This window comes from Schistocerca cancellata, chromosome 3, assembly GCF_023864275.1.
Source record: "Schistocerca cancellata isolate TAMUIC-IGC-003103 chromosome 3, iqSchCanc2.1, whole genome shotgun sequence".
Classification (NCBI taxonomy): Eukaryota; Metazoa; Arthropoda; class Insecta; order Orthoptera; family Acrididae; genus Schistocerca; species Schistocerca cancellata.
In genome coordinates, this window is record NC_064628.1 from 589,121,153 (window position 1) to 589,265,331 (window position 144,179).

General features: G+C 39.1%; 1 protein-coding gene across 1 annotated transcript; it reads right to left on the reverse strand.

The window, feature by feature from the left end:
* Nucleotides 1-11,343: 11,343 nt before the first annotated feature.
* Nucleotides 11,344-98,561, reverse strand: LOC126175453 (28S rRNA (cytosine-C(5))-methyltransferase). Its single transcript, XM_049922256.1, has 6 exons — nt 98,275-98,561; nt 97,245-97,515; nt 78,115-78,374; nt 75,666-75,781; nt 30,146-30,318; nt 11,344-13,322 (listed from the first exon to the last, which is right to left on the reverse strand). Exons 1-6 carry the CDS (start codon nt 98,395-98,397, stop codon nt 11,941-11,943), a joined length of 2,325 nt encoding a protein of 774 aa, XP_049778213.1. The 5' UTR covers nt 98,398-98,561; the 3' UTR covers nt 11,344-11,940.
* Between the last annotated feature and the right edge of the window lie 45,618 nt (nt 98,562-144,179).

A 144,179-nucleotide genomic window follows, 5' to 3' on the forward strand; every position in this document is an offset into this window, starting at 1 on the left:
TACTTGATTTTAAGAAACTAGTTTAGCTTTAGGTTGTTTTTACACTATTTTGGTACACGTCCAATAGCACTAATCAAAATGACCTCTGTCGGTCATTAGATATTAAGGGCAATGAAGGTGATCTTGTACGTCCTTTCACACAGTTACATTAAGCCTGTCATATTAATTTGACCCTTTTCTGGTCAATAGCGCTTAGAATTTAATATAGTAACTTTACTTGCTTATCCATATTTTTAGCCTGCTTCTAGCTGATGGTATTTTCTCTGTTCTGCGTGCGTACGTTTTGACCATCTGTGGAATTTGCTATCCCACATATATAGTTTCAGCCTATCCACGTTCTGAATTTCTTCTTCAGGAAGATCACAAAGGCTACCAATAACCATTTACATTCTGATGTAGCAAGTCACCAACAGTGTGGGATGAAGCATACAAAAAAATTATGGGGCACTGGCAATCATATGCATAAGGAGGGTGGCTTGCATGAGTCTTGTCTAGCAGGTTTCAAGCATTGCCTGCAGTTCATCAGGGTACATGACATGCATGGAGCTACGGACTTTGGGGCCGGCAAAGACAGCATGAAGTGCACCTGGCCCACAGTAGCTTGGTGTAAAAAAATGATGGTAAAAGCTGTCACACCCAGGTACCAATGCACTTCATACATAATTTTGGGGCCTGGTGCATCAATGCACTCGGCTGATGGATACATGACAACTGCAGAAACTTGAATTCCTGGGAAAGTCGCTTTGTTATCACTTGTGTTGCACTTAGCTGGATTTATGATTCTGTAGTTCTCAAATCTTTGGACAACAATGTCTAGATGTCTTGCATGTTGTACTGAGGAGAACAATACCACAAACACATCATCAATGTAGGCAAAACAGAAATCCAGTCCCTGCAAAACTTTATTGCTAAGGCACTGAAAAGTCCGTGCTACTTTCTGTAGACCATACAACATGTATGAAGATTCAAATAGTCCAAAGTGCTCAGTTATTGCAGCTTTATGGATACCCTCTGTTGCTGGAGGGACCTGAGTACAGGCTTTTAATCTGTCCATGGAAAACAGTGCATTCCACCTGTTGGCAGGTAAAATCTGCGATGTGATGCACAGGGGACTGGGCAACAATTGTCCAGCTGTTGAGTACTCCATAATCGCGATAGGGGTGTCAGCCAACCAGTTTCCTTGGTACCTGATGAAAGGAAGAAACCTGGTGACTTTCAAATGGTCACGCAGTGCCTGCTGGAGCATTGTGTCAGCTCTTCTTTTGTGACATGGAATTGGTTGACTGTCAACTATCTGGATCATGAGAAAACAGGAGGACAGGGCCTGATTCTTATGTGATGCACTGTTGAGTGGCAAGCTGATGATAGAACTCCGGCAGGTCTCGTGGCAGATGAGAACTGGTTTGTGAGGTGTGTCAGTGACAGCAATGTGGCAAGGAACTGTACCAGTGAATTGCTGTACCACGTGGCTTGGCATGCAAGCCTTAATGACATGACTCGGTCCAAAATGGAAGTGCTCCTTGCACCCAAGATGAGGTTGTTGAAGAATAGGAAATCTAGCCCAATGATGGCATTTGTCACATCCGTGACAATAAATCACCACTTGAATAACCTTTGTATGCTGATGTTCAAATGCAATGTCATGAATTCACAAGTGAGCCATTTTCAGCCGCTAAGTCATAACTTGCACACAGTTGTGTTTGCCACTACTGGTTACTGGGAAACACACAAACACACGTCCATACAAGTATCCACCAAAGGCTGCATCTTAGTAGACATGTCTGTTACCACTAAACATTGTGACCACTGCTTGGGTTGGTGACAGATTTGCTCACCAGGTGTGGGAGGCTGCCATTCACATTCCCTTCCCAGGGACATGGTGATCTGCACCTAAGTGCTCTGTTACCAAAATGATAATGGTAAAAACACTCATTCCAGTCTGGCAAAGAAGGGGAACAAATGCTGTGTCATCCATGTGATGGCATGTGGTCTTGGCACTTGTATGCACTGAGGATTGCAACTTGCCATGTCATCTCATCAAGATGCAATGTGGTGATGTCCAGCTTGTCTCTGGTGGGTGTTGTGGTAAATACCTGCTAGCTGTGACCTCAGATATTGTGTCTACGATCTATGTCACTTCATGTACACCTCACGTTATTGAGATCACTTATGATACATCTCTGACAAGCAACAAACCAGTATGGACCATAGCAACAGATACAAGATTGTCTGCTCTGACCAAGATGTGGAGGTGTTGTGGGAACTTAGACAGCTTCCTGTCACCAGATTCCTCCCTGTGCAATAGTTGTTCCAAGCATTGTATTAGAGAGGGAAAATCACCATATAATGCCGCCTGTTAGTAACTCGTACTTTCTGGAGGCAGGCAGGTTTGTAATAATGTTGCTAATATTATTCATGGAACAACTGTCCAGTAACATCACCACATGTGCATATTTGGTGAAGTCTTACATTATCCTAGCAGTGACAACATGGCTTTCATGGTGCATGAACTACAGTTATGGAAAATCTGCTCAGATGGTTGGTGCTTTAAATGCCATGTGGTTAATTTGCACTGATGGGATACTCCCAGTGGGTGGTGAGCAGGTAATAATACTCACTGGATTTGGGGCTGCAGGCAGACACAAGAAGGGTATCTCCTGCTGGTGGGAGGGCAGCAGGAAAAGCCAGTTTGCCCATACACTCACTTTCCTGGCTGTGCGACTGAGGCAACTCTTATAGATTCCCCATATGTGATCCTACAAGCGTATTATCCATATCTCTTTTTCTGGCTCAAGAACTAATACTTCATACTGAAAGTATGTTTCTTAAGCACATTCAAAATTACAGACAAAATTTAAGCACATGCCTCAGCAGAGTATGCTCCTACTTATGCATTTTCTGTTTACTAGGCAGAGTATCACATTTTAACTATGTAGTGGAGAGCTCTGCTGCCTTTGCTCACGGCTCCATATGGTATTGACTCGAGTCATGCAGCTTGAGGTTTTTGCCAGTAGGAATCACTGATGTGGGCCACATGTGGCTATCCAAGGAATGTCCAACATATCCCACATGTCCCACAATCAGTGCATTACTGTGTATGGCCTGGTTACGGCCTGTATTAAAGTTGACCCCTCACCTGTGGCCAAGTGGGAGGTAATTTCAAGGTGTGACAGGAAGTGAGAGACTTTCTGGGGGACAAATCCAAAGGCTTCACTGGTTCCTCAGGGGTTATGGCTGCCAAGGAGGGGGAAGAAGTCCAGTGTGCACTCTGCGTGAATACCAGGGGTAGTCACCCCAGATATACAATGGGTCCTTCTAGATACCATGAAGAGCAGATGATGCAGCGAATTCATTTGGTACCAATGACGTGTGTTGCTTTGAATATGAAGAGATTCTCTATGGTTTTGAGTGACTGTCAGAAGCAAGGATTGCCAGTCTTGCTTGTGAGATGAAAGCGGAGCTCACTATCTACAACAAAGCTGACAGGACCTGTGCTACATAGCTGAGTGGAGGGTCTGAGCAGAGGCTCAGACAATTCTGCGACCATGTATGCTGCAGATTCCTTGACTCATGCCTTAGGGTGGGGTTTCAGGTTCCACTTAATAGGTTAGGAGTCCATTGTACACAGGAGACAGCTACATGGGTAGTGGGGGCTATGTGGAATGGACTGGGAAGTTTTTTTATGTTACAGGGCTCAGGAAAGTACAAGATGGCTAGAGTCTTGGAGGGTGCAGGTCAGACACAGGACAAAGGTAGACACAGGTACCATTGGTACTGAAGTTGTGGATTGTCATGGTTGTGTTGGGAAAGAACCAGAACTCAAGCACTAATAGAAAGTACAGGAGCTCAAATTGTTGTAGGTACTGAAAGCTGGTCGGAGCTCGAGATAAATTCATCCAAAATTTTACAAAAGACTTAATGCTGTTCAGAAAGGGTACATTCAATACATTCAATGGTGACAGGTTTGTTGCTGTTACAAGTACTGAGTCAAAGTAGACAATGAGTTAGTATGGGTAGAGGTTATACTTACAACCAGAATAAATAATAATTGGTTCCTTTAACTGACTCCCAGACTCAGACGATATAGTTGCTGAAAGATTCAAAGAAAGCTTGAATCCTTTCAGATAGATATAGTTGCCACAGACTTCAATCTCCCTCAATATGTTCACATAAATGCATCTTTGAAGTTAGTGGTAGGCATAAAACATTATCTGAAACTATACTAAATGCTTTCTTTGAAAATTATTTTGAGCTATTACTGCAGGAGTCCACTCATACTGTAAATGTTTGAGAAAAAAAAGCCTTGACCTCCTAACAACACATTACCCAGAACATCAAGACAGATACAGGGCTTAGTGACCACAAGATTATTGCAGTGAGACTGAATACAGTAACATCCAAGTCCATCAAAAATAAACACAAAATGTATTTATTTAAAAAAGCAAATAAAAATTTGCTACACCCTTTGTAATAGGCAGTATTCGCTCCTTCTAAACTAACTATGTAAGAGTAGACCAAAATTAAAAATCAGTTCAAAGAAATAACATTGACAGCAGCTCAGAGAGTAATACCAAATAAATAACTAAGAGATGGAAAGATGGAACTAATTCCCCATCGGACACAGAACAGGTCAGAACAGTGTTGCAGAAGCAACAAAAACAGCATGCCAAATCTGAAACAATGCAAAACCTCCAAGATTGGTGATGTTTTATAGAATGTCGAAATTTAAAATGGACTTCAATGTGAGAAATTCTGCCTCAAAAGTGGTCAGAAAATCCAAAGAGTTTTCGCTCGTATGTAAAACAGACCGGGAGCACTACACAACAGAATACCTTCATCCAAGGTCATTGCCAAGGGTGGGGCAGCTGCCCCCTCCCTTGAGATTCAAAGATTTTTTTTTTTTTTTTAAATTCATACTGGTCACCCAGTTGGTGACGCAACAACTCAGACCTCCTGGTCGTGACTGCCCCCTCCCTTGAGATTCAAAGATTTTTTTTTTTTTTAAATTCATACTGGTCACCCAGTTGGTGACACAACAACTCAGACCTCCTGGTCGTGACTGCCTTCATTTGAAACATAGTTGAAAATTAAAATTAAATAGTTCTGTATGACAAAGTCAAATCCCACTGCAAGCCAAGAAAGTAGATACATTTGCAAAAGGGCACAACTGGCAAGGTGCACTGTTGGACTGTGTAGTGTGGTTTGTTCACTTTTACTGGATCTTTGTAACTCTACATTACACTAATTTTGGCCATGGAATGTTGTTTGTTGATGTACTACAGATCCAGCACAGATGAAAGTAACATTTCATATTTTTGAGCTTATGTTTTGCAATATAGTAATGCCTCAAAAGAGGTAAAAACTAAACCATTGCTTGGAATGAGGCTCAGTGTAGACAACAACCATTTGGTGAGCAGCAAGCAATAAGATTTAAGAATAATGAATTAAAAATGTGTTTAGGTTAGGTTAGGTTAGTGTTTGTTAACGTCCCGTCGACAACGAGGTCATTAGAGACGGAGCACAAGCTCGGGTTACGGAAGGATGGGGAAGGAAATCGGCCGTGCCCTTTCAAAGGAACCATCCCGGCATTTGCCTGAAACGATTTAGGGAAATCACGGAAAACCTAAAACAGAATGGCTGGAGACGGGATTGAACCGTCGTCCTCCCGAATGCGAGTCCAGTGTGCTAACCACTGCGCCACCTCGCTCGGTAAAAATGTGCTTAATTCAAGACTCGACAGAACAGTGAAAAGCATGAGGTGTATACAGTCATTACATCATTCACGTGATATACATACACAATGTAGCCTCTATCTGTGCTTGAGCTCTCAGTTTGCTGCCATCAAACGTAAAAAAAAATCGTTCATTAGTTCAAGAAAAGTCATAATGACTCATGAAGTAGAGCATTCAACGCATGAGGGTTTCTTGCAACAATGGCAAACGCATGGCATATTCCTCTGGAATAGATTTTGCATTTTCACAACTGACATGCTTTGCTCTGTTACACCGAACACCCAACAAAATGATGCTCTTTCTGATGTGACATCACATTCTGAAGTGTTATCGAACCATTTCAAAGTAGTACCCTTCAAGTCTGTATTGGGTAAGACAAACAGCAGGTGAACAACTGGACACTGAAACCACTAGGCAGAGACCAGAGCGGTGTCTGAGGCAAGTAGCGCTCTAAAACCCTTTAAGTGGCTACTGGCAAAGGATTATTTGTTCAGCAAGGAAAAACCAGACAACACTCTAATCCCCTACCCCACCACTAAGCATTAGCAACAGTCTGTCACTAAATGCTAGTGGGCCGTGAAGCTGCACCTAGGATGGCAACAGTTTTGTTGGAAGTACAGAGCTGCAGACAGATATACAGCCACACAACATGAATATCAGAAACGTTTTTTGATGAGAGTGCTTTCAGTTTTTATATACATCTATTTATGATTACTTATTAGTGTTGATATAAATGCCAGCTTTTGCGTACTGTTAATTTGAGATAATAGTCATTAATATTTTGACACCATATTTATAATCCTGTTTGAAATTGGGGCTTTGAGTAAGCCCTTTAAGACGCTCCCAAGCAGCAGAATAGCATTAAACTATCTGGAAGGAGCAGGTATAGAAAATAGGTGTGACACCTGCTGGCTTCATGTACTGGTAGGCCTAATTCGTTTTTGTGCTCTAAACAACACTGTCATACGAATTAGCAGTTTCACTCTCTAACTAAAGACCGGTTACAAAAGCAGCAAATAAAATAACAAATGGGTGAGGAGTGAGAGTATCTCACAGCTCACAAACATGTCAGATGTGTTTGAAGTAAACCTCTTTACTATTGTGGTTAAAGCCAATACCCAAATCCATGCATACAGAATGGAAGGAAACAGATGGAACCTCTTGATTTAAAAGGAACTTAATCAAAATATCCACGGGTGTGCTGCCGGTCTATAGTGTCCAACGGGCACAATGTTTCGGTGATCATACATGTCGCCATCATCAGGTGAACTGACGGACTGAGCTCCTGTGAACGTGCCAGCACGGAGATCCGTACACTATGGCTGCTCAGAGGGAACTGGGTTCGGTCGCGGCGGCGGCAGATTTAAATACCCTCCACCCGCGGCGTGCTCCCTCCGCCGTCCAGCCCCGCGCTACGGTCGCGCGGTGGAACAGATTGCGATGGCGTCTGAGATGACGTCGGTGTGATGGCTCTGTCCGCCGTGGTCGTCACAACTATACGTTTGCTAGATTTACTCTTGATTAACCCAATCGCTGGTTCCCAAGCCTTGCTAAGATTATAGCCACAGTCACGGTTTATGAGGTCATCATTTGTGCGAATTTCGATGGCCTCTCTAACAACGCTGTCCCAGTATCTCGACGTCCGTACCAGAATCCTCGTGCGGTCATACTCCATGGCGTGATTTTCCGACAAACAATGTTCAGTGACCGCCGACTTGCTCGGATACATCAGTCGAGTGTGCCTCTGGTGTTCACGGCATCGATCCTCGACGGTACACATCGTCTGACCAATATACGACTTGCCACATTGACATGGAATCTGGTACACGCCGGCCTTCCTCAAACCGAGGTCATCTTTGGCGCTCCTCACCAGTGCACGAGTTTTATTTGGAGGACAAAACACAGTTCCGACCTGGTGTTTCTTCAGAATGCGGGCGATTTTCCCGGAAAGTGCGCCTGTGTATGGAATAAATGCAGTGCCTACCTGCTCCCTCGTGACTTCATCCATCTCAACAGGCTGTGCTGCAGTGGTTGGGCGGAGAGCACGTTGAATCTGCCACTCTGAGTACCCATTTTTTCGAAATACAGTTCTCAGGTGTTCCAATTCCTGGGGTAGACTCTCTGCGTCAGAGATAGTGCGCGCCCTATGTACTAGAGTTTTAAGTACCCCGTTCCTCTGTGAAGGGTGGTGGCAGCTGTCTGCGTGCAAATACAGATCAGTGTGCATTGTCTTCCGATACACCCCATGACCTAGGGTGACGTCAGCCCTTCTCTTGACCAAGACGTCAAGGAAAGGTAATTTACCCTCTGTTTCAGTTTCCATAGTGAATTTGATGTTGGGGTGTTGCCGCGACCGAACCCAATTCCCTCTGAGCAGCCATAGTGTACGGATCTCCGTGCCGGCACATTCACAGGAGCTCAGTCCGTCAGTTCACCTGATGATGGCGACATGTATGATCGCCGAAATATTGTGCCCGTTGGACACTATAGACCGGCAGCACACCCGTGGATATTTTGATTATCAAATACGCCGGGAGAAACTCAAGAATCATAAAAGGAACTTGCCCATTGTGCATCTACATGGTGACTTAATTTTTCTGCTGGATTGGAATTCTGTAGTCTATAAATGCCTGGGACTGTAGAATACTTGCAGTGGCAACCACATGGATAGTAGGACCCTGATACAGTACTATACATGGGGCATCAAGTAATGTATTGTGACATGGAACCAACATACTTTCTGCTGTAATTACAATCCATAAAATCTAATTCTTTGTTCCAAAAACAAGTACTGTTTCTAAGACATTCAAACCAATTTCTCAATACATTTTACTTGACTCAGACTCGCAGCAAAACATATTGGTGATAGCTGCTCTAAACAATAATTAAAATTACAAAGCAGCAAAGTCCCACCTCACTGGTCCTTAGTAGGCCTACATGACTGTTTTTAAGCAATTGTTTCTAATACAAACTTTTTCCTGTCTAACAGTGCACTATAAGTAAGAGTCTTACTATTATTGTCGATGGAAGGTTTTATTCAAGTGTCTTGTGATTTATTATTAACTATCTTTTTATTGTGACCTTCCATGCATATAAATATACAGAAAATAATTGATTCTGATTCTGTTGCCAGCACGCTTTTCAGGCGGCAACTAATCTAAAAATAACTTCTTAGCGACCTATACAATGATAAATTTAATGCTGGTGTTTGCTTCTTCCCAATTTTTGCTTTCTGAATTTCACTTTGGTTTGGTTATCAATTTGTGAGTTCTGACTGGTGAATTTATTTCATTAAACTTCCTCAATGTACTGGTGGCTATAACATAGTACAAACTAAAGGACAGTCACTGTCCATTTGCATTGGGAGTAACAAATGAATTGATGACAACTTCCCTGAAGTAGATAATGTCTCAATAAGTGTTTCTCTATTCTTGCGTGACTGTGGGAAAACTTACATATGCGAATTATTTTTTTGTAATCTCTCATCAGTACTAGGCTATGCTATACAGTTCTTCTGTTCAGTAATTTACAGTAAATCTAAAAAACCTTGTACATAATTATGATGTCGGCGTATAAAGGTAAAAGATGTGTTAACTTCGACCCGATTGTACACACAACTGCTACCTGTAATCACTTCCAAACAAACTTCTTTGCAAAGAAGATGGTTTTACACCTCTAAGAAAACTTTTTTTTGCCATGATAGATTAATATTCTTATATAATTTGAATAAAAACTTACTTAAAAATGCATCATCTCTATGGTAAGCAAACTAACAAATTTTATCAATAGGTATATAAAATTTCATTGCTATAGTATGTTCCTACTATAATTTTGCAATAAGTTTAAAGAGAAAAAGGACAGAAGACAGAAACATTGATAGAGAGGACCCAGATAAGAATAATGATGAGCAGGATTAAGTGGGAGAACACGAGAAAGACCTGGATTTCGCAGCCAGAGATTCTCACCCAGGAAACTCTCTCAAAAGCCTGGATGTGATGCTCTACCTTGTAATGATTATATGGGTGTCACTTTGTCAAAATCCAGCACTTCCAAAGGTATCTTTTTCATGGAGTCTAGAGGGAAAACTCTGAAAATTGTTGATTTTTCTAGTTTCCCCACAATACGATAGCCAATTACTATTCAATAACATCTCCAAAGTGTACAAAAAATTAGCCTTACATGCTTTTCCTAAGCTACTTATTGCCATTCTGTAATATAAGTATTTGTTTTACAAATTTGAAGATGGACCCTGATGCCAATTTTGGAGATGTTCCCCTACAAATGTAAGACTTCTAGCTGCTTTTCCTGCTACTGATATTAGTCAAAATCAAGCGACAGGCTACAGAAATTAAACATCAATTTTGTAATCACGTCATGTTGAGTTTTTTCTGTTTGTTACGGTTAGTGTCTCACATTTACCAACATCTAATGCTCCATGCAAATACCTTGATCCTTCACACATAGCAATTTACATCGGTGTCAGAAAATCCATGAGATATGCATACAAATTCTGGTAAAACTACACAGAAAAGTTATCAGGTGCACTGCATGTTTGTAACCATGACATTTCTGCAGAAATACATTAAAAGAACTAAAATATAGGGGTACTATAACACAAGATGTTTTATTTTACTGCTAAACATTGATCAACTTTCAAAAAGCACAGAGAGGACACCATTATTCAGTAACGAATAAATGGGTTATTTATAATACTACCTTGCCCAAACAGAATTTAAAAAAGAAATTGAATCTGGTCACTAAACTTCCAAAAATAAAATGTAATTGTGTTTTAAGATGTCCATTCACAGCCCGACTGGTTAGCTGACCTGCTAGCCAACAATAGCCACAAACAAACCAACTGCATGCGGAGGCTGGTAAGCACATGGTGGACCCTGCCTGCCTGCACTGACAGAATGTGGGCTGGCAGGCAACAGTTTGGACAAGCAGGCAGAGGCTTTGCAGTGGAAACAAGGCACTTGAACGATAGACCTAGTCACCCAAATGCGGGCAAGAGGGTCGGGACTGACCCGCTCAGCAAGCAGGATGGTGGATCAGTCAGCTTGGCTATGAGCAGCTTTAATAAATCAAAGGGAGTTTCTCTAGTCATCATTTTTATTGCTCTTCACCAAGAATATTTCTGCTATTTTGTTATCTTGAATGTGTCTGTGCAATAATAACACTATGCTGAGGGATCAGGAAATATATTAGCAGTCTTGAGAACCCAAAAATGTAAACAAACTGTTCCATTTTTGAATTTCCATAAATTGTCCTCCTGTGTTTCCATTATGACTTATAAGCCTACCTTGTCAAGTTCAACATCAAGATAAAGTATGACACAAAGACAAATAAAAATTTGAAAAAGGCAAGATGGTGCCATTGGCATTCCATCTTTCAGGGGACTTTGACAATTAAGTAAACACAAATTTAACAATACCACAAAAGATGGAACTAATTTTTTCTTCTTCATGACTAGAATTAACTTTTTCTAATGCTCTTACACAGTATTTGTCTGGTTTATGCTTAAAATTTACAGAGGTAAAGAAATGCATGTGACTGTAAAACAGTCAAACTAATGACATGAATCACGTTGAAAAGAATAAAGCAATGCAAATAAGAAATACAGTTTTATTAAAATCAGACATCAAAATAGTCTGTAAGAAACAAATACAAGTTCCAAATACATCATACCGATCAGTTTGACAAGTCCTATTTAACATTTTCCTTCACAAAAATGGAAAAAATTCTTGTACATGTCTAGTCATTATATGAGTGACTGTCTAGAAAATGGAGGCATAGAAGGGTCATTCTTCATTCTTGACTGGTGTGGCACAATTAGATTTTACAACATGTGTATTTTGGTTTTTTCTTTGCAATGCACTTCTCAAAACTGTGTCTTCTAGGGTATACAGCACACTATTCTTAACTGACTGGTGTATATTACTAGCCTAAAGACGTTTTTGTTGATGACGTGCCTTTATTTCCATTTCATATTACATGTAAGGAGGACAACTGTTCTTATATTGTGTCATGGAATTCCTGTTGAACTTGGTTACTGTATGTACCCAATACCAGCACATTTACCAAACACAGCAGGGAGTCTTCGACATGGGTACACATATTACCATTCCAGGATACCTAGGGAAATAACATTGATAAATAATATCAGCATTAAATTCCATGCAAGAACCTCAGTTCATTTTCGAATATGCTACCTATCACATTTTTCCTCTTTCTTCCTTTTTTTCTTTTTTGAATGATTTGTTTCTTCCAAATTATAACTAAATTTATTGAGTGGACTGTCATAACTATCACTGATAACATTATTCAGATCAGTTCTTGTCACATTGCCTAAAATGTTTACACTGCCACTATCATCATCATCATAATGAGATGTTCTTTTCTTTTTGAGGCTGTGTCTTTTATTCAGCATATTGCTGTCTTCAGATTCTTGTACATCACCAAGTTCATTGGATTTTTCTACCAATGTCTTCTTTTTCTTTTTCATATTAACTACTTCTTTTGGAATATCAAGTCTTAAGCTATGTTCGTCGGAACTGTGAGTTTCTGATTTATCTATTCTTCCCCTAAAAATAAATTTGCTAGTAGTTTTTTGTTTCTTTCGTTTGTGGTTCACTGATACTGTATCATAATCATCACTTACTTCCGATTTTGATTTTGTTCTATTTCCAGTCTCTACAGTCAAATTTTTGGGTGAAGTGTTGGACCCAACGTGAGAAATTTTTTCAGATATTATATTAACAGTTGTAATGTCACCAAGGAGAGAGCCAGAAGTAGTTTCCTGTGAACTATTTGTATGATCACACACACTTTTTCTTTTTTTCAGTTTTTTTGCTTTTAAGTTTTGATCAAATTTTGCCAGTCTGGTCTCATGACAGAGGTTCTCTGTGCGATTGCGTACTACAGAATCCTTGTTTTGAAAATGTTCTGTCTGATATGTCTTTCCACTGGTAGTAGCCTCCCTTGTAAGTCCATTGACCTCATCCTCTATACTTTCTTCGAGAGCAGTGGTATTTCCATCACATACCTTTAACTTACTTTTCTTTTTGTTATGCTTTACAAGCTTAAATTTTCTATCATCGTCCTTCAAAATGTCATGTGAAGAAGCAATTTCTGTGTGTGCCATACCAGTTTCTGGTATTTTTAAGCTGGTTTCTTCAGGTTTTTCCAGGTTCCTAGTATATTTGTCAATACATTTTTCTTTTTCGCATGAACCATTATGCCTTTCGAATACTGCAATAAAGAAACCATTGGTTAAATCCTCCTCTGGTCTTGAATACAGGCAATATTTACCACCTACATAACATTTATTGCCACGGTTTTTCCATGTGTCAGGCAAAATTTTCTTAACCAACTTAAACTCTGGTGGGTCAGGGAAATACGATATAACTTTCTGCACAACTTCTTCATTTTCTTCAACATTCAATGAGCATGTAGAATAAATTACTTTTTTTGCAAGTGGGAACTCCGTAAGAGCATGGTGCAATAGTTTAATCTGAAAGCCACCCAGCTTGTAAAGACGAGATGGATCACTGCTCCTTTCTGGTTCCAACTCGATTCTGTCCACAATACCTACAAAGAAACAAATTATAAAATAGTGCTAACAAAGAAATAATTTCTTTGGAAGTTCAATGCATACTGATTACACAATGATTTTAAATAGCCTTAAATATTTCAGATTCTTTAAAATCATATTCTTTTTGCTGTGTTTTTTTTTTCACTCACATTGAAGCATAGATCCAGAATAAAATATGCTAATTCCAAACAGATAGATGTAATGTCTGAAATTGATAAGAATGTTGACATTAACTTCAAGTGAATGAAGAAAACATTTCCAATTCAAAAGATGTCTATAAAGTTTCACTGTGACCATATCATTCATTTCACATGAGAATAAGAAATTTAGAGAATCAGCTGACTGCCAAACGATTCTACTGCCGCCAACATACATTGCGCATAAGGGCCACGAAGATAAGATATGAGAAATTAGGGCTTATACGGAGGCATATAGATAGTCATTTTTTCCTCGCTCTATTTGCGAGTGGGACAGGAAAGGAAACGACTAGTAGTGGTGCAGGTTACCATCCGTCATGCACCATACGGTGGCTTGCAGAGTATCGATGTAGATGTAGAGTAAGCAAATGGAAGTTGCATTGTCAGTTTATATATAGATGAAGGGGGGGAGGGAGGGGGGGAACCACGGACCACGGACCACTGACTGGGAGGGGTGGGGGAATATGGGTCTTCTTCCACATCTGCAGCAATTACTGCCATACAGTGAAAGAAGCATGTAAGAGAGGACGAAATGCACCAAGGATAAAAGAATAGCATATGTTATAGAACATACAAACAGAAAGGACAGTACATGGACCTTAGCAACACCTCTCTGAATTTCTTCTGTTTCTTCCTCTTCCAGGATCAATACTGGTCACATTAGCATGTGATATGCTGTTTCCTTTAGAGACATGTCAAACTTTTGGAGATGTTCCCTACAAATGTAAGACTTCTAGCTGCTTTCCCTGCTACTGATATTACTCAAAATCAAGTGACAGGCTACAGAAATTAAAGACCAATTTTGTAATCACGTCATGTTGAGTCTTTTCTGTTTGTTACGGTTAGTGTCTCGCATTTACCAACATTTAATGCTCCATGTAGTACACCATGTGACAATACAGTTTTTGTTGTCCTGTATTTATTTATTTAATTTTCCAAAAAACTTCACTGTAGATAACTGCACCACCACAATCTGAGTGTGTTGCTATCCCTACCTCACAAATAATAATTTATATATACTGAGAACAACAGTTATCCTATTGAATTTTTCTTGAGCATATGTGATGTTACTTTTGTTTCTGTTGAATATTTGGCATCCAATATAATATACTGATTTCTACTATCAAAAAATTGTTCAGAGGCTTTCACTTATTTGCAAAGATGCACTGTATAACCTTGTTTATCAATCAACTATGTGATGAGGTGTTCACTGTGTTTCAGAAATCTAGGAAGGTGGAATCTACCTAGTGATCTGCACCTATTGTATGCTACATTAGATTAGATTATTAGCTTAGTTTAATTTGATTCAGTTTTTTTTACCATAGACCCAGAAATGAGAGGGTGTGGAATAACTCAGAAAGTATAAAATAAAAAGCAAAAACATCTGAATATAATACTCACTACCCCGATAATCTGTCAGGAGATTGTCAAAATAGGTGAGCACATTACAGTAAACTGGAAATGATAATATTTACAGAATTAATACGCTGTCAGAATGAAATATAGTTATGCATTTTTAATAAGTATATCACACACAAAATACCTAATCTGGACTGTTGTGACCAAGCACTGTAAAATTGAAATCTATCAGACATTTTTACTTAAGCTGGTCTAACAGTCCCTGTTAAGATACATTATGTTCTTGTATTTACACCACAAATGAGTCTTATTACATGCTTTTGTATGCTAAAAACTTTTGCTCAGTTTGACAAGTTAGCCCAGAATATGATCCTGTATGACATAATACAATGAAAGTATGCAAGTTTCTTTATATTTATATCTCCTACATCTGTTATCATTCTCACTGCAAATACAGACTTGTTTAGGTGCTTCAACAATTCTGTGGTATGCCCTTCCCAACTGGATTTATTATTATTGAGTTGTAACCCCAGAAATTTAACACTGTCAACCTCTTCGATTTGCATGTCTTCATATGTTATACACATGCTGGAAGGAAATCTCTTACAGGCTTTGAACTGCATATAGTCAGTCTTTTCAAAGTTTAATGACAGTGAATAAGCTTTAAATCATTTATTAAAGTCAGTGAAAATTTAAGTAGCAGTTATTTCTAAATCTGTTCATGACTTGATACTTAGTGCAGTGTTTGTACCATCTGCTAACAAAACAAACTTGGCATCTGGCAATATAACAGACAAGAGGTCATTAATGTACACAAGAAAAAGCAAGAGACCCAAGATGGAACCTCGAGGAACACCGCATGTAATTAATTCCCAATCAGACGAAGACAGACTGCTTGCTGCACAGGTATTTCACAACAACCACCACCACCTTTGTTTCCTGTTAGTTAAGAATCGAACCATTTCACAGCACTGCTGGTGATACCATAATATTTTGATTTACTGAAGAGAATGCTGTCATTCACACAGTCAAAGGTTTCTGACAAGTCACAGAAAATGCCAGTAGCCTCTAGTTTGTTATCTAGTGAATTAAGTACATTCTCACTGTACGTGTAAAAAGCTGTCCTTATCGGAAGCCGAACGAACACAAACTGTGAAATGGAGAATATATCACTAGCTGTCAAGTGCCTAAGGAGATGCTTGAACACAACCTTTTCAAATATTTTTGGAAAAATCCAGTAAAAGTGAAACTGGTTGATAGTTTGATGGTATCTCTTTACCTCGCTTTTTGTAAAGAGGCTTAACTTCAGCATATTTTAGCCAGTCTGGAAATGTTCAGCTAATAAGAGATTGATTATAGAAATACCTTCAGATAGAATTCAACTCACATCAGCACTCTTTGATTAACTTCATTGATATGTTATCATAATCACTAGGACAGTTAGATTTTAAGGATTTTATGATACATGCTACGTCTTTGGGAGACATCAGTGTCACTTCCATTTGACTGCAGTTAATTGTTCAGAGTGGTGTTAGATATTCCATTGCACTGTTTACCAAACCTGATAACCCCAAGCTGTCAGTAACACAAACAAAGCACTTGTTTAAGAGGTTTGAAACACTACATGCACTTGTTACCAATGAGTCATTTATTTTTAGAGCCCACCTGTCTCTGTCTTCATGATATCCCATACAGTTTTTATTTTGTTGCCTTATACAGGGTTATTACAAATGATTGAAGCGATTTCACAGCTCTACAATAACTTTATTATTTGAGATATTTTCACAATGCTTTGCACACACATACAAAAACTCAAAAAGTTTTTTTAGGCATTCAAAAATGTTCGATATGTGCCCCTTTAGTGATTCGGCAGACATCAAGCCGATAATCAAGTTCCTCCCACACTCGGCGCAGCATGTCCCCATCAATGAGTTCGAAAGCATCGTTGATGCGAGCTCGCAGTTCTGGCACGCTTCTTGGTAGAGGAGGTTTAAAGACTGAATCTTTCACATAACCCCACAGAAAGAAATCGCATGGGGTTAAGTCGGGAGAGCGTGGAGGCCATGACATGAATTGCTGATCATGATCTCCACCACGACCGATCCATCAGTTTTCCAATCTCCTGTTTAAGAAATGCCGAACATCATGATGGAAGTGCGGTGGAGCACCATCCTGTTGAAAGATGAAGTCGGCGCTGTCGGTCTCCAGTTGTGGCATGAGCCAATTTTCCAGCATGTCCAGATACACGTGTCCTGTAACGTTTTTTTCGCAGAAGAAAAAGGGGCCGTAAACTTTAAACCGTGAGATTGCACAAAACATGTTAACTTTTGGTGAATTGCGAATTTGCTGCACGAATGCGTGAGGATTCTCTACCGCCCAGATTCGCACATTGTGTCTGTTCACTTCACCATTAAGAAAAAATGTTGCTTCATCACTGAAAACAAGTTTCGCACTGAACGCATCCTCTTCCATGAGCTGTTGCAACCGCGCCAAAAATTCAAAGCGTTTGACTTTGTCATCGGGTGTCAGGGCTTGTAGCAACTGTAAACGGTAAGGCTTCCGCTTTAGCCTTTTCCGTAAGATTTTCCAAACCATCGACTGTGGTACGTTTAGCTCCCTGCTTGCTTTATTCGTCGACTTCCGCGGGCTACGCGTGAAACTTGCCCGCACGCGTTCAACCGTTTCTTCGCTCACTGCAGGCCTACCCATCGATTTCCCCTTACAGAGGCATCCAGAAGCTTTAAACTGTGCATACCATCGCCGAATGGAGTTAGTAGTTGGTGGATCTATGTTGAACTTCGTCCTGAAGTGTCGTTGCACTGTTATGACTGACTGATGTGAGTGCATTTCAAGCACGACATATGCTTTCTCGGCTCCTGTCGCCATTTTGTCTCACTGCGCTCTCGAGCACTCTGGCGGCAGAAACCTGAAGTGCGGCATCACCCGAACAAAACTTTATGAGTTTTTCTACGTATCTGTAGTGTGTCGTGACCATATGTCAATGAATGGAGCTACAGAGAATTTATGAAATCGCTTCAATCATTTGTAATAGCCCTGTATAATTATCTTTTTCTCATAATAAAGATGCTTGCATTTCTGGATCACATGCTTCAATATTTTGCAGTATTCTTTGCAATGTTTTACAACGCTAACATCAGAGCTGTTACTAGATAGTAGGTACAATCTCCTTTTTGTCCCACATATCTTTATTCCTTATGTAATACATGGTTTATTTTTTTGACTTCTGTTTGACTTTAGTTACCTTTAGGGGAAAACAATTTTCAAAAGTGGAAGCAACTTTATTAATGAATGCTCTGTATTTTATCCCTTAGTCAGAAGTATCTATCCAGTTCATGTCTTTTAGCGATCTCTAAAAATTCACAATTTTTGACTGATTTATTACCCTTCTGAGCTCAGATTTAATAGATTTTTTTTATTCTCACATGTTTCAACATTTAACAAAAGATACTGCATGTCATGATCAGGTAGTCCATTTGCTATCAGTTTTGTGATATGACGTTTTTCCATCATGAAATACTACTTCTGTTGCACAAGCTTCTAAGTGCTTCTCTGAGCAAAATTTATTAATATCAATATTCTTGAAGTCAAAACAATTTCTGACAAATGTGGCAACTCCTCCTTTCTCCACATTTTCTGTGCAGAAGTAAGAAGCTAACTTGCATCCTGTAACATTTAACACATGATGTTTAGAGAGGCAGATTATATCAACCGGTCTGCTCAATTCTAATTCTTCCACACAAATAAGCAACTCATTAAGCTTACCCCTTAATCCTCCGATACTCTGATGCAATAAGGATAACTGATTTTGTGCACTGTCTGGATTCCAACTGGATAAATCTAATTTTTCTGTCAATTTTGGAATATCTCCAGTTTCAATTAGGTTTTATTGCATGAATTGTGTACATTAAAATTTTCTTTCTGGCTGCCTGTTTTATCAATGTGAATGTCATTTTCAGCCTGTCTTCCTACCCTGAAAAACATGCTGTTCTGTCACGTCACCTGTACTGTACCACAGGTATGTTACCACTTGTAATAGTGCCCTCACTTAAGTTATTTGCTACTAGACCAGACAGTTTTCCCTTCCCTTTCCTGTTGAGGTGAAGGCAATGCCTAGTGCAGTCCCACACTGATATGAGACCCCAGACCTCAGCCAAGCAGTTGTTCCACCTCTAAATTAACTCTCCTAACACAAGAGTTTAAATGGGGCTGGTCATGGCGCCTCAGGACTGATACAAGTCCAACACCGCTATGTCTCATTGCTGATGCCATCTTTACCAGGTCGCGCTCAACTGAATAACTAGGGTCCCTGTCTATGCTGCTGCCCACCGCACCTACTATTATCATGGTGTCTTCCTTTGTGAAGTCTCTGCGAAGTGAACCTACATTCTCTATCACCTGACCCAGACTTGCACTAGGTAAAACAGCCTCATGATCTGGTAACCTAGTACATCCTGCAACAGTTGGCCAACACCTCTACAATGCGAACTACCGAACAACACAACTTTCTTCTTCTTCTTCTTCTTCTTCTTCTTCTTCTTCTTCACAACTTTTTCTGACTTCTTACTTCTCAAACACTTTTTGAAAGTTCGCTGTGTCCTACCTAGGACAACATCTAATTGTGGCTCATCAGTTTCCAACTGTGACAACAGATCAAAACTGTCTGAAGAAGTCATATTCCTATTTCTTCTGTAGCCTGTTGTCACTTCCCACTCTCTTTTCCCTTCTTCCCTCTTAACGTTTCCAGATCTTGTTTTGTCTTATCTAGTTCCACCTGAAGGGCAGCAATCTTCTCCTCTTTTCCCACTATCTTTCTATCTCTACAGCAGATCGTACACAACCAATGAGCCTTGTTTATTTCCCCAATTCCCACACCACTACTGTCATCCATATGAAAGAAACTGTAACAACTCTCACACCATACTCAAGAACTATCAATCCTATGGCAAGTAATACATTTCTCACGCATGGCAAACAAATTTTACCTTTAGTCTAAATTAACCAAGAATAAATTCTTAGACTATTCAATTAATATATAAAATTTCTTAGAAAGTATAGGCCTGAAGTTTGGATACTAATTCAAAATTTCCAGAGAAATAGAAACTAAGCAACTACACAAAAGTAAACAATGAGCTGAGCCTACACTATATGAAATTTTCACTTATTTCCAAACTTTTCACTTCAGCTACTTACTAGGGAATCAAATGGATAGTATGTAAGACTAAACTAACAACACAAACTGTATTTTACTGAAATAATCACATAACTTACAGTATATGATAACATAAACAAACCTAGTCCAAAGTTCGCACCTACGAAATGTTTTCTTTTTCTGAAAAATACGCAAATAAATGTGGAACCTTCAATTGATGGCTTACAATAGATATTAATTTACTTATTTATGATATACTATTGCCTTAATTAATTGCTATTACACAATTAAATACTTATCTTCATGTGAGGTCTGAATTGATATTGTGTGTGAAACAAGCAAGTTGTGTTTAACATGAATGATTATTGCTGAACCTGGGCTGATTCTTGGAGATAAGCTTTTGTCCTCCAAGATCCTCAGAATGTTGAAATTTATAACTTGCTCTTTGAATCTACAACAGATGGATACTAAGCGTATTGGTTTGCAGTACAGTACATCCATTCTTTTATCTTGTTCTATAAACAGAACTCTTTGCCAATCTCATTCCTATAACAAGTAGCAGCTTAGTTTGCATTTCTAAATATTTCCACTGCATGCTCTAACACATCTAAATCTACCTCAACATTCCCACTCTTCAAAACCACAGTGAAGTGAACGGCAGAGGGTATTTATGATCTATGCTGTATTAAGATTTCTTCCCTTTCCATCTGTGTGTGGAACAAAAGAAGAATTACTGCTTAAACGCAGCTGTGCACACCAAACATAGTTCAATATTGTCTTCGTGATTCCTAAAGGAACAATATGTAGAGGGTTATGGTATATTCCTAGATTCCTCACTTAAAAGCAGTTCTTGAAAAATCTGAAGTGGACTTTCACAGGGTAGTTGATGTCTATCTAGCAAGTACCTAACAGTTTGTTGTTGTTGTGGTCTTCAGTCCTGAGACTGGATTGATGCAGCTCTCCATGCTATTCTATCCTGTGCAAGATTCTTCATCTCCCAGTACCCACTGCAACCTACATCCTTCTGAATCTGCTTAGTGTATTCATCTCTTGGTCTCCCCCTACGATTTTTACCCTCCACGCTGCCCTCCAATACTAAATTGGTGATCCCTTGATGCCTCAGAACATATCCTACAAACCGATCCCTTCTTCTGGTCAAGCTGTGCCACAAACTTCTCTTCTCCCCAATCCTATTCAATACTTCCTCATTAGTTATGTGGTCTACCCATCTAATCTTCAGCATTCTTCTGTAGCACCACATTTCGAAAGCTTCTATTCTCTTCTTGTCCAAACTATTTACCGTCCATGTTTCACTTCCATACATGGCTACACTCCATACAAATACTTTCAGAAACGACTTTCTGACACTTAAATCTATACTCGATGTTAGCAAATTTCTCTTCTTCAGAAACGCTTTCCTTGCCATTGCCAGTCTACATTTTATATCCTCTCTACTTCGACCATCATCAGTTATTTTGCTCCCCAAATAACAAAACTCCTTTACTACTTTAAGTGTCTCATTTCCTAATCTAATACCCTCAACATCACCCGACTTAATTCGACTACATTCCATTATCCTCGTTTTGCTTTTGTTGATGTTCATCTTATATCCTCCCTTCAAAACACCATCAATTCCGTTCAACTGCTCTTCCAAGTCCTTTGCTGTCTCTGACAGAATTACAATGTCATCGGCGACCTCAAAGTTTTTATTTCTTCTCCATGGATTTTAATACCTACTCCGAATTTTTCTTTTGCTTCCTTTACTGCTTGCTCAATATACCGATTGAATAACATCGGGGATAAGCTACAACCCTGTCTTACTCCCTTCCCAACCACTGCTTCCCTTTCATGTCCCTCGACACTTATAACTGCCATCTGGTTTCTGTACTAATTGTAAATAGCCTTTCGCTCCCTGTATTTTACCCCTGCCACCTTTAGAATTTGAATGAGAGTATTCCAGTCAACATTGTCAAAAGCTTTCTCTAAGTCTACAAATACTAGAAACGTAGGTTTGCCTTTCCTTAATCTTTCTTCTAAGATAAGTCGTAAGGTCAGTATTGCCTCACGTGTTCCAACATTTCTACGGAATCCAAACTGGTCATCCCCGAGGTCAGCTTCTACTAGTTTTTCCATTCATCTGTAAAGAATTCGTGTTAATATTTTGCAGCTGTGGCTTATTAAACTGATTGTTCGGTAATTTTCACATCTGTCAACACCTGCTTTCTTTGGGATTGGAATGATTATATTCTTCTTGAAGTCTGAGGGTATTTCGCCTGTTTCATACATCTTGCTCACCAGATGGTAGAGTTTTGACAGGACTGGCTCTCCCAAGGCCGTCAGTAGTTCCAATGGAATGTTGTCTACTCCAGGGGCCTTGTTCCGACTCAGGTCTTTCAGTGCTCTGTCAAACTCTTCACGCAGTATCGTATCTCCCATTTCATCTTCATCTACATCCTCTTCCATTTCCATAATATTGTCCTCAAGTGCATCGCCCTTGTATAGACCCTTTATATACTCCTTCCACCTTTCTGCTTTCCCTTCTTTGCTTAGAACTGGGTTTCCATCTGAGCTCTTGATGTTCATACAAGTGGTTCTCTTATCTCCAAAGGTCTCTCTAATTTTCCTGTAGGCAGTATCTATCTTACCCCTAGTGAGATAAGCCTCTACATCCTTACATTTGTCCTCTAGCCATCCCTGCTTAGCCATTTTGCACTTCCTGTCAATCTCATTTTTGAGACGTTTGTATTCCTTTTTGCCTGCTTCATTTACTGCATTTTTATATTTTCTCCTTTCATCAATTAAATTCAATATTTCTTCTGTTACCCAAGGATTTCTACTAGCCCTCGTCTTTTTACCTACTTGATCCTCTGCTGCCTTCACTACTTCATCCCTCAAAGCTACCCATTCTTCTTCTACTGTATTTCTTTCCCCCGTTCCTGTCAATTGTTCCCTTATGCTCTCCCTGAAACTCTGTACAACCTCTGGTTCTTTCAGTTTATCCAGGTCCCATCTCCTTAAATTCCCACCTTTTTGCAGTTTCTTCAGTTTTAATCTACAGGTCATAACCAATAGATTGTGGTCAGATTCCACATCTGCCCCTGGAAATGTCTTACAATTTAAAACCTGGTTCCTAAATCTCTGTCTTACCATTATATAATCTATCTGATACCTTTTAGTATCTCCAGGGTTCTTCCATGTATACTACCTTCTATCATGATTCTTAAACGAAGTGTTAGCTATGATTAAGTTGTGCTCTGTGCAAAATTCTACCAGGCGGCTTCCTCTTTCATTTCTTAGCCCCAATCCTTATTCACCTACTATGTTTCCTTCTCTCCCTTTTCCTACACTCGAATTCCAGTCACCCATCACTATTAAATTTTCGTCTCCCTTCACTATCTGAATAATTTCTTTTATTTCATCATACATTTCTTCAATTTCTTCGTCATCTGCAGAGCTAGTTGGCATATAAACTTGTACTACTGTAGTAGGTGTGGGCTTCGTATCTATCTTGGCCACAATAATGCGTTCACTATGCTGTTTGTAGTAGCTTACCCGCATTCCTATTTTCCTATTCATTATTAAACCTACTCCTGCATTACCCCTATTTGACTTTGTGTTTATAACCCTGTAGTCACCTGACCAGAAGTATTGTTCCTCCTGCCACCGAACTTCACTAATTCCCACTATATCTAACTTTAACCTATCCATTTCCCTTTTTAAATTTTCTAACCTACCTGCCCGATTAAGGGATCTGACATTCCACGCTCAGATACGTAGAACGCCAGTTTTCTTTCTCCTGATAACGACATCCTCTTGAGTAGTCCCCGCCTGGAGATCCGAATGGGGGACTATTTTACCTCCGGAATATTTTACCCAAGAGGACGCCATCATCATTTAATCATACAGTAAAGCTGCATGCCCTCGGGAAAAATTACAGCCGTAGTTTCCCCTTGCTTTCAGCCGTTCGCAGTACCAGCACAGCAAGGCCGTTTTGGTTATTGTTACAAACCCAGATCAGTCAATCATCCAGACTGTTGCCCCTGCAACTACTGAAAAGGCTGCTGCCCCTCTTCAGGAACCACACGTTTGTCTGGCCTCTCAACAGATACCCCTCCGTTGTGGTTGTACCTACGGTTCGGCTATCTGTATCGCTGAGGCACGCAAGCCTCCCCACCAACGGCAAGGTCCATGGTTCATGGGGGGAGACCTAACAGTTTATGTTATCAAAATTTTCACCATGCTCATCTGTGTGTCATACAAATCTATGACCATATGTGCCACCCTTTTTTTAATTTTAATTCTGGTTTATAGTGATGAATCCACAACTCATTTTCTGTGATTATTCTGTTGAAGATGGTTAGTCTGAACTGCTGAGAATCTGCAGAAACCCTTTTGTGACCCACACTTGAAAAAACAACAGATAGAACCAACAACCAAAAATAACTATTACTTGCACCCTGGGGAGAATTTTGGCTTGGTCACAATACATTAATGGTTTTCGTTTTCTGTTGCTAAAATGCAGACATTATAATCTGCCAGTCAGCTGCGAGTGTAAACAAACTAGAATTATGACTGCCACAGGGGAGAGGAGTGGTGCAGGGAAAAAATTCCTGCCACCCCATCTCAGCATTTTTATGAAAGCAGAACAGACATATGGTTACAGGGATTATCAATCCCTTCTGGTGTTTTGATGGTCATAATTAAACTCCTTGATGAACTAACTTCAAAATAAGAAAAGAAAACAACAACCAAGGCACAACACAAAGCAATCACTAATGGCTACTGTGCAATCACATGTTGAGGTAAGCATGATCAAACAAGACATTTCAGGTCCAAACTCTATTGCTATTTGACCCACTGTTCAAAACACCTGACTCCTAAATCGTCATGTTAAATGGGTCCATATTATAACAATATTTGAACTTTAAATACTAAAAAAATGTGCGCTTTTCTTTGTTCTAAGATTCTAGGTCCCACAACTGAGTACTATGTTGAATTATGTGGTATGTATTTTATACAGACAATTCAACCACTCATGATTGCATGGTGCCTGAGCACAGAGCGCACTGATGCCTTGTGTTCACGTATCTTTTAGTTTGCAAACACATTCTTACACAAATTATCTTTTCAAATTGAGCTTCACCAGATAATGTGCAATACCAGTAACTGAAAACTGATTTCACAATGAAATAACATCTATTGAATAATTTTGGGTTTTCACATTTTGAAACATATTTTGTTCCTATATTCACATTTATTCCAAAATGTGAATTTTCTCAGGTCCCTAGTCATAGAGAAAGTCCGGACAATTTTTGACTTACTCTCATATTTTCAAAGCTCATTCAAGGGAATAGAAATTGTTTTGTTTGGATCTTCAAATACATCCATACTTACCTCCAGTGCTGTTTGGGGAGGCTATCAATAGTTGATTGTACATTTCTCTCAAATGAAGATACAGCTGGTAACGTAAGATGACAAATACAAATTCAGTGAATTTTCACTGGAGTTCTAACAGTGAAAAGTCATGCTGTTTCCCAAATAGTTAAAATTAACCATTTTCTTCTGTGTTGCCCCTTACTTGTTTTAATCAAGGATAAATGGATAACTATTGAAACATCTATCTGGTAAATAATAACAGCAGCAGATGACCAAAACAAGATTAACTGAGAAAATAATGTGAGTGCTAGAATGAGATAAAAGAGAAGGCTTGGTGATTTATTTAAAATATGCCCACATCAACATACACAACTTTGTACATTAAGATTCATTGAGACTGAGGGTCTACAATACGGGATGAAGAATATGAGGTTCCAAAACAAACAAACAAACAAACAAGGCTACTTGCATTCCAAAGAAGCTGTTTGTCACTGAGTTAATGCAAAATTGTTTTTTTAATTTTGAACAGTGTTGTTACAATGTGACAAACTTCAGCTGGCTCTCGATAAATTTTGTGGCTATGGTCAATAAGTTTACTACAGATTATTTCTTGAGCTACATCTGAAAATGTGAATTCATCATTGGATCTGGCTAAAAAGAGTTGAGAGTGATAATGTAATTAGTGTATTTACCAAATATGTTCAATTAGTGGTGGCTGTCTACAAAGTAGAATCCATTTCACTGCTGCTCAAACTTTTTTGTGTGTTGTTTTCTGAGGGCTTACACAGAACCTCAGGCATTTTTCACTTCCAATGAAGAACAACAAAATGCGAACTCCTACCTAGCCGATCAATTTTGAAGAAAATTGTCACACCATAAAGTAAAAACAACAACACAGATAAATAGTAATGCACTAACATGAACAGTTACTCTTTAGTGTTAGATCTCAATAAGTTGACTTGTTTGTTCTTGTTATCACAAATTAAATGAAGAGTTTAGAACAGAGAGTGTGAGGAAATAACGTCTACATCTTAATGATCACTTCTAAAGCCTGCATTACGGTAAAAACAAATGAGTGAGTGTGCCATCATACAGAGAGCATTTAGGTACTACACTGGAGTGTTAACTGGTCAACAAACAGATGTGCAGAGTTCATAATGGTCTTTGAATGTACTGGCTCCTTTATATATAGATACATTACTTAAATGCAATTTAAGTGACGTTTCACTCATTTGTTCACAAGCAATAAAGGTTTAAGTAAATAACGGAATGGCTACATACGAGAAATAAACCCACAACTCATGCAAGAAAGAGTACTAATAAATTTGGTAGTGCATATTTCTGTCTATGTGTTGAAATTAGCTTATGTATCCATAAATACAAGATAAAACCATCAGAGGCATTGAGTTGTTGCAAGGCACATGAACTAGACTGAAAATTATGCTAACTTTCAATAATTCTACTTCGAGAAAGAGTACACAGTGTGCCATCCCCCTCCCCCAACACACACCTGTATGACTACATTACGCCATCTGCAGTTCTGAAGGTTGACTGGGGTGAAAAACTGATGGGTGGAGTGGGTCAGGGGACAAACAAAGTAAGGGGTGGGAGGGAGTGTTGGGGAAGGGTGGCTGACTGCTAAGAGGGAGGCAGTGGATGCACAAGAGGGGGAAGTAGCAGGTGCACAGGACAGGAATGCAACACAAGTACCAGTACCAGTGAGTTGGTATAGCACATGACGATGTGGAGGAGTGGACTTGAAGGGGATGGTAGAGCAGAGAAATTGGAGACTGTGGGGAAGAAGATGTAGGTCCAGCACGAATCAAGTTAGATCCTGAGGCAGGTTGAAGGGTGGTGGTGGTGGTGGTGGTGGTGGGGGTAGGGGTACAGGTGAGTGTGGGTATGGGGTCTAAGAGAGATTGAGGCCAGCAGGATTACAGGAATGAAAAATGCATTACAGGAGCAACTTCCACCTATGAAGTTTAAACAAGTTGTTTCTGCTCACAATCTTTCCTGTAACTTCCAAAGCAGTATTCTGCTCAGTTAAACATGTCATTCTTTATGTAATCTGACAATGCTGATTTCAGACTGAAAGGAGTTATGCAATAAAGACAAACTAGTTGAAAAACAGTGACATAAACTCACAAAATTCAAAACATTTAGGACAGGAAAACAGCAATGTACGTCACTTAGGAATGAAACAAATAGGAAGAGAAGGGGAAGTCAAAGCAAAACAGCTACAGGAAAATTTCAAATAAATCGAAAATAAAATGGTCCTAAGAAAAGCTTGTTCAGCATATAGGAAAGTCAAAACAAGTTTTGGTGAAATTACAGGGTGAATAACTGGACAAGGAATAAAGTTATGGATATTTCTCATTTACAAATTCTCTTTTTCCTGAGTGAAAATATGCTTTTTCTATGTTACGTGACAATATATTTTCTCTCAGAGCTGTAATTAACTTATCAATTCTTTGAAAGGTAAATGTTTTTCACAACAGCACAGAACTTCCCTGCACTTTTGGAAATGAAATCCAGCAAACACAAAGAGTTTTGAAAAGGTCTTTTGATGCACGGCAACATGTACATTGCATATTTTCATATTACAAAATTATATATATACAAATTCCACCAAGTACAGCACGGTAGCTTCTGAAGTACTGAAATTGAGGTCATGCTGCATGATGCACTTTCGCCAGCCGATTATAGCTCATGTCACGTGATCTCACCAGCCAATGACAGCATATATTCAGAGCATAGGACATACGATCTCTAGGTCGTACACTTTCAGTTGGCCCTCTTTGTGATCAGTGGAAGTTGGCTGTCTTTGTACCACTCTGAAATACTTTCACTCATTTCCAACCTCAGCTATATAAAAATATTGTGCTCCTTAACAATAAGTAGCCACTATGACTCTAGTCTTCAGCCAAGTGCACTGCTGTGTGTAGTGATTGTTAATATTATTTACAAAAATAAGTGAAGAGGTTGTACCTGGCCCTTCTACGACGTGTCATATACTTCTGTGTCACTCCTGCGACAGGTTAATCCATTACATGTTCATTTCTTGTATATCCTATAAGCTGGCTGCTTTGGGAAAAGCAGGTGAGGCTTGTCTCAGCAGCCAATGTGCTATGAGCCAATCACAAGCTTCCGCTCCCAGCATCCTCTGTTCCAGACCCAAGTAAAAGTGTGCAACCAGCCAGTAGTGTGAACACACAATTAGGAAAATTTAATGGTTTAAATTAATATATGTACGGTATAGTTACAAGAAAAATCTTAGCTTTTGCATATAATATTGGTCATCAAACATTTTATTTCCCTGAGGGTGTTGCTAGGTGGGTTGCTAGCAGTGCTGTGCGCCGCACATTTCATTGGTTACTTGGATGAATACATGTTCCATAAAGGACTTTTCCACAGAAAAGCTGGTTATGTTTGAAATTGCTCAAGAACTCACCTCACAATTTTTTTGAAGGCTAATTACACTATCTGCAATTGTTATTGCACAGTCTGTAATCTATGACAGAAATAAAATAAATATGAGAAACTAAGCTTGAAGTGTGGTCTTTTTTAGTGTGTGTTATCCTTTAAGAAATATCAAACACAAATGTATCAGTAAAATTTTAAATAATGACATAATGGCTGGTCTTCTGGCTCTGAAATTGTTCTGAGTGGCTGGTCGTCAAAACGTTAAGTTTTGAATGAGCATAAAGTGCTCTGTGATTTAAGAAATTCATTGCACATACTGACACATGCCATAATTCACCTTGCATAGAAAGAAATTTACTTTTGAAAGTAATGCTTTACAAACAACTATTCAACATATTTTCCTGCGACCTGCTAGAAATTTAAACAGTTGTGATGTTACGCTCATCGAAAGCAGTTTTATTACAAAGTACTGCATAGTCTTCATTCTAATGCATTTTATACATTTTGCTGTTGACAGGCACTTGTGTGTGCACTGTGTTTTGATGTTATAAATGGCGCTTTTTCTATCCAACGGAAGTTTTATTTTGGTGTTGTCTTGTTTATGTTTTATTGGTACAGTATTATTCTGCAGTAAAGAGTTAAAGTAAAATTCTCTGTAAGAATATTAGTTCTTACCAGTCAAAATTAGAAAAAATTAACTGAAAATTAAAACACTGAAAAGTTCCTGGAATTCTAAAATACTCCCATGCGTTCCCAACATGAAAAACTCTTCACATTTTTCCTGGATTTCCCAGGGTATATAAACCCTGAATTAAAATCAAAAAGTGCCTACATTGAGAGTGAAATTGGAATTCAGTCATTAAATGGGATGGGAAAAAGTGTACATTGAAGGCTTCTACGAGTGGGAGGAACTGTCTGATTATGTGACAGAAGATGAAACTGGAGTCAATATGAGAGACATGGAGAATCTAGTATTAAAATCAAGAGTTTAACAGAGCCTACCTTCAGTGGCTCGGCACAGCATATTTTGACCTATTCAATATCCAATTGGACAGGTCAACTCATACCAGTTTGTCTAAGTTTCGCTATACACAATGAAATCTGGTTCCGTGTGAGACCTTTCAATCTCATTATGTGTGACGACATTTAAACAATAAAATGTGTCTATTAGTAATACTGAAATTTCACATTTTGAAGGTAGACACCAGTCAGCCATTCTGTCATCTTTGGATTTTAGTCTTCGAAAATGAAGTCCCCTTTTGAAACAAAGATGACACTTAATCAATCATCTTACCTGAACCAGAACATGATGGGTCAACAAGAATATACTCTACACCAGGAACGTCACTGCTGCTTATGCTCAGTGAATCACCAAGCAGGGTTTCGACACATGTGGCACCAGATAATTTTACTGTATTCTTCAGTACATCATATCTTTTCAGATCACGTTCAACTGCATATATTTTTCTGAAATGAATAAAACATAAAAAAAAATCTTTAGAGGTTCAGCTGTATCACACTCAGTTTTAGTTTTAATTACTACTTTGTGTGTGTGTGTGTGTGTGTGTGTGTGTGTGTGTGTGTGTGTGTGTGTGGGTGTGCGCGCGCGCGCGTGTGCATGTAGGTGGAGGGGGGGGGGGGAGGTGGGGAGGGGGGCATGGACATTCTTGTCTTTCCAAACACATTCTGGATACAAATTTTGGAAAGTGACATGCATAGATATGAACCAAATATCCATATGACTCTAAGTGATATTACAAAGGAGCATTGGCAAACATGTTCAAAAATTTATTCAAAACTGAACAGAAAGGCTGAATCTGCAAATATAAATCATTGTCCTCTTGTTAGAGGTTACTTTGTGTTTCCACTATCTTCAAGACTCACACATTTTTATGTCTACAACACCTAAATAAATAAAATTTTGTATTTGTGGGGATCCACATCTTCCAGATGCTTAATAAACATACACATGATCCATAGTAAACTGTAATGTGATGTTTATTTAATCGCGCAGTTAGCTAATTTAGACGAAGTGCCATTGTCAAGTATATTTGTAACATCCGTATTTCAGAGTATGATCTTAAAAGATGTCACTGCAGTGTGGATTCTTTCATAAAATGACAGAATACGGAGACTTTTTACTTTTAATTAAAAGTGATTTGAAAAGGACAAGAAATTCAGATGTTACAAATGTGGTCGACAAAGATGGTCAGTCGAAATTAACTATTTGCACGATTAAATAAACATTGCGTTACACCCTATGACAAACCGTGTATACAATTATCAACCTAAATAAATACTTTAAAACCTATTCCATAGGGCTCGATGGAAATATAATTGATACCAGTGTGTCCATCCTTGTACTGTTTCATTTGTTAATGAAATGAGGAAAAAATTGATTGTCTGCAGACTATCCTATGTCCCCTGCTCTCTCTTATTTGATGCTCATGATCCCACTATGAACTACACCTGGAAGGAAGAAGAATTGCTGCACGGTCTATCTCGGACATGGGTTCTCCAAATTCAGTCAACAGATTTTTGTGATGACAATGTCATGTTTCTTCCAAAGATTTCCCTGTAGCTCCTTAAGCACCCCCATTACACTTTTGTGTGGGATGAAGTAACCTGCAACAGTCCTAGCAGAATATGTCTGCATTTCTCCCATGCTTACTTTGTAAGGACTCCAAATGCTGGAACAGTACTCTGTGTCATAGAGCTGTTTTTTTGTTTTTGTTTTTTTTTTTTTAAAAAGGAACTTCAACTTTTTTTATGAATGCAGTCTAGACTGTAACATCAAGGCATGTCTTTGGCTAGGACAATTTAGCTGAGCACGTGGATTTCTTAATTATCAATGCAGATAAAGTGAGCTACAGGAACTACTGCAAAATTCTAGACAAAGTGAATGCCCATACGTACGGGTTTACAGGACAAAATTAGTCAGTTGTGTAATATAACCAAAATTATGTGTAGTGAAATACGTGGGACAGACAGTCAGCAAGCCCTTCAATACTGTCCTTAATTTTAAATCACAATGAAATTAAGGGTAATTGGGGTACTGTAAAGACCTTTGATGAACATTTTCCAAGTGTCTCTAAAAAGGCGGGTTGTGAGTAGCTCTTGATGAGATAATGGTTACCTTCAAACAAGTAGTTTCCATTATTTGAGATGAAATGATTGTATCTCCTACAACCAATTAATAACTACAGAGAACTACCTTGTTCTTAGAAAACAAAAATTCATGCCCACCTGACTGTCTTGAGTAAATTACTCAAAACTAAATTACAGCAATTTTTGGTGAACTGCTTTACTACTTTATTGATGACTTTGCAAATGTAAGTTTTCCAATAAACAATTCTGATAAATTCATGTTTCTTTCACATGTTGATGTAAGCACAGCAGTATATTGTAGGATGACAGCACCTTTTGTCAGTCCTGAATCCATTGACATGAGCTCCAACACCTGTTGATGCACCAGAGTCAGCTCGGGCAACTGTGGAGATTCCTTCTCCTCCGCTGCCTCTGACACCGCTCGTTGCCGGCCTTTTCGCAGCAGCCTCTGCACTGGGCTGATGTTAGCCCAAGTCACTGTGCAGACACCTTCACATCTCCTGCCCCCCCCCCCTCCCAAAACCAGCCATGGCTGTAGATGACTCTGCACCCGCTGCCACCACCTCCTGCACCACAGCTCTCTTGTTGTTATCCTAGACGATGCTGGCCCTGTTACAGACAGTCCTATCACTGGCAATGCCGGCCCTTCCATTGGCAGCCTTATCACCACCATCCCTAGCATGGGTGGCCTTGGTGCCATTGCCTCTGGTTTGACTGCTACTGACCCCACTGCCATCATAGGTGTCCCTGCTTCATCCTACACCTAGTTTCCTGTGTCTCTTGGGCTTGCTGTGCATACATGCTTCAGCTGGGCTTGCTGTGGGTTGCTACTTCTGTTGCTGTGGTTTGGTTTTGACTATCCTGGAAATTTCACCACCTCAGGCAATGGGCGATGACCGATGACAGCCCCCCATCCCGGTACCCGGTTGGTCTTTTACTATGCTGATCCTGTCTGTCTATCCATCTATGATTTTTCACGTCCCCAGTCAAGGTGGCCTTTTGACAGCTGCATTACGCATCACATGCCTCACCATCATGTCAGCACTGTTTTCTTATAGCCAGCCACAGTTGAGGAAGTGTCATGGTTATTGGTCGGCATTGCCTGCCAATGCCATTTCCAGCTCTCCATTCCTGGGGTGCCTTCTCGTGGCAGCAGCTGCTTCACCTTTGAGCTGGCTGCACCATGTATTTTAAGGGAGAGGGATATAGTATAGGCCTAGGACTATACTGCTCTGCAAACCAGGAAAGTATTATGGACTGCCACCTCTCCAGGAGGATCACATAGACATAATTGACCAAGCTGTTTACAAACCTAACCTCATATGGCTTAGGTTGTTTACACTGTACCTTCCAATAGCTTCCACAATGTCTGGCGGTTCCAATCTCGTTGGCAGGCAGTGTTCATATTGTGATAGAGAGCACTGTAGTCAGAGATCCCTTTCTCATGCCACATCATGAGTCCATCCAGCACTGCTGGTATCCCTCTGCTGGAGAGTATTCAGGCCACCGCTGGACCTTGCTGTGGCCAGTAGCTCTCATCTTGGATCCACCAGCAACCCTCTGATTGGAATTGCTGCCCACCATAAAGCACCTGTTACCGGCACTATGCACAACCACTGTCTGCTGATCCCAGGTGCCAGGCCTCACTGAATGTCATTCCATGGGTGACCACAATCATTGAGACATCAGTTCTGATAACTGCTTACACCTGACATCCCTGAAGCATCGTAAACCAGCCTGTAACTACTGTCACTGAGCCATCACCTCTGACACCCGCCAATACCTGATGTTCCAGAAGCATTGTTGGCCCATGAACAGCTATTGTCTTCGAGTTACACCTCTGATACCCACCCACCCCCGACATCCCTGAAGCCTTTCATACTTGAGGGCATACTTTATGTGCCAGGTTGGATCATCCTCGGATCTTTCTGCTGTGGATTTCATCATGTAGGTGCAGCCCAGGAAATATCTATGAGTGACACTTCTATGTGTACTCAAATTGTATGGACATCAATTCACAGACTTTATAATTGAGTTCTATCTCTTATAACTGTAATAAACAGTTGTTGTGGCACCTGTACTTTTTGTTGGTAGTCTGTTGCACTGCTTGGCCACAGACACAAAAATCTACGCAATGTATTGTAACGAAATTGTCAGCAACCAAATAAATATACAAGCAGTTTTACAAGTCATATTACATGTTAAAGCATGCCAATATTATGAGGAGGATAGATTACTACTCACTTTATAGTGGAGATACTGAGTCGCTCATAGGCACAACAAAAAGAATGCCAAACAAGTAAGCTTTTGGCCAAGAGACCTTCACTGGAATCAGACCCCCCCCCCCCCCCCCCCCCCACACACACACACACAGACCGACCACAGTCTCTGGCTGCTGAAGCTAGGTTATGAGCAACAGCACATGATGGGAGAAGCAATCTTGGTGGGGGGCTGCTTGTGAGAGATACAAAGACAAGGTGGAGAGAAGGAGGGCACCTACCTGCAGTTGGCAGTTGGGAGGTTAGACAGAGGGCAGGAGTAGGGGGAGGGTGGGGGAGGGGGGGAATGGGGTCAGGGAAAGGGATAGGTGGGTAAAGAATAATGACTAATGAAAATTGAGGGAAGGAGAGTTATGGAAACATAGGGTATACTACAGGGAGATTTCCCATTTCCCATCTGTGCAATTCAGAAAATCTAAGTGTTAGCAGGAAGGCAATAAACTGTGAAGAAATCACTGAAATGATGAATGTCATATTGGGGTACTGTGTTCAGCAACTGGGTGGTCCAGCTGTTCCAAAGTAACAGTTTGTCGGTAGCCATTCAGGTGGACAGGCAACTTGTTGGTTGTCTTACCAACACAGAATGCAGTACAGTGGCTGGCAGCTTAGCTTGTAGGTCACATGACTGGTTTCACAGGTATCCATGCCTTTGATGGAACAGGTGATGCTTGTGACCAGACTGGAGTAGGTAGTGGTGGGAGGATGTATGGGACAGATCTTGCATCTATGTCTATTGCAGGTATATGAGCCATGAGGCAAGGGGTTGGGAGCGGGGGTTGTATAAGGGTGGACGAGGATGTTGTGTAGGTTCAGTGGACAGTGGAATACCACTGTGGGAGGGGTGAGAAGGGTAGTGGGTAGGACATTCTTGATTTCAGGACATGATGTGAAGTAGTTGATGCCCTGGGAGAGAATGTGATTCAGCTGCTCCGGTCTTGGGCGGTACTCAGTCACGAGGGGAATGCTTCTCTGTGGCCAGGCAGTGGGATTTTGGGAGATGGTGGTGACAGTAGAGATAAGGCAGTGGAGATGTGTTTTTTGTACATGGTAGGGAGGTAATTACAGTATGTGAAGGCGTCAGTGAGACCCCTGGTATAGTTTGAGAGGGGACTGCTCGTCACTATGGATGTGACGGCCACAGTTGGCTGTATGGAAGGGACTTCTTGGTATGGAATGTGTGGCAGCTGTCAAAGTGAAATTATTGGTAACCACCAGGAATAAGTCTACTTCAACAGCTACCACCCATTCCATACCAAGAAGTCCCTTCCATACAGCCTAGCCACCTGCTAATGACAAGCATCCCTCTTGAAACGTACCAAGGATCTCACTGAGGCCTTCACAGATCATAATTACCCCCTCCCCCCAAAACAGATCTCCGGTGCCTTATCTCTCTAGTCACTCACCACCTCCCAAAGTTCCACCTTCTGGCTAAAGAGGAGCATTCCCCTCGTCGTGACTCAGTACTCCCCCCCCCCCCCAAGGACTGGAGCAACTGAATCACATTCTCTGCCATGGTTTCAACTACCTCCATTGTGCACTGAAGTCAGGAATGTCCTACTCTCTATCTCTGGCACCCCTCCCATAGTAGTATTCCACTGCCCACCAAACCTACGCAGTATCTTCGTCCATCCCTACACAACCCTGCTCATGAGCTCCCTTGCCTCATGGCTAATCTCTCTATAATAGACCTCTATGCAAGATCTGTCACACACATACTCCCACTACCATCCACTCTAGCCTGATCACAAACATAACCTATCCCATCAAAGGTATGGCTACCTGCAAAACCAGTCATGTAACCCTACAACCTAAGCTGCAACTACTGTGCTGCATTCTATGTGGGTATGACAACCAACAAGCTGTCTGTCAGCATGAATGGCCACTGACAAACTGTCGCAAAGAAACAGCTGGGACCATCCAGTTGCTTAGCATGCTGCTCACCTAGATACCATGATGTTCTTAATTTCAATGACTGCTTCACAGCCTGTGCCATCTGGATCCTTCTTACCAAGACCAGATTTTCTAAAATGCAGAGGTGGGAACTCGCCTTGCAATATTTCCTACATTCCCGCAACTCTCCTGGCCTCCTCCTTCATTAAACATTATCCTTTTACCCACCTATCCCCTTCCATGTTCTCATTCCAGCACTAGACAACCCTCTATTCCACCAGCACACACAATCTTTACTTCTCTCCATCCCTGTATGGCTCCACAAGCAGCACTTTACCATTCCCCACCCCTACCCTGCTATCCCTCCCCGCCCCAGCCTCCTTCTCTCCACCCAGATTGCTTCTAACACCATGTGCTGCTGCTCACAGTCTGGCCTCAGCACCCAGAGGCTGTGGTTGTGTGTGTGTGTGTGTGTGTGTGTGGTAGAGGTTCCAATGAAGGTATTTTGGCTGAAAGCTTACTTATTTGACAGTTTTTTTGTAGTCATCTTATCTGTGACTCAGCATCTCTGTCCTTTTCATAATACTGTCATTATTTCCATCCTGGATTTTCCAATGTTAAAATGTGTGTTTGATTATCTGACTACAGAAATAGTATTTTTCTCTTTTGAATGTAATGGCTGACCACATGGAGAATGTGTGATGCCTCTGAAGACAGGCTGCACTGACAAATACCTGGTCACAAGCTGTGGTGTGGCGAAGACCACTGTCCCTCAGAGCAATGTTCATGTCATAACTTTATGTTAATGGAATTGGATAAATAGAGTCCAGTTTATCAGATAAGCTTGTTCATTTTAATATATACATCTTACATTAATAAATTTTCTTGTATCTTGAAACCTATGAAAACTAGTTGATATAGATTTTAATATATAGAATTCTATGAAATAGAGGGAAATTGATTTTGTTCGAAGAACATATTTTAATTTTTGTTATATACTGTAGCCTGAAGAGGAGTTGATGGGCCATATGAACAAAAGGTTGTGAATATTCAGGCAACTGAAGACAATTTTAAGAGAAAAGAATTTGGTTTAGTATTTTTGAATCGTATATAGGAGTTCTATGCTTTTCAGCAGTGGTTTAATGAGTGCTATTGATGACAGATATACACTGATAAACCAGAACATTATGGCTACTTTCTTAATAGATGGTATGTGCACCTTTGGTATGGATAACAGCTGCAACGCATTGTGGCATGGAAGCAATGAGGCCTTGGTAGGTCACTGGAGGGAGTTGGCACTAAATCTGCACTCACAAGTCACCTAATTCCCATAAATTCTGGGGAGGGGAGGTGATGAGCTCTGGCACCATGTTCGATCACATCCCAGATGCGTTCAATAAGGATCACATCTGGCGAGTTGGGGGCAGCACGCTCTAATGTGTTCCTCGAACCAACTCGTCACGCTCCTGGCATCGTGTATTATCTTGCCAGGGAGTATGATACTCCCGGGTGCCTTGCACAAGCTCCACTGGACCCATGGATGACCATGTGAATGTTCCCCAGAGCATATTGGAGCCACTGCCAGCTTGTCTCCATCCCGTCACATTAGGTGTCAAGGAGCTGTTCCCTTGAAGATGACTGATTTGCTCCCTCGCATTGGCATGATGAAGAAGGTACTGGGATTCACCAGACCACGCAATGCTCTGCCACTGTGCCAAAATCCACTGCCAGTGGTCACATGCCCATTTCAGTCGTAGCTGCCAATGTCATGGTGGTACAAGCATAGGTCATCGGCTGTCGAGGTCCATCATTAGGAGTGTTCGGTGCACTGTGTGTTCAGACACATTTGTACTCTGACCAGCAGTAAATTCTGATGTTAGTTCCACCACAGTTTGCCGCCAAACCCCATGATGTCTGGACATGGTTTCACCTCGGTTTCGCCACATATTGAAGACAATAACCACAGCACTCCTTGAACACCCGACAAGTCATGGAGTTTCCGAAATGCCTGTGTCAAGCCTCCAGGCCATCACAATCTGCCCTCGGTCAAACTCAGATAGATCGCGTGTCTTCCTCATTCTATACACTGACAGCACGCTCACTGATACCACAGGCACTGTGCCTGTGTCTGACTAGCAGCCATTCCTCTCCAGGTGATGCTGCTATCACCTGGATGGGTTTATATCAATAATAGGTCATGGTCATAATGTTCTGGCTGATCATTGTATTAGAAATTTATCGCGGTTGTCACCCCTGCTCTATGTATCCTATTGTCTTTCCCTTCTCACACTGCACAAAGTCAAACATGCAATATCAAAATGGTAATTAATATCATCAGTCAATGAAAAATTTTGATACAAAGCAGAAAATACAGAACTCTGATTGACATGCTTTGCTGTCTGAATTGTTATATGGTGTTCAACAAAACCGGAAGAGAGAAAATATAATAAGTAAAAATTATGATATGATGACAGCACAGGAACATGCATAAAATAAAAAATGCAACTGGAAGGTGTCAAGTTCTTTCTATTGTTTACACGTATTAAGGTGCATTTACCCACATTTAGACAGAGCCATCTATCACTGTACCAAGCAAAAATACAGTCCAAGAAGTTCTGCATTCCCTCACAGTTTGCAATCATAGTTTCCTGTGGACAACAGTAACATTAGCAGATAATCTGTGTGGTATTTGTACATATATTATTGTACTGATAAGTGTGTGCTGCCAATAAACTGTTTATGAGTATTGAGAACGTTACAGTCCTATTATACTTCCTTGGGGCACACATGATGTTACATTCATTTCTGTGGAAGATTTGTCATCCAGTACAATATACTGGATTATAAAAGTCAAAAATTTTTTGAGGTAATGAATACTGCCTCACATATATTTTTCTGAAAGCCAATTATGCTAAACTCTCCTTGGAGACAAGAAATTCAATAAACAAGTCTTTCAATTATTTTTTCTCCTAAAATCTCCTGTTGTACACTTACAATGTATACATCTTAAAACATCTATTTTGGCAAGAAACACTACCTGACAAAAAGAGTGAAGCACCCAGAAGACATGTTCAGAAGTTAATGTAACTTTGTGCTTGTACAGGCCATCAGTATCTACATAAATGATTAGAGTTGCAGCTGTTTGACAAATGGCACAGCCACCGGAGGGCATTAGTGTTATTGTGTTTACTGTTGTTGCTACTTATACATGATTAATTGACAGCTCATCCAGTAAACAGGTGTTTAAATATAAGTGTTAAAACTATTAAATATAAAACTAAATGAAAAGCCCCGTTGTCTGCTGTAGTTGTATTTATTTAAGTCGATTATAGACCGATACAACTGGCTTCACAACTTTTAAGCTGCATTTTCTGGTGTATATCTGACCAATTTTTTTAAAATTAATACTTTGATAATAAGTAATTGAAGTTATATGAGACATAAAAGTACTGAATGAATAGACAAATATGGAAAAAATATTACACATCAAGTTAGGAAACTAAGTGTGGATCACATATGCCCCACAGAGGACTAGTCAACAGATCATGTTTAAGGACAATATTTTTTCCAAATTACATTGTGAATAGACTAAATAAGTGTGCTCATATGTTAGCACATTCAGCCAAGTGCGTTATGACTTTCTGTTTATGTGCAGAAATCCACAAGTCATATGCGAAAAAAGACAGAACTAATAAGGTGCTGTATATGGCACACTGGAAGTTAGCTAGTATGATTAACATTAGGACCTTTGATGCAGTGTGTGAGCATGTGAATGGATGCGTCAATAGATTAAGGTACAGACTTTCTCTGGTTCATCAAAAGAAACTACAAAACTTACGTTATCAAAGTAGGGAACCTCACAATCCCAGCACTCCTCAAAGCATGTTTCAATTTGACTTTCCACATTTGTAACCTAACTGACATTAGACTCATTACCTGCAAAAGATGGCTACCTGAGAAAGAATTAGCACATAATACCACTAAGCTGTTATCCCAATTCTGTTGCACACTCCTTAGCTCCCACAGATGGCATTCTACTTTCAACTGCCCAAAGAAATGTAACGGCCATTAAAATTAATGCGGTAAATGGTACACATTCAACAGCAAGAGGTTGGTCCACATGGGTATTCGGAGTCAGTCTCAGAAAACACTGCTCTATGCACCATTACTAAAAAACTAAATGATCATAGAGCAATCATAATAAGGGCACATAAGGCTAAACTGAGTACTGCCATGAAGGACAATGAATATATAGACAAAGTACAGGATTTCTTTGAAGAAAACAACATTTCTTGCTGCAGATCTGATCCAACAGCAAAGTTTTTGGCCCAATTGAAAAAACACGCAGTTCATTTCATCTTCTCAAAATAGATCTCTCATATCTATGAATCCACAAGCACACAGTTTAAGAGTGGTAATCAAGTTACATAAGGAAGGTCTTCCAGCACATACGTTCGTCAATGTCAGAAAAGTCAGAAACGTTATTAGCCAAATATTTTAACAGGCGTTATGTATACCCATCTAGCTTTTCACTACACAATCATGTAAATGTAATTTCCATTTTAAACAATTTGAACATTCCCAAAGATGCCAACACAGCATCTTCAGATATTAAAAATATGTATATCAATGTACCTACAGATCGACTCCAGAATATTATTGCGGAAAATCTGCATACTCATAACAATCGTCCACCTGACAAAATTAATGAAATGCTGAAGTTATTAGGAATTGTTTTTAATTATAATGACTTAAAGTTGGAGACTCTTCTTTCATTCAAAAACAGTGACTAGCAAAGGGTTCTCCTTTGTCTTCCTGCCTGGCAAACATTTTTCTGATGAAGTTTGAATATGATTTTGTGCAAAAGCACTCATCTCACAATGTGGAAATCCTTGGGTGGTTTCGTTACATTTATGATGTTCTCTTACTATATAAAGGGACCAATGAGTTTTGCATTTCCTTAGGGTACCACCTGAATTCACAGCATTCTGGTATTTAATTTACAAACAAACACAGTGTTAATGGCACACGCCATTACCTTGATCTCTTATTCACATTAAGAAACAGTACTTTTGTTTTTGATAGTTATGGAATCTGTCAAACACTGACACTGTGCTCTATCGTTCTTCTAATCATCCCATGAAATATCAAGAGACTGTCTTTCGTTCACTTCTCTGCCATCTCCAACAAGTCCCCCTAAACCCCTTGGCCTTTGACTGGAAGTACCAGGTTATACAAAGTATTTCACTTGCTAATGGTTACAATACAAATTTTGTTCACAATATTAATAAGGAAGTATTGAACAAGACAAGTTCTTCCAATAACTACTCCATGTTTTCTACCACTTTATCACCTGTTAGATAGGACAACAAGAACTACTACGGCAATCCCTACTATGGTCCCTTTTCAGGGGTGGGGCAGGGGGGGATAATCCTGCAGAATTTAGGCGCTAAGCGTAGACACACGGAACAGTCAATCAGGAACCTACATAAGAACACAGGGGTTTGTTCAATTTCCTGTAATGGCTCTTCTCAAAAGTGCATTGGGCAAATGGGTAGATGTTTTGAAATTTGCTTTGAATGACATCTCAATGTGAGTAGTTCAAAATCCATGCCAACATCTCACTTATGTGGTAATCAACATTCTATTTCAGATCTCCACGATAACCTGGAGATACTACATAAAGAGAGAAAGGGCGATTTTTAAATGTAATTGAGGAGATATAAAATCCGTAAGGCAGTCTGCTGATAATACTGTCAATGGAGTTAAGGCACCAAGTTTTGTTGGCCAATTTTGACTATTTGAATTTTTGAAGTTAGAGGTCTCATCTAACTAGTCTGTTAGGTTATTAGAGCTTTTCTATGTTAATATTCATGTTTACTCCCACACTCTGGTCCACTTAGAGGTCATCTGATCCATTTAATATATACACTATTTTAACGATTCAGAAAGTAGTAGTTCATCTCAGTAACATTACTTATATTAGTATTATCCAGGTTCATTTTTATGTACTACAGAGAGTCAAGTCTAATAGTTCACATTGTGACTGCAATTCTTCAGCAGTTCCATTTCTGACTACTAATTCTATTCTATCATTTTTAGACACAGCATTCATCACTGATGATTGTTTTTTCTTTATGAATTGTGATGGTTTTTTATCAATGGAGAAGGGATGAAAACTTTGCCTAGCTACGAGATAAGTTACTCTGGCACATTCTGTAACTACTCCCTATAACACATGACATAGTGTTTGTATGTAACCTTCACATCATATGAAATTACAAATCTTATTCATTAAATATGTGTAGACCCAACCTTTGTGGGGCATATGTGATCCACACCTAGTTTCCTAACTAGAGGCATAATACAATGAAGCACCAAATAAACTGGTATAGGCATGCATATTCAAATACAGAGATGTGTAAACAGGCAGAATACGGCACTGCAGTTGGCAATGCCTATGTAAGACAAGTGTCTGCCGTAGTTGTCAGATTAGTTACTGCTGTTACAATAGCAGGTTATCAAGATTTTAGTGAGTTTGAACGTGGTGTTATATAGTTGGCGCATGAGCAATGAGAGACAGCATCTCTAAGGGAGCGACGAAGTGGGGATTTTCCCATATGATCATTTCACGAGTGTACCATGAATATCAGGGAATCTGGTAAAACATCAAATCTCTGAGATCACTGTGGCTGGAAAACGTTCCTGCAAGAAAGGGACCAATGACAGCCAAAGAGAATCACTGAATGTGACAGAAGTGCAACCCTTCCACAAATTGCTTCAGATTTCAATGATGAGCCATCAACATGTGTCAGTGTGTGAACCATTCAATGAAACATCATCAATATGGGCTTTCAGAGCCGGTTGGTTGGTTGGTTTGGGGGATTAAAGGGACCAGACTGCCACGGTCATCGGTCCCTTGTTCCAAAATTTCAAACACCCACACAGAATAAAAATGAACAATGAAAAAGACAGCGGACGACACAGGAAAAGAAAGACTTAGACAGAGACCAGACAAAACGAATTAAAAGCACACAGAGTGTGACAGTGGTTGGCCGACCATAGAGACAAAAAAGGAAAAGCCAACTATCGAGAAACACATTAAGAACTCAGTCTAAAATCGTAGGCCAAAGGCCAGACTCAACACAAAAAAAGACAAACACTTAGATTAACTGATAAAAGCCCCCTGCCCGAATAAAACGCAAAACTAAGCCTACCATGGCAGTGTCATCAGTTAAAAGAGCAGGTAGCGTATCAGGCAGCGCAAATGTCTGCCTGAGCACAGCGAAAACGGGACAGGCCAACAAAATGTGGACCACCGTCAAAGCCGCCCCACAGCGACATAGAGGCAGGTCCTCACGGTGCAGTAAAGATCTGTGCATCAGCCAGGTGTGGCTAATGCGGAGCCGACAAAGGACAACTGAGTCCCTGCGAGTGGCTCACATGGATGACCGCCAGACAGTCATCGTCTCCTTGATAGCACGGAGTTTATTGGGTGTGGTCAGATCACGCCATTCAGCGTCCCAAAGCGTGAAAACTTTGCGGCATAAGACAGCTTGCAAATCAGTCTCCGGGAGGCCAATGTCCAGAGTTGGTTCACTGGTGGCCTGTTTGGCCAGGCGGTCAACATGTTCATTGCATCATTGAATCAAAAGGTCGATGGCGGAGTACGTGCCATGTGCCCCACTGATATGTGTGAAGGCATCAAAATTTAAAATGGAAAGGCCGAGCTGTGTCAAGACATTCTCAACGGTGGCGCCTCGACCTGTTGCCACTGACCCACCCCACAGAGGGTTATGGGTGTTGAAGACACCCAGTAACAGGAAAGGTGGCGGTAATTGGGCTATCAGCGCAACCAGGATATGCCGTGGGACATCACCATCTGGTGGAAGATAAAGACTGCAGACAGTAACAGCCTGTGGTGTCCACGCCCGAACAGGTGTCCACCCCCGAACAGCGACAGCCTCTAAAGGTGTTTGTAGAGGGACAAACTCGCTGCGAAGGGAGTGAAGGACATAGATGCAGATGCCACCAGATACCCTTTCATAAGCTGCCCGGTTCCTATAATATTCCCGATAGTCACAGAGGGTGGGGGTTCGCATTGCCGGAAACCAAGTTTCTTGTAGAGCAATACAGAGGAAAGGGTGAAGGCTGAGAAGCTGTCGGAGCTCAGCTAGGATTCTTACATTGTGACTTAGTGGCTTAGTTATTTTTTTCAACCTCTGACAATAATTATTGTTGTTCTTTTTTCTGATTCCCTGCTTCATTTTCAATGCTGTTTTATAAGTAATATATATGTACTGATCCCCATGAACCATGGACCTTGCCATCAATGGAGTGGCTTGTGTGCTTCAGCAGTACAGATAGCCATACTGTAGGTGCAACCACAATGGAAGGATGGTTGTCAGACAAATGTGTGGTCCCTAAAGAGGGGCAGCAACCTTTTCAATATTTGCATTAGCAATGGTCTGGATGATTGACTGATCTGGCTTTGTAACTTAACCAGAATGGCCTTGCTGTGCCGCAAATGGCTGAAGAAAAGGGCAAACTACAGTCGTAATTTCTCCTGAGGGTATACTGCTCTACTACATGGTTAAATGATGATGATGTCCTCCTGGGTAAAATATTCCAGAGGTAAAATAATCTCCCATTTGGATCTCCAAGCAGAGACACTCAGTAGGATGCCGTCAATGGGAGAAACAAAACTGACATTCCACAGTCCAGAGCGTGGATAGTTAGGTCCTTAACGGGACAAGTGTGTTAGAAAGTTTGTTGTTGTGTTGTGGTCTTCAGTCCAGAGACTGGTTTGATGCAGCTCTCCCTGCTACTCTATCCTGTGTAAGCTTCTTCATCTCCCAGCACCTACTGCAACCTACATCCTTCTGAATCTACTTAGTGTATTCATCTCTTGGTCCCCCTCTATGATTTTTACCCTCCACGCTACCCTCCAATACTAAATTGGTGATCCCTTGACCCCTCAGAACATTTCCTACGAACTGATCCCTTCTTCTAGTCAAGTTGTGCCAAAAAATTTCTCTTCTCCCCAATTCTATTCAATACCTCCCCATTAGTTATGTGATCCACCCATCAAATCTTCAGCATTCTTCTGTAGCACCACATTTCAAAAGCTTCTATTCTCTTCTTGTCCAGACTATTTATCGTCCATGTTTCACTTCCATACATGGCTACACTCCATACAAATACTTTCAGAAACGACTTCCTGACACTTAAATCTATACTCGATGTTAGCAAATTTCTCTTCTTCAGAAACGCTTTCCTTGCCATTGCCAGTCTACATTTTATATCCTCTCTACTTCGACCATCATCAGTTATTTTGCTCCCCAAATAACAAAACTCCTTTACTACTTTAAGTGTCTCATTTCCTAATCTAATTCCCTCAGCATCACCCGACTTAATTCGACTACATTCCATTATCCTTGTTTTGCTCTTGTTGATGTTCATCTTATATCCTCCTTTCAAGACACTATCCATTCCGTTCAACTGCTCTTCCTAGTCCTTTGCTGTCTCTGACAGAATTACAATGTCATTGGCGAACCTCGAACTTTTTATTTCTTCTCCATGGATTTTAATACCTACTCCGAATTTTTCTTTTGCTTCCTTCACTGCTTGCTCAATATACAGATTGAATAACATCGGGGAGAGACTGCAACCCTGTCTCACTCCCTTCCCAACCACTGCTTCCCTTTCGTGTCCCTCGACTCTTGTAACTACCATCTGGTTTCTGTACAAATTGTGAATAGCCTTTCGCTCCCTGTATTTTACCCCTGCCACCTTCAGAATTTGAAAGAGAGTATTCCAGTCAACATTGCCAAAGCTTTCTCTAAGTCTACAAATGCTAGAAACGTAGGTTTGCCCTTCCTTAATCTAGCTTCTAAGATAAGTCGTAGGGTCGGTATTGCCTCATGTGTTCCAACATTTCTATGGAATCCAAACTCATCTTCCCCAAGGTCGGCTTCTACTAGTCTTTCCATTCGTCTGTAAAGAATTCACATTAGTATTTTGCAGCTGTGACTTACTAAACTGATAGTTCGGTAATTTTCACATCTGTCAACACCTGCTTTCTTTGGGATTGGAATGATTATATTCTTCTTGAAGTCTGAGGGTATTTCACCTGTCTCATACATCTTGCTCACCAGATGGTAGAGCTTTGTCAGGACTGGCTCTCCCAAGGCTGTCAGTAGTTCTAATGGAATGTTGTCTACCGTATTTAATCGAATCTAAGCCGCACTTTTTTTCCGGTTTTTGTAATCCAAAAAACCGCCTGCGGCTTAGAATCGAGTGCAAAGCAAACAGAAGTTCTGAAAAATGTTGGTAGGTGCCGCCACAACTAACTTCTGCCGTCGAATATATGTAGCGCTACACAGGCATGCTTTGTAAGCACAAAGATAAATACTGGCGCCAAAACCTCTGCGTCAGTTAATAAATTTTAACAAAAAAAAGGTGGAAGATGAGCTTTTTTTCTCCGCCCCAAGTTTCGACCACTGCATTTTCATACATTATCCAACAAAGTAAATACAAATTCCGTATTGTTCATCTTCGAATGTAGCGGAATTTCAATGTACTATGAAAATCCGACTGGCAAGACTGGGATGTTTGTCAATATGGCCAACTCTACGTTCTGAATTTTTTCCTACCTGTGAGAAGAGATGGTTGCTAATAGGAACCTGATGAAATGTGAATCACATGCAGTATTCTCTTCACCATAAAAATAATACGAATATAAACATTTTGCCATGTATTCTTTCATGTTTGCTGCTACCTGATTTAAATCCTGTCTGCGTAATAAACTACGAAACTAGAGTGAGACAACAGCAAACGCGGAAGAATATACGTATCGTGTCATGCTTATATTCGTGTTATTCTTATGCCTAATAGTGATACAGTCAGAAACGAACCACGGCAACTGACTAGATTTTTAAATCTAAGATGACTAATTTCTGTGCAGAATTTGATGTACTAAAGAAGCGGCCACAAAGATTTTCAAACGGAGAAAAATTTTCGTTGATCATTATCAAAGAAAGCAGCGCTGTAAGTAACAACAAATAGCAGTCTCTTGCCATTGTTTCGCTAATGAGATGATTCCTCACTTCTTCTTCTTAATTGTAAGCGCGGTAGCGTGCACAAAAGGAAGTCATGCCACGAGCGGCGACAGGCCGTTAACACACACTATCAGAATGCGACAAACAATGCATGACACAGTACAGTAATGCATTTTCAGCTTAGAGTGACGTAAACACCTACAACAAAGAAAACGACAATTATCAGATCAAAGCAATCGATTCAAACCAGACGAAGCGCATGAAAAAGGAAGGGTACCTGTATAAATACGGACGGAGCGCCTGACGCATAGCAATGGCTACCTGGTAAAGCTTAACTGCTAAGCTTACGACTCTAACCAAACTACTGTGGCTGTATCGTCATTCATTCGACCTAAATTGTGTTTCACATTACAATGGAACAACTTTGTTTCGATTTGGAGGTGCGGCCTAAAACTTTCCTCTCCCCTTGAATTTCGAGTCTCAAATTTCAGGTGCGGCTTAGATTCGGGAATTTTTTTTTTTCATTTATTTCGAGTCTCATTTTTCAGGTGCGGCTTAGATTCGAGTGCGGCTTAGATTCGAGTAAATACGGTACTCCCTGGGCCTAGTTTTGACTTAGGTCATTCAGTGCTCAGTCAAACTCTTCACACAGTATCATATCTCCCATTTCATCTTCATCTACATTCTCTTGCATTTCCATAATATTGTCATTAAGAACATCACCCTTGTATAGACCCTCTATATACTCCTTCCACCTTTCTGCTTTCCCTTCTTTGCTTAGAACTGGGTTTTCATCTGAGCTCTTGATATTCATACAAGTGGTTCTCTTTTCTCCAAAGGTCTCTTTAATTTTCCGGTAGGCAGTATCTGTCTTACCCCTAGTGAGATATGCCTCTAAATCCTTATATTTGTCCTCTAGCCATCCCCAGTTAGCCATTTTTGAGACATTTGTATTCCTTTTTCCCAGCTTCATTTAATGCATTTTTATATTTCTCCTTTCATCATTTAAATTCAATATCTCATCTGTTACCCAAGGATTTCTACTAGCCCTCGTCTTTTTACCTACTTGATCCTCTGCAGCCCTGCAGCCAGGCGACTAGCGCGAGGTTTGGTGTTCTCGTAAAGATAAGTTATTTTAGATTATAAAACATATAGATTAGTACTGATTACGTGGTAAATAAGTGTATTGGTGTGCCGTTTAAGTGTACCATTAAAGGTTTCAATTTTCTTTACGTAATATAGCAGAAAACGCGAAAAGACCGTACAGTCGTATTTTCTGTTTACGTTCTGCTGCAGCAAATCTATAGAATTTCGTTTAGTTGTTCCTTGCTCTCTCCAGCAATTTAACTTAGCGTACCTCTTCATTATTTAACTAGCATTTCCGGAAAGTAGCGTAAAGTTTAACTTGTTGTTTCAGAAACTTTGCACTTTTGTTTTTGTTTACACACAGTTGCGTATAGGCCAAATTTGTGTAACCATATTTTCGTGTTTATCTGTAATTTAACTGACTTATTCTTAATAAATTATTACGTTTATCATGAGTGAAAAGTGCTTGACTTGCCGTAGAATAGTTAGGTCGGGGCTTTGGTGTGATGGGTGCTGTAGTTTTTTCCATGTGGGTGACTGTAGTGGCGTGGGAATAGGGGAAGTAAATGAGACTCATCAGTGGTTTTGTAGGATTTGTAGTAGAGATAGGAAGATACTGGAACAGGAGGGGAAAATTGCTGCCCTTCAGGCTGAGTTAGACAAGGCCAGGGGAGATCTTGACAGGTTAAGGAGGGAGAAGGGTAAAGAGAGGTGGGAAGTGGCAACAGGCAACAGGAGGAACAGGCCTAGAACTTTGTCTGACAGCTTTATGGTGAATGTGGAAAATAGATTTGACCTGTTGCTTCAGTTAGAAGCTGGTGAGCCTCAAGCAGTTACAGGTGTAGTCAGGGCACAACAAACTTTCAGCAGCAAATTGAAAAGTAAGAATGTAGGGAAATCAGTAAAGAGAAAGAAAGTGTTGTTGTTAGGTAGTTCCCATGGAAAAGGTGTTGGCCAACTCTTGCAGGATGAACTAGGATCAGAATACCAGGTCACCAATTTTTTTAAACCTAGTGCTGGTCTGGAGCAGGTGACAGAGGATTTAGGATCACTTTGCAAAGATTTCACTAAGGAAGACACCGTGGTTATAGTGGGTGGGGCAGGTAACAGTATTGACAGAGATCCTGGGTACAGCATAGAGTGTGACCTGGCGAAGATTGCATCAGCATCGAAGCATACCAGTGTTGAGTTTGTATCTGTTCTTGGGCGCCATGACCGACCTCATTTGAACTCTTCTGTCAAGAGAGTTAATTTGGAGCTGGAACGGCTGCTCATGTCGGGTGCGGGGTCACACATTGGTGTGGTTCATGTTGATTCTATCAGTAGGTGGGATTATACTAGGCATGGCCTTCACCTCAACAGGAAGGGGAAGGGTAAATTGGCTGGGGAAATAGCAGGAAAGTTAAAGGGGGGAGGCACTGTCATGAGTGGTAAAATACCAGTGGTTATAGGATTCAGAAAAGACCCTTTTTTAGGGTAGGGAGGACAGAAAGAAAACAAATTTTAAGAGAGGTTAGAACTGAGACAAACCTTCAGTTTGAGAAAGAAATCAAAAAACATAATTCCAGCTTATTACATCAACATAAACAGCCATTGGTTAAGAATTTTCAACTGTCAGCAGATATTTTAACTCCACCCAATTTTAACTCAGTCAATGTGAAATGTCAGCTATCTTTATTGCATCAAAATATTCGAGGACTGAGAAATAAAATTAATGAATTAACTATCTGCATAGATGAATTAGAGTCTTCAAACCCAGCTGACATAATCTGCCTCTCCGAACATCATGTGACCACTGGTATAGAACTTCTAAGTGTTACAGGGTTTAGGTTAGCATCTCACTTTTGTAGATCAGAAATGGAGAAAGGAGGAGTTGCCACATTCATCAGGAACTGTCATAAATTTAAGAACATAGACATTCATAAATTTTGCCTAGAACAGCATATGGAAGCATGTGCAACAGAATTAGATTTTCACAAAAAATCTTTCATAATATTAAGTGTATATCGAGCACCTGCAGGTAACTTTAATCTGTTTGTAAACCACCTTGAAGCTGTACTGGCCCATTTAACAACCAAAAACAAAGAAATAGTGGTTGCTGGTGATTTCAATGTAGATTTCCTTAAAGACTCTCCCAATAAGAACTTATTTGAGTTACTAACACTATCATTCAACTTAATTCCCACAGTAAAGTTCCCCACTAGGATAGCCACTTGCTCACAAACAGCCATTGATAATATCTTTATAGAAAAGTCAAATGAACAAAATTATATTACAAAACCAATAGTCAATGGCCTCTCAGACCATGACATGCAGTTCCTTCTGTTAAATGTTAATACTGAACAGGATATAAAATCTGTTAAATCTGAGCTCAAGAGGGTAATCAGTAAGCCAAAAATTGATTATTTTAGGACACTCCTCAGAGACATTCACTGGACTGATGTTTACAGTGCTCATGGCATGAATGAAAAATATAACATTTTTGCTAATAAAGTGCTTACCTTATTCGAACACTGCTTTCCCCCAAAACTTACCAAGATTAGAGCAAAGTCTACAAAGAAGCCATGGATTACTCGAGGAATAGGGGTATCTTGTAAAACCAAAAGAAAACTGTATCTGTCAATCCGAAACATTTCCAATGTTGATGCTATAGCACATTATAAGAAATACTGCAAAATATTAAAGACTGTAATACGGATGTCAAAGCAAATATATTACAAGGAAAAGATAGTCATATCAGATAACAAAATAAAGACAATATGGGATATAGTGAAGGAGGAGACCGGTAGAACCAGACATGAAGAGGAACAAATAGCATTAAGAGTAAATGATGCATTGGTGACAGATGTGTATAGTGTTGCAGAACTTTTTAACAAACATTTTATAACTGTTACTGAAAAGATGGGGTTGTCAGGTTCGGTAGATGCTGCTATGGATTACCTTAGACCAGACATTTCAAGTAACTTCCATAATATGAATTTGACCCTCACTACCCCAACAGAAATAATGTCCATCATAAAATCTTTAAAATCAAAAACATCTAGTGGGTATGATGAAATATCAACAAAGTTAATTAAAGAATGTGATTCTGAGCTAAGTAACATATTAAGCTATCTGTGTAACCAGTCGTTTATCAGTGGAATATTTCCTGAATGGCTGAAATATGCTGAAGTTAAGCCACTGTTTAAGAAGGGAGATAAAGATATAGCATCAAATTTCCGTCCAATTTCACTGTTGCCAGCATTCTCAAAAATTTTCGAAAAAGTAATGTACAGTTGTCTTTATAACCATCTTATCTCAAATAACATACTGTCAAAGTCACAGTTTGGATTTCTAAAAGGTTCTGATATTGAGAAGGCTATCTACACTTACAGTGAAAATGTACTTAATTCATTAGACAAAAAATTGCAGGCAACTGGTATATTTTGTGATCTGTCAAAGGCATTTGACTGTGTAAATCACAATATCCTTTTAAGTAAACTAGAATATTATAGTGTAACAGGAAATGCTGCAAAATGGTTCAAATCTTATATCTCTGGCAGGAAACAAAGGGTGTTATTAGGAAAGAGACATGTATCAAGCTATCAGGCATCATCCAACTGGGAGCTAATTACATGTGGGGTCCCACAAGGTTCCATTTTGGGGCCCTTACTTTTCCTTGTGTATATCAATGACCTTTCATCAGTAACATTACCAGATGCCAAGTTTGTTTTGTTTGCCGATGATACAAACATTGCAATAAATAGCAAGTCAAGTGTAGTCTTAGAAAGATCAGCCAATAAAATATTTGTGGACATTAATCACTGGTTCCTAGCCAATTCTTTGTCACTAAACTTTGAAAAAACACACTACATGCAGTTCAGAACTTGTAAGGGGTGTCCCAAGAGTATATGTCTAACATATGATGACAAGAAGATAGAAGAAGTGGACAGTGTTAAATTCTTGGGATTACAGCTTGATAATAAATTCAACTGGGAGGAGCACACCACAGAACTGCTGAAGCGTCTTAACAAATCTCTGTTTGCAATGCGAATTTTGTCAGACATAGGGGATATAAAAATGAAAAAGCTGGCATACTATGCTTACTTTCATTCCATAATGTCATATGGGATTATTTTTTGGGGTAATTCATCAAGCCAAGCTAAAGTTTTCCGGGCACAAAAACGTGCAGTAAGAATTATGTGTGGTGTGAACTCAAGAACATCCTGCAGAAGCCTGTTTAGGGAACTAGGGATACTAACTACAGCTTCCCAATATATTTATTCCTTAATGAAATTTGTCATTAAAAATATATCACTTTTTCAAACCAACAGCTCAATTCATGGAATCAATACTAGAAATAAGAATAATCTTCACAAGGATTTAAAGTCACTTAGTCTTGTACAAAAAGGTGTGCATTATTCAGGAACACACATTTTCAATAACTTGCCAGCAGCCATAAAAAGCTTAACAACCAATGAAATTCAGTTTAAGAGAAGCCTAAAGGATTTATTGGTGGCCAACTCCTTCTACTCCATTGATGAATTTCTTAGTAAAACCAACTGATTTGTATATAAGTACAACATAACTTCTGCACAATTTCAGTGCAGTAATGTGTTCACTGAAAATTTGTGTGTCTGTGTGTGTGTGTGTGTGGTTGTGTGTAAGTATAATCTAACTTCTGCACCATTTCAGTGCAGTAATGTGTTCATTGTAAATAAGTATTTCAGTAGTTGTATTACATGTTTATTACCTTATAAATAAATAAAAAACTTTTTTATTTTAAATTCAGTGCATTAGTATTTGTAAAATGACTCTTAGTGTTCATTAAAATATGACGATCATTCCACTTGGGACCTGTGGAATGGTACATTAGCTTATTTGTTTTAGTTGTAAATATTTGTCATGTATTGTTGTTTTTCTGACATGTTCCACATCCTGGAGGACCTCCTCACTACGGATCAATTGGAATGAAAGTAAATCTAATCTAATCTAATCTAATCCCTCATAGCTACCCATTCTTCTTCTACTGTATTTCTTTCCCCCATTCCTGTCAATTGTTCCCTTATGCTCTCCCTGAAACTCTGTACATCCTCTGGTTTAGTCAGTTTATCCAGGTCCCATCTCCTTAAATTCCCACCTTTTTGCTGTTTTTTCAGTTTTAATCTACAGCTCATAACCAATAGATTGTGGTCAGAGTCCACATCTGCCCCTGGAAATGTCTTACAATTTAAAACTTGGTTCCTAAATCTCTGTCTTACCATTATATAATCTATCTGATATCTTTTAGTATCTCCAGGATTCTTCCATGTATACAACCTTCTATTATGATTCTTGAACCAACTGTTAGCTATGATTAAGTTATGCTCTGTGCAAAATTCTACCAGGCGGCTTCCTCTTTCATTTCTTAGCCCCAATCCATATTCACCTACTACATTTCCTTCTCTCCCTTTTCCTACTACCGAATTCCAGTCACCCATGATTATTAAATTTTCGTCACCCTTCACTATCTGAATAATTTCTTTTATCTCATCATACATTTCTTCAATCTCTTCATCATCTGTGGAGATAGTTGGCATATAAACTTGTACTATGGTAGTAGGCGTCGGCTTTGTGTCTATCTTTGCCACAATAATGCGTTCACTATGCTGTTTGTAGTAGCTTACCCGCATTCCTATTTTCCTATTCATTATTAAACCTACTCCTGCATTACCCCTACTTGATTTTGTGTTTATAACCCTGTATTCACCTGACCAGAAGTCTTGTTCCTCCTGCCACCAAACTTCACTAATTCCCACTATATCTAACTTTAACCTATACATTTCCCTTTTTAAATTTTCTAACCTACCTGCCCGATTAAGAGATCCGACATTCCACGCTCCGATCTGTAGAACGCCAGTTTTCTTTTTCCTGATAACGAGATCCTCTTGAGTAGTCTCCGCCCAGAGATCCGAATGGTGGACTATTTTACCTCTGGAATATTTTACGCAAGAGGACGCCATCATCATTTAACCATACAGTAAAGCTGCATGCCCTCGGGAAAAATTACGGCCGTAGTTTCCCCTTGCTTTTAGCCGTTCGCAGTACCAGCACAGCAAGGTCGTTTTGGTTAGTGTTCCAAGGCCAGATCAGTCAATCATCCAGACAGTTGCCCTTGCAACTACTGAAAAGGCTGCTGCCCCTCTTCAGGAACCACACGTTTGTCTGGCCTCTCAACAGATACCCCTCCTTTGTGGTTGCACCTACGGTACGGCTATCTGTATCGCTGAGGCATGCAAGCCTCCCCACCAACGGCAAGGTCCATGGTTCATGGGGGGGAGGACAATGTCATTGGCGAACCTCAAAGTTTTTATTTCTTCTCCATGGATGTTCATTCCTACTTTGAATTTTTCATTGTTTCCTTTACTGCTTGCTTAATATACAGATTGAATAACATTGGGGATAGGCTACAACCCTGTCTCACTCCCTTCCCAACCACTGCTTCCCTTTCATGCCCCTTGACTCTTATAACTGCCATCTGGTTTCTGTACAAATTGTAAATAGCCTTTCGCTCCCTGTATTTTACCCCTGCCACCTTTCGAATTTGAAAGAGAGTATTCCAGTCAACATTATCAAAAGGTTTCTCTAAGCCTAAAAATTCTAGGAATGTGAGGTTTGCCTTTCCTTAATCTATCTTCTAAGGTAAGTCGTAGGGTCAGTATTGCCTAATGTGTTCCAATATTTCTATGGAATCCAAACTCATCTTCCCCGAGGTCGGCTTCTACCAGTTTTTCCATTCGTCTGTAAAGAATTCGAGTTAGTGTTTTGCAGCCGTGACTTATTAAACAGATATTTCAGTAATTTTCACATCTGTCGACAACTGTTTTCTTGGGGATTGGAATTATTATATTCTTCTTGAAGTCTGAGGGTATTTCGCCTGTCTCATACATCTTTCTCACCAGATGGTAGAGTTTTGTCAGGACTGGCTCTCCCAAGGCTGTCAGTATCTATAATGGAATGTTGTCTACTCCGGGGGCCTTGTTTTGACTCAGGTCTTTCAGTGCTCTGTCAAACTCTTGACGCAGTATCATATCTCCCATATCATCTTCCTCTACATCCACACCCTCTTCCATTTCCATAATATTGTCCTCAAGTACATCACCCCTGTATAGACCCTCTATATACTCCTTCCACCTTTCTGCTTTCCCTTCTCTGCTTAGAACTGGGTTTCCATCTGAGCTCTTGATATTCATACAAGTGGTTCTCTTATCTCCAAAGGTCTCTTTAATTTTCCGGTAGGCAGTATCTGTCTTACCCCTAGTGAGATATGCCTCTAAATCCTTATATTTGTCCTCTAGCCATCCCCAGTTAGCCATTTTTGAGACGTTTGTATTCCTTTTTTCCAGCTTCATTTAATGCATTTTTATATTTCTCCTTTCATCATTTAAATTCAATATCTCTTCTGTTACCCAAGGATTTCTATTAGCCCCCATCTTTTTACTTACTTGATCCTCTGCTGCCTGCACTACTTCATCCCTCAAAGCTACCCATTCTTCTTCTACTGTATATCTTTCCCCCACTCCTGTCAATCGTTCCCTTATGATCTCCCTGAAACTCTCTACAACCTCTGGTTCTGTCAGTTTATCCAGGTTCTATCTACTTAAATTCCCATCTTTTTGCAGTTTCTTCAGTTTTAATCTACAGTTCATAACCAACAGATTGTGGTCAGAGTCCACATCTGCCCCTGGAAATGTCTTACTGTTTAAAACCTGGTTCCTAAATCGCTGTCTTACCATTATATAATCTATCTGAAACCTTCCAGTGTCTCCAGGCCCCTTCCATGTATGCAACCTTCTTTCACAATTCTTAAACCAAGTGTTAGCTATGAGTAAGTTATACTGCGCAAAATTCTACCAGGCGGATTCCTCTTTCATCTCTTACCCCCAGTCCATATTCGCCTACTACTTTTTCTTCTCTCCCTTTCCCTACTATCAAATTCCAGTCCCCCATGACTATTAAATTTTCATCCCCCTTCACTATCTGAACAATTTCTTTTATCTCATCATACATTTCATCAATCTCTTCGTCATCTGTGTAGCTAGTGGCATATAAACTTGTAATACTGTGGTAGGTGTGGGCTTCGTGCCTATCTTTGCCACAATAATGCGTTCACTATGCTGTTTGTAGTAGCTTACCCGCATTCCTGTTTTCCTATTCATTATTAAACCTACTCCTGCATTACCCCTATTTGATTTTATGTTTATAACCCTGTGTTCACCTGACCAGAAGTCCTGCTCCTTCTGCCACCAAGCATCACTAATTCCCACTATATCTAACTTTAACCTATCCATTTCCCTTTTCAAATTTTATGACCGACCTGCCCGATTAAGGGATCTGACATTCCACACTCCGATCCGTAGAACGCCAGTTTTCTTTCTCCTGATAATGACGTCCTCCTGAGTTGTCCCCACCCGGAGGTCTGAGTGAGGGACTATTTTACCTCCGGAATATTTTACCCTAGAGGACATCATTATCATTTAACCATACAGTAAAGTTGCAAGCCTTTGGGAAAAATTACAGCTGTAGTTTCCCCTTGCTTTCAGCCGTTCACTGTACCACCGCAGCAAGACCGTTTTGCTTAGTGTTCCAAGGCCAGATCAGTCAATCATCCTGACTGTTTCCCCTGCAACTACCGAAAAGGCTGCTGCCCCTCTTCAGAAACCACACGTTTGTCTGGTGTCTCAACAGATACCCCTCCATTGTGGTTGCACCTACAGTATGGCTATCTGTATCACTTAGGCACAGAAGTCTCCCTACCAATGGCAAGGTCCATGGTTCATGGGAGGGGGGTTAGAAAGTTTATGAAGGGAAATGGTTACATTTTAGTTAGGTATGGTGGGAATTAGTGAAGTTTGATGGTCGGAAGAACAGGGCTTTTGGTCAGGGTCAGGGTTACAAATACAAAATCGAATAGGGTAATGCAGAAGTAGGTTTAATAATGTATAAGAAAATTCAAATGTGGGCAAACTACTATGAACAGGATACTGAAAGCATTATTATAGCTAAGACAGACACAAAGTCCACGCTTACCACAGTAGAGCCAACATGAAGAGATTGAAGAAACATAAGAGGAGATAAAAGAAATTATTCAGATAGTTTACGGAGACAAAAATTTAATTGTGATTTGGGACTGGAATTCAACAGCAGAAAAAGGAAGAGATGAAAGAAAGTAGGTCAATATGGACTGGACGAAAGAAATGAAAGAGGAAGTTACCTGGTACAATTTTGCACAGAGCATAATTCAATCATCGCTAACACTCTGTTTAAGAATCATAAAACAAGGTTGTATATGTGGAAGAGGCCTGGAGACACCATAAGGTTTCAGTTTGATTATATAATGGTTAGACAGATATTTAGGAACCAAATTTTAAATTTAAAGACCACAATTTATTGGTTGTGAACTGCACATTAAAACTGAAGAAATTGCAAGAAGATATAAAATTTAGGACACACAACCTGGATAAGTTGAAAGAATGAGAGGTTGTTGAGATTTTGAGAGGGAGCATTAGGCATCAGATGACTAGAACAGGGGAAAGGAATACAGTAGATGACAAATGGATAGTTTCAAGAGATGAAATAGTGAAGGCAGCAGAGAATCAAATGAGTAAAAAGACAAGGCCTAGCAGAAATCCTTGGATAAATGAAATATATTGAATTTAGTTAATGAAAGGAAAAAATTTTAAACTGCAACAAATGAAGCCAGTGAAAGGGAATACAAATGTTCAAAAATGATATTGACAGTAAGTACAGAATGGCTAAGCAGGAATTGCTAGAGGACAAATGTAAGGATTTAGAGGCATATTTCACCAGGGAAAAGAGAAGCAGCTGCGTGAATATCAAGAGCCCAGATAGAAAACCAGTCCTTATCAAAGAAAGGAAAACTGGAAGATGGAAGGTGTATACAGAGACTCTATATAAGAGAGATGAACTTGAAGGCAATATTAAAGAAAGGAAAGTGGACACAGATCAATATAAAATGAGAGATACAATATTGCGAGAAGAATTTGACAGAACTCTGAGTTGAACTAAGGCCCCGTGGATAGACGATATTCCATCAGACCTAGTGATAGCCTTGGGAGAGCCAGCCATGACAAAGATCTTCCATCTGTAGTGCAAGATGTATGAGATAAGAGAAATATCCTCAGACGTCAAGAACAATGTAGTAATACCTATTTCAAAGAAAGCAGTTGCTGACAAGTGTGAAAATTACTGAATTATCAGTTTAATAAGTATTGGTTGCAAAGTACTGACATGAATTCTTTACAGAAAAACAGAAAAACTGGTAGAAGCTGACCTCGGCAAAGATCAGTTTGGATTCTGAAGAAATGTAGGTACATGTGAGGCAATACTGACACTATGACTTGTCATACAAGATAGGCTAAGTAAGAGAAAACTTTTGACAATGTTGACTGGAACATTCTCTTTCAAATCCTGAGTGTGGCAGGGGTAAAATACTGGGAGCGAAAGTCTATTTAAAATTTGTACAGAAACCAGACGGCAATTATGAGTCGAGTGGTATGAAAGAGAATCAGTGGTTGAGAAGGGAGTGAGACAGGGTTGCTATTCAATCTGTATATTGAGCAAGCAGTAAAGGAAACCAAAGGAAAATTTGGAGTATGAATTTAAATTCAGGAAGAAAAAATAAAAACTTTGAGGTCTGATGATGACATTGTAATTCTGCCAGAAACAGCAAAGGAGTTTGTAGAGCAGTTGAACAGAGCATATAAGATGTGCATCAACAAGAGAAAAGTGAGGATAATGGAATGTAACTGAATTAAATCATGTGATGCTGAGGGAATTAGATTAGGAAATTAGACACTTAATGTAGAAGATGAGTTTTGTTATCTGGGCAGCAAAATAACTGATAATGGCTGAAGTAGAGGGGGTATAAAATGTAGACTGGCAATGGTAAGGAAAGTATTTCTGAAGAAGATCAGATATAGGTTTAAGTGTTAGGAAGTCTTTTCTAAAGGTAACTGTCTAGAGTGTAGCGATGTATGTAAGTGAAACATGGATGATAAACAGTTTTGACAAAAGGAGAATCATAGCTTTCAAAATGTAGTGCCACAGAAGAATGTTGAAGATTAGATGGGTAGATCATGTAACTAACGAGGAGGTACTGAACAGAATTGGGGAGACAAAAAATTTGTGGCACAACTCGACCAAAAGAAGGGACTGGTTGATACGGTACATTCTGAGACATCAAGGGATCATCAATTAAATACTGGAGGGAAGTGTGGTGGGTAAAAATCATAGAGGGAGACCAAGAGCTGAATACAGTAAGCAGATTCAGAGGGATGTAGGTTGCAGTAATTATTTGAAGATGGAGACGCTCACACAGGATAAAGGAGCATGGAGAGCTGTGTTAAACCAGTCTTTGGACTGAAGACCACAATGACGACGATGACGACACCACCACCACCACCACCACCACCACCACCACCAACAACAAATATTCCAAAGGTCTAATTACACTTTCACTCATTTAAATTTATTGTTTAGTTTGTCTTTCTCACTGCACTAATCTCACTGATAACATCAATTTGGCTATGGAGCATTTTAATTAAAATTTACAGTTAATTATAATTAACACAAACTAGCTAATAAGTGTAATTCCATGTAATGACCCACACCAAATAGAAAGTTAAACACTCCAACTTTCCAGTAACATATTTGAAATTATTGCAAACTAATTTTCTTCTGATATAATTAAACCTGAAATTCATAAACAGCCCCAATTTTCATTGTAGAATTTGCCATAACCACTGTTCGATTCTGACTTTCAATTACCTACTTTTGTTACTTTAATTTTTCTGTGCAAAAAAACATACTGTACTGATTAATTAGTAATTAATAATTTCAACTAATTTTAGAACAATAGTGTGTGTGCATTTTTCTAAATTTCTGATCAGCAACTGTTTTTATAAATCAGAATCATAAGTGTTCTTTTAGTTCATCTAAACAATATAATACAACCTAGCTGATTTTCAAAGCATAATTTAATTTACGAAATAACAATTTGTTCCTAAACCCATATATTAGTGGTTGCATATTACTCAAAACTGGCGGTCTGCAGTTAGACAGCCCATGAGGAAGAGCTCCATTAGGGGCACTCTCAGTGCTGGCTCACACCACAATCATGCACTTTTTTTACCAGAAAAAACGTGAACTGACATCTGCAAAACTCAAGAATTTTGATCTGTAATGACTCAAGTGATTTCTGTAAGTTAAATCAATGAACAATTTAATTGAACTGAGTTGTGATTGGTAGGAAGAGTGGAATGTTACTGTCATCAAACTGAGTAACTGTTTGATACAGTCAAGCTCATTTAGACTAGATTAATTGAGCTACCAAAGTGTAATCTTTTCTGTAATAAATTACTACAGGACAATATTAAGTAGGAACTGTGACTTCTTCGTGTAACTATGAAATGTGTTTTGTGCCACACTAGAGCTATTAACTTCACCATAGCAATTGTAACTGCTGATCAGATATGCTGCATTAGATTTTTGTAATTTACAAATTGGTCACTGTTATTAATAATTGATAAGTGAAGAATAATGTGTGTGTGTTAAGTGTGCATCTTTCAGTGAAAACCATCCCACACTCATTTAGATTTCAGTTTTTTTGGTGATCAAGAGTGGTGGTACCAAGGAGTGGCTATGACAACCAGGTCAATTTTGGTACAACTTCACTTATCCTGCACCCACACCCTCTTCCCCTTTCTCCGTTATATCTCCCCCTCCAGGTTCACTTTTGAACATCAATGAGTGCTGCACGAGCTAACTAGATGTGGTGCTTGTACAGCATTTCTATTATCTCATTCTGTCACCACATTACTATTCCACGCACCAGTTCCTTCCCTCTCTGAGCCATCAGAAATCTTTCCTGGAACCTCCCTCCCACTTCCTTTCTTCCGTCACTCACTAAACCTGACACTATCACTCCACCCATCTGAGCTGCATAGCCTAGTCAGCCGCTACAACGTAGCCGCAAGAAATGATTTGTCCATTGGTTAGTAGTCCTTTTTATGTGCTTTTTGACAATCAATGCCTCTGCTATTTAGACAGTTTGTTACCTTTACTCCTTAAATTATTCATCAGAAAGTTTACTGTAAGAAATTATCTGCTGTTGTACCTGAAAAGTTCTAGGTGTCTTCAATCAGTATTACATGACATTAAAGTGACTGTAAGTAATGACTCTCAAGTTATTTCAACACTTTCTTATTAATTCTCCCAGTAAGTAAATGATGACATTTTAAATATTGCCAACTGATGGCGTATAAAGTATGCTCCTTTCATCACCTGATTCATTTTTGTTGCCGTAATAGAACTCAGCATGGCTTATTTCACACACAAGGTTTTGGGATTAGCACATGTAACAGCTAACTGAATGGCACATCTTTCATTAAAAAGTGTGATGTGTTCTATGAAGACGCCTTACTACAGAAGTGAATATATAAATTTGTTAATTTCCACAAGATGACAGGAAATTTTGTGTAGTAGTACTTACGTTGGTAAGAGTCATTCTTTTACTCATTTTGTTTAAAAATTCACGCATATAATTCTTTGTTGGCACCAAGATTAAACGATTGGTCTCACAGAATTCATAGAAATGGATAAAGATTAGCACTTTCCTATGATAAAACATTTTTATTATAAAAATGTGTGCTGTAGCTCAGATAGCAAGTAAATTGAAAATTCTTGGGGACACACTACTAGGACTTTTATTTATTATCACATAAGAGAATTTAAATATGATCATACTAGCACTGTTCATTTAGCACTTCCAGGTCAGTCAAATGAGGTTTCTTATGAAGAAATAGTGTGTCACAATCCCACGACAGAAGACATTCACATAAAAACATCATGAGACTGTGTGATGGTAATATCTCATATGAATGGATGAATAATACCCAGATGAAGTTATTCACTTCATTTAAAAAAATTAAATGATTGTATGGAATTATACCGTATTTACTCGAATCTAAGCCGCACATGAAAAATGAGACTCGAAATCAAGGAAAAAAAAAATTTCACGAATCTAAGCCGCACCTGAAATTAGAGACTCTACATTCAAGGGGAGAGAGAAGTTTTAGTCCGCACCTCCAATTCGAAACAAAGTTGGTCCATTGTAATATGAGACACAATTTAGGTCGAATGAATGGCGATACAGCTACAGTAGTTTGGTTTGAGTCGTAAGCTTAGCAGTTAAGCTTTACCAGGTAGCCATTGCTATGCGTCAGGCGCTCCATCCGTATTTATACGGGTACCATTCCTTTTTCACGTGCTTCGTCTGGTTTGAATTGATTGCTTATTTTTCTTTGATCTGATAAGTGCCGTTCTTTTTGTTATAGGTGTTGACGTCACTCTAAGCTGAAAATGCATTATTGTATTGTGTCACGCATTGTTTGTCACATTCTGGTAATGAGTGTCTACGGCCTGTTGCCGCTCGTGGCATGGCTTGCTTTTGTGCGCGCCACCGCCACTTACAATTTAAAAAAAATCGTCTCATTAGCGAAACAATGGCAAGAGACTGCTATTTGTTGTTACTTACACTGCTGCTTTCTTTGATAATGATCAACAAGAACTAAATAATAGACTGCGTATGATAGAAGATGTTCTGAACGAGAGTTTAGCAAAAATTTTTCTCCGTTTGAAAATCTTTGCAGACGCCTCTTTAGTACATTACATTCTGCACATAAATTAGGGTCATCTTAGATTTAAAAATCTAGTCAATTGCCGTGCTTCATTTCTGATTGTATCACTATTAGGCATAAGAATAATACGTATATAAACATTACATGATATGTATATTTTTCCGCGTTTGCTGTTGTCTCACTCTAGTTTCGTAGTTTATTAGACAGACAGGATTTAAATGAGATAGCAGCAAACACGAAAGAATACATGGCAAAATGTTTATATTCGTATTATTTTTATGGTGAAGAGAATACTGCATGTGATTCACAGTTCAAAAAGTTCCTATTAGCAACCATCTCTTCTCACAGGTAGGAAAATTTCAGAACGTAGAGTTGGCCATATTGACAAACATCCCGAACAGTCTTGCCATTCGGATTTTCATAGTACATTGGATTGCTGTTACATTTGAAGATGAACAATGCGGAATTTGTATTTACTTCGTTGGATAATGTATGAAAATGCAGTGGTCGAAACTCGGGGCAGAGATAAAAGCTCGTCTTCCACCTTTTTTTAAATTTATTTACTGACGCAGCGGTTTTGGCGCCAGTATTTATACTTGTGCGCTAAATATATTCAACGGCTGAAGTTAGTTGTGGCGGCACCTACCAACATTTTTCAGAACTTCCGCTTACTTTGCACTCGATTCTAAGCCGCAGGCGGTTTTTTGGATTACAAAAACTGGAAAAAAAGTGAGGCTTAGATTCGAGTAAATATGGTAGATTGGAAGGCTCCATCTGGCATAGTTTGACTGCCCAGTGCAAGTCTCTATTTGATGCCACTTCAGCAATTGTACTTCAACAATAGTGAAATGATGACAAGGACAACACAACATCCAGTCTTTGAGTGGATAAAATATGACCAAGTGGGGAACTGAACCCGGACCCCATGATTTAAGGGCAGAAATGCTACCCACTAGACCACAAGTGGTAAAAATGTAATTGAATCTACTTTTTTTCAAACTTACCAATTAAAACTCATAACTGCATACACGGTTAGCCATCATTTACAGAATCAGGTCAAAGGAATGATTGATGTACACTGATCAGCTGGAAAATTATGACCTCCAACCTATTATCGATATAAACCTATCGAGGAAATAGCAGTGTTACCTGATGAAGAATGACTGCTAGTCAGACACACGCATGGTGCATATTGTATCAGTGAGTGTGCTGTTCGCATGTAGAATGGGGAAGGTGTGCAATCTATCCGAGTTTGACTGAGGACAGATTGTGACAGTCCAGATGCTTGGCATGAGCATTTTGGAAAGTGCATGACTTGGGTGTTAAAGAAGTGTTGCAGTGAGCGTCTTCAGCATGCAGTGAAAACACATACAGACATCATGGTGTTGGGCGCCCACCCCTCATTACAGATGTTGGACGTCATAGGCTGGGGAGACTGGTAAAACAGGACAGGCAGCGAATCTTGGTGCAACTAACATTGGAATTTACTGCTGGGCAGAGTACAAATGTGTCTGAATACACAGTGCACTGCCTCCACAGTCGACAACCCATGCATGTGTCAATGTTATCACTACAATATTGGCAACTACAACTGACATGGGCACATGACCATCGGCACAGGTCATTGGTGCAGTGGCAGAGTGTTGCATGGTCTGGTGAATCCCAATACTTTCTTCATTATGCTGGTGTGAGGGTGCGAATTTGTTGTCTTCAGGCACATGACCATCGGCACAGGTCAATGGTGCAGTGGCAGAGTGTTGCATGGTCTGGTGAATCCCAATACTTTCTTCATTATGCTGGTGTGAGGGTGCGAATTTGTTGTCTTCAAGGAGAACAGCTCCTTGACACCTGTACTGTAGGACAGTAGGTGGTAGCTCCATGATGCTCTGGGCAAACACTGATGTGCGCGTCAATGGGTCCAGTGGAGCTTGTGCAAGCCATCATGATGGCTACGGAGTACCATACACTGGTTGCAGACTACATATACCCCTTCCTCACGATTATGTTTCCCACAGCAGTGGCATTTTTCAACAAGATAATGCACCATGTCACTAGCCCATGAGTGTGATGGAGAAGTTCGAGGAACACAGTGGCAAATTACAACTGATGTGCTAGCTCCCCAACCAACTAGATCTGAACCTGATTGAACACATCTGGGATGTGATCGAACACGGCATCAGAGCTCCCCCCCCTCCCCCCCACCCTTTCACAGTATTTACAGGAGGTAGGTGACTTGTGTGTGCAAATATGGTGCGAGTCTCTCTAGCGACCTACCAAGGCCTCACAACTTCCATGCCATGACAAGCTGTGATGAAGCAAGCTGGGATATTTTTACTTCCCCACTTGTTTTGCCATCTGCCTCCTTAAAATTCAGTTTTTCATGTCAGACTAATTACCATTAACATACTTGAGTATAATCTGCATTTCCATATAAAAAAAGGTTGGCCGTAAGTTTTAAAGATTATAACACTGGATCTAGTGTTGTGCTTAGTTTTGCGCATGTCATTATTTTTCTAATTTATTTTGACTATTCCTAGTTAATACTTTTGTTGTAGGGTGATATCAGTCCTTGTTTCATAGCTTAAACTCTATTGTTGACTTACAAACAAATACCGATTGTGTACTAATTATAAACATTAGTAAGACGAACCAATGGCAAGTATTTATTTTGGCTCTATTCGAAAACATGATAGCAAAGCCAGCCCTTAATTAATTCCACAGTTTTGTCAAAGATATTGTTCGTGTAACTATATCTGCTAATATAAGAATGTAGGCTTCCACGGCCAGTGTCATAGTGATTAAAATTCTTCTGGGTATTATGCCGTGTCATTGCTAAAAAACTAACAACAATAATAAACTAAAACCGAAGTTTCGGGCGAATTACAATGGCCTTCCTCAGGGCATGACTCACTTCAGCAATGATGCGGCATAATACCCCGAAGAATTTTAATCACTATATCTGCTAATGTCATGATTTAAACAAATAATATGGCTTAACCCCCATGGTAGAAGAAACTGTTAAGAAGAACCATTTTTTTGATGTTGTTGTTATTTGTTGTTGTGGTCTTCAGTTCTGAGACTGATTTGATGCAGCTCTCCATCCTACTCTCTCCTGTGCAAGCTTCTTCATCTCCCAATACCTACTGCAGCCTACATCCTTCTGAATCTACTTAGTGTATTCATCTCATGGTCTCCCTCTACGATTTTTACCCTCCACGCTGCCATCCAGTACTAAATTGGTGATCCCTTGATGCCTCAGAAAATGTCCTACCAACCGATCCCTTCTTCTAGTCAAGTTGTGCCACAAACTCCTCTTCTCCCCAATTCTATTCAATACCTCCTCATTAGTTATGTGATCTACGTATCTAATCTTCAGCATTCTTCTGTTGCACCACATTTCAAAAGCTTCTATTCTCTTCTTGTCCAGACTATTTATCGTCCATGTTTCACTTCCATACATGGCTACACTCCATACAAATACTTTCAGAAACGACTTCCTGACACTTAAATCTATACTCGATGTTAGCAAATTTCTCTTCTTCAGAAACGATTTCCTTGCCTTTGCCAGTCTACATTTTATATCAACTCTACTTCGACCATCATCAGTTATTTTGCTCCCCAAATAGCAAAACTCATTTACTATTTTAAGTGTCTCATTTCCTGGTCTAATTCCCCCAGCATCACCCGACTTAATTCGACTACATTCCTTTATCCTCGTTTTGCTTTTATTGATGTTCATCTTATATCCTCCTTTCAAGAGACAGTCCATTCCGTTCAACTGCTCTTTCAAATCCTTTGCTGTCTCTGACAGAATTACAATGTCACTGGCGAACCTCAAAGTTTTTATTTCTTCTCCATGGATTTTAATACCTACTCCAAACTTTTCTTTTGTTTCCTTTACTGTTTGCTCAATATACAGATTGAATAGCATCGGGGAGAGGCTACAACCCTGTCTCACTCCCTTCCCAACCACTGCTTCCCTTTCATGTCCCTTGACTCTTATAACTACCATCTGGTTTCTGTACAAATTGTGAATAGCCTTTCGCTCCCTGTATTTGACCCCTGCCACCTTCAGGATTTGAAAGAGAGTATATTCCAGTCCACATTTTCAAAAGCTTTCTCTAAGTCTACAAATGCTAGAAACGTATGTTTGCCTTTCCTTAACCTTTCTTCTACGATAAGTCGTAGGGTCAGTATTACCTTACGTGTTTCAACATTTCTACGGAATCCAAACTCATCTTCCCCGAGGTCGGCTTCTACCAGTTTTTTCCATTCGTCTGTAAAGAATTAACGTTAGTATTTTTCAGCTGTGACTTATTAAACTGATAGAATGGTAATTTTCACATCTGTCAACACCTGCTTTCTTTGGGATTGGAATGATTATATTCTTCTTGAAGTCTGAGTGAATTTCGCCTGTCTCATACACCTTGCTCACCAGATGGTAGAGCTTTGTCAGGACTGGCTCTCCCAAGGCTGTCAGTAGTTCTAATGGAATGCTGTCTACTCCCTGGGCCTTGTTTTGACTTAGGTCTTTCAGTGCTCTGTCAAACTCTTCACACAGTATCATATCTCCCATTTCATCTTCATCTACATCCTCTTCCATTTCCATAATATTGTCCTCAAGTATATCACCCTTTTATAGACCCTCTATATACTCCTTCCACCTTTCTGCTTTCCCTTCTTTGCTTAGAACTGGGTTTTCATCTGAGCTCTTGATATTCATACAAGTGGTTCTCTTTTCTCCAAAGGTCTCTTTAATTTTTCTGTAGGCAGTATCTATCTTACCCCTAGTGATACGCACTTCTATATCCTTATATTTGTCCTCTAGCAATCCCTGCTTAGCCATTTTGCATTTCCTGTCAATATCATTTTTGAGACATTTGTATTCCTTTTTTGCCTGCTTGATATTCTGCATTTTTGTATTTTCTCCTTTCATCAATTAAATTCAGTATCTCATCTGTTACCCAAAGATTTCTACTAGCCCTCGTCTTTTTACCTACTTGATCCTCTGCTGCCTGCACTATTTCATCCCTCAAAGCTACCCATTCTTCTTCTACTGTATTTCCTTCCCCCATTCCTGTCAATTGTTCCCTTATGCTCTCCCTGAAACTCTCTACAACCTCTGGTTCTTTCAGTTTATCCAGGTCCCATCTCCTTAAATTCCCACCTTTTTGCAGTTTTTTCAGTTTTAATCTACAGCTCATAACCAACAGATTGTGGTCAGAGTCCACATCTGCCCCTGGAAATGTCTTACAATGTAAAACCTGGTTCCTAAATCTCTGCCTTACCATTATATAATCTACCTGAAACCTTCTAGTATCTCCAGGGTTCTTCCATGTATACAACCTTCTTTTATGGTTCTTAAACCAAGTGTTAGCTATGATTAAGTTGTGCTCTGTGCAAAATTCTACCAGGCGGCTTCCTCTTTCATTTCTTAGCCCCAATTCATACTCACCTACTCCGTTTCCTTCTCTTCCTTTTCCTTCTGTCGAATTCCAGTCACCCATGACTATTAAATTTTTGTCTCCCTTCACTACCTGAATAATTTCTTTTATCTCATCATACATTTCATCAATTTCTTCATCATCTGCAGAGCTAGTTGGCATATAAACTTGTACTACTGTAGTAGGCGTGGGCTTTGTGTCTATCTTTGCCACAATAATGCGTTCACTATGCTGTTTGTAGTAGCTTACCTGCATTCCTATTTTCCTATTCATTATTAAACCTACTCCTGCATTACCCCTATTTGATTTTGTATTTATAACCCTGTATTCACCTGACCAAAAGTCTTGTTCCTCCTGCCACAGAACTTCACTAATTCCCACTATATCTAACTTTAACCTATCCATTTCCCTTTTAAAATTTTCTAACCTACCTGCCCGATTAAGGGATCTGACATTCCACGCTCTGATCCGTAGAATGCCAGTTTTCTTCCTCCTGATAATGACGTCCTCTTGAGTAGTCCCCGCCCAGAGATCCGAATGGTGGACTATTTTACCTCCAGAATATTTTAGCCAAGAGGATGCCATCATCATTTAATCATACAGTAAAGCTGCAAGCCCTCGGGAAAAATTACGGCTGTAGTTTCCCCTTGCTTTCAGCCGTTCGCAGTACCACAACAGCAAGGCCGTTTTGGTTAGTGTTACTAGGCCAGATCAGTCAATCATCCAGACTGTTGCCCCTGCAACTACTGAAAGGGCTGCTGCCCCTCTCCAGGAACCACATTTTTGTCCGGCCTCTGAACAGATACCCCTCCGTTGTGGTTGCACCTAGGGTACGGCTATCTGTATCGTTGAGGCACGCAAGCCTCCCCACCAACGGCAAGGTCCAAGGTTAATGTTGTTGTTTTTTTTTTTTTTTTTTTTCCTTCATGTATTCAGTTAATTTAATGAGTTATGTTTTAATTGTAATTTCTGTATATTAAACATCATACAACATGTAGTTTCAGTGCCTATTATTGTGATGATATATAAAGGTCCGACTTTTGGGCTCGAGACAATCAGTTCAGGGCCAATTTTCAGTGAGAAACCCATGCTGGTTAGGTCAACAACAATGCATCAACTTAACTGTGAAATCAATGTAAGACGAATAGGCCACGTATTAAAACAATGATAGTGTCTGTTCAATATGTACCATAGTATTCTGCAAGAACTGTGAACTGTGTGGTTAGATTTTTACTGCTCATACATATTCAACAGTAAACTATTGTAGCAGTATTTTCATGTTTGCTAGCAACCTATTAATTAGGATTATCAAAGTTAACCAATAGTGGACTGGCCATATAACTGTGTATTATTCGAGGGGTTGTGAACAGTGAAAGTAAAGAACTGTGAAACACAAATGTGCACCTGTTGGCCACATCATTTATAGGCGTCAGTGTTGAGTTGCTTCACTACTCCGAGGATATTTACTTCTACGTTACTCATGTTGGCAACTGTTCTCGATTTGAATTCTGGAATATTTACTTCGTCTTCTTTTGTGAAGGCATTTCAGACGGCTGTGTTTAGTAAATCTACTTTGGCAGCACTGTCTTCGATAGTATCTCCATTGTTATCGTGCAGAGAAGGCATTGATTGTATCTTGCCACTAACATACTTCACATACATCCAGAATCTCTTTGGATTTTCTGCCGGGTTTCAAGACAAAGTTTCGTTGTGGAAACTGTTATAGGCATCTCGCATTGAACTCCGCACTAAGTTTTGAGCTTCTGTAAAGGATCGCCAATCCTGGGAATTTTGCGTCTGTTTGAATTTGGCATGTCTGTTTCGTTGTTTCTGCAACAGTATTCTAACCCGTTTTGTGTACCAAGGAGGATCAGCTCCATCATTTGTTAGTTTGTTTGGTATAAACCTCTCAATCAATAATGTTCTGACTGATCAATGTATTTGCCTTTACTGGCAAATACCTTTACAACAGTAATGCAGGATTGGCTCAGGTGACTGTTAACATAGGGGGTTATGTAGGGATTTTACTAAAGAGGATCAGGTAGTGATTGTGGGTGGGGCTGGTAATAGTATTGATAGGGATGGGGAGTATGACATAGATGGTGACCTGGAAAAGATAACCACTCAGACTGGCAACACGAATGTGCATTTCGTGGAACTGTTTCAGCGTCACGATCGGCCTCATCTTAATACAGCCGTCAGGCGTAATAATATGAGACTTGGGGGTGCGCTGATGACAGAAAGCATGGGTCACATTTCAGTGGTGTCGGTGGAGTCTAATCAGCAGGATGGGTTTCACTAGACATGGCACCTCAACAGGTATGGGAAGGGGAGGTTGGCAAAGCTTATAGGTGACAGCATAGGTGGGGGTGGTGGGATCACTCATGGGAAAATTTCTGCAGTAGTGGGTGTTAGAACTGCACCTTTTTAGATTGAAGTCAGCTGATAGGTATCCTGCTTAAGGGAAGTCTCTCTAACAAAGGAACCACTTTTGACAAAGCTCAGGTATCCAAGTAATGAGGGAATTAGTATATTTCATCAAAATATACAAGGTATTAGAGATAAAGTTAGTGAGCTGCTTATAGATGTTGACTCTGAAATTATTGGTATATCTGAACACTTCTTAAATAAGGAGACAATTCAGAGGCTTCCTTTACCAGGATACAGGTTGGCTGGCAGCTATTCTAGGAGCTCTTTGCGGTGTGGGGGAGTAGCCAGGTATGTGAAAAACGGCATCCCATTTGAGTCAACTGATGTTTCAAAGTACCACACTGAAAAGGTGTTTGAATGTTGTGCAGGTGTGGTTGAATTTAATGGAGCTAAACTTCTAACTGTTGTTATTTATAGATCCCCAGACAGAGATTTCGCAACATTTTTGCTAAAGCTAGAGGAGGTTCTTGGTTCACTTTATAGGAAATACAAAAAGTTAGTTACATGTGGTGACTTCAATATTAATTGTATAAGTGATTGTGCAAGGAAAAGGATGCTGGTAGACAACCCCAATTCATATAATCTTATGCAAACCGTATTCTTTCCAACGAGAGTGCAAGGGAACAGTAGAGCAACCATAGACAACATTTTTGTTCATTTCTCATTACTAGATGGGCATTCTGTTAGCAAAAAGGTGAATGGCCTTTCAGATCATGATGCACAAATTTTAACTCTAAAAGATTTTTGTGCTGCAACACATGTTAAATATAGTTAACTGTGTAGGAAAGCTGATCCAGTTGCTGTAGAGACCTTTGTAAACCTTGTCAAGGAACAAGAGCGGCAAGATATTTATAGCGCTGATACAGTAGACGATAAATATAATGCTTTTCTCAAGACTTTTCTCGTGCTCTTTGAAAGTTGCTTTCCATTAGAACGTTCAAAACAGGGTACTAGCACAAACAGGCAACCTGGGTGGCTGACTAGAAGGATAAGAATATATTGTAGAACAAAGTGGCAATTATATCAAAATGTTAGAAACAGTCAAAATCTAAATGCAGCAGCCCATTACAAACAGTATTGTAAGGCGCTTAAAAATATTAGGAGGGCAAAAAGTAAGTGGTATGCAGATAGAATAGCTAAGTCTCAGGATAAAATTAAAACCATATGGTCAGTCGTAAAGGAAGTGGCTGGTCTCCACAGACAAGTCGAGGATATAGAATCAGTGCGTAGTGGGAATGTTCATGTTACTGATAAGTCGCATATATGTACAGTATTTAACAATCACTTTCTGAATATAGCAGGTGAACTAAATAGAAACCTAGTCCCAACAGGGAATCATATAGCGCTCTTAGATACTCCTCCATGATACTGACAAGAGGGAGATTGAGTTAATAATTAAATCACTAAAGACCAAGAACTCTCATGGATATGACGGGATATCTAGCAGAATACTGAAGTATTGTTCTGTGTATGTTAGCCCAGTACTTAGGCATATCTGTAACTTTTCCTTTAGGAGTGGTCGGTTTCCTGACCAATTAAAATACTCTGTAGTGAAGCCACTTTATAAAAAGGGAGACAGGGATAATGTTGACAACTGTAGACCTATTTCTACGCCATCAGTGTTTGCTAAAGTTATAGAGAAGGTTGTTATTACAAGGTTACTGGAGCATTTAAATTCACATAATTTGCTGTCAAATGTACAGTTTGGTTTCAGAAATGGTTTAACAACTGAAAATGCTATATTCTCTTTTCTCTGTGAGGTTTTGGACGGATTAAATAAAAGGTTGCGAACGCTAGGTGTTTTCTTTGATTTAACGAAGGCTTTTGACTGTGTTGACCACAAAATATTACTGCAGAAGTTGGACCATTATGAAGTAAGGGGAGTAGCTTACAATTGGTTCGCCTCTTACTTTAAGAACAGAAAGCAGAAGGTAATTCTTGGCAATATTGAGAGTGGTAGTGATGTTCAGTCGCAATGGGGCACTGTTAAGTGGGGCGTTCCCAAGGGTCAGTGCTGGGGCCACTGCTGTTTCTTATTTATGTAAATGATATGCCTTCTAGTATTACAGGTGATTCAAAAATATTTCTGTTTGCTGATGACACCAGCTTGGTAGTGAAGGATCTTGTGCGTAATATTGAAACAGTATCAAATAATGTAGTTCATGAAATAAGTTCGTGGTTTGTGGAAAACAATTTGATGCTTAATCACAGTAAGACTCAGTTTTTACAGTTTTAACTCGCAATTCAACAAGAACCGATATTTTGATCAGACAGAATGGGCATATTATAAGCGAGACAGAACAGTTCAAGTTCCTAGGCGTTCGTATAGATAGTAAGCTGTTGTGGAAAGCCCATGTCCAGGATCTTGTTCAGAAGCTAAATGCTGCTTTATTTACCATTAGAACAGTATCTGAAATAAGTGACAGTTCAACACGAAAAGTAGTCTACTTCGCATATTTTCATACGCTTATGTATTTTTTGGGGTAATTCTTCTGATTCAGAAAGGGTATTTTTGGCTCAAAAATGGGCTGTTTGAGCTATATGTGTTGTAAGTTCGAGAACCTCTTGTCAGCCATTATTCAATAGTCTGGGAATTCTGACATTGCCCTCACAGTATATATTTTCTTCAGTGTCGTTTGTTGTTAGCAATATTAGCTTATTCCCAAGAGTTAGCAGCTTTCACTCAGTTAATACTAGGCAGAAATCAAATCTGCATGTGGAATGCACTTCCTTGACTCTTGTGCAGAAAGGAGTGCAGTATTCTGCTGCATCCATTTTCAATAAGCTACCACAAGAATTCAAAAATCTTAGCAGTAGCCCAAACGCTTTTAAGTCTAAACTGAAGAGTTTCCTCATGGGTCACTCCTTCTATTCTGTCGAGTAGCTTCTGGAAAAGCTAAAAAACTAAGCAAATTCCAGTGTTACATTGTTGATTTTCTTTATTTAAACTTATGAATTGTCGCCTGAATACGTTCCTTGTCTTACATTTTATCTGTTTCTACTATCGTGTTATAATTTCATGTATTGACTCGTTCCATGACCAAAGACATTTCTCCTTAACTTGGTCCCACAGAACAATAAATAAATAAATAAATAAAAAAAATTATGCATCCCTGTGTAAAAAAACAAGCTACTTTCACATGCGATTCAAATAATTTCACTACTAAAATTATTTATTTTCATCATATCATGTTCTGCTATGCTAGTTGCTCAACCAAGAGTACTGAATGACTTTTCTACTTCATTCCTTAATAGGGTGAGAAGTTGTGGCTGAATGTAAATAAGCTCAGAGCAAAGGAGATAACTGAACCAAAGAGTGGGAGTGTTGAGTCATCAACAGGTACACAAAAAGGATGAAATTCTTTTATAGGTTTCAGATGAATCCTTAAACAAGCTAGAATCCTCCCCCCCCCCCCCACCACCCCCCTCTTCCACCAATGCACCTGTGATTTAGGCATTCCCTGCCAATGATGATGCAAGATTTACTCTCTAAGTATTCAATTAACTATAGAAACTTTTTGCACATTTCAGAGATTTACTTGATCTCTAATCATTTCTATATCATCTGTAAATGAGTATTGGAAAATTTGAATCGGACCATCTAACTCTAGAACAAATGTCGGTGAGACTGTGCTATTAAGAAACAACAACTGTTTTTCATCTAAAATTAACACTCTCTCCTTCCATCAAATGTCTTGGTTAGATACTTTGAGAAACTAACACTGTGTTCTCCTGAAAGTTTCCAGCCTTCTCAGGACTGACACCACGTATAATTTTTCAACTTCTACTACATAATGGTAGTTTTAATTACTGATCAAGCCTTGTTCAAAAGCATCATAATCTGTTTCACAAACTGTTTCATCTTCTGAAACTGACTGTGACAAGAAAGTCCAATCTTGAAAGCTGTCATCACCTGTTGAATCTAGGCCATCCTGGCTCTCTTTCCAGTTGTTCAGCAAATTCAAAATTTCACTGCACTTTAAACCACTAGACATTCTGTGAAATGCACACCCACAAGGCATACGTTAATGACAAAACATAAAATAAAGCTTGCAATAAGACCGAGTGTCATGTGTTAAATGGTCGTTTTTTTTAGGACTGTATTTACACAATGTTGATTTCTGCAACTCAGAAATAAATTGTCTTATACATGTAAAAATTGTATGATTTCACAAATACATCTATCAGAATGCATAACATGGAACCTCTTAAATACAGTCTCAGTTTGGTCTTATATAACAGTTCTTTCCAATTATTTGTGCTTCAAAAACAGCTTACTTTAGAAGCAAGCATCCTTTAAAAAAAACTGACAAATACTTGGAGCAAAGATATTTGGCAGAATTGCTAAGAACTTAGAAAGGAAGATGGATTGCTGGAGCACTGCAACACTTCATGTTCTAACATTCAAGAAAAATTGCTTATAGAGATTTGAATGGTATGTTGCAGTACTCAGAACTGCAACATGGCGGTACAAATGGTTACAACAGAATGATGACAGCTTTTATTTACCCAACAATTTGTGTTAATTGTAGGATCTGCATTTTTCATACTCCATAACAAGACAATGTGCTCCCATCACATTTCGCTCACACTTCTTACCTTTGCCATAATTAACAGAATATGGTATGTTTGCACATGAAGACACGCACAACGTGATGTCAACAGTGGCTACATAAATAACTGGAGGGGATAACCACATCATTTGTTAGCTATGTTGTAACCAGTTTACAAACAAAAGCAAATTTTCAAGAAGCATTAATATCTGCATCATCTTTACTGTCTAGACAAAACGCAATTTAAAACAGCACTGACAAATATGCATTTTCTATTTAAACTCACCCCCTGTTTTCCATTAGGGCTGCAAGGTGTGTTGTTTTCATTCCTGGTGCAGCACACATATCAAGCACAGTACTACCAGGTTCAGGTGCAAGCAAATATGCAGGAAGGCAACTTGCCTAAAACAGTAAGAGTCAGTAGTAATAGCTACAGAAAGGCGAAAGTCATATCCTAAAGGAAAGATACTTATCACAATGATTGAAAAAATGAGAAGCACAAAACAGATGGCAATTTAGATAAAGAGAATTAGATGATGCAATAATAACAAGAACCAGTCACTAATTAACACAAGTTTATTTCACTAAACTGATATCACTGTGATATCTGTCTTCACTGGCTCACACGGTTTCCTTTACACCTGTAGTAGCTTTGAAATATGCAGCAGTGTATGGAGAAGCACACTTGTGTGATGAAGTATACGGAAGATATTTCAAGACATTGTCCATTCCATTCAATTGCTCTTTGAAGTCCTTTGTTGTCTCAAACAAAATTGCAATGTAATTGGCAAATCTTACAGTTTTATTTCTTTTCACTGAATTTCAATTACATTTCCATATTTCCCCTTGGTTTCCTTTACTGTTTGTTAAATGCACAATTTGAATAATATCGGGGATAAACTACAACACCAACTTGCTCCTTTCTCAACTACTGCATTCCTATCCTGCCCTTTGTTCTTACAACTGTTGTCTCGTTTCTATACAATTTGCAGGCAATTGTTTGCTCTCTTGCTACCTATGGAATCTCAAAGAGTGTATTCCAGTCAACAGTGTCAAAACAGTTATCTATATCTGCAAATGCTCTAAACTTAGGTTTTCCATTCTACAGTTTCTTTTCCAAGAAAAGTTATATAGCCAATATTGCTTCCAGGTTCCTATATTTCTCCAGAACTGAAAATGATCTCCCTCAAGGTCAGCTTCTACCAGTCTTTCTATTCTTCTTTAAATAATTTGTGTCACATTTTGGAAATCAAACTGACAGTTAGGTAATATTCACACCTGTCAACACTTGTCCTCATTGGAATTTCAATTACTACATTTTCCTTCAAGTCTGATGATTCAATGGCCATTTTATGTATCTTGCACATACCAAGTGGGGCAGTTCAGACATGGTACATTGTTCCAAAGACATTAATAATTCTAAGGGAATGTCATCTGTTTCAGATGGCTTGTTTCGACTTAGATCTCTCAGTGTGCTGTCAACTTCTTCCACTGCATACATCTCCCATCTCACCTTTCACTACTTCCTCTTTCCTTTACATAACACTGTCATCAAATTAATTTCCTTTGTGCAACCTTTCAATATATTCCTCCTATCTTGCAGCCTTCCCTTCTTTGCTTACTACAGACTTTTCACCTGAGCTCTTTATATTCACACAGCAGCTTCTCTTTTCTGCATAGGGTTCTCTAATTTTCTTATGAGATACATTTTTTTCCCTATAGTCACGCATGCTTCTAAAGCTTTGCATTCTCAGTTCCAGACTTCTGTACTTTCTTCCTGCCTAATTTTTATATTTTCTGCTTTAACAAATTAAAACCAGTATCTCACATGTTATCCGAAGATTTCTATAGATCATTGTCTTTTAGAGCCTCTGATGCTTTTAATGTACCATCTCTCAAGGCTACCCACTCATATCATATTTCTTTTTCTAGTTTCAGTCAATTGTTCCTAATGTCACCTTTGAAACTCTCAAAAACTTCTGATTTGTTCTATTTATCCAGATCCCATATTCATTTCCCACCTTCCTGCAGTTGATTCAGTTTTAATCTGCAGTTCATAATCCAATAAATTATGGTCAGAGACCACATCATCCACTAGAAATTTCTGCAGTTAAAAATTTTGTTTAAAAATCTCTCTTACCACTACATAACCCTCCTGAGACTTTCCAGTGCCTCCAGGTCTTTTTCAGGTGTACAGTCTTCCTTCATGGTTTGGAAACCAACTGTCAGCAATAATTAAGTTATGATTTGTGCAAAGTTCTACCAAATAGTGTTAACTTTCATTCCTTCCCCTCCAGTCTGCATTCTTCTAATTTTCTTTCTCCTGCTTTTTCTGCTATTGAACTCCAACCCCTCACAATTAAAATTTCATTTACCTTAATGGTCTTAATAACTTCTTTTATCTCTTCCATTCATACAATCTCTTCATCATCTGCAGAGCAAGTTGGCATACAAACTTATACTACAGTGATAGGTTTTAGCTTTTGTGATTCCCATTTCAGAAATGTTATTACAAACTAACATGCATTTATTTTTCACATCATAAATTTTTTGTCTCTATTCACACTACGTTCACACCATCCTTTTCTGTCTCTTACGTTTTACATTGGATAACCTTTATTTTAGATTGTTAGCTGTTAAAAATCTCCTCACAGAAAATTTTTGCACAATGTAACATTATTAATGGAATTTCATGATATTTTACTGATATTTATATATATATAATTAATACATACCTTGTCTTGCAAAATAATGCTGCCATTAATGTAAAGATCGTGCTCATGAAAATCTGTTTTGGGTGGGAAAACTAGAAGTTCTTTAATATGAAAATCCTGCATAAACTGCTCCTCCTTTAAAGAATGTATCTTTTCCAAATACTGAGAATAGCTTTTAAATTTTATTTTCATCTTCTCCCAACCTTCACTACAAAAATATTTTACAACATCTTCAACTGATTTACAGATAGTATTCACACGAACATATCGAGGTAATGTTACTGGAAAAAAAAAGATTCATTTTAGTTTCATGACAATCATAGTTGAAGGCTAGAACAACACACTATCTATGTATATACTCTATACTAAATATGTATAAACACTATCTATGTCTATACTCTGAAAAAGCACAGTGAAGTGCATGGCGGAAAGGTATGTCCCATTATATTAGTTATTATGGTATTTTCTCATTTCATTTATGTATGGAAGCTGAGAAGTTCCTGTTTCTGTGTCTGCTGTAATTAATCTAATCTTGTCCCCACATTCCATAAGACAGCAATACATTGTCAGTTGCAGTGTATTCCTGGAGTCATCACTTAAAGACATTTCCTTTAGTTCTGTAAGGAGGATTTCTCAGAATAGTTCGCCTCTACCTTCAAGAGTCTGCCAGTTCGGTTTCTTCAGCTATTCTGTAACACTTTCCTATGGATCAGTAAAACCTGTGACCAATCTTGCTGCCTTTCTCACTTTCTCATATTAACGAGAGAATATCAAATTCCACATATCTGGGGTTCTATCAGTTTGCTACTTGATGTGTGCTCCAACTAAAATCATTTCATTACTGTTGTATTTTTAGGCAATATAATCATAATATTATTGTTGCAGAGACATCCACAACAGTATATTCTGACTTTACTACCAGTAAGATATCTGACACTGCCACTGACACACAATTGTTAGCCCTGGTCTGTAGCTAACATTTTGCAAACAAAAAAAGCGTTGCATGAAACTGGTAGCTTGGAGTCCATGACGGATTGTTCAATTGCTTAACTGGAATGAGTTTTCTTCCTTCATGTTCAATGGCCCCTTTCCACATGGCATGTGAGAGTTGTGATGAACCAGTAATCTAGCTTTATTTTTTGTGGGTTACGCAGCCTCTGAAAGAGTGGATATGATACTAATGACTAGATATTTTTAATTACTGGCTTTTCCAAATACTATATACAAAACACATACTAAAAAATTGAACTAATTCATAGGCGGTTGTATGGCTATGGTATTATATTTCCTAGTCAAACATTAAGTCGCTAATATTGTTAATACAGAAACTGCAGGGGTTGTGAGACAGTTGAATTACATTTTCGGAAAGTGGATAGCTTGCACAACAGTAATACATCCTACATGATTTGTTCTGGATTACACATACCACATTTTTCCGAAATGATTGAGAATGTCCAAATATCAAAAGGAAACACTTTGTAAAATGTAAAACAGAGTCAGTCACAAATCCAGTGATTGAAATGGGAGAAGCTGCTTGCACAGCACCAGACAAATGAGGAAAATTCTTCAAAATTCTGTGGACTTTCTTTTTACTCAAAATTCAGAAATATTTTAGAAGCAAAAGTTATAGTAACAGATACAGATATTTTGTAAGGGAATCACAGGAACACAAGGCATTGAAAGTAATGTTTTATAACTAACAAAAAATTCAGATAAAATTCTCAGTATACCCTGACCTTATATCACTTCTAGCAATTATCGTTGGTTGGTTGGTTGGTTGATTTGGGGGAGGGGATCAAACAGCGAGGTCATCGGTCCCACTGGACTAAGGAAGGATGGGGAAGGAAGTCGACCGTGTCCTTTCAAAGGAACCATACTGTCATTTGCCTGAAGCGATTTAGGGAAATCACCACTGTCAGGTACTGTTAGCTACTAATGAGGAATGGGGTTATTCATTTTAAAGCTGGAAGGAAGATTAAGGTTTAACAAGCTGTCAACAGAGACACCATTAGAAAGAGTCCAAGCCTGGACTACACAATGACGAGTAACAAAATCAGTCATGTCCTTTTCAAAGGACCAATCCTTGTATTCACCCTGACAAATTTCAGGAAACTACAGACAATCTAAATTGGCTGCATGGGGAATCAAGCCTGCTAAAACTGAAAGTGAGTCCAGTGCTTTAATGATTGCAACACACCATTACATATAATTCATTTCAAGCCCTTTTTGGTGATGATATATTAATTTTCATTGGGGTTCAAGACAGCCAGGTCTTTAGCACACACATTAAAATCTTAAATGATGTGAGTGTAATTACAAGTGGTAAAAATTCAACAGGAATTAAACCCCCACAAATGTGCAGTGAAACTATCTAAGGCAGTTCAAGAGATACACGTGGCTGGGTGACCACTGGAGTGAACCAAGATGAGTCAGCCACTCAACACACTAACATTTTCACATAAAAGCTTAGGCACTACACAAAATTTTAAAAGCTTTACCACATTCTTTCCATTTGCACAAGTAGAGGGCAGGTCCCATACATATTTCTTCTGCTCTATAACCAAAATGTAACACACAGTTAACATGTGGCATATAGCTCTGCATGTCACAGATGGGGAGAAGCAGACAGAGAGGTGGGATTCCTCTGGCCAGAATATGAAACCAAGAGTTAATGGACTATGTCTTATTCGAGGGAGGGTGACTTCACCACCTCATAATGACTTGTGCCGTGTGTGCCACAGCTGAATGGTTGGCTTCAATAACTGCAGCTTTTGTTCCTCACTGCTAGCTGCTACTCTTCCTATAACTGCATGGCTTTCTCAACTGATGGTGAGATGACTGCCTGCAGGGGAATCAACACTGTGTTGCTTGCAGACCACCTTATCTTGCTTGTTCATTTTTTCAGATTCTCACAAGCTCTGGTACACAGCAAAATGATACACGTTTCCCCTGCTGATGAAGAAGCAGCAGTTTTTCTTGCATTGCTTGTATCAACTTCATTGTAGGGACACTTGCTGAAATACTTATCAGGCCTAAAGGCAGTTAGAGCAGAGCAGAACTTGCTGCTTCGATAACTCATCTGCTTCACTGTCTTCAGAATCACATGCAGTTGTGCACTAAATACAGTGCAGAAACTGAAAATGTGACTCCTGAAGATATGCCTGAGGAAAACGATGGAACATATAAAGGAATACCCTTACTCGATCCATAAATGTATACTATACTAAAATCATGATGCCTACCTGAAGTGTCAAAAGATAACAGAGTTATAAAGTAAACCTAGAGTGCATTCCTTCTTAAAATTAACCAAATATACAATATATTTGGACCCACTAAGAAGTGAAGATGGAGATCTGCTTCACCTTTGGCAAAAAATAGGTAGTATGAAAACTGCATGGGGCCTCATTGTCACATGGTGTACAACACACCACAGACAATGCAGTACCCAGCTCCCACGTGGAAAAGGAGCTGTTTTACACCTCTTCACTGGCAGAATTGAAATCACAACTGACCTTTATGCTCCCATGGTGCAGTGGATTGGGTTTGTAACATGATACATTTCTTGGCAGCTCCTCCCCCCCCCCCCCTGCCCCCCAACCCCATGAACAATGGACCTCAACGATGGTGAGGTGGCTTGCATGCCTCACTGACACTGATACTGATGGTGCAACCACAATGGAGTTGCATCTGTTGAGACACCAAGAAACATTTGGCTCCTGGGAACCAACCAAAATGGCTTTGTTCCTGAGAGCACACAGCTCTACTGTACGATTAAATGACGATGGCATACTATTGGGTAAAATATTCCAGATGTAAGCTAGCTGCCATATGGATCTCCAGGCGGGGACTATTCAGGATGATACTGTCAGTGAGAGAATGAAACTGACACTCCATGGGCCAGAGAATGGAATGTTAGGTTACTTAATCAGGCAGCTACATTAGAAAATTCACAAAGGGAAATGGATACCTTGAAGTTAGACATAGTGCAAATTACTGAAGTTCAATGGCAGGGACAAAAGGACTTCTGGTCAGATGAGCAAAGGACTATAAATACAAAACAGAACAGGGGTAATGGAGGAGTAGGTTTAATAATGGATAAGAAAATTAGAATGTGAGTAAACTCTTTTGTAAGAATTATCAAACCCAAGATAGACACAAAGTCCACATTCACCACAGTAATGCAAGTTTATATGCCAACTAGCTCTGCACATGAGAGAATGAAGAAACATAAGATATAATAAAAGAAATTATTCAGAGTGTTCAGGGAGATGAAAATTTAATTGTTATGGGGGATTGGAATTTGATAATGGGGAAAAGAATAGAAGCAAAAATGGTAGGAGAATACGAGCTGGGGTAAAGGAATGAAAGTGGAACCCACCTGGTAGAATTTTGACAGAGTGTAATGTAATCATTGCTAATACTTGGAATAATGAGAGAAGGTTATGTATGTGGAAGAGACCTGGAGATAAATTTCACATTGAATACATAATAACAAGACAGATATTTCAGAACTGGATTTTAAATTGTAAGATGTTTCCAGGGGCAGATGTGGACTCAGAACACAGTTTATTGGTTATAATCTGTAGATTAAAACTAAAGAAATTGCAAACAGGTACAAAATTAAGGAGTTCTGACCTGGATAAGTTGAAAGAATGAGAGGTTGTTTACAGTTTCAGAGGGAGCATTAGGCAATGATGGATTTGAAGAGTGGAAAGGAGTACAGTAGAGGAGGAATAGGTACCTTGGAGAGATGAAATAGTGAAGACAAGGCCTAGTAGAAATCCTTTGACATCACTGGAGGTATTTAATTTAATTGATGAAAGGAAAAAATATAAGAATGTAGCAAATGAAGCAGGCAAAAAGGAATACAAATGTTTAAAAAATGAGACTGACAGGAAGTGCAAAATTGATAAGCAGGAAAGGCTACAGGAAAAATGTATGAATTTACAAGTGTACTTCATCAGGGATAGATACTGCTTACAGGAAAATTAAACAGGCCTTTAGGGAAAAGAGAAGCAGCTGTATGAATATCAAGAGTTCAGGTGGAAAACCAGTCCTAAGCAAAGAAGGGAAAGATGAAAGGTGGAGGGAGTATATAGAGGGTCTACACCAAGGAGTCAGGCTTGAAGGAAGTATTATTGAATGGGAGGAGAATGTAGCTGAAGATGAGATGGGAGATATGATACAGTGAGAAGAATTTGACAGAGAACTTAAATACCTAGTCAAAACAAGGCCCCTGGAGCAGACAATATTTCGTCAGAACAACTGATAGCCTTGGGATAGCCAGCCATGACGCAACTATTACATCTGGTGTGCAAGATGTATGAAACAGATGAAATTGAAGAATGTAATAATACTAATCAGGTACGGCTATTACCCAACTATCATTTTAGTAAGTCATAGTCACAAAATACTCACGAATTCTTTACAGAAGAATGGGTAAAATTGTACATGGAGACAGAGAGATGCATACAGTAAGCAGATTCAAAAGGATGTAGGTTGCACTATTTATTCAGATACGATGAGGCTTGCACAGGATAGAGTAGCAGGGAGAGCTGCATGAAACCAGTTTTCGAACTGCGGACTACAACAACAATTCTTGAAGGCTGTAATGCTATTCAAACACAGCAAGTTCACTGTATAGTATCTAGTGTGCCATACTGAGCACCAATCATAGCAGCTTTCTTCTGAGAACTGTTCTGTGTGACAGGTGAATACAAATTGAAAAGCAGTCAGTAGAGTGCAAGTCATCAACTCCTTCCATTTGAGCAGCAAATGTGAAGGCTGTGGAACATACTAAGATATCAATAGCAGTGAATGACCCTGTTGCAGCACTAAGTGCAAACTCTGCTCCCCACTACAATAGACATGTACTTGGTAACATTAAGCAGCTCTGAATTGCCCTACTTCTCACACAGGTTGTTGTTGAGCAGTATATGGATTAAAATCTCCACAAGGGAATTTCCAGAGAGCTCTATGGGAGACCTCAGGTCTAGAATTTAATTCTGAGAGCAGATAAGGTACATATGGTTAGTTTATGATGTACTTACATGGGAAAAGTGACAGCTTGCAGCCTGTCAGTGAGGGGGGAGAGGCAATGTGTGGTATGTATTGCTTATGAAATTAACCAAGACTCCTTTAGCTTGTTATTTCTGCAAAGACTGTGTGCATGCAGCATAGGAGCATCACAGAATCTCTTGAAAATATATACACACTAGTCTTCCCTGTGCTAGAACTTTTAGTTCCCCATGTCTGCCTGAGCCCATTGCAGCTGTCTTGGCAATGGGGTTTCTGAAGCTCTTTCCTCTGAGATGGAGAGTCTGCAGCAATGAGGGAGTTATTTAAGGGTCTTGTCAGTTTTCTCATACTGACTTTCTGTACAGCATATGCAATTGTAATCAGATCTACCAGTCATGAGACAGGGTGAGTGTTCTGACAGTTTTTTTTTCCTTTTTTAACTGGGTCTGTTTCATTGTTGGACTTTGCTTGGATTCTGAGAATGATGATAAACTGTTCTAACAGAACGATTCTTTTGAATCTCTTTAGCTGTCTGCCATGACGGCATGTTGTTATTTTCGATATACTCCACCACCAAAGTTTTTTTTTTTAAGGCGCAACAGCTGGAAGAGCACTATGTTCATCAAATGCCCCTCCATATATGTATGCAGTGACACATATAGGCTGAGGATGACAATGCAGTCAGTTGGTACCATTGGACTTTCAATGCCTATTTGGACAGAATTTGTTTTCTGCATACCGGTGTGTTTAGTCAGTGGCAAATGTTTGAAGGAACATTTACAGGTTGTAACATGTCCTGTTGTATGTTAAATGGAAAATGATATTATATTCCCTTGTCTAAAAGATGACAAATATTTTTATGATGCCACACGAATTTGGTGTTGGAGAAATGTGATGGATACTGTAGATTTGTCTGCAAGAAAGCTCATTGCTCTTTGCGTTGCAACCTTTACTCCATGAAATGACAATTAACTGAAATGTAACTGAGGTAGACTTACTTCTGTTCGAGAACATTAATCAGATTGTTGATATTTTATGACTAGATTCTTTTGTATAGTCTAGGCATTGCTGGCAGCCACCGTTATGTAACTTTCAATTCATGTGGATTCTATGTATTTACTGTGAGCTAGATAAAAAAGAAATCTCACCAAAGGTGTAGGGCAAAAGTGTACTGCCTCTTCCAGAATATAAATTTGTAAATTATTTATAAACATACGTTGGAGTTCTAATTTGTTCAAAGATATTTCGGATATTCAAAGATCTTGCAGATCGATGGAGACTGGATAGATATTTAGAACTTGCAAACATGATCAGATTTTTTTTAGGAAAAAACTGCCATTTCTACAATTTTTAACTCATGGCAACAAGATTATCTCATCCACTCTTCATAAGTGCCATATTAGCACATATGCTGACTCCGAGTGGTCTATAAAGCTGAAATTAATTATTTTTTATCAAGCTTTCAGGAACAGTTGATTCGTAGCTCCTGCATGAGGCTGCAGAAACAGCACACAATAAGCTACAAGATTTTGTCAGACATGTTCAACAGAAAATAAAGCAACCATTAATTACAACATAAAGCCATGAATAGCCTTACTTTTCTGAACAAAGGAAGTGTATTCATTAAAGAAAATATCCCCCTTTCCATTGTTATACTTCTTAAATTCAAAGATAATTAGTATTCAAACCTTTTATAATCTGTCACTCCAATAATATGCTGCAAAAAATGTATTTAAGGCTATCCAGCTGCCTATCTTTAAGAAACCATTCACTTCAGAATTGAAGCACCTGTTACTGAAGAAAGTGCTTTCATTAGTTGCCACTGTCTTCAATAACAGATGCTTCAATTTTGCGGTGAATGATTTCATGAAGGTAGGCAGCTGGACAGCCTTAAATACATTTTTTGCCTCACATTATTGGATACACTGTGTGACCTTGATTTTCTGTACCTTTTTGCCCTTTTAGATGAGTGGGCTTTCTTTGACACACACTGGATGTTGTTGGCAGCAGTTAACACACATGGAAAAAGTTGTACATGGAGTATTTCCTTTATGGGTAGACAAAACACATCTAACACAAAGTGCCTACTCTGTGCATCCCACAGTGTTGTGCCCAAAATGTTAGCCTTTAAAAGACAATGCAATGGGTTAGTTATGTAAGCCCTAACTTTATGGCAGACGAAACTTGCTTCAATGTACTCCAGTAATTTAAGTTCTGAACAATCTAAATAAAAGCTACAGTCTCTACTAGATAATCATTAACTTTTTTCACAATATTTCTAATTTCTTTATTTCCCACCTTTGTTGTAGCTCTTTTGTGTCCAGCTGCCCATCCCTGCAGCTGACTAGTATTTTTCCATAATTTAGGGGTATGTTTGGATTTCTGGTCACAATATTCTCTTAGCAATCTAACATTTAACAGCTTGCTTATCTGGTCAGCTCTTTTTGTCTGGACTACAAGTGTGCCTTTCTTTAGTCTCTTAATAGATTTCAGTGACCCTGCAAGTTCCTCTTAAAATTTCATTGCTGTAGAAAGGTGACAGTCACTCAAATATTTATGCTTCTCTTTTAATAATGTTAAAGAGAAGCACTGCATTATTTACTGCAGGTTGTGGTCTGTCACTAACTTTCTTAACCATAATCTCTAAGACTGGCAGACTAGCCACACAAGGTTTGTTTGGGGTGTATTTACTTTTCACTGGAGCTACCGAGAGAGTTTGTGGCTACTGCAGGATCTGTTAGCATCACATGAACAACTACAGAACTAAAGATCCCTACAGACAGAGTCTAACTTATCAGGCTAAGCCTTATTTTACTGGCATGAGGCACACGCCCCAAGAGGTTACCTGATAATATGTCCTTCACATCAACTACCATCACCCAAATGACATACAGCACACATTGAGATTAAGGTGGTTTTTTTAAATAGAGGTTTGCACAATCCTCACAATCCAGGAGGTTACGAGAAGACCCCATTCCTTATAACATACAACAGGGGCATCCAACCTGTGGTCTGCATGCAGCGCAAAGCAAGTATCGATATCGATCCAGAAGTAAGCATCTATCACACGACAATCATTTATATAAAGCCATGAAAAATTTGATATTTTCAATGTGAAACGCCTGCCACATGATACTATTCTCTCCCTATGGGGCGAAAAAACGAGAGGAGTGAGGAAAGATCAGCAGGCATGTTGGCATAGGGTTGCAAACAAAGTTCGTAAGAGACTCCCGTGACAGGACGCACATATTGGAAACTGTTGGGTGGAGGGTGTGGGGATAGTATTTACTGTAGGTTGAGGCCAGGATAGTTATGGGAGCAGAGAATGTATTGTAAGGATAACTCCTGTCTGCACAGTTCACAAACACTGGTGGTGGAGAGGAGGATTCAGATGGCTCAGAAGTGAAACAGCCATTGAAATCAAGTGTTATCTTCAGCTGCATGTTGTGTCACAGGTTGGTCTACTATGCTCTTGACCACAGTTTGGCAGTGGCTGTTTATCCTGGTACACAGCTGGTTGGTGGTAGTCATACCAATGTACAAAGCTGTGCAATTATTGCAGCAGAGCTGGTACATGACATGGCTGCTTTCACAGATGGCCCAGTCCCTCCTGGGGTAAGATAAACCTGTGACAGGACTGGAATAGGAAGTGCTGGGTGGGTGGTTTGGGCACGTCTTGCACCTGGGTCTTCCACAGTGATATCTTTGTGGCAAGGGATGGGGATTGGGAGTGTCATAGGGATGGACTAGGATGTTGTGGATTTTGGGTGGGTGATGGTACACCACTTTAGGGGGGGGGGGGGGGGCAATCTCAGGTACAATGTCCCCCATTTCAGGGCATGATGATAGGTAATCAAAGCCCTGGCGAAGGATGTGGTTAACTCGTTGCAGTCCAGGATTGTATCCGTCGATGGAGGGGGCACAGGAGATCTGTTTGCAGACTAAGTCTGGGGGATAGCGTCTGCCTGTGAAGGCCTTGGCGAGACCCTCAGCATTCTGGGCAAGGGGGTTCTTGTCACTGCAGATATGCTTTCCCTGGATAGCTAGCCTGTATGGGAGGAATTTTTTGGCATGGAAATGATAACAGCTGTCCAAATGTAGGTATTGTTGGTGGTTGGTGGGTTTACTGTGGACAGAGGTGCTGATGGAGCTATCAGAGAGGAGGAGGTCAACATCTAGGAAGGTGGCACATTACGTTGAAGAGGACCACCATCAATGGACCTGAAATAGGCTAGGGGTTTGGCATTTTGGAAGGCTAGGAAGGTCTCTTCTAGATGGCCCATAAACAGGTTGGCATTGGAGGGTGCCGTGCAGGTCTCCCCGGCTGTGCGACAGATTTGTTTGTATACCTTCCCATCAGAGAAGAAGTAGGTGTGGGTTAGGATAAAGTTAGTGAGGTGTATGAGGAATGTGGTAGTGGGTTTGAAGTCTGAAGGACATTGGGAAAGTTAGTGTTCAACAGCAGTAAGACTATGGGCATGAGGGATGCTGCTATATAGGGAGCTAACATCAACAGTGACGAATAGGGATCCAGGAGGTAAAGGGGTGGAGATGATGGAAAGTTGATGAAGGAAATGGTTGGTGTCTTGGATGTGAGAGGCTAGATTATGGGAAATTGGTTGGAGGTGTTGGTCAATGAGGGCCGAAATTCTATGAGTGGGGGCACAATAACCAGCCACAACGGGGCATCTAGGATTGTTGGGTTTTCAGATTTTGGGGAGCATGTAGAAAGTGGATGTGCTGGGTATGGTGGAGAGGCAGGGCAATATTGGAATTAGGTTCGCTTTGGTTGGAAGGACTGGCAACAAAGAAGTGTTTCCACTGCAGGGATTGGGGGAAGGACAGTAGGACTTTGATAAGTCCAACATGATTAAATTTATGTGTGTGGCTAAAGGTGAGGCCTTTGGGTAGGACAGAAACTTTTGTTGTGGAGCTGAGGGTTTTGGAGGAAAGGTTAACAACAGTGTCATGGGAATGCTTTGGTTCCGGATTTGGTGGAGTGTTTGGTAGGAGGTTTTGGGGGGATGTGGCAAGTTGAAAAGATCACCTAGGCAGGGTTTAGGTGCTATGAGGGGTGGAAGAGGAGGAACATTGTGGGTGATAGGGGTCGGAGAGTGACGCCTCGAGGCAGCAGTAGGATGCCACCACGTCGGATAAGTTATGGAGGTGATATCTGGAATGCTACTACAGATGCTGGAGACCAAGGGATTCAGTGTCAGAGACACAATGTATGAAGCAGGGATTGCACAGTAGCAGTATCTTGTGGAGGAAGCAGAGGTGGTTCTGGGATGCCTGTGCCATGGAGATATGTTTTTGCAGTACCAGGTTTGTGAAGGCCAACGACTGGCGGAATCTGAAAGGTGAAGGTCATTGTGAAAGGAGGGGTGGGATCCAGAGAAAGCAATTTTTATAGTTAGGCCATTTGGGGGGATTCAATGGTTTAGGCAGCATTTAAGAAATAGGATGTGGGACTGGGTTTTAGCTAGAGAAAGCAATACTTTTCTGAACTGGTGCAGAAAGCTGGAAAAGGAGTCCGCTGTGACATAAATGGTGCAAAGGAAGTGGGCATGACACACAAATGGACAAAATAGGTCTTGATGGTTGAGAGAGGGGCTGAATAAGAGAAAATATGTGTAAAAAATACGCAAAGACACACAAAAACATGCACATGTATGCAGAAATATGCACAGATACATAAAAATATGCAAAAGTGCATAAAAAGTACAGAAACATGAGAGAAATGGAACAGATGAGTATGGGAGTACATGTATGTTGTGATAGGGAAGAGGGGAGAAGGGGACTGGATTACGTCGAGAATTTGAGTTCATTTGATATGAGCAGGTGTGGAAAATGAAAATAAAACACTAAAGTATGTCAGGTTGACGGATGAAGTGGGTCCAATAGGAATAAATATAATTACTACTATTGGAGGAAACGATCTGGTGCCCAAGAAGTTGCATCAACAATCCATGTGGTCACGAAGCCTGTGCTGTGTGCGGACAATCGTTATACAGTGTGCCTCGGAAGTAGATGCGGTTTGGAGGGTGGTGAAAAAAACAAAGGAAAGACAGGAAAGAATGGACACTGAGAAGAGTAATGCTACAGAGAACAGTAACAAAGGGAAACATCACAGAATTGCAGGATGGAAGAAAAGCTGTTCGGCACTATCAAGCAATGGAAACTCCAGGTAGGAATAATAACAATGTAGGAAAAGAGATTGCTACTACCACGCTAAGTTGCACACAGGCATAATCAAAAGACACTTACACATAAGCTTTAGTTAGGAAAAGAGAAACACACGCCATCCATTCACACATGCAAGCACACCTTCCATACACACGACTGCCTACTCCGGCAGGTTGGGCCACAACGCAACTATCAAGTGTGAGGTCAGGCCACAACACAACTATCAAGTGTGATGGCAGCAGCAATCTGGAAGGGGGGGGGGGGGGGGAGAAGGGAAAGGAACAGAGGTGTACGGGTGGGGGAAGAGGAGTGCTGACTGATGGAAGGTGCGGGGACTAGAATGCATGGAGGAAAACATCCTAGACCATCTGTATGCTGCCAATCCCAAATCTAACCCATTGCCAAGGATCATATCCCTGTGGAAGACTCAGGTGCAAAACCTGCCCAATCCATCCACTCAGCACTCCCCATTCCAGTCCTGTCACACGTTTATCCTACCACATCAGGCATTGGGCTACCAACAAAAGCAACCATGTCATGTATCGGCTCTGCTGCAGTCATCATACAGATTTTTATATTGCTATGACTACCAACCAGCTTTCCGTCAGGATGAATGGCCACTGCCAAACTGTGGACGAGAGCAAAGTAGACCATCCAGTGGTACCATATGCAGCTTAACATAACATGCTCAATTTCAATGGCTGCTTCATTACTGGAGCAATATGGATCCCTCTCTCCACCATCAGCTTTTCTGAACTGTGCAAATGAGAGTTATCCTTACAATACATTTTCTGCTCTCATAATTATCCAGGCCTCAACCTACAGTAAACACTGTCCCCACACCCTCCACCCTACAGTTTCCAACCCCTTTGTCATATCACCTCCTCCTCATTCTCACCTCCAATCCTCTTTGTTTGCCACCCTCTGCCAATGCAACTGCCATTTCCTCGCTCGTCTCCTTTTTCACTCTGTTTTCCCCACCTCCCTGCCCCACAACCCCTCGATTCCATGCCTGTTGGCACTCTAGTCCCTGTGCACTCCACCAGGCAGCACTCCTCTTCCCTCACCCATATACAGTTATTCCTTCCCTACCCCCTCCAGACTGCTGCTACCTTCATGATAGTTGCACTGTGGTCCAAGCTCCCAGAGTAGGTGGTCATGTGTGCTTGCTAGTGTGGATGAAAGGAGTGTGTCCCTCTTTTTCCGATGTAGGCTGAGGCGGAGAGCTTAAATGTGTCTTTTAATTGTGCCCATCTGCAACTTAGCATGTTCTCTTCACAGTAAGTAACAATCTACCTGTTCCTAAATTGCTGATATTCATACCTGGAGTTTCCGCTGTTTGATTTTGTTTTATTCTCTCCCCCTTCCTCTATCTCTTCTCTCAGTGGTTATTGTTAATAGTGTTAAGTATATTACATGCAACTTAAAAATACGCGTGTTCTTCCAATGCGGCCCAGGTAAGCTAAAAGGACAGGCACTCCTGACATACAAGGTTTGACACAGACTTCAATAAAACATATACTGAGCTTATGATTGTAGAGAAATGGTGGTGCTCACCTCTCCCCAACTTAGGGAACACAGATCCTCTGAACTCATACCAAGCTGAAAGGTCAAACCTGTTCTCAGCTAAAAGCCGAGTCCATGTGGGCTCATCATTTGGCATGATACATAATGCACATATTGCTTACTGAACACCAGTTATGTGACAAATGTTAGCCTGTCACAAGGACAGGTAAAACTGGAATTTATACATCTCAAATAATGTGAAACATATATAATCAGTAAAAAATAAAGAAAACCAATTTGAATCTGAACTACAATCTTTAAATAACACAGTAATGTGCATCACAAAACAGGAGTGTAAAGTGACAGAAAGAAAATATGTAATGTTAACTGTACATGAAAAGGTAGACTGTTGGTGAAAGGCTTCCTTCAACAGCATAGGATTATCATTTCATGCCAAAAATGAAATGTAGTTAAAAGTGAGATATATTTGTAAGTGCTGATAATAACTTTGATATGTAATGCACTGAACTAAAGGCTAGATCACTACTCAACAAACAGGAGACGCACTGAGCATGGATATGCAAATGAAAGTAAATGCAGTGTCTCAGAAAGTCAACTTATGTAAGAACAAACAGACTGAGAAGGTCTGCATGACCTGGCCTTCCTTCATATGCTTCCCAAACCTATGTCTCTTTCCTCCCTGGTGAAGGAACAAACCGTTCTGAAAGATAGGAAGAGTATTCTTCTACTTCTAATGCGTCTTATTGACAGCAGAGAAATTTTGCCTCCCGAAGGTAAATAATGATCAGCCATTCTGTTACCTCATAATCTTAAAGTTTTTTCCCCTACGTGCTTTCATCTTTTGATAAAATTCAAACTGTAGCTTGAATCTTTTGGCAAAAAAAAAAAAAAAAAAAAAAAAAAAAAAAAAAAAAAAAAAAAAAAAAAAAAAAAAGAGAGAGAGAGAGAGAGAGAGAGAGAGAGAGAGAGAGAGAGAGAGAGAGAGAGAATTAGTGGAGTTTGGTGGCAGGAGTTCTAAATGCAAAATCAAATAGGGGTAATGCAGGAGGTGGTTTAATAATGATTAAAAAATTGGAGCACAGATAAGCTACTATAAAAAGCATAGTGAACACATTATTGTGGACAAGACAGACATGAAGCCCACACCTACCACAGTAGTACAAGTTTATATGTCAACTAGCTCCACAGATAATCAAGAGATTGAAGAAATGTGTGATGCAATTAAAGAAATTATTCAGATAGTTAAGGGAGACGAAAATTTAATAGTCGTGGGGGACTGGAATTCAATAGTAGGGAAAGGGAGAGAAGGAAAAGTACCAGGCGAGTATGGACTGGGGTAAGGAATGAAAGAGGAAGCCACCTGGTAGAATTTTGCGCAGAGCATGACTTAATCACAACTAACACTTGGTTCAAGAGTCATGAAAGAAGGTTGCACACGTGGAAGAGGCCTGGAGACACTGGAAGGTTTCAGACAGAGATTTAGGAACCAGATTTTTAATTGTAAGACATTTCCAGCGGCAGATGTGGACTCTGACCACAACTGATTGGTTATGAACTGTAGATTAAAACTGAAAAAACTGCAAAAAGGTAGGAAATGAAAGAGATGAGGCCTGGATAAACTGAAAGGACCAGATGTTGTAGAGAGCTTCAGGGAGAGCATTAGGGAACGATAGACAAATACAGGGAAAAGAAATACAGTAGAAGAAAAATGGGTAGCTTTGAGCGATGAAATAAGGAAGATCACAGAGGATCAAGTAGGAAAAAGGACGAGGGCTAGTAGAAGTCATTGGGTAACAGAAGAGATGCTGAATTTAATTGATGAAAGAAGAAAATATACAAATGCAATAAATGAAGCAGGCAAAAAGTAATACAAATGTCTCAAAAATTAGATCGACAGGAAATGCAAAAATGCTAAGTAAGAATAACTAGAAGAGAAATGTAAAGAGATAGAGGCATACCTCTCTAGGGCTAAGATAATAAATACTGCCTACAGGAAAATTAAAGAGACCTTTGGAGAAACGAGAACCACCTGTATGAAAATCAAACGCTCAGATGGAAAACCAGTCCTAAGCACAGATGGGAAACCAGAAAGACGGAGGAGTACATAGAGGGTCTATACGAGGGCAATGTATTTGATGGCGATATTATGGAAATGGAAGAGGACATAGATGAAGATGAGATGGGAGATATGATACTGCGTGAAGAATTTGACTCAGCACTGAAAGATCTAAGTCTAAAAAAGGCTCCAGGAAGAGAGAAAATTCCATTAGAGCTACTGATAGCATGACCAAACTCCACCACCTGTTGAGCAAGATGTATGAGACAGGTGAAATACCCTCAGACTTCAGAAGAATACAATAGTTCCAATCCCAAAGACAGCAGGTGTTGACAGGTATGAAAATTACCAAACTATCAGTTTAATAAGTCATGGCTGCAAAATACTAACACGAATTCTTTACAGACGAATGGAAAAACTGGTAGAACCGAACTTGGGGAAGATCGGTCTGGATTCTGTAGAAATGTTGGAACATGCAAGGCAATACTGACACTATGACTTATCTCAGAAGACAAAGTAAGGAACGGCAAACTTACGTTTCTACCATGTGTAGACCTGGAGAAAGCTTTTGACGATGTTGACTGGAATACTCTCTTTAAAATGCTGAAGGTGGAAGGGGGTAAAATACAGATACCAGATGGCAGATATGCGAGTCGAGGGGCATGAATGGGAAGCAGTGGTTGGGAAGAGTGTGAGACAGGGTTGTAGCCTATCCCCGATGTTATTCAATCTGTATACTGAGTAAGCGGTAAAGCAAACAAAACAAAAATTTGGAGCAGGAATTACAATGCACGGAGAAGAAATAAAAATGTTGCGGTTTGCCAATGACATTGTAATTCTGTCAGAGACAGCAAAGGACCTGGAAGAGCAGTTGAATGGAATGGACAGTGTCTTGAAAGGAGGATATAAGATGAACATCAACAAAAGCAAAACGAGGATCATGGAATGTAGTTGACTGAAGTCAGGTGATGCTGAGGGAATTAGATTAGGAAATGAGACACTTAAAGTAGTAAATGAGTTTTGCTATTTGTGGAGCAAAATAGCCAATGATGGTCGAAGTAGAGAAGATATAAAATGCAGACTGGCAATGGCAAGGAAAGCGTTTCTGCTGAAGAGAAATTTGTTAACATCGAGTATAGACTGCAGCATCAAGCAGTCTTTTCGGAAAGTATTTGTATGGAGTGCAGCCATGTATGGAAGTGAAACATGGACGATAAATAGTTTAGACAAGAGGAGAACAGAAGCTTTCAATATGTGGTGCTACAGAAGAATGCTGAAGATTAGATGGGTAGATCATGTAACTAACGAGGTGGTGCTGAACAGAATTTGGGAGAAGAGGAAATTGTGGCACAATATGACTAAAAGAAGGGACCAGTTAGTAGGACACATTCTGAGGCACCAACGGATGACCAATTTAGCATTGGAGGTAATCGTGGAGGGTAAAAATCATAGAGGTAGATCAAACGACAAATACGCTAAGTAGGTTCAGATGTATGTTGTATTTGGAGATGATAAAGCTTGCACAGGTTAGAGTAGCATGGAGAGCTGCATCAAACCAGTCTCTGGACTGAAGACCACAACAACATCACATGCAAAAGACTTCTACATCATGATCAATTGTGTAAAATTATCCATGGAACATGAAACTGACTGACTGTCCATATCATATTGTGCTGCACTCATTCAGTAGCTATTTAGTTACAACTGTTACACCAGCACGTAAATTTATGCCTCAAGTCAACCACTATTACAATACATGACTTGTTATATTTAGTTCATTTGTCAATTTATTTTTAATACACATGTTTGACAAAGATTGTATGTGAGTTAAAGTGCTGGTTGATGCGTATATGTGATGAAATTTAAATGTGGTCACTCAAAAACTGAAACCGGCCAAAAGTGGATGTGAATAAGTTTAAAATTTTGACAAAATGCTTATTGCCCCAGTGAAACCATTGTTTCTACCATCAAGAAATTCTGTCATCCTTACATTTTCGAATTGTGTATTTAACCAATATCACACGTCCCCACTAGGGGCATTAAAAAGAACCATACTGTAATTACACTAAGCTTTTATAAAACTGAAACATAATGAAATTTTTAAGTTTCGTAAGTATACTTACAGCTAAACACTGCTCGACATCCCCTTTTATTTTATGTTGTTATAATCACCAAACGACTTTCCGGTAATTAACTACATACACAAAAGTGGGTATATGAAAATACAGAAAGCAGAGGAATTAATGTTTGTGTACAATATTTATTACTGATTTTAAACAGACTGTAAAGTAATTCTACAATGAATACTACCACTTGGGCCTACCCCATATTAATAAAAGGTAGACAGTATCAGTGCCAACATTCACAGAACAGTCAATGGAATGATATGAACAATCAAAAATGCTGTCACATGACCTTGTACAGTTAAAATTCATCTTATTTAAGCAAACAAAATTACACTGATATGGAAATAGACATCACTAATTCTGCCTGTATCTTTCACTCAACTTGACAGATCAAGCTGCAGCATCAAGTTGTGATGCTAACACATTACGATGATAGTTACAAAAAAGAGGAATAACTCTTCAACTTAATGGAAAGAAAAACCTGGCACTGATTGACACACAGTACACAATTTACACCAGTAATCATTTTTTTCAGCATTAAAAAAAAAAAAAGTATACATAGGTTCTTTCAGATGGCAAATTACATGTATCTGTAAAATCTCCCAGGGCTATTAGCATGAAGCTTAAAGTACTTCTTCAGAGTTATAAAGAAAGCTGAGACAATACAAATACAACGTGAACAAAGTTTGCATAAAAAATTATTGGCAACACAATCCAACAATTATGTGTGGCTAATTCACTTGATTTACCAAGGCAATACTGTCAGCAGTGCAATTAATACAGCATCTTACTTAGTATAGCGAACTGTTAACTTAAAAAACAATAACAGCATTTTTAATCTTTCTTTTTCTGGTTCAAATCACTTTTACTCGCAATTGCTTTACTTTCATCCTCTTCTGCCTCATTGTATCCCTTACATGCGTACATCAATATGATAATGTTTGTTACTATAACAGCTGCAAGAACTGACCACACTGTGTTCTGAAATCCATCAATATGAAACTGAGTCCTCAGTGTATACTTTGTACCAGTGTAAGCAATGAATGGCAATGTGAACATTGCAAGGCTATAAATAACAAAAGAGGCCAGCACTCTTGCAGAGTCAGCAAATGATGTATTCTCCACAGGTGGGCTGAATGAGACACCCTCACCTTCAGTGGGTTCCTTGCCTTCCATGATAAATTTAATCAAATCTGAAATGAAAGAGAAACAAAATTACAAATAAAAAACACTGTTACCTCTTCTACTTTCTTGTTCCTTAGACAGAAACTCTTCATAGCAATGTTCTGCCTTGACCAATTCGTCTTTGTACGAAATTACAGTCTCTACAGGTTTGCTGTTCCCAGGAAGTTGTCTTTTTCCCCACAGGAGTTCAGAGATGAGAATTCGTGCCAGGGACGGGTCCAATCTTTCTTCTTTAAGAAGTATTTCGCTCTTTTCAATAACATAATCCAGCACTTTTGCGTGACGAAGTGCTTCTACTACTAAGGCATACAGCGCCTTAATGTTCTGCAAAACGAAAAAGAATTGACTGCAGGTATTCATTGTCTTTGAAACTTTACTTCTGAACTTTTGGTGTCAAAAAATGTACTATGTACACAAAAATATACTGATTAATTATGGAGATGGCCCATTATCTTAAAAGTGATCAAAATCCAAACAGTGGCCTATAACAACGGAATTTATGCGCACTTACTCTGCAACAAAGACTTTTAGTTCGTCTGGTTATGAAATCGGGCAAAAACATGGCCCACAAAATTTACAATTACTTTCGTCATAAAAAAGTTAGTTTACAGGATGGAGGCTATCATCCAGTATTTAAAAAAATTACTAGACACAAATACATGAAAAATTTCGAAAAGTACCAGGTCTGCTTAAGTCGACGAAAATCACGCTAATACGATGTACCGCAACATGATAGTGAAACTGCCAGTTCAAGATTTTCAAACCCTTTCAATGGGCATCAGTTGGTGTAAGTCCTGTATAATACGCGGAGGGAAACATCCAAAATGTAAAAAATTATAACCACGTAGTGAGTGTTAGGTAGCATAAATAGTAGGCATAGCTACACATATTTGTGAAGCAATGAGAAAATTCATCAGAGTTCATAATATCATAACTTCTCCACACGGAAAATGAACTTAAATATTTCCAGTTACATGAAGCTATACACATTACAAAAGCCGTCACAATAACAAACTGCGTTAAGAGTATAATACGATACCCCTATAGCTAATGATGCACACTTGCGATCGTAATAAAACTCACATAAAAGCGTTGGTTGTAAACAAGCGTCTTCAAATTTCCACCAGCAATAACTTCCTTCAATATTTTAGCCGCTACTTTATACGTCCTCGGAACTTTCACTGAATGTGACTTCTTCTCTGACATATCCTCCCACAACTTTGTCACACCACCTGATTGCCATCGGCAATGTTTACAAAACCAAACACATGGTTCAAAGCTAATACGAAAGTGTCTCCACTCTCCAGTATGTTTACCAAGGATGTTAGGTTATTTATTTAGCACCACACGAGGGAAACTACGACGAATTCAAACGCATACTTTTTTAATATCAGTTGCAAAGGAAATGCTAAACAAGTCAAAGCGAAAGATCATTTATTCCAATGCGTATCTGTAATTATAACGGAGTCCGCTACAGTCACACTAAGGGCAATTCACACTGGGGTCACGTCACGTCAAAACATTCCACAATGCATTTTAAATGGCCGCATTCGCACAAGCCAACGTCAGATCGTCAGGTCAAGTCACGCCAAGGTTGCTTGGGGAGATAGTTTTGACGGCGGTATCACCTGCCAGAATCTGAAGTTAACCGATTTTCGCCGCGCTCGCTCACTTTATAGTCGCGGATTTTGTGCTTTATGCCTTCTTATCTTTATGTTACTATTGTGCTTTGTTTTTGTGGCGAACTGCAAATGTTCAATTTTGCAGCTATTCGATGTACTGATCGTGTGAGAACTCGTACTGACGTATTGTCGGTGTCAGAAATATTGAAGAGCATTGCTGATGGCCCTCAAAATGTTTGAAGGCCATCAGTTGACAGAGCTTCATGATGCAGCATTAGTGTGCACGGTCTACGTTTTCGAATCGCCTTTGTGCGTATCATACCACAGATTCAATTTTCCAAGTAATCTTTTATCACAAAAGAATTTTAATAGGTCTATGTAAGGGTAATCAGTGTATATGTTACTGTAAAAGTAAGATGATTCGTAAATCCTAGAATTAACTAGTGAAACCTAAGACTTATCACTACTGTGTGACAAAACTCCGAAATTTCTTATTATTTGCATGATTTTCGAACTTTTACTAAGAGACGTTGTTAAATCTTATGATGTACCCATACCAGATGGTAAAACCGTATTCATTAAAAAAACAGCATAGTAATTTATTGAAATAGATTGTATTTATTGTAAATTCATGTATTTTAAACATTCTTGCATTACAATGTGACTATAGTGAGCAATATTCCATATTACTGAAAAATGTTGTAAAAATATTTTACCTTGTGAACGTTAATTTTTGTTACAACAAGGCTAACTATTGTGACATTTCGAATTCATAATATGGAAGACGATTTACACAGGTTTTTAAGGCTGAACAGTGTTTTAAGCAACTGTGCTTTTTGAGCTCTTGTCTTCCAACAAACAATTGTTTGGCAACCACTTCCCATAAACTAATTTCTCCTCTTGCTACTTCTTTAATGTTGGTAAAAATTTCTTCCACAATGTAAGTTGGTTCCTAATGTAGAATGACTCCAGTTTGCCAGCTTTGGTACCAAGTTGATAAAATTCGTCATCCTGAATATTTATCCCTACTGCTATTTTTGCCCTGTCTGTATCTGGTACTTTAATTCTCACATTCTGTCCAACTGAAGGTTTTTGAATTTTTTACATGAGGCTGCTTTCATTTTGTTTGCCTGCAATTGAAGACCTTCTTTGTCAGCTTCTCAGATCCGTTTCACTTTATTAACACTGTTGGAAGATGCAGCGTCTCGTCACAACTATCAGCTGGTGCCAGTGTCGTTGTTAACTGTCATCAAATCCTGTGTCTCTGGTGCTTCCTTACCTTCTGCAGCTGCGCTTTGTACCTCCATTCCTTCTGTTCCAGTACTTGATTCACTGCCATCAATTTCTTGGCCGTCACGCGTAAGGCGAACTCTAGATTGCGGTTTATTGGTAGAATCCTGAAGCGATGCAGTCCTTCAACAAATGAAATAGCTTACAATACGTTAGTTCGTCCAGTCTTAGAGTATTGTTCGTCTGTATGGGACCCTTACTAGTTAGGTCTGATTCAAGAGATTGATAAGGTCCAAAGAAGAACGGCAAGATTCGTGACTGGTTCATTTAGCCAACGCGAGAGCGTTACAAATCTCATAGAAAGTTTGAAGTGGGACACACTTGCAGATAGACGACGCGCTAAACAGAAGGGGCTGCTCACTAAATTCTGAAATCCAATCTTCACTGAGGATATAGAGCATATATTATCACCACCAACTTTCAAATCGCGTAATGATCATCATTCAAAGATAAGGGAAATAAGAGCTCGTACTGAGGCATTCAGACAGTCGTTTTTCCCTCATGCGATCCGCGAGTGGAACAGGGGGGGGGGGGAGAATATGACTTTGGCACGAATTGTGCCCTCCGCCACACACCGCTTGGTGGCTAGTGGAGTATATATGTAGACGTAGATTTTCAGTTTCCTGTGAGTCAGTGGAAGTGGTGTATAACATTGTTTCCAAGTCTTCTTCAGGGTTTGTATTTGTTAGCATATCACGTAAATCAACTGAAGTCGCAATGCCCATTTTTATTGGAATCTCAAACATGGCTTCATATGACTGAAGTCACAATGCCCATTTTCATTGCAACCTCAAACATGGCTTTATATGGTGAACACCTGATTCCTTCATAACAAGCCTTATTTTTCACTGCTTGCAGAAATCTCAGCCCTTCAAACCATTTTGAAGTTTCATTTGTTTCCATCCAAGTTGATAACATATTTTCGATATCTTGATTTGCTCTTTTGACTGATCCTGAGACTGACTGCACCTCAGCTCCCCGTGGACTATCTTTATACCACTCCACTACCCATATAAACTTTGAATGACACATTTCCAATATTACCTTTTGCATCCATACTTAGTTAAACAACACTCTCAATAACCAGTTTACTTAAAATTTCAGCAACTTTAATGTACATATTACATTTTCTTGTATGATTAAATATTTCTAAACTTTCTAAATTATAGTGACCAACAAGAGTTTCTATTGTCTCCTTGTCAACATAGTTCATCATTATTTGATTTAACTTTTGGTTCAAATGGCTCAAATCGCTCTGAGCACTATGGGACTTAACTTCTGATGTCATCAGTCCCCTAGAACTTAGAACTACTTAAACCTAACTAACCTAAGGATATCACACACATCCATGAATGAGGCAGGATTCGAACCTGCAACCATAGCGGTCGCACGGTTCCAGTCTGTGGCCGCTAGAACTGCTTGGCCACCATTGCCGGCTTAACTTTTGGAGTTTAAAATGTTGTATAAAAACCAGCTAGTGCAACTCTCTAATATTTTTTGGCAACCGCTGAATTACCACTTAATTTAAGCAAGCACTTTATTTATAACTAACAAATATTTGCAAAGTAAATGACCAAAACAGACATGGATACAAAAGTAAGAATTCAAGAGAAAAAGTCAAAAACTAATATAAATTAACGATTTATAACATAAAGGTAATTTTAATTACAGGTAAAAGAAAATTTAGATTAAAATTTTGTTCTTATATTTTAATTAGGTTCAAGCTGGTTTTTCTATCAAATGATTGCTTTGTTATTTACAAAAGGAAAAATTTTGTTAGAAAAAAATGAGAAGAAATAATGTACTTATAGTCATTAAAAATAACTGTAATTGAGTTAAAGCTTATTTCTGTTTTAACATTACTTTTGATAAATTCTGGAAGATAGTTTTTACATGTGGTTGAATATTTGTCTTCAGATGGCATATTTTAGTAAAAAATATCAAAATTAGAAATTTCTGGACTGTTAATAATTTTCTTCGTTTACTATGATGAATTTGAACCTAATTCTGAAAAAATATCTTTGTGATATTCCCAGGTACGGGTTTTACATTTAGTTTTATATTTGTTTTTAGATGGCAGATTTAAGTAAAAATTACTAAAATTCGTAATTGCTTGACAGTTAATGTACTTTTTATGTCACTAATCTGTTGATAATCTTCCTTCGATATTTTTGCTTTGTAATATCATTTAGAAATATGTTTTCCACAATTAATCAGAATTCATTTATTATTATGCAGATTTTTATGATACTCAGAGTAACAAAGTCTATATATATTCTGCCATAGTTATATTTTCTATATTTCTGTACATTAAAATAAACGATTTCTTACATTTTACACTTTTAAGTTTTGAATGCGTTTGAAGACTGCTTCGATAATCGTTTAAGTGCTTTAATTTAACAGAAAATAATTACAAGACAAAAATATATTATGACATTTTATAACCTCAATTTATAAGTACTTAAGGGAAATGAAAAACAAAATACAATTTTTCATTGAATTTGTTTTCCTTCTGTTAATTTTGTCATAAATAGGATAAAAAAATAATATAAAACAAACACATTTATAGTAGAACATTTTTCTTCTTAAATGGAATATATGTGAGTTTAAAATAAATCTAATTGAGCAGCAATATTCAATTTTTTAGATTTTATCTATCAGAACAACCATCAATTACACATGGGAACATGATTTAAAAGTTAATGTATTGCAGTATTCTAAAAAATGTGTTGAATGCTAGTATTATTTTATCATTTATAAATGATATTCATTGTGGTAAAAATATATCACCTGAAATTATATCGAAAATTAAGAAATTATCTTTCAATAACATAATTAAAACTTAAAAAACAATTTTTTGAAAATAATGTATTTAAAACAGTTGATAATTAAAAAGAATTAATAACAATATTTATACAAAAATGTAAAGAAATAAGAAAATAGTACATACGTATAAATAAATATTGGCAGATCTCATAAAATATTTTTCAGAATATAAATGTTAACAAAAAGTTATAGAAGTGGAGAATAAATTAAAAATCATTGACAAAGAGTTAGAAGAAGTAAAAAAAGGTGTAATGTTAAGTAAGATTAATAACAAAGTAGCAAACTGATATCATATCTGCTGTTAATTCATATTAATACAAAAATAAAATTTTTGTTAAATATTAGGAACAATAAAAATAAACATAGATGAGCTATGAATAACACTGGTAAAAATCCTGATTAGTACTTGGAGAATTATGTTCATTATCGTTTTATTGAAGAATTATTTAAATTGGCTGTTGAATCAGAAAGGAGAGAAGAAGATAAACAGTTATGTAACCTGTATTACCTAAGAAATTACGACTACAGGTAACAAAATGATAATGTGTAAATTTGTATTGGATAATTTCAGTTAAGAAGAAAGAAGAAAATGCAATAATAGAGTGTTACACAGTTATTCCTAACAAAGGTAATGTAATCAGACAAAAGTGTGGCTACAAAATAATTAGGAAACTATATTCAATTCAAGTAAAGGTATATTTGGGGTAACAGTGTAATGTACATATTAGTCTTTTTTTAAATAAACATAAATAATACATTTTTCACTATTTAGATTAAATGAATTGCAAACATAAACATCAGTCTGTTGATGTACTAATTTAGATACTTTATCATCACGAGAATACAGTATTGATATAAAATGAAAGTGCAAAATTCTTTGTTTACATAAAGAATTTTTTTGTAAAAGAATTTTATCTTTATTTACCCATCTATGTTAGTTACCAAATGCTAACAATTTAAGAATCCAGAATGAGATTTTCACTCTGCAGCGGAGTGTGCGCTGATATGAAACTTCCTGAAAGAAAGGAGCCATGTCTCCTCAGTATCCTTTCTTTCAGGAGTGCTAGTTCTGCAATGTTCACAGGAGAGCTTCTGTAAAGTTTGGATGGTAGGAGACGAGATACTGGCAGAAGTAAAGCTGTGAGTACCGGGCGTGAGTCATGGTTCGGTAGCTCAGATGGTAGAGCACTTGCCGTTGAAAGGCAAAGATCCCGAGTTCGAGTCTCGGTTGGGCACACGGTTTTAATCTGCCAGGAACTTTCAATTTAAGAATCATTTTACCATCTTTTTGTTTCAAAACTTCATCAGTTAGACATGTATCTCCAGAAATTTTATATTTTGTATTTATTGCTCATAAATGGTTCCTCTGAGATCTTTTAATTTGTATGTATCTGGATCTGCAAATATAATGTCAGTAATTTCAAAAATTCCTGTAAGCACTTTGCAATATAACATTTTCCAAAAATTCCTTTCAGTTCACTTATTTTTACTCTATCACCTATTGTAAATTTGGATTTCTAATCATTAGATACAATTTTAGTCAAATTTAAATTAATCTGCAGCAATGGGTTTGTTTTATTGTCTAATGTTTTGTATTATCATATTCATCAACCGATTTTTTAACTAGATCAGTCCCATAATAGTTACCTAAAAAACTAAAACTAAACTCCTCCCAAACAGGTCATGAAGGCCCAACGGTGGTGACTGGCCGCCGTGTCATCGTCAGCTCATAGGCATCAATGGATGCGGATATACGGGGGCATGTGGTCAGCACACCGCTCTCCCAGCTGTATGTCAGTTTCCGAGAGCAGAGCCAATACTTCTGTCAAGTAGCTCCTCAGTTTTCCTCACAAGGGCTGAGTGCATCCCACTTGCCAACAGATCTCGGCAGACTGGATGGTCACCCATCCAAGTGCTAGCCAAGCCTGACAGCTCTTAACTTCAGTGATCTGACAGGAACCAGTGTTACCACTGTGGCCAGGCCGTTGCCCAGTAATAGTTACCAAAAGGAGTAAATTTTTTCCACATTTTCATCAATGTTCTGTTAGGTCTTCAGCTGATGCTTTTAATTCTGAAAGAATTGAGTAATGGTTAATCTTGTATTTTTTCGTAATTTCTTGAAAATCTTTCTTGTACAATTTCTTAGCATTGTCTGTTTGAGGTTTCTCTATGTTCTTATAACAATTTTTTTTCAAAACTGTCTGAAACGTTATCTGTTTTGTCTTTAAACAGTATAGCGCTAACAAATTTTGAAAAAAAAAACCAATTAGAATTAATAAATGCTCATATCCTTTATTTATTTTTGAAATTATTTTTAATATTTCAGAATTTATTTCTTCTAAATCTGTTGCCATAAATAGCATAAATCAAGTGAAACATTTCTTTGATTAAATTTTTTCTCACTTCTATATGTAATACATTAATAATTTTTTCATAAATATTTAAAACTTTTTAACAAACTTACGTTTTTACTTTTATATTCTGAACGAAGTTCTTCATTCCTGTCTCATCCGTTTTTAGTTATTGTTCTTTCAGGATTGAGTTTGGTTAATTTTTTTGCACTTAACGTACAAGATAAGATTATAATTGACAATTTGTAGAGATTACATTTCACCAAATCAAATTAGTTTTACATCACTGGTACAGTTTTAACTGTATATTTTAATTTTACAATTAGAAAATTTGAGTTACGCTGAATTATTGATTGATTGATTATGAATATAGGATGATTTTGCAGATTTCACTACCTTTTTTAAAATAGTGATTTGTTATTACTATTTCTTTGATATAGATTATCATATACACTTAATGTATTACGGCAATTATTAAATGTTAGATCTTTGATATTATTTTTGCCAATGACAACTCTTTTCAGTATAAAATCATATTCAAAATCATACTGGTGTGTCTCACTTCCTTTCAGAAATGAAAATTCGTTTATTTGTTTGTCACATGCATTTCTTACTAGTACATCAGTAAAATGTTTTGTGGAAGATTTTAATTCTTTGTTTATTTCTTCATTTAGATTTGTTATAGGAACATAATCATCTTGATGAATATTGTTTAATTTGTTCTTTAAAATGTGTATTACTGAAATAGTTTTTAAACTGCGTTAAAGTACTTGTCGATCCAGCTTTTGTAACTGGATGATTTAATTAATTTTCTATATATCTTCTGTTAATGACATCTTTTTTATCAGTTAAATCATCTAAACCTACTAATACTGTGTCATTGAAATCAATATAAGTTTTAGTTATTTCTAAGACATCAATCAGTTCACTACGAATTTTATTCACTAATTCTTTTAGATAATATCGTTATTTTAATCTCATTTTTGACTTTTCCAATTCTTCTGATTTTATTTTTCCAGTGATTTGCACATTTAGTTTATTGCTGAACTTGTCCATTTATTGGATTTAAATTACCATTAAATATTTAATTATTTGACAATAGCTATAGCACAAGTAAAACACAATAATCTCATATTATTTCACTATGTAATATAATTCATTTTCACCTAAACCAGTTGTTTTGGTATATTTCTGCCAAATGAATCAAAACAATTTTCTTTTATTTGTTTTATAATTACAAATCCAAAGTGCAAGAATATTATTTGAAGTATCTAAATTAACTAATAGAAATTTAAAAAATTTAGGTGGACTTGGTAATTTGTCAATCATAAAAACATCACAAAAGCACTTAATTTTCATTTGTATTGCAAGTTTTTCTACATGACAATTAGTTAAAGCATTAGGATACATATTAGTATTTTTCTCCAATATAATTTTGTATTCAGGTACTTTTTTCTAACACTTGATTATACCTGCTTTGTTCTGCTAATTCTTTATAATTTTTATGTTTATCATGAACTGATTTAACGATAGCTGCTGCTATACCAGCGAATGAACCAATAACTCCTGATGCTGATAATAAAATTGGTATTAATTTTTCTTAATCTGTCTCTGTTGTATTCTTCCACTATAACATCAAAAGTTGAAATTTTATGTTTTGAGATAACTGAAAACTTTATGAATTATTATGTCATATCTACTATGTTTTCAATTGCATAAATTTTTTGTTTCTACGTTTTTGTTATTTTTATTTTTCGAGGTCATTTAAAGAAATAAAATTTTGTTAGAAATTTTTTTTACATCTATTACATACAGAAATTTCTAGTGAAGTATCATGATAAATAAATTCAAATTTACCTTTTAAGTTTTTTTTCTAGATAATCATAATTTCCACTTGGAAAACTCATCAATGCAAACAATAAAAAATTGTTAAGAAATTGATGAGCTAGACATAGATGTTTTAGGTAACATTAATGTATGTTATTTTTGGAACACTAAATATAGGGAACATTTGTATGGAGCTAAATATTGAACTTAATATTATTGGGCCAAAACAGTTGTCTCAAACTAATAAGGGAATGGAATTTTAAATGTTTTGAAGATGGGTTTATTAAACTGAGATATAAAGGGAGAATAAAAAACAAGGAGATTAAAATGAGTATCATGATATAGAAATTTAAAACTAAAAATGAGGTAATGATTTGTAACTTTTATGTCTAGATTTCGTTCTTGAAATTTCACGATTTTTTGTAGTATTTGGTACATATCTGAAAAATGATACAAATGTTTGAATTTATTAATAAGTATATTGGAAAAATGGCGAATATATTTGTAAAAATCGGAAAAACGGTTGAAATTTTTATTAGACCATGACTGATTTCATTGTACATTAATTTGACTTTTGTTATTAAAAATCTGGTTTTTTGGGAAAATAGTTTTTTTATTGAAATTATGCTATTTTTGTGGTTTTTCCCGATTTTTAAAAACTTACATTTTGTTCTAAAGTGCGCTAGAAAGGGCATAGTACATGTACTTATCACATTTCAGATATGGTAAAACAGTAATTTATGATACTTTAAGAAACAAGGATTAGATACTGAATCAATGGATAAAAAGAAATGGACAAATGAAAAGAAAGATGAAGAAAACGAAAAATGAAGAAATTAACAAAACAGTGTGGGAATGGTTCGTAAGAGTGAAGGTAAACAAACTTAACTCATTCTATGCCCATGTTGCAGAGTGAGGTTCTGAAAGTCTTTAAGAAACTTGAAAATAGGGAGTTCAAGACCCCCACAGGTGGCAGGACAGTTTCAACGCTAGGTATAACATCATGTGGAATGAAAGCCAAGTACATGCAAGAAAGTGTAGCAAGAGAATGGAAGACAATACTGTATGACCGAATTGCGAATTATGACATGAAAGACGTGTTTGATGCTAATGAAGTGAGACTGGGTTATTACTCATTGCCTTCAAAATTTCTAGCAATTAAAGGTGAAAATAAGTAGGAAACTGTGTTGTTACAAGAATATAGACATCAGTAAGCTTCCAGTCACATGGTGAAGCAATGAAAATGGCATGGGTGATGAGTGGTCTTATGGATGAATGGGTGGCCTTTTTCAGTGCCAAAATGAAAACTTAATTGTCAAGTTCTCCTTTTCTTACACACTGCAACCTGCCACCCAAAAGTTAAGCAATCGAATGCTACATTATGGAAAAGCTGAAATACATGTCATATTTAGGATAAACCTTGAGATAAATTGTTTTGAGAGAATGATCAATCGTCATTTATTAAACAAATGTGATTCATACTACATCGCATGATTTAGAGGTCTGGGCCTAATCCATTTGTATAAACTCAGTTTTCATGCTTTTTACTGTCTTCATTTAAAGTAATATCTATGTAAATTCGAAATGAATTCGCTGAATGCGAACACCTTGGCATCAACTGTTTTTGGTACAGGTATACTACCTATCAGTGACATCCTAGACCAGGACTCAGACCTGGATTTCCCAATTCTCACAAGCAGTCACCTTAACTACTTCACTAAGTGGTACTTTCAAGTTGAAAACACGAATGAAAATTCCAGAACTGATACAAATATTGAAACTCCTGCTGATAGTACCAGAACAGCTATTTCTGTTGGAAATAAATTTATCAGCTCAAAGTCCAAGAAAGTAACAATTAATAATTAAAATAAAAACAGGAAAAAACAATATTTACAAGACATAGTAGCAACATTGTTGTCTCAATCTAAAAACTGTGGCAATAATGAATTTAACTAATGATTTATGACAACTTGTTTCATTAGTGCTTCTTTTTGTAAAAGTTTCATTTAGTCAGGTTACTTCTATTTCGTTAGAATGTCCATTCTGGTCCATAGTACAAGCAGCTGTCGTTTCGCGATTACTCAGGTTCAATATGTCACTGAGCACAGTGCTTGACATCATACAGATCAAAGGAATTGTTCTCTGCTTTCTTTTCTGTACACTTTCCATTATGTTCTCTGAGATTTCTTGGATCCCAGCTTATGATGTAAAGCCAGTAAGTCCTAGTACTGCTTTCAGTGGGTTGTACTTTTCAAGACTTGTAAATGACTGCAATGTATTTCAGTTATTGTTGGATCTGTGTATGTGTTTGTACTCTGCTCAGACAAGAGGCTATATAGGGTTTGCACCTGTGAGCATATATATGAGCTTTTATCTGACAAGGTGACATTTTGGAACACAAAATGTTCTGTTTGCTTTGTGGTATGTGTACGAGTATTTGTAGGATTTGAAAGTCTGTGCCCAGACATCAGTTTCCTTAAGGACAGTGACACAATTATAAAAAAGAAAATCTCGAAAAGTTACCTCTAAAAATGAGATGATTTCCAAGCACTGTTCAGTGCAAAACGTTTTGCACATTACATGGATGCCTTTAGCAGAATGTGTAGTGTGAATGTCTGGTGATAGAAGGATCTCTGGTTGGAATCTCCTAAACTGCATTTTCTTTTTCTTTTTCAAGTTCTGTATTTTTGTGGACATTGTAATAAACAAATATTGAACCATAATATTATAATGAAAATAACTTCATTTTATTTCTATTAAAAATGAAGAAATTCCTCCAGCTTTATTTAAGGTGTCGATTTTATTTTGGCAACTAGTTTCAACGTTGTATCAATGTCATTTTCAGGCCCATACACTTGTTGTGCGTGCAGCTGATATCAGAAGTCAGTTGTGAGATACAGATGTGCTACATGTGGTATCAGCCCCTCGCAGTTGATGTCAACAAGTGTATGAGCCTGAAGATGACGTTGTTACAACGTTGAAACTAGTTGCAAAAATAAAATCGGCACCTTAAATACAGCTGGAGGAATTTCTTCATTTTTAATATAAATTTATACGAGCTGACGTTCCACAGTCCTTCATTTCAGCTATGGATGTAGTCATTTTATTTCAGTTATGGTTCATAGGAAACAAATTAAAATTTGGTAAGACATGTGAAATGACTCACACATGATGTGACAGAACGACATTTTAAAAATGTGGCAGATTGTGGAGATGAAACACGGGACATTTTGATATGTATAGCCAGAAAACTGCAAAAAATTTTGTACACTACTATGCACTTTCTTAGCATTCGATAGGCTAAATAAAATGCCAGGATACCATAATCTGCAAAACGTTTAGGGACAAAACAGTAGAGAACAATCAGATACCTTAAACTGAAGCAGTGGCTTCTCTACCATAGAGTAAATGTTCAGTTTGAGTACAACCAATTTTGTTACATAATGAGCAACAGCGAAACATGTTTTTCTGATTCTTTGTAACATTCCACACTCACCTCTGATGATATTAAATGCTGAATGATGCACTCAGTAAGCTCAAGCACTGTTCCTACTTGTGTTGAGACAAGGGACTTTACGTAACCCCAGAGGAAACAGCAGAGATCAGTGAGGGCAGGGCAGAGCTCAGGTCAAGGGTCTGGCCACCTTATTACAATTACTCTCTGCCTGAAGCTGTCTGTGATATATTCCCTGACCCGACGTACATAATACATTGGAGCACCATCTTTCTGAAACCACAAACCAGTGCACAGTTGCAAGGAAACATCCTCCATTAGTTCAAGTAAGTTGTTATCCAGAAAACTCAAATACCATGCACCATTCAACGATCTAGTAAGATGTGTGGCCCAGTAGGGTGATCTTCAAGAATTCTATCCCAAATATTCACTGAGAATCTCACCTGGTATCTTCTCCTGTGGATAGTGTTGTGGACTGACAAGACAGCCAGTCCACAGTGACGGGTAACCGAAAGGCACGCGTTTACTCACGCAGACTGGCGTGAGGTCTGGAACAGGATACGTAATGAATGCTATAAAGAAAAGTACGTAGCTGCTGGAATACTTAACTTTAATCCATCATTTGTATACAGCATTCTTGATGATACAAGTGAGACTCTCTCTAGAAATGGTTAATGGCGCCTTGCTAGGTCGTAGCCATGGACTTAGCTGAAGGTTATTCTAACTATCTCTCGGCAAATGAGAGAAAGGCTTCGTCAGTGTAGTCGCTAGCAAAGTCGTCCGTACAACTGGGGCGAGTGCTAGTAAGTCTCTCCAGACCTGCCGTGTGGTGGCGCTCGGTCTGCGATCACTGACAGTGGCGACAAGCGGGTCCGACATGTACTAATGGACCGCGGCCGATTTAAAGCTACCACCTAGCAAGTGTGGTGTCTGGCGGTGACACCACATTCCTCCCCCGCAAATCGGCGAACGGTCGTGTTATAAGGCTTCTGCCCGCCGTGGGGAGGGCCCCATATTGACGTATGCGATGAGGTGGGGAGCCTAACAACAGGCGAGGCTGTGCCACCCGCATCCGGCCATTCGGTCCGAGGGGAGCTAGGAAACGCCTGAAAACCTAGTCCAGGGTGCACGTCAACATGCGGTGTATGCGCCCGTAATGAGACAGGAGGGGCCGTAGGGTCGACCTCCATTGCGTCGGGGTATCCGACGCGCGATGACGCCATGTGGTCCGGAGCGGGCAAGAGTACCATGGCGGAGGACAGCTGGTCACGGGAAGCTATCGGCGGCGCGTGACCCAGGGAGGCGCTTGGCAGCTGCAGCGAAGCGTCCACTGCGGGCGGCGCCGGCGGAAGAACAGGCGGCGGCGGCGGCGGCAGCGCGTCGCCATTGGGCATAATGGAAGGCATCGTCGGTAACACCTGGGGATGAGGTGAGCCAGTAGATGGGTCCCCAGAGCGCTGACCGGACGCCACCGTCGATGAAAGCAGACGGGGAGCGGCAGAACCCGTGCGACGACAGAGGCGCAGCTGATTGAGATGCCGACGCACCCCACCAGAGGCCCCCAAAACCAAATACATCGCGCGGCCGAGGCAGCGAAGAATGCGCCATGCGAGCCAACGCCGTGAACCGCGATAGTTGCGATAGAATACAACGTCGCCTGGAGCAAAAGCAGGAGGCTGCCGCTGCACAGGAACCTGATGCGGCGGAGGCAGCAAAGACATCAAGGTTCGATGAGGACGACCATGGAGCAACTCAGCCGGCGAGCGACCATCCCGGGGCTGAGAGCGATACGAGGACAAAAAGAGCAACAACGCGTCCTCCCGAGAATGCGACTCTTTCAACTTCAACATTTGTGACTTGAAAGTCTGGACCAATCGTTCAGCGGCACCGTTTGACTGAGGCGAAAACGGCGCGGATGTCAGATGTTGAATACCATTGGCCTTGCAGAATGACTGAAATTCTGCGGACATGAATTGTGGGCCATTGTCGGAAACAATAGTCCGTGAAAGACCTGCAATGCAAAAGATAGCAGACAATGCTTGGATGGTGGCAGAAGATGTCGTGGAAGACATCCGGACAACAAAAGGAAAATTACTGAAGGAATCGACCACAACCAACCATCGAGCATTCCAGAATGGACCAGCAAAATCGATGTGTAAGCGTTGCCAAGCGGAAGTGGCTTTCGGCCATGCAAAGAATTTCCGCGGTGGCGCGGATTGTTGTTCGGCACACGCCATGCAAGAAGAGCACATATCCGTAATCGCGGCATCGATTCCGAACCAAGTACAGTGCCGACGAGCAAGTTGTTTCGTTCGCACTATACCCCAATGTCCTTGGTGGAGAAGCTTTAAGACAGAGGACTGTAACGAACGTGGGACCACGACCCGAGACTGATCATTATCAGAACGCAACAGCAAAACACCACATCGTACAAATGTCCCTCCTTGTGAGCAAAAAATCGGAGAACCAACAGATCCTCAATCCGTGACTTTGACAAGGGCCATTGCGTAGCAACAAAATTGAAAACGGTAGCAAGGACAGGGTCGGCAGCTGTGGCTGCAACTACTCGACGAAAATCAATCGGAAACGATTCGACCACGTCATCAGTTTCCGCATCAATGAACATCCAAGCAAGTTCGGAAGAATCGAATGCTCTATCCTCAGCAACAGGCAAACGGGACAACGCATCGGCGTTTCCGTGCTTAGCAGTAGACCGATGCAAGATATTGTAGCGGTACTGCGAGAGGAAAATAGACCAGCGAATGAATTTCTGCGCTGTACGTGGAGGTACAGGCTTGTTCAGATGAAAAAGTGATGTCAAAGGTTTGTGGTCTGTGATGATGGTAAAGTGACGACCATACAAGAAATCATGAAACTTTGTAACACCAAACACGAGAGCCAAAGCTTCTTTCTCTATCTGGGAATAATTTCTTTGCGCAGACGACAGCAATTTGGATGCAAAGGCAATAGGGTGATCATGCGAACCATCTTTGTGCGCAAGCACAGCACCGATCCCGAAATCCGATGCATCTACCATCAACAAAAGGGGTTTCTGGGGATCGAATGGCGTAAGGCAAGTATTTGAAAGCAACGCCGATTTCAACTGGTGAAAGGCGCGTTCGCATTCCGTCGACCAGACGAACGGAACACCTTTACGGCGTAAGCGATGAAGCGGAGCTGAAATGGAAGAGGCATGCGGTACAAAGTTATGATAATAGTTAATTTTTCCCAACACACTCTGTAGCTGCTTCAAATTCTGCGGCGAAGACAAGTCCTGTATGGCATGGAGGTGCTCTGGACTCGGATGTATGCCTTGGGCATTGATTACATGTCCCAGAGATGGTAGGCCACGAGTAAAAAACACACATTTGTCCTTCCTCAAGCGAAGACCATTCTGTCGCAAGACCTGAAATAGTGTTCGTAGATTGATTAAATGGTCCTCTGCTGTCTTGCTGGAGATCACAATATCGTCCAGATAGTTTGCTGCAGTAGGGACCGACGCACAAACAGTTTGCAGATATTGCTGAAACAATGCAGAGGCGAATGCACACCCGAATGGCAGTCTTTTGAATCGGTACAAACCAAGATGCGTGTTAACCACCAAGACGCGCTGGGATTCTACGTCCACCGGTATTTGCAAGTGCGCATCAGCTAGGTCCAACTTTGAAAAGTATTTTCCCGGGCACAGTTTGTCAAAAAGATCTTCCGGGCGGGGCAAAGGAAAAGTTGCAGTCACTAGTTGTGGATTCACTGTTGCCTTGAAGTCCACGCAAAGTCGCAATTTTCCGGAAGGTTTGTGCAAAATGACTAAGGGTGAAGCCCAGAGAGAAGCCTGCACACGTTCAATTACACCTTGTGATTGTAAACCATTTAATGTTCTTGCGACTTCATCACGCAATGCGTGGGGAACATTGCGCGCTCTGAAAAATTTCGGTTGCGCGTTTACTTTCAGTTCCAAATGTGCTTCATAGTTCTTAGCGCAACCAAGGCCCGGTGCAAAAATGTCTGCAAATTCTTCACATAGACGAGAAACACTGGCTGAAGGCACAGTCTGGTTCACTGATAGGACCTGATTTACGATGGACAAGTTAAACAACTGAAATAAATCTAAACCAAACAAGTTCACTGCAGAAGAAGAACGAAGAACGTAAAATGACACAAGTTGTGTTTGTCCCTTGTATGTTGCAAGAAGGCTGCACTGTCCTAACACAGGGATATGCTGTCCGGAAAAACTAGTGAGCTGAACATTTGCGGCACGCAACGGAGATGCGCCCAGTTGTTTGTACGTGTCGTGATTGAGTAGTGAAACTGCAGCTCCGGTATCGAGCTGGAATGGTATCACGTCGCCATTTATTTCCAAGTCTACAAAAAGTTTATGGTCTGGTGACGACAAGAGCGACTGTCTCGTGCAACGTGAACTGTTTCTGGGACAGAAGCACTTGCGACTTGACGGGATTTCCGTCGACTCCGACGCACACTTTTTGTAGGACGAACACAGTCACTGTTGGAGAGAGTGGCACTGGACGGTGTGGAATTAACTACATGAATGTCCATGGGCGAAGGTTCACGAGCCTGAGTATTCTTGGTTCGATTCCGGCGCGAAGCAAAGGGCCTGGAATGGTTGTGAGTGTCCGATCTAAGCTTTTTCTGGCAAACACTTTGAACATGTCCTTTTTTATTACAGAAAAAGCAAATAGCTTGGCGTGACGGGCAATTCTCACGCGAATGTCTAGTTGCACACCGCGGGCATGATTTCAGCACTGCATTAGCTTGCTTGCGCGGCACACGTGGCTGTGCGGACGTGCGCGAGGGCTGTTTACAGTTCCGTGCAGCTCGCCCAGCGGGTCGGTTAATGTGACACACAGCTGGCGAAGTTTCAAATGATTCCTGAGCAAAGTCAAGTGTGTCTTGCCTATCCAATATGTCTATCACTTGTTGAAGGGAGGGATTGACTAGTTTCAAAATCTGTTCCCTTATGCGAACATCAGAAACGTTCTGTGCAATTGCATAACACACCATAGTATCTGAATAAGGGAGTCCACATTCACACTCAAAAGCACAATCCCTGGTAAGGCCTTGCAATGTTGCAACCCACTCCCGATTAGTCTGACCGGCCCTACGTTTTGTATGAAAGAACATATACCTTTTTGCAACGACATTGACTGTGTCTTTGAAATAGGCATCTAAAGCAGACAAAATTTCTTCGTAGGACAGAGTTGCGATGTCGCGTTGGGGAAACAATTTCACTATCACACGGTAGGTGGACACACCTCTACACGAAAGCAAAAACGGCTGCCGCTCATTACCTTGAATTCTGTAGGCGGCGAGATGGAATCCAAATTGTCGTGACCACTCCGTCCATGTTTCCACGTCTGGCTGAAAATTACGGAATGACGGTGCAACTGCGTGTTGTGGCTGCGGTAGCGAGGAAGTGGCGGCGGCCGCATCGTTTTGCAGTGCACGTTGACCCTGGACGAGCTGTCCAAGGGCATCCAATAAGGCCTGCGTCTGCTGATTCTGCAAGCGATAAAATTCGGACAGTACATCTGTAGAATGTGGCGAAGCCATGACACAAATAAATCAGAGCAATACGAACGCGAAAGCCTCTTTTAAGACTCGTCGCCATACTGTTGTGGACTGACTACACAGCCAGTCCACAGTGACGGGTAACCGAAAGGCACGCGTTTACTCACGCAGACTGGCGTGAGGTCTGGAACAGGATACGTAATGAATGCTATAAAGAAAAGTACGTAACTGCTGGAATACTTAACTTTAATCCATCATTTGTATACAGCATTCTTGATGATACAAGTGAGACTCTCTCTAGAAATGGTTAATGGCACCTTGCTAGGTCGTAGCCATGGACTTAGCTGAAGGTTATTCTAACTATCTCTCGGCAAATGAGAGAAAGGCTTCGTCAGTGTAGTCGCTAGCAAAGTCGTCCGTACAACTGGGGCGAGTGCTAGTAAGTCTCTTCAGACCTGCCGTGTGATGGCGCTCGGTCTGCGATCACTGACAGTGGCGACACGCGGGTCCGACATGTACTAATGGACCGCGGCCGATTTAAAGCTGCCACCTAGCAAGTGTGGTGTCTGGCGGTGACACCACAGATAGAGTACGGCTTTTCAACAGCCCAGAGATGGCTGTGGAAACTTTATTTCATATTTCTGGATATTGGTTCCTTATATCAAAAAATACAAAATTTCATCTTCTACAATCTTCTAACATTTTAAGAAGGCATTTTCTCACACGCTATATACATTAGCAACACTTCAGAATGAATTTCCACTCTGCTTGCTGAGATTAATATTCGCCCCAGATTAAAACAAGATTAATCTGCCAGGAAATTAAATCACTAATGGCGGTGCATTTTGTGCGCTCGTTTCTCCATGGAATGAAGGAAGAAGAAATTAGTGGACATTAGCAATAAACAGAGGAGACGTAAAATACCCAGGAAAAATATGCATTTGCAATTGACCAACAGATCTTTCTGCAGATACTGGCAAGTAGATATTAAAATCTATCAGATGACTACTATGAGAGGTGTGTGTCACAATACTTGTTTGCTTTTCCACTCTACTCACAGTGACTCTCAAAGTTTTTCTTGACTATATTAGTTCATCCATTCCACCTATATTTCAATGGACTACATTTCTTGAAAATTTCGTGCATAGGATTACCAGGCTTTATGAAGACTTTACTTCTCATTCCTTCCTGCTAATATAAAGTTTCAGTCTCAGTATTGTCATGATCCTGAACACCAGGCTGTGTAACAGTTTCATTATTACTACTGACTGTTCGTGTGGATAAATTGTGAGCACATTTTTTTCAGGCATGTAGTTACACACAGACACACACGCGCACACACACACACACACACACACACACACACACACACAAACACACACTCGCACACACAAACACACAAACACAGATTTATAACGTAAATTAATATTCATTGTGCAGTTTTATCTCATCATTTTTACTTTGCGTTTAACTTTTTGCATTTGACATGGAAAAAATATTGAAACACTTAAATTTGCAAGCTACATTCTTGTTAGTTTAATGATTTGTCTCCTGAACAATCCTCAATGTGGAAATTTGTACTTGTATAAATATCTTCTACAATCACTGTTTTAAATAGCACTATGGAGGTATGTTATTGATCCATTAAGCATACAATACGTCAAAATACATTTACTAACATACTTTCCACAATGTCGTCTTATGTTTTTGGCTCAGTTCCAGAGGTGAGCTTTACATGCTGCTACTGTCTGTTCATACATGCTTTGAAGGTTTGGCAGAAATATGCTTACAGTCTCTTTCTGTAAATAGGCTCCAGTGAGTTTAAATTTCAAGCAAATTGAATTACCATTTCAAGCAAATTGAATTACCTTCACCTATTCTTTTTGTAGTCAAAGGTATCATCTGCTTTGTCACATCCCCTTTAATTAACTTTGAATAGTTTATCCTAACTTTATTTTTCTCAAAATAGTAAACACCAATGACTTCTATGTACACTGTCAGCTAAAAAGTAAAACTTTTACCAAAATATCGATAAACTCTTTTTCAGTGTAGATAAAACATATGTACATCTACTCATGATAACTTTTTGTTGCTCATAAACTGAATTTAAATAAATGCAATTTCTGAAGGTAGTACCTGAAAATTGTGTATTAGACTTCGATAAGCGTTTTGATTAGCTAATAGAAACGGTGACTGGAGCAGAAATTCTGTGTTTTTTATTATATTTTAAGTATAACGTTGCAACCTCAAAATCAACTCCAGTATGGATGAGAGTATTTAAAAAATATATATGTTGCAAGTAATTAACACAAGTTGTTGAATAATGATAATAATGATGATGACGATTTAAAAGAGAAAAAAATAATTATTGCCATTGAATTTTTACACTGTTGTATTGACATATCATTTTTGCAATATTTCCATTGGCATTTCATTTCCACAGTTTTTTCATTGACATTCTGCTTTTGCAATGTTTTCACTGACCTTTAAATAAAGTTAGATTGGTATATAGTTGTCTTGCAGCTTCACCTATTTGTTTAAAATATTTAGATTTAAAGAAACGATCTATTCTGCAGACAAAATAATGACTGAGGTACAATTTTATATTTCACATACTGCATTTTTCCCAAAATCCAGATGCTGCAGAAAGATGATTCTGTTTATATGTATAAGGAACTTCTCAGTATTGGAGTGAAATGTTCTTGGTGAGATAATTTCACAAACTTTTGTAAAAGTGTGAGCCTTAGCGGAATAAAAATGTAGAGTCAGAGGCAGTTTCCTTATTTGTTGAGAATATTGTGATACTCTGCAGCAAGTTTGAAGTGGCGAAAGATGCTTCAGAAGATTTACTGTATTTTCATTGTTTAAAAAATCAGAAACTTAAGGGCGCATTGCCTTTTGTGTTGCACATTATATTGTTATAGATACTTCTCCAGTAGCACATTCTCTGGTTGTACTGTGATCGTTAAAACAGGTATACTAGGCACTAAAAGAATGGAATTCCACCATAAGATTATTTTAATAATTTTACTGCATAAAGAAATAGAAATTGCCAGGATTCAACCATGTCTCCATACTTCATCAAATCTGAGAATTCACAAGGCTGATTTTAACTCGTTGAGCTCCCCTTCATGTTTGGACCACTGTGAAAATGGTAGCTGAGCTAAAAATGATTGCTACAAGGACTGCTGTAGCTTGTGTGTTAGCCACTCTATGGAATTTTAGCTCATTGACAGGCTGCTGCAAAGTGTGACATCTACTGGCAGCACTGGGTACATGGTGGTCTGATGTCAAATGCTAAAATCCCAGAAAACTGAGGGTCCAACATAGAGTACCTACTCAAGGAGGAGGGGTGGCAGTGAGAAAGAATTGCCTGGTCAGAGAATATACTGCGAATTTTTTATTCATGTAAAATTCAGAACTTTCTCAGAGAATGTTCTTTTACTTCGAGAATCTTTTACAGAGAATGTCCTCTTTTTTATCTGTATGATCAAGCCTCTGTAAAATATTCACAGTCACCCTTGTGATCATTTGCACCAGACTTGTGATGAAACAATCATCCTTTGTGAAACTGCAGTCTTGTCTTCCATGTTACCGAGCGAGGTGGCGCAGTGGTTAGCACACTGGACTCGCATTCGGGAGGACGACGGTTCAATCCCGTCTCCAGCCATCCTGATTTAGGTTTTCCGTGATTTCCCTAAATCGCTTCAGGCAAATGCCAGGATGGTTCCTGTGAAAGGGCACGGCCGATTTCCCTCCCCATCCTTTCCTCACCCGAGCTTGCGCTCCGTCTCTAATGACCTTGTTGTCGACGGGACGTTAAACACTAATCTCCTCCTCCTCCTCCTCCTCTTCCATGTTATTCACAACTTCTTTAACCTGTTCATTTGGTTTTATCACAGGTGTTTGAATCAGGCCATATCTTTTAGTTTAACATTTCACAGTATCGTCCATGATTTTCTGCTAAGGGAAGAATTTTTTGTTTCTTGGCTCCACTCATATTTCTAGATTTCTCATCTATATTTATGCTGCCTTCACCAATCCAGTTTGGTCGGTTTTTCATTTTTATTTTCTCAGATAGCTACCCACTATGAATCGTAAATTTTCATTCCGATCTGTTTTGATGATTTATTTACACTTTTCGTGCATTGTTTTATGTTTAAATTTCAACTATTGTAAACATCAAATCAGGAATTTGTAGATAACTTCCAATGTGTAGCGGCATCCCAAATTTCTTATGTGCCACGAATGATGTTAGCTGTGTCTGCCAAAAAAATTGCTGCTGGCTTTGACGTGATAGGTCATATCATTTCATTGATATAATCTAGGGTCGTTAAAGCAGTAAAGTACGAATCTTCTAATTATCACCTGTACTTGCAACTCAGTCTGAGAAAGAAGAACCCATAATTTACATTTCACCTCTTATGGTGAAGAATGTTTTTCCAACATAACAAAGAGATTTTTTTCGTCAGTGGAAGGAATTTTACAGAACATTAACAGATATAATTATTATAGACATATCACTGCATTTTCCATTCCACCACAATGACAATATTCTTAATGCTTTCACGGTTAAAGCTCTTTTTAAATATATTTCAACAGTAAAAGTCAAAAACTGTCTTGCAGGAGGATCAGTGTGACACTTTCACTTACAAAAAGATTTTAAATTGGCTAATTCTGAAAATCAGTGGTGGGACACATATGTATGACAATCCTATCTATGTCCATGTTTTCGTTTAAACATGATTTTCAGAGACAATTTTTATTTGTAGAGAGACTTTACAGGATCGGCCAACATGTAAAAATATGCAAATCAGTACCAAAACACATTTATTATCATGACAATGAAAAACGTCAAATATTGCATATAAATTTTCAAAATAAAATTTGTTGGTGGCTTTGATACATCTCACACCAACATTCTTTAATTCTATGAAATTTACTGGTCATATTCGTCCCACTAATTAGAAATGATGTACAAACCAGCGAAATTAGTGAGGAGTGTAACAATGTTTCAAAGCAATGTATATACCATATAAGGAAACAAACTTACTCACTTCCAACATTCGTGGAATGGAGAGGTAGCTCATTTGCTTTTCGTGAAACAGGTGCATTGTGTCAGCGAAAACTGTACTCTGCTTTATTTAACTGTTTAGTCTTCTAGTGTGTCACTAGATTGTAGTACTAGAAAGATACAGGATGTAGATATCTCAGTGCTCAATACAGCTTGTTTTAGTGGGATATAACATATATTTTATCAAAATTCACCCCCCCCCCCACCAGACATTGATACCTTACAAAATAGTACTATTAAATAAATTCCTATTCGTGAGCTTCTGTGTGGTAACTATTATTCAAAGTATTAAATAATGTGATATCATTTTTTATTGAAAGAAACATAAATCTACTTACTTAAACCAGTAGTAAAAAAGTTAATTACGTAAAATGCAACGATTTTAGGTTAACTGTCTTCTCAAGTTATAATTATCTATGTAAAAAAGCGGAACAAATGTTGTTAGATTGTTTTTAATCAATCATTCTTCCCTTTCTGGACACTGAATGCTGTAGATGTAGGTTCATGACACTGTACAATTTTTATGCATAATAACGTCACACTTAGTGAAAACTGCATTCTTTCAGTGAACTAATTAACCTATCATTTCCTTTACATTAAATGAGTCACGGAAATAATTTATTTGTTATTGTAATGAAGTTGGAGGTGGCTTCTAGAGTGACACAATGACCGAGCACCATTAGTACTCTATTGCTAGGTACTTTATTACCTCAAGTTGAGTCTGCAATTTTAATACAAAGTCAAATAATCTTTTTCCAACATATTTTCCTCTGTGTGAATATTAATTGCCTTTGGAAAGGTTCAAAATTATGAAATGGTCAATTTTTACTATTTTGCATTTTAAAAATCTGCAGACTTTCCCCTTTCAATTGAATTATAATTTATTCAGTTCAGAGAATTTCAGCTATTTTTAAAATATTTTTGAAGTACGTTCTGTATGGGCATGACCCACTGTGGCGCTGTCAAACTGTTGTCAAATGGTACACTCATGAATCTACATGCTCATCATGTACATTTGAGTTATGTGAGAGAAAGTAAATGTTACAAAGTAAGTGTTGTGCCTAACCTGTGATAGTTCGATATATATCACTTGCTCGATTGTTGAATGTTTCATGTTAGTTTACTCTTTTGTAATCCTGAAAATATTAATAGTGGACTCTGTTCATTGAAATCTCTGTTTTATTGAAGGATATTCGTGGGTAAACATAACGTGAATAGAAATCCTTTGAGGGCTTTTAAAAAAAGTAGAAATGTTGGAAAGCCAAATGTAGGCATTGTTACTGTAAACGATAAAGACGATAACCAAGTCTCTCAACCCAGCCTTGCTAATAAATGTGCTTATTGCAATGAAAGTGGGAAAGTACTTCACAGAGGAAGCGTGGTTCTGTTAGTGAAAAGTGTGAATATTTTATGGGTGAATCGAATATGAATGAAATATTTGATATGTCTGTTCTCAACGGAAGTTTTGCAAACTGTGTAAGATGTGTTCAATGTAATGAAGTCGGTCTGGAACTCTCTATAAAAGATGACATAGAACTTCCCAGTGAAATGGAACTGAAGTGTGGTAAGTGTTCATACATGGCCACCTTTCGGAAGAGTGCTGCAGTAACTCAAAATGAAGAAAATAGTAGCAAATTCTGTGCACACAAAATTAGATTTGTTTACGCTTGTCTACAATTGGTAAGTGTGCTACTGCAGGTGCAGTTTTCTGTGGCATGATGAGTCTCCCAAGTCCCCCAATCAAGTTTATGAACTATAATAGTTTTACAGGGAACATGTGACACATCAGGCTTAGTTGCAAATAGAAACCAAACTTTACCTAGTTTTAGCCAAAACAATTTGGCCTTCTTCAGAAGCGAGTGACACTGAACTACTGCATGCCAAAGAGAAACCACAGGCCCCACTGCGCGGACGAGGTCGGGAGGCCACGAGAGCTGCACTGGAACCTAATACATATATACTTGACATGGCCAAACTCTGGCATGCAGTAGTTTAGTGTCACTCGCTTCTGAAGAAGGCCAAATTATTTTTGCTGAAACCTGAGTACAGTTTGTTTTTATTTTCAAGTGAGGCTGACGTGTTACATGTTCAATTATCACAGTTGCTGACAGGGCTGCACAATATTGAAAATTCTTCTTAGTTATAGGGTCTAAAGTAGATGATGTCTGTATCGAATCTATGAAGAAAGTTGCCGAAGAGGCAGTAATAGAAAACGTGGCAACAGAGACTTGACTGCAGCGTTACCTTGGTGATACTGAGTCTAAAAGTTTCAAACATATTCAAGAACTGGAGCCCTTTGGTGACGATGTTCTAGTGCAGAAATTTGAGTGTATTGGACATGTACATGAGCTCAAGACGTCAGCGATTGAAACTTTGCACAAAAAAAAAAAACAACTCAGTGATAGTAATGGGTTGAATGGGAAGGGAGATTAACTGACAGTGTAATTGACACAATACAGAACTGTTATGGAATGGGTATTAGGCAAAACACACACAGTCTTGATGAAATGAATAGGGCTGTTTGGGCTCCTTTTTCCACACTTTTTCAACTGGTGAAAATCTCCATCATTACTTGTGTCCCAAAGGAGAAAACATTGGTGTAAATAAAACAAGGGATTGCTAACTGGTGAAGTTACCACAGCGAGACAAGCAGTGCTGACGAGTCTCATGAATGAGGACAAATGTGCTCATAGAACCAGAGCCACTACATCGTAGGTGCTGTCTCAGCCCACTAAATAGAGAGCTTTTGGAACTCAAGAACACGTTCTATCATGCTGCCAGTCTGTCTGTGTAGCTAGAACTAGAGAAAATGGCAGTGTGTTGAGCTTCAGTTGAACCACAACATGCTAATCGATGATGGACAGCATGTTACTTGCTTGCTGACTCCAACACTGGGAGGCAACCAACCTGTTGCATACCACAGCTGCGTTCAGCCACTACTTCCTACTGGGACATAATTGATGAGAAGACTGATGAGCAGCTACACAGCTACACCTCCTTCACTACTGGGTCATCACAGACGATGTGCAAGCTGCCATCTACTCTGTGAGCAGACAAGGTGCGTCTACACTGCTCCTGGCCATCTTGTGAGCATCTGCTGCAGTCTTGTTTGATGACAGGAGCCTAGTCTTCACCACAACCTGTAACACAGACCACAGCTGGCAGTCTCCACATGAACACACGACAGGCTGTTTCGCAATAATTCTGGGTAGTCCACAATCTCCTCACTCAGCTACAGTCAGCAGCACAACATACAGCCATGGCACTGATCTATGGTAGTGATGTCATGACTCGCTAATGAGGTACCAGCATCCCTTCACAGCATCTTCACCTGTGACTGGTCACCATCTGCAACTCTGAAGAAAGTTATATCTTTGTAAACTTTGCTCAAGCAATGAATGTTGTTACAGATAACGCTGAAATCTCTGGGTGTGCACTGGACTACTCAGCTCCACTATTTGCTTCACCTCTAGTCACAACGTGACCACAGCGCTGGCTAACTACACTGCATTGTAACTAAAAGAAATGAATGCGAATCTATCTTAAGTACATGGATAGGATAAGGAGTAAAACATTCATAAAGAAATATTTGGGAACTGAAAGAAAATTCAAAAGGATATGCAGTTTTGAAACAATAACTAATATTTTACAGTTAAAATTACAAGCGAGCTTGTTTTTTTTCTCAATGACTATTTAGGACCTTACACCATTTTTACACAATATGACATTACCTTTCTTGGGACAGTAGGTATTTTTATGTCATATGTCATTATGTTTCGATTAGTCTGGATCTTCTTCAGTTTTAATACAAAATAAAATTGAATATGTACCATACAATATTTTACAGTACGTGGAAAAGAATAAATGTAGAATTTATCCAAGTATCTGATGGAGGTAACAGAGGGAGGAGGAGGAAAGAGGGAAGAGAGGGAAAGGGAAAATGCAGTAGGAATGATTGGGAGAGAGGAAAGGAAGCAGGGAGGGAGGATTGCAGGTATATCATTAGTTTAACAAGAGGGGTCTTGTTAAAAATATAAAAACTATTATTATATACAAATTCTTGTTATAATATTAATAATGTAGAACAATGGATGCATAAACTGTAAAGGACATGAAACATTAACATTACAAAATGGAAGGCGGGACACTGAGAGTGGAGAAGGAAGGTAGGGAGGGGGTAATGGTAGGAATGTTATGAGTTTAACAACAAACGTTCTTGTACTAAAATTGCAAAAAATAAGGTACATGAAAATTTTTCTCTAAAATATTAAAAGCATAGAAGAATTGAAGTATAAAACTGTGAAAGGGATAAAACAGTAAAGTATCAAATCTGAAGTAGTGTCTTAAAATGTGGAAAGTGTGAAATATTGAAAGTATAAAAGCAGAAGTTCTTGCTCTGAAAGCATAAAATATAAAACTGTGAAAAAATTATCGCTAAAATATTAAAAATGTAGAACAATGGATGTATAAATAATAAAAGACATAAAGATCAGAAAATTAATGATGTGTGATTATATAGAGTACGTAGAACTGAATTTAGTTAAATATTAAAAATTTGCAATACTGAAGGTATGAAACCATGAGAAGTATAAACCAAAAAGAGGAAATATATGCAGCAGCTAAAGTTACATGAACAGGATGCGACAGGTAAAGTAAATTGGAGCAGAAACGTGCAAGACTTTCCACAACTTTGAGAAGGCGTTCCTTGATGAATTCTGTCAGTGTCTGGTCAAGAACGACTCCGTAAAGTTGTTTAGAATGCAGAAATGTACAATCTGAAGTCAGGTTCCTTAAGGAAGTACTTTCAAAAATATATTAACATGACTCGGTACTAGGATGAGCCAGTAACCACCAGAGACTTATTGCGAGTGTTAAAAGATAGATTACCCATATATATTAGAGAAAAATTATTTAATGTTACAGACACCGCTCTGAAAGAATTTCTGTCTGTAATTGATTCTCTGGATCTAGTGCAAGAAGACGCCAGAAAAAATTCTGATGTGATCAGCAATGCCAATAGTCCTAATATAAAAAATTCATGGAATGGAAATAATGGAAATAGGGGCGAAGGTAGTCCAAAGAAAAATAAAAGTAAAGCATATAGTAATGGAAAGTACAATAATAATAATAATAATAATAATAGTAGGAATCCATACAACCAAAATTTTGGTTATCCTAATAATGATAACAGTAATTATCAAAAGGCCGAAGAACACAAACAACCGAATGGTAATTGGAGGCAGTACCACAATGAAAATCCAAACAATAACAATAGCAAACGAAAGAGGTGAAATGACAACTGGTCAGACAGTCCATATAAAAACAAACCTAAAAATATGTGGGGTGACAGTGAATATTGGCGACTATCAAGTCAGGTCAGCCAATAAATTATGTACAGGCTATACCTATACCAATCAATCAATATCTACCATGGTGGGATCCAAGCAGGCCACCTCCCACTGAGAACTCACAAAATGTTAGAATATTTGAGGTACCTTCAGAAGCAAAACAAAACACTCAGGAGCCAACAAACTAATTTCGGTCCCTCTAGGCCTTCGCCAGGTGACCGAGGCCAACAATGAAGGCAATAGGTCGACGAAACAAAAAATAAACATGATACAGTATCAGGATGGCAACAGGATTGAAGAGGAGCTATATCAGGAATCTGCTGTCTCTGATAAGCCACAAAGGGAAAATATCCAAGCAAGTGTCACTGAAGCTGTCAATGATGTAACAACTACTAATCTGCTTGACACAGGTACGAATGCATCAGTTATGAACATGCATTTTTTCGATAAAGTATCGGAGATAAGAAGATTGGCAATTTTGCCTGTTGCAAATTGTAAGGTTATAGGGGCACTGGGAAAAAAAGCACAGAGTATAAAATACCAGACACAGGTGGAAGTTTCCTTGGGAAATGATAGCTTATTATGCATGTTACTACTATTGGATAACTGGTCAGTACCGGTGCTTCTGGGTCTTGAGTTCCTTTGGGAAAGGAAAGCTGTAATTGATCTCGCCTGTGGGACATGTGCACTTAAGTACCAACAGCGACTGATAACATTAATTATGAATTGGGAGTTCGATGCGAACCTTCCACTGATGAGAAAAATGAATCTTTCCGTCAACAAACAGAAGTTGTTAGCGTTGGATCATAAGCACCCACAGATGTGTCACAAAAATCGAAATAACGATGCACCCAACAACGTGAGTGACATCGTCACAACAATAGAAGAGAAAGTACAGGAGGCAATTTGCATTAATGCTTCAGAGGCTAGACAAGTATCAGAATTATTATCCGGATACCTTGAAGTATTCATAGAATGCCCTGGAATCATAATAGTTTACCAGTATAATATGAAAGTATATCCGCACAAGACCTATTGCAGAGCATCTTACTGGGTCCCCTGGACTAAGAAAAACGAAGTGAATATACAAAGGACCAATCAGAAGTGCAAATGCACTATCCCATAACTGTAAATATAATGTTTATGGTAAAATAATTAACAGTAATTAGTTTATAAGCTTTTATGTCAAGTACTACATTGTAATGTTCTTGAATTATTTGAACAAGGAGTAGATAATCTCCATAATACATGTATTTTTACTCTAAAAGGGATCAATAACTTGATGAACACTTGAGTGTTATTGCGTTAAATGTGAGGAATTTTACCTTTCTATACGTAGCATAGAAATGATTAAAATGCTTAAATAATATATTTGTTCTTGTGTAAGAATGGATATAACAAAAATATTCTCGTAAGATTGAGTCATGTAGTCCCACACACATAGCGAGTGTTGGTGGTGTGTGAGGAGTGTGACTGTAAAAAAAAAAAAAAAAAAAAAAAAAAAACTGCTTTCACCACTAGTGAAGCGAAATCTGAATGTGTACTGATTTATGTACACGGTTTCATTACGAAGTCATATAAAATGCACTTATGAGCAACATTCCAGTTACATAAAACGAACATGGACAACTGTCCCAAAAACATGGTAAACAACAATCCCAATAAAAAAAGAAATATGTAAATATACATATCTGTAATAAAAATGGAAATGTACTGTTATCTGGACAGTTCAGTAATGATCTCATGGTCAAGATAATGTAGCAGAATCTGAAAATTTTATACTGTGTCATGTTTATGTGACAGTGTAAAATTTTAAATCTTGTTATTCAGTCATGGTAATATGAACTTATGTGCAAGTGTACCAGACCTCATTACTTGAAAAGTGTCATTTGCATATAGATTATCTGTTAAGTACTGTGGAAAACTACTGACAGCAATCAGAACAGTGAAAGGTGTTTCGCAGGAACTAGTGGACGTGTGAAGAACTATGATTTATATCGTGAATAATGATGAACGGCGATAAAAACTGTGATCATGTAACCTTATGAACGCTCTTGGAGTGTCAATGTTAGCAGCAATGCTTTGAACGTTGAGTACTGCTGACTGTATTAATAATTAACTTAAACTGATGACCTTTAGTAGTTTGATACGGAGCATCTTCGCATGCCAAATTTAATGTGACAGACAGTACAACCAGCTGCGTGGCAAAACAGTAATGCAACGTTGGCTACGCAGCACGTTGCTAAAATATTTACATTCCGCTTAAGTAAACGAAGCACACTACGGACACTTGTATGATTAACAGTGCAGTGTTCAAAATGTGCATATTGTGATAAATTTACATGTGAATCACTACATTGTGTTGAACAGTGTCAAAATACAGAACATACTCCAAAAACAGTCTAATTCCATCCATGTGAATGCGAGTGAAATGGACACTAATAAACTTTTCCACAGGACGAGAATAGTAATTATCTTGTCACTGATGATTATATTTTACATTTCATGTACCTGTCTTAAACTGAGGGACATGGGAAAGGAGATGCAAGAACTTCTAACGAGCAGCAAATCCAAACCACGATGCAGCCAATGGCAGCCGATGCCCCACCGACTCGGCTGGGGGTGGTCCAGCAGCAGCCTTATCTGTCTGAATTCCAACGGCTCAACATGGGGGCGGTCTTATGGTGTCAGTGGCAAATTGTTATGACATTAGATAAATGAGTGACTTTGGAAATTTTATGATATACCACCATGAAAAAACCATTCATTATCTCAGATGCTTACAACAGAGTCATAAATTTGCATATTCCAGCATATTTTATTACATTCATGTCAAGCCTGACTGTTAAAAGTAAGTGGCTGTATTTTCTTGAAGCCCCTTGGACGGTTTTATTCCCAGTTTGCCGAGTCCAGTGAACCCAAATGGGGGGGATAAGTTAATCCAGGAAGTATCCCCAGCAACTTCCGAGATAATACAGTCACTGAAGTCATTTAAAGTACTTGGTTCAACTATAATTTTATCATGTGTAAAACAAGATTGAAACTGAATATTTGCATCTTGAGTGTAGCAAATCTACGTGGATTACGTGCACTGATAAAAAATATACAATAGATAAACTAATTTTTTTCTCAGCCCAAGGGGCAATGAAACATCCACTAGATAGATTTTAGGTACAGTGCGGCGAGAGGAAATTATGCCTCTAACAGTTATAAACATTATCTGTGTGACATATAAAAAATAGTGAAATAAAATGATGATCAATATTAATTATTTATATAATATTTTATGATGTAATTGGACATATCGATATGTATCATACAAAGACAATGATAACTGTAAATTCTTTTTATGATCTGCATTTGTCTTCCTTTGTTTTTACGTTTTGTTGGTTGGCTTTTGTAGGTTGTGGACGCAACATGCATATCAAACTGAGGACTGTTAAGAAATTGTAATTATTTGTTAATTATTACTTGAGAATAGAGTTCATTATTATTATAAATATGAGTGAATAATTATTTGTAACTTTAATTCCTCTCTCAATAAGTGATAATTATTTCTTTCCGCTGCAAGGAGCACAGCCATTGATGATAGCGATTTGTATCGCGTTTTTATCTGTGTTTCTTATGAAAGTATCAAAGGTTTGCTTCATGAAAATTAGTCTAAATAGTGCACAATATGAAAGTAAAGTTTAATAAGCATTTCAAGTACTTATCCTGTTAAAAGGAAATTTGCTCTAACAATAGAAAGTCTCTATCAATTGTCTGCCGCCATCTTAACAGTTATCACTGCAGCAAATTCAAATTACACAACTCTGGAGACATAAAAGCCGAAGGTAACAAAAATGTGTAAAGATAAATGTGCACTGGTGGTCCCAAACTCATTTCAATGAAAATAATTCGAATCAGATTGGTTCTTTAAAAACACTGCTCATATCACGATCCACATAACAAACTTTCCTTGCTGATGTATGGAGCCGAAGTTAATTACACATGAGTTGTGAAGAATATTGTTTCAGGTAACATACGCCAGTGTTGTGCGTGGGTGATATTCGGTGGTGAAGATAACTGTTTCCATCATAATCAATAGTTGTATAGAATCTGTTGTATGAACTGTGATTTAGTGTCACTTACACAACTTACAGACACCACTTTAACACAACGTTAACTTGGAGTTTTTCAGCTGCTTGACCAAATCTTTAGCCGGGAGAAAAAATCATTTAGTAATTAGTCACTGTAATGACATAAGATCATCATTTTCATTTACAAATTAATTAAATACCAACCACTGAATAACACAGCGAACGCCACATTGTTTGAAAGAGAACATTCAATTTTTATTTCAGTTATCAGATTATACAAAACTTAAATTACAAAAAATTGGTAGCTGATATTTCCTGTGACGTATCAAGATCAGTTGTACTAGAGAAATTGAAGTTTTATAATACTAATTTCAAGAAACTGATTTTCATTAAAATGGATTTTCATACCATATAACTAAAAAAAACAAAGTGTTATGTGAAAAATTTAGGTCTGTATAAAACAAAACAATATCTTGAGAAAGTGAAACATCATCTTCAGGTGTAGTGAAGTGTTATCAGGTCTTTTAATGTACATTTCATGTATAAATGACCTACTATCATGTGTCAAAGGAGTTGTATAACCCTCATGTTTGATGCAGCATGTATTTTAATCAGCCTGTAACCTACTTGTTACCTGTACAAATTTGTCCTTAGTAGCTGCACCTCTGTCGAAACTGCCTGAAATGTGGATGTTGAAAGCAGGCTACTTGTAGATTTATAGCTCACACACTTCAATTGCCCTCAGATACTGAATTAATTGCTATTTATGGCCAGTTCATGTCTCACCTACTTTAGCTGTGAATAGCCAAATGGATAGCAACATACTACATTTGGTTGATGTCCTATAATATGACCATTTGAGTCTAGCAATTTAGTATTAATGTAATTAAGCACAATAATTAAGATATGTCAAGTAAATCATTAATACAGTTACTGTATCACCTACTTATTACACTGTCCTTCCCAGCATATAATAATATCAGAATGAACACAGCATACGCAGTAAGTAACACTGCTCATAGCCTGATCCTCTTGTCTCTGTTAGCATTATTGCAGTCTGACACAGCACTTAATAACATAATGACAATTACAAATGCACTTTCGAGTTAACCACTTAAGCAATCAATAAATCACTGAAAAAACTCCGTGATTCCAAATTTAGATTAAACTTGGTACAGCATGTGCATTGTACTAACTCATCTGCTGTACATTTGTCCATATTGGCAGACATAGATCTTGCACAGTCATGGCTTAAAATGACTCCCAACATGCCTCTTTTATAAGTTCACAATAATTAAAACTGAAGTTGTCTATCGTTGTTTGTCAGATTTTCACAACTTACAATTAAAAATTTACATTTATGAGCAACTGAATAGGGATGGAGTTTCATTTTAATGAAGACTTCCAGGTATAGTAAGTATTTATGTTGAATTACACTGGTTAGTTTGTCTAAATGCAGGAATCTATTTCTGTAACAATATTGTAACTAAGGATGTTAATTACTTGAGAATTAAATGAGTGCAAGTCATGACTGATTGTATGAGTGTTTTAGTTACTTGTATAGTGTTGTCATCTGCTTTGTCATATGTTTACATATGACCAATGAAAACGAAATATGGAAGTTACTGAAGTTTTGTAATTAATACAGTTTTTGGCAAACCAGCTGGCCCATTAACTTCTGATAATCAAATAAATGTAATAAGTTGATAAAATTAAATTGGATAAGCTATGAGTCAATAAATGTGTTTATTAGGTACTATGCAGATGCCATATAAACGACTGATAACCACTGTAATATTATTCACACTTATAAAGACTTGTATTTTATGATTCCAGACATCATTTTTATTGCAGCTGCTTCAGCCATTCTGAGCCAGCCACCTTCCTGTGGACCAGCAACAGTTTCCATAAAGAGGTCTAAACTATCATTGACCATCAGTGGCGTCTGCATACTGTCATCTCTAACAACAAGAAATCCATTAGGTCATGTCTATCAACACAGCTGCTGCTGCTGTGCCAGAAGGGGAAGGCAAGATGCACGTTCAACTAGTCACATAACTTCCCACTAATATTTCAGCCAATGAGAGGAGGGGAGTGGAGGAAATGACACAACTGCCCAATAGGGTGAGAGCCTGTAAAAAATTACAGCAATGTCTTGCAAACAAAACACATGCCCTGACAAAATGTTTTAGATGCATAGTGCAAATAAAATGTTTTAGATGCATAGCTGTAACGTAGTTGTCCAGACATGGATGCCAGATCTTTTCAAGTGATCAGTTGAAGAACAATTCATAGCATTGCTCACAACAATAAGGATAATGGAGAAAGGCACTGCATCCATGTGTATGGATAAGTTGAGAATTTTGGGTCTGACAGTAGGCATGTTAAGGTAGTCGTGCAGTTGCACTGACCAATGTGTCCAAATGCTTAGTGGTCAGAGCATCTGCCTAGTAAGCAGGAGACCCAGGTTCACATCCAGGTCCGACCCAAATTTTCATCTTTCCCCATTGATATCAATCAATGTCCACCTGCAGACAGTGTCTGTTATTCTTTTGTGTCTTAATTCATAACAACTGGTGGATCAGTATGATATCTGTCCTTTCAGACATGTCCAAAAGAACAGACACCACACACATGCACACACAAACACACACACACACACACACACACACACACACACACACACACATACATACAAATTGTAAGTTAGATATTACGTGAAGAAAACTAACTAGTAAGTAGTTAAAATTCAGAAAAAGGTCAAAAGTTTTATGTATCAATGTGAAAAGGGAAAACATAAGTTTGTGTGATACAAAAGAGAAATTTCATGTAAATAAATTCATGTGAGGATAACACATGGAATTCCATTTGTAATCATCGTATTCTTTCGTCTGTATCAGCTATCACTAATAATTATACAGAGCATCTGGGCTACAGATATAGAAAAACATTTGTTTGTATTTCAGTATGTGTTAAGGTTTATAACTTTATTTGTCCAACATTGTATACCAGAGCTCAAACATTATTATCTATGAAACTTCCTGGCAGATTAAAACTGTGTGCCGGACCGAGACTCGAACTTGGGACCTTAGCCTTTTGCAGGCAAGTGCTCTACCATCTGAGCTACCGAAGCACGACTCACGCCCGGTCCTCACAGCTTTACTTCTGCCAGTATCTCGTCTCCTACCTTATTATGTATACTAGTACAGTTCAATAGGAGTACCATTTGTAGCTCTACAGATATCGAAATTGTATCCTATTTTTTACCACACATTCATAAGCATGGCAGGTGTTATGGCCTCTTCTGTGGCGTAGATCCGTTGTATGAAATCTACCAGATCTTGAACTCTTATTCTGTAAATAATGTCCTTGATAAACCCCATGCACTGAACTCGAGCAGAATCGGATTGGGAGACCAAGTGGGGAGGCAGGTGATGAGTCCCCATTTCAGGTAATGTCTCATGAAGAAATGTGGTAACATCACATTGGGTGGGGCACCATCCTGCCAGAAAATAATGGGATACATCGTTGGAACTGCATAATTCTCTAACATGACCAGAGAGATGTTCCATGTTACTGTCAAATCCATAAAATGGACCATTCACATCATGCTTATGTAATTATAACCACACATTATCTTTTAATGTGTCGCTTTTGTACTGAATCACCTAGAGTCAGTTCCCCATGTCATTAACTTTGTCAGACATGTAGAAGGTAGATTCATCACTGAACAACACTGCAATAAGGTAGTCATTGTCTTCGTCTGTAAGTTGCAACGTTTCAGCTGCAAAATTACATCTTCTGCAGTGATCCTCAAGCTTAATGTGATGCAAAAGTTGGAGTTCATAAGCATGCAACTGGAGATGATTGTGCAGAATGTTGTGTACCATTGAATGTGGGATGGATTGTTCTCTACTAGCTCACCTAATGGTTTTACATGGGCTTCTAGCGAATATTTAGCGACAAACATTACATTGTCTCTTGATTCAGTGTGTTTTAGGAATGTTTTCCCGAATTTGAAATCAAACTTCCCATTTCTCGAAGAGTTCTGTCCGACTGATAAATGGATTTACGTGTAGCAACATCCATTTTACATTCTCTTGATGCACGCTTCTCAACACGTGTTGCAAATTTTAACTCTGTTAAATATAGTGCACGCTGCACCTTCCATGGTGGCGTCCACATGTTGACTGTCAGGAATACATCTGCCTGCTGCTCGCTAAGCATTTGTGCCCATCTGCGCGCCTATGCTATATGACACGGTGTTGTTCTTTCGTTATAAACATACCTCTAGCCCAGACACCCTGTACATGCACGACTTGTGTTGCTTGGGCCTTACACCACTGCGGCACCGCTCCTCGCACGGTCCTCGCCCTACCAATCGAACATGCAACGCCTTGGTTGGAAAGCGTCTATGCCGTCCTGACAAACCAAAGCAACGTTCGCCCACCTCTCAATGACAGATTGTGGAATCTGTGAATACAACAGTTCAGCATGGAGATTTTAGCAGTGGGTTGGAAGTTCAACGAATTGGGCTTTATACAGGGTGAATCACCTAAGACTTGCACCATAAGTATTTCAGAAATGGAAGGTGCTATTGATGTGCGGTTTTCACAGAATGAATTGGTAGTCAGGTGCCCTTAGATGGTAATAATATTGGAAAGTGTATTTTTTGTGTAAACATACATTTTTTAAATGAAACTGCTTATTGATATAAGAAAAATAAAAGTAGGGTAAATTAGAAAGTCAGTGGTGTTTGTTGCGGAAATTTAGCGCGAGTCTTTTACGAGAGACTGCATTTTGAAGAGTTCCTACGCTGACACCTGTACAATACCTGTGGCAGCACACACTAAAGAACAACACAAGTGCATACTCTACTTATGTGGATTCTGACCAGTAACGAGACATCTGACTATCAAAGGTTGCGTTTAGAATGACCGCTGGCAGCGGCAAAATGCGCTTCCATTCTGGTATGGAATGACTGCTCCACATGTGGTAACATTTCAGCAGAGATGTCAGAGCAGGCTGCAATAATATGTCGTTGCATATCATCAGATGTATTTAGTATGTTCTTGTAGACACTGTCTTTCAGCTTTCTCCACAGAAAAAAGTCTGCAGCCGTCAAATCTGGGGGAATGGGCCACGCAAGGTACAAGTCTTATGCATCCAACCCAAGGAATTGATAATAGTTTGTGAATACATACTGTACTACTTCGTGCACTATGGGCTGGACAGCCATCACGCTGATACCACAGGTTCCTTCTAGTCTGCACAGGAACATCTTTTAGCATCCATGGAAGATGGTCTGCTATGAGACCTATGAGCTGATGGTTCACTAACCCACACTCTGTGGATGCTGACGCTTCACTGAGGAAGCCAATGGGGATTATCAACAGACCAATAGTGTATGTTTCAGCGGTTTACGTTGCCATGACTGGTAAATGTGGCTTCATCACTAAACAAGATACATGATATATGAGCTATGCCGACTCGCATGACTTGCTGGCGCCACGGCCGGACCGCAGCCCAGCGATATCCGGCCGCTATCGATCATCGCGGCCCGCTGCGCCGAGTTTGACGCTGAGTTTCGCACTCAGTTTGGTTTACAAAATACCAGACTTAGCTCGGTGGCCAGTTGGACTGTGGGGCTTTTCCAGAGAGTGGAATTGCGCAACATGTACGAGCTACCAGCCAGAGGACAGAAATGGGCCGCCGATATGACTTGCACGGGGCCAGAGGCTGATTGTGCATTACTACCTCTGGCGGATGGAATGGCTTCGGGAATTAAGCGCACTTGGGCTGGTCTAAACTGCTGAATGGTGAAAAAGGAAGCTGTGGGCAAATTCGTTTGGGGAGCAAAATGGAAAGTGTAACCCTTAGTATTGTGTACTACTCATCTGTTGTTCAATTAGTGTAAAGTGCCAGGTGACTTCTGTTTATCGAAGGTGAGTCTGACGTTACGTTACTGGAAGTTGGTTCAATTTAACCCTTTTTTACTTTTTTAACCGCCTCTTGTGGTGCTATTTTGAGAATGACCAATGTGTAAATAGTGATCCGTTTTGCGAGTTCTCCAACAGCTATGACTGTGGTTGCAAAAAATAAAACAAAAAAAGTGGTGACGAGTGGCTTAGTTTAGAAATTACCGTCCAGGTAGCATGCACTTCAATGGCTGATCTGTTCTGCCGGTACCTGGCACCCGCTAAGAGATAAACTGAAATTACGAGCCTTCTGTACATGGTTACTGTAGTCACGTTTATCATAAGAAACCTTAATTTGGCAGGCTGGGTTCATTGGTATTAATACCAGGGCGTTATGCACTTAGTTAAGCGATAATATTGTTAAAAACTTGTGCCTTATTCAGGGTGCTCCAGTACTTATTGGATTTTTGTTAAGGGGCTCCGGAAAGGCTCAAAATCATGAAATGTTCAATTTTTACTTTTTTGCGTTTTCTGAATCTGCAGACTATTACCTTTTAATAGATATATAATTTGTTCAATTCCGAAGACTACAACTATTTTTAAATTTTTTTTTCAAATGTGTTCTACATGGGCGTGACCCACTGTGGCGCTGTTAAACTGCTGTCAAATGGTGTTATTATTAACGTCCGTGTTCATCAGGTACATTTTAGTGATGTGAGATAAAGTATGTGTTGTGGCTAACCTATTTTCAGAGACTTAGCAGCACCTGAACTGTTGAAAAAGTGTATTCACGGAAAAACTCAAAACCCCAATGAAAGTGTAAATAGTGTTATATGGTCGAGAATCCCCAAGACTGTATTTGTTGAAATAGAAACACTTCACTTTGGTGTGTATGATGCTGTTGCGACTTTCAATGATGGCAACATTGTAAGGTGCAAGGTATTTAGAAATATGGGAATGAAGATAGGTTCTAACATGGTACGAGCGATGCTTGCTTTAGACAAGGAACGCCTTCGGGCTGCAGACAGGGCTGTAAAGAGTCTAGAAATACAAGCAAGAGTAAACAGGAGGAGGAACAAGAGGAAGCTGGAGGAGGAGTTTGCAGAGGATGAAGATAATCCATCCTATGGACCTGGAATGCACTAAAAAGTTAATCCAATCTTTGTCGCTCGATTCCCAAAACTTTTATTTTCTCATACTAATTACATGTTTTCTAAGGATCTTCCAAACATATTTGTTTCAAACTTTCAGTAAATGTCACACAGTACCTTCTGCATAATTTAACACAGCCTTTTTCCAAAAAACTGTATATTTTTGAATATATAAATAAAAAATTGCAAAAAAATGTTGTGAATTTTCATTACAATTGAAAAAAAATCATCTTTAATAACTGAACTAAAATTTTGTAAAATCCCTGTGTTAAGTTTTAGCCCATATTCCAATAAATAATCTGTAAAAAGTTCAACTTCCTACCTCAAATACTTTGTCAGGAAAGATGTAATTTATAAGCGTTATTTTAACATTGCAAGTATAGGGCGTTCCGGAGCCCCTTAAAGCATCCAGTTGTGTATGTGAAACACTGTTATTTGAAGGGACCGCCATATTCAGGTTAAAATTTGGCTGACGTGAAAACTGCTCTTTTAAAATTGAATGGTAGATTCTCAAGTGATTTCGAGTTAAGATAATATTTTATTTGTCATGGGCCATATGTTGGGGCTGTGAGATACAATATTATTCCAAGATGGGTTGGAAAGCGCTAAGTGAACTTGAAACTTGCTTTGGTTAGCTAGCATCTGTCTTCTAACGGTCGGTTGTTTAAACTCAGTCATTTCCTATAGGTGCTTATCCCTTGCATTTTCTAATTGTATAACCTACTCTTCAGGAGTAGCGTTTGTCGCGTATTCTAATCGCGTACGTGCAATAGAATGTACCATTCTAAGCAATCCCTTTAAGAGGACTGGCCTCGAGTACGGGCCCCCACCTTTACCTGAAAGCTCACTCAAGCTGATGAAATCTTCTCAGGCTTCCGGCCGGGTAGCTGCGCCACTTCGCCAGAAGATGATGAGAATGACACTCATCGAAACGTCGCGGATTTTCGACGCAGCTACTCGGATGGAAGCCCGAGAAGATTTCATCAGCAGTATACACCGGGAAAGCCTACATTCACATACTTACTTAACCTGTTGTGTATTTCTCACTCTTCGCCTTGCAATACTTTGTTATTTACAGAGTTGTAGTATTTTGATTGTAAAAAATGATTGTACTTTCCTGTGTCCTAGTGTTATGCCAATTCCAAATGGATTCTCATCCGATATCTTAGTTTGTACTAAATCAGACTTCCGGGTATTCTGTACATTTCGGTGGTCTGTGATTGGACTGATGCCTGTGAGGAGTCTGAGCACAAATAGAATAAGGTGTAACCCGAGAAATAATCAAATTGTTATATCTAATCCATTGAAACCACCGCCAGTTGTGCATATTTTTTCTGTAATGGATTTGTAGCCAAAACTTAATAAACCAGAATTGTGTAATACATGTATCAACTAAATTTCTGAGGGGAGCTTTAATCAATAAGCTGATCTCTGTAGCCTCTCCTTTCATTTATCGCCACTGGGTTACGTGATTAATCCGAGCTGTTGAGTTCAGCGGCTACTGGCTGTGTCTCCTCAACGACCATTCAACGAACATTGCTACGTATGGGCCTCTGCAGCAGGTACCTGAGTCACGCACTCATGCTAAGTGCTGTTCTTCGGCAACGGAGGCTGGAATTACAAACAAACACCGCGAGTGGACGTCCAATGAGTGGCGACAGGTGACTTTTTCAGATAAATTACTTTTTATGCTCCATAGGACGGTGTGCGCAAATTTGCCACGCCGGACATTTGCCACGATTTTACCTGCTCCGAAGGGTTGGGTCCCTTGTCTCCCCCTCCCCCTCCTCCTCCTCCTCATCGCATACTGAGCCTTTCCGCTGATTTACTTAACATAGGACCAGAATCTCTTTGAATTTTCCGCCACATTTCTAGAGAGAGTGTCGTTGTGGAAACTATTAAGTGCATCTCGCATTGAAATCGGCACCAGATTTCGAGCTTCCGTAAAACTTCGCCAATCTTGGAGATTTTGCGTTGGTCTAAATTACACAGGCCTTATTCAGTGCTCCTGCAGTAGCTTTCTGTCGTGTTTTGTGTATAATGGGGTATCAGTTCCGTCTCTTATTAATTTATTTGGTATGAATCTCTCGAGTGCTGTTGATACTACTTCTTTGAACTTAAGTCACATATAGTCTTCACTTCCATAGTTTGGAAGGATTGGAGACTGTCTCTTAGAAAGACGTCCATCGAATTTTTAGCAGCTTTTATAAATAGATATATTTCGCGTTTACTTTTGGCGAATTTCTCTTTTTTACGGAATTGAGCCTCGCTACGACTGTGTGTTCACTAATCCCAGTATCCGTCGTGATGCTCGGGATTATTTATGGCTAAGAGGTCAAGTGTGTTTTCGTAATCATTTACAATTTGAACCGCCTCGTGGACTAATTGTTCAAAACAATTTTTAAAAAAGCATTTAGAACAATTACGGAAGTTGTTTTCTATCTACAATAGGGTCTGAAAATGTATTTTTGTATACAGAAGGTCACTGCCAACTATAATTGTATGAGTAGGGTTGTTGTTGTTGTGGTCTTCGGTCCTGAGACTGGTTTGATGCAGCTCTCCATGCTATTCTATCCTGTGCAAGATTCTTCATCTCCCACTACCTACTGCAACCTACATCCTTCTGAATCTGCTTAGTGTATTCATCTCTTGGTCTCCCCCTACGATTTTTACCCTCCACGCTGCCCTCCAATACTAAATTGGTGATCCCTTGATGCCTCAAAACATGTCCTACCAACCGATCCCTTCTTCTGGTCAAGTTGTGCCACAAACTTCTCTTCTCCCCAATCCTATTCAATACTTCCTCATTAGTTATGTGGTCTACCCATCTAATCTTCAGCATTCTTCTGTAGCACCACATTTCGAAAGCTTCTATTCTCTTCTTGTCCAAACTATTTACCGTCCATATTTCACTTCCATACATGGCTACACTCCATACAAATACTTTCAGAAACGACTTCCTGACACTTAAATCTATACTCGATGTTAACAAATTTCTCTTCTTCAGAAACGCTTTCCTTGCCTTTGCCAGTCTACATTTTATATCAACTCTACTTCGACCATCATCAGTTACTTTGCTCCCCAAATAGCAAAACTGCTTTACTACTTTAAGTGTCTCATTTCCTAATCTAATACCCTCAACATCACCCGACTTAGTTCGACTACATTCCATTATCCTCGTTTTGCTTTTATTGATGTTCATCTTATATCCTCACTTCAAGACACCGTCCATTCCGTTCAACTGCTCTTGCAAGTCCTTTGCTGTCTCTGATAGAATTACAATGTCATCGGCGAACCTCAAAGTTTTTATTTCTTCTCCATGAATTTTAATAACTACTCCGAATTTTTCTTTTGTTTCCTTTACTGCTTGCTCAATATACAGATTGAACAACATCGGGGATGAGTAGGGTACCTATTTGTAATGAGACTCAAGTTTTCTTTGAACTGTTCAGCAACTGTCATCTGAGACAGGGGGTCGGTGAAAGGAGCCAGTTATTAATTTATTCCGGTTCTCGAATATAAATAACCTCTGCCCACACTAAGTCACAGGAACTATCTGCTTCAATGTCGCTTGTGAGCTTTTCTTTACGTTGTGCTTCTTGTTTCTGTTGTAGTTGTAGATCGCCACAATTACGGCTTTTCCCTCCAAAACCTAGGATGTTTTCTCTGTGACTCTGTAAATACCAGAGCTAAACAATGTGGAACAACAACGTACGTTACATGCATAGCGTTCTGTATTACTTCATTCCCTTATTTCTAACGTTTTAAAAATGTACGTCGACTTTAGATGCCATGTCAATCATAGATGTTTTTATCTCTATTCAGTGAGCGTATTTTCAGTAATGTTTTGAACATTGTCCCGCTACACTTCATTAACTAATGTTTCGCCGCAAGGGATATCGGAATTTAGAGAGTAAATTAATATGGAGTATGTCGTTCTTCTTTTCAAACGTTCACATACCCATTTTTCTTTCCTTATTGTCTTTTGGGCATGCAATTGTAGTAATTAAAGTAGGCACAAATGCAGTGACCAAAACGAAATGATTAGCATACATTCGCATTCTCTTTACGTCGTTCCTTTCTTGTTGTTCCCATGGCGATGGACTGTTTCTATCGCAATAAGTAAGCGTGAGAGGAAGCTACCGTACAGACAGAGGGATCTATATTTATACTTGGCAGAACTAATTACATACTGACATAATGGTCGGTATTGCTTTCGTTTCCCAAAAGTTATAAATATTTCGATTTCGGAGAAGAAGCTCTGTATTTCGCCAAGATGCCAAAGAAGAAGGTCCCTTACATACTGGTTGTATCGAGTAAGATGTGAAGACGGCGGTTTGAAAGCGGACAGAAGAGCGTCTCTTACCTGAGGGGTCGCTACTCAAGCTACCTGGCGAAGGGGCAAGCGTGGCAAATGTCCGGCGTGGCACATGTCTGGCATTCCCATCGGACAGATGGCTGTTGGTGTACACGATGTAAAAGGTCTGAAAGCAAATACCCAGCAACACTCGTCGGAAGTGTCCAGGCTAGAGGGCATTCACTTGTGATTGTGGAAGGCAGAATGATCACCACAAGTATGAATCTACCGTTAGAGACCATGTGCACCCCTACATGCAGTTCGTTTTTCTTCGTCATGATGGCAGCTATGAGTGGGACAACACAACGTGTCACACAGATCCCAGTGTACGTGCGTGATTCGAAGAACACAAGATGAGTTTACCGTACTGCCCTGGCCACCAAATTCCCGGGATTAAAACCCAATCGAAAATCTGTGGGACCACCTCGACCATCGTTGTGGTCTCAACCGAGAAATGTAGCGCAGCTGGCAATGGCGCTGAAGTCGGTGTGGGTCCACATCCCTTCCAGACTCTCTTCCTGCACATCTCACAGCGATCTGCGACTCAAATGGTGGTTATTCAGGCTTTTCACAGGTGGTCACATTAATGTGACTGGGCAGTGTAGATAATCCCTAGTGATGAGAATATCACCTACTTCAGATGCTATCCGCTGTAACCCGACAAAGGAAGTGGACCACTTCATATGCTGATAGGTATACATGTAACGTTGGTAAACTCGATTTCTGAGATGATTATACACACCATAAGCCCACTGGTCAGATTTTTCGTCACATTCGGGAGATATGACACTGATTCCATCTATACTGCCTCTAGCCTTGATATTGGCCTCATTTCAGCGAGGAGTCTACACGTTTCTTCAGATACCGGTATGCCATTTCCAGCTGAAGAAACTCATTGACAATTAGATCTCACATAGCTACCAAATTTCTGGGATGCTGACTGCTACGTTTGATCCGCTGTTCACTCTCAGACATTTTCTATTGGATTAAGATCGAGTGATTTGGTGGTAGGATGCCTGAGTGATTGTCAAAACCAAGCGTTTATGCTGCAGCCTTGTGAACAACACAGCTGTTGTCATCTAAGAAGTCGCGAGTGTCCACAGCACACGCATCATGAAGGTGAAGAAGAGAAGAAGAGAGGACAACATTTCGTTGCCGAGAGCCAAGTTATAGTTAAAAAACAAAAACAAAAAGGGGAGAGAGAGAGAGAGAGAGAGAGACCGGCCGGAGTGGCCGTGCGGTTCTGGGCGCTACAGTCTGGAACCGAGCGACCGCTACGGTCGCAGGTTCGAATCCTGCCTCGGGCATGGATGTGTGTGATGTCCTTAGGTTAGTTAGGTTTAATTAGTTCTAAGTTCTAGGCGACTGATGACCTCAGAAGTTAAGTCGCATAGTGCTCAGAGCCATTTGAACCATTTGAGAGAGAGAGAGAGAGAGAGAGAGAGAGAGAGAGAGAAACTCTCGCTCGAACTACGTAGTTGGTTCTCTCTACACTTTGCATAAATTCAAAATGCCGCATTAAATTCCTCCAGTCAGCTACTGTCCACTCTGTGTGCAATTGAAAGTGCGGCATTACATGCCTCCAATCACCTACTGCTCCCTTTTAGTGAGGCTTGGCCCACTGAAGACGTGAAGGTTTACGTTCCACTTTGAGAAATGGCCTTCTGCGATTTACCCGACTCCAAACGTTCACTGCATGCAGTTCTCTAGGAAACTGTTTGATATGGACCCGCAACCGCCGACAGGAGCAATTCCTGATGGGCTTGAAACAGAGTGTTATCGACAAGGTGTGACATTTGTCTCTGTGCCTGTCGACTAGGATGTTTTTTTAAGACCACTGTAATTACGCCATGTTACGCGGCTGCGAATGATAGACCATTCCGTGCAGTCAAGTTGGACAGTCTACAGGTCGGGAAGCTACCTTCAAGGTGTCGTCATGGCCATGTCTAATCTCGACAGCTACTTGCTGCTATTGTGTCACGCCCCGCCTTTGGTTCCATATAACTGATCTCATTCCACACAACAGACAGGCACACAGACACCACTTCAGTGCCATGATTTACACCAGTGGTGGAGAGTCCCGAGACTGCCTGGTATCAGTCCTACACTATGTAAAACTCTCTAAAGGGACCATTGTGCTCTTTTAGGGAGTGACTAATATTTTC

Coding starts and splice junctions, on each gene's coding strand:
- LOC126175453 (XM_049922256.1), bottom strand. CDS start 98,397: ATGTCAGAGAAGAAGTCACATTCAGTGAAAGTTCCGAGGACGTATAAA. Junction 97,516..98,274: donor TTTACAACCAACGCTTTTAT/GTGAGTTTTATT, acceptor TTCGTTTTGCAG/AACATTAAGGCGCTGTATGC. Junction 78,375..97,244: donor GGAACAAGAAAGTAGAAGAG/GTAACAGTGTTT, acceptor TTTTTTTTCCAG/TAACATTACCTCGATATGTT.